We start from the raw sequence: 144,179 nt of genomic DNA, 5'->3' as shown, positions 1-144,179 counted from the left end.
TTCTTGAAAACCAGGGAATTTATTGAACGCTCCTGTACTTTTTCAGCCCTAATTGCATGCACACGTGGATACAGGGGAAGTTAGCTGAATTCGCTGCATACGAGGTAGGAGAATTCCAGGGAGTTGATCGAGGCCTACATACAGTACAGTTCAGTTCTACCTGTCTCTGTCCGTGTTCTTCCTTCCTCAGACCTGTACAGGCACTTTAGTAACTGTAGTGAAGGGATGTAACTGTAGTAACTGTAGTGAAGGGATGGCCAACTTTTCCGAATTGATATTGGAACTCAGTCCGGGTCCCAACTTACTGTTGCAAGTTAGAATAGTAGAATACACAAGGTGCAATTTAGACATTTGGTTGTGCATCAGCAGTTTTTCTCTTGTTATGTCAGCCATTGACAGTCACTCAATTAGCCCATGTCAGCAAACATGTTTTAGATTGGTGAGTTAGTCTAGCGGCCAGCTATCTAAACTTGTAGTAATCATGGTCAAATTTACTGACCGGGGGGCCCCCATTGATTTTGTTAGTCACTCTTACTCAAATATCATATTAAACACTGCAAACATTTCTCTCCACCCTATGGCCAAATGTGTAGAATTGCAGGAAGTTAGGTGTTAAAACTGCCCAAAAAGTATCTGCCCCATGGAAACATTTGTAGAATTGCATGAAATTAGATGTAAAATTGCTAAATCTTCTCTCCGCCCCATTGCAAAATGTGTAGAATTCCAGTAAATGTGTTCTATAACTGAAACATTTTCTCTATGCTCCATGGCAAAATGTACAGAATTGCAGGAAATAGACTGTGAAACTTCATTTGTTTTCTTCGCTGTCAAGGCGGGAGCTGCGGGGGCTCAAATGTTTGCTTAGGACCCCCCAAAGTCTATGGCCAGCTTTGACTGCATGTGTGGGTATTGATGTGGGTATGCAGACCCGTGAGCCATTGTGGCCCATCATGATGAGTTCAGATTTTTCGTGGCCCCCAACCCCATCAAAGTTGCCCATCCCTGCTGTATTGAAACCAGTATATTTCAGTTGGAGTATGAACTATATCTGTTCAAAGTTAGATTGTGTTACATGATTGGTGTCCTAAAGGGCGAGGATTGGTGAGCATCTATTTGAACAACCTTGTGGTGACCCTTGGTGGATGTCAGTCACACCCATGGGCCCTTTGTGGGGCAATAATTAAGGCCCTCATTTATATTCAGAGTGGAAATGAAATGGCCATCTGAACAACTTTATGTGCCCTCGTAAATAAAGCCTAGGACTTCCAATACTTTTTCCACAAAGGAGGTTAACTTGTGTGCGTGTGTGTCCTTGCGTGCCTGTTTGTGCTAGCTCGTTTGTTGAAGAATCAGTATTTATAAAACCTTTGAAATACATTTGCACCTTCACGCTTGACTGTGGATGGAAATAAAGTATTAGAAATAAGTATCAAAACTACACTGTAGACATCGGGTTGTTGTGCGCAAGAATGTGTGTGGGGGGGGGGGGGGGGGGGGGGAGAGAGAAAGTACATTTTTATTGTTAGATCATTACTCAGTTCTCCTGGTGTTCCATTACAATGTGATAGACATCCTACTGGGTAACTACATACAACTTGAATGGCCCAATCTAGCTAATAACAAAGCATCTTGTGCAAGAGAAATACAGTTGGATAGCTTTGAGGTTGGATTGAATGAATGAAAAAAGGAAATGTCACCAAGTCCATACCCGAATATCTCAGAGAGAGGCTGACAATGAACATACATCAAAGGGAGATGCAGACCCCACAGTCTTCAAAAAGGCACACTGAGAAGTGCATTCAGGGTTATTAAATAGATTAATATTGACAGGATCTTTCCTATTCGAGGTGAACGGAAGAAAGGGGGCAGAGAGACAGTGAGCACAGCCTAACACTCTCCCCCAACTTGCTCATTGGACCGAGCCATTGCTGAGCCAATCAGGGTAAGTTTTGTTGGCACGAACTCTGAGACGTCCTTCAACACTTTGGCCCCATTCATCTCGCCAAACCACCCTCCTAAGAATTTAACTGGCGGGCAAACACAGAGCGTTCCAGTAATGGTGGGGAAACCTTGGCTGTCTGTGTGAATATTTACCCTTTCATCAAAGGAGGAGCATGCATATAAATCTCTACCCAGGTTTGGAGGCTCAGGATCAGGCTTTATGAAGGAAGAGGAGAGGAGGGATGCTGGGGGAAATGATTAATTGTCAATGGCCGTCTATGGAGGAGAGATTACTCAGAGATGCACAGCCAGGTATATGGGTGTAGGAGGGAGCACCAATTGAGGAAACACAGTGATAAGATTGCTTTTCAGACCCACAAAATCCAAATTAAAAGAAAGTAAGAGTTTTAAAGATCTGTTTTAGACAATTTCTACTCTACTATGAAACTTAACACCATTTTGTACATAATGTTGCTGCTACAGTCTCTTATGACCGAAAATAGCTTCTGGATATCAGAACAGCGATTACCCACCTCGAACAGGACAAATATTTGTTCTTTCATGAGTCTGACGCGAAGGATATACTGCTTCTCAGAGACCAGGCCCAAATCCCCGTAATTTGCGTGAAGAAAAGGTGGACGCGGTACATGGGGCGGAGATAGGGGTGCCTTGTGAAAATTTGTCTGCGAGTGGGTAGCCCACCTCTACCATCCGTTCTATTGGCCAACTTGCAAACACTGGAGAATAAACTGGATGATCTCCATTCGAGACTATCCTACATCAATAACAGCTGGTCTGCGATGTCTAATATTAAGGTATTGCTCGCCTGAGATAGAGTACCTTTGATTCAGAGGGGTTGGGTTTTAATGCAGAAGACACATTTCAGTTGAAGGCATTCAGTTGTACAACTGACTAGGTATCCCCCTTTCCTTTCCTTTCATGATAAACTGTAGACCACACCATCTACCAACAGAGTTTTCGTCTATACATTTCATAGCTGTCTATTTACCACCACAAGCCGATGCTAGCACTAAGACCTCACTCAACGAGCTGTATATGGCCATAAGCAAACAGGAAAAGCTCATCCAAAAGCAGCGCTCCTAGTGGCTGGGGACATTAATGCAGACAAAACCCGTTTAAAACCATTTAACCTAATTTCTACCAGCATGTCACCTGTGCAACCAGAGGGGAAAACATCTCTAGACCACCTTTACTCCACATACAAAGACGCATACAAAGCTCTCCCTCGCCCTCCATTTGGCAAATCTTCTCTCCTCCTGATGCCTGCTTACAAGCAAAAACTAAAGCAGGAAGTACCAGTGATTTGCTCAATACGGAAGTGGTCAGATGACACGGATGCTACGCTACAGGACTGTTTTGCTAGCACAGACTGGAATATGTTCCTGTCACAGGCTTCATCAATAAGTGCATCGACGACGTCGTCCCCAAAGTGACCATACGATTATCCCTACCAGAAGTCATGGATTACAGGCAACATCTCTACCGAGCTAAAGGCTAGAGCTGCCGCTTTCAAGGAGCAGGACTCTAATACGGACGCTTACAAGAAATCCCGCTATGCCCTCAAACGAACCATCAAATAGGCAAAGTGTCAATACAGGACTAAGATTGAATCCTACTACGCCGGCTCTGACGCTCGTCAGATGTGGCAGGCTTGCTACTATTACAAGCCTATTACAAGCCTGCCGCGAGCTACCTAGTGACGTGAGCCTACCAGACAACCTAAATGCCTTTCGCGCCTGATTCGAGGCAAGCAAATTTGAAGCATGCATGAGAGCATCAGCTGTTCTGGACGACTGTGTGATCACGCTCTCCATAACCAATGTGAGCAAAACCTTTAAACAGGTCAACATTCACAAGGCCGCGGTGCCAGATGGATTACCTGCATGTGTACTCAGAGCATGTGCTGACCAACTGGCAAGTGTCTTCACTGACATTTTCAACCTCTCCCTGACTGAGTCTGTAAAACCTATGTTTCAAGCAGACCACCATAGTCCCAGGTGGTAAATGTAGGCAACAACACGGGGGCCCCTCAAGGGTGTGTGCTTAGTCCCCTCCTCCACTCCCTGTTCACCCACGACTGTAAGACAGTCTATAGGGAGGAGGTCAGACACCTGGCAGTGTGGTGCCAGGACAACAACCTCCCCCTTAACGTGAGCAAGACAAAGGAGCTGATCGTGGACTACAGGAAAAGGAGGGCCGAACACACCCCCATTCATGTTGACGGGGCTGTAGTGGAGTGAGTTGAGAGTTTCAAGTTCCTTGTTGTCCACATCACCAATATACTATCAATAAACACACCAAGACAGTCACAACAGCACATTTTGCCCCTCAGGAGACTGAAAAGATCTGGCATGGGTCCCCAGATCCTCAAAAAGTTTGACAGCTGCACCATTGAGGATCCTGACCGAGTAGTGCGTACGGCGCAGTACATCACTGGGACCAAGCTTCCTGCCAACCAGGACCTATATACTAGGCAATGTCAGAGGATGGCCCAAAAAATTGTCAAAGACTTCACTCACCCAAGTCATAGACTGTTCTCTCTGCTACCTCACGGCAAGCAGTACCGGAGCGCCAAGTCTAGGTCCAAAAGGCTACTTAACAGCTTCTACCCCCAAGCCATAAGGGTTTCTGTACAGCACTTTGAGATATCAGCTGATGTACGAAGGGCTATATACATACATTTGATTTGAAAAATTAATTTGATTTGATAAGACTTCTGAACAATTAATCAAATGGCCACATTGATTACATTTACACTGCTGCTATTCAGTGTTCATTATCTATGCATATTCACCCTACCCCAACCTAGATGTGCAAATTACCTAGACTAACCTGTACACCTGCACATTGACTTGGTACCAGTACCCCCATATATAGCCTCGGTGTTGTTATTTTATTTTTTACTTCAGTTTATTTAGTAAATATTTTATTAAGTGCATTGTTGGTTAAGCAATGACTGAATTGTAAGACACATAACATGAAAGCTCGTTATTTGGAAACAGTAGCATTTAATTGCCAGCTGTAACAAAGACATCTGAATAGACAGAGGAGATCTGTTATTTTTATTAACCTGTGCTGGTTACACTATATTACACATTGGATAGCGACCTGTATCTCACTCACTGACGCTAGTGAGCGGGAGATCATCAGCTGGAACTATCTCCTAATTAACTGAACCTGAATGGGCCTTGAGGCTAACACATAGAAAATGATAGAGAGAGCATCCCTATGCACTTTCCATTATGTCGACTGTAAGCGCACGGGCAGCACCATTGATGCAATCTCCCATTTTATTCTCCAGTTCCATCTTCAGTTGCAGAGAAAAACCCACATCTCAGACTGGCCAATAAAAAGAAAATAACACATACACTGGACAGAGGGACACTGCCTAGAAGGCCAGCATCCCGAAGTCGCCTCTTCGCTGTTGACATTGAGACTGGTATTTTGCGGGTAATATTTAATGAAGCTGCCAGTTGAGGACTTGTGAGGCATCTGTTTCTCAAACTAGACACTCTAATGTACTTGTCCACTTGCTCAGTTGTGCACTGGGGCCTCCCACTCCTCTTTCCATTCTGGTTAGAGCCAGTTTGCGCTGTTCTGTGAAGGGAGTAGCATTTTATGAGATCTTCAATTTCTTAGCAATTTCTTGCATGGAATAGTCTTCATTTCTTAGAACAAGAATAGACTGACGAGTTTCAGAAGAAAGGTCTTTGTTTCTGTCCATTTTTAGCCTGTAATCGAACCCACAAATGCTGATGCTCCAGATACTCAACTAGTCTAAAGACGGCCAGTTGTATTGCTTCTTTAATCAAAAGAACAGTTTTCAGCTGTGCTAACATAATTGCAAAGGAGTTTTCTAGTGATCAATTAGCCTTTTAAAAATATAAACTTGGATTAGCAAACACAATGTGCCATTGTGTGCCACAGGTGTGGCACAGGTGTGGCCACAATGTGCCACAGGTGAGATGGTTGCTGACAATGGGCCTCTGTACTGTACACCTATGTAGATATTCCCTTAAAAATAATCCGTTTCCAGCTACAATAGTCATTACAATAGTCAATTTTTTTTATTTTCTTTCAAAAACAAGGACAGTGTAGATTAATCTATTTTAGAGTAAAAACACATTTTGCTTAAGGGTTTATAAGTAACACACAGCATGGTCAATTAGATATAAACAAGTAGAACATTGAACGTTTCATTAAACTTCAGTCTGATATATTTTATAAAAATGTTTCATTTATTTTATTTAACTAGGCAAGTCAGTTAAGAAGAAATTCTTATTTACAATGACGGCCAAATCCGGACGACGCTGGGCCAATTGTGCACCGCCCTATGGGACTCCCAATCACGGCCGGATGTGACGCAGCCTGGATTCGAACCAGATACTGCAGTTTCATAGTCCAATCATCAAAATAAAGATTCCCAATTTCCCCAACCCTCCAACTTTCTATAATTCACTAATGCCTGATAAATGATTTATAATGTTACAAATTAAATAGTATCGAAACCATGCAAAAAGTTATAAACGATGAGTGTCCTGAAATACAGAGCTACTTGTAGGGGAAATTCCAGGAGAAATTCAGATGGCTCTTTTTACTTGGGGGAGTTGTGAGATACTGGGGATCTTTAATGCATACAAACAAAATGGCTTCCATTCTTCAATAGAAATAAGCACTACTGCTCTAAAGGGGAGGGGCTGATGGAGTGCCAAGGAACCTCTCCTCACACACATGGGAATGTGTTTCACCCTCAAGTACTGAAACGTTATTCCTTTTCCCCTTTTCCTCTCCATGGGAATGCGAGAGAGGGTGGAAGGCAGGCATGAGGGAGGTTTTCTCCCCTGTCATCTCTCAATGCTAGCGAGTGTGCTCTACTCTCAGATCAACAAAGCCCCAGTAACATATTATGTGTCGGCTCTACCCGGCTCTGCAAACCTGTCAGAGACCCGAAAGATACGGGTACATTAAAAAAGGATGACCTTATTATGAGGTAGAAAAACAAGTTATATTTTTCTGGTATGTAGACAGAGTAAAGGTAGTAATGGCAGGATCAAATGTTTTATTGATTCATTTGTTGACGTCTATTCATAATTTAAAAGCTCACTGTGTAAGCTTCAAATGATGTCGTAAGACTACAAGCGGTATAATGCAACTGGCCATCTACTTAGCAGGGATGAATATAACAAAGAAGCAACTCACAATATTAATATTGCAAGATCATGTTCCTCTGTACAGTAGCAATCAATATATTGCATAATATTTACATAAATATAACTCCATGGAAAATAACAGCATAGAATATTAATGTGAAAATAATCTAACAATGTACTCTTTTGGTTTGTAGTTTCACTAGTGTCAATACGGCTATGTCCCGAGCCTTGTGAAAAACCATTTCAGATAATACACCTCAACATTATCAGCTGAAGAAGTTATCTTGCCTCAGTCATGTTCCTCTTTTCAAAGAAGAACCATAAGAGAGCGAGAGAGAGAGAGAGAGAGAGAGAGAGAGAGAGAGAATGGTGGCCTACCAAGGCCCGAGAGATATGTGCTGATGACACTGCTGTGATGTTGTGCTGTTGTGATGCATGGATCAGGATTGGTCTTCCACATCTCCAAGTAGACAATGGAAAATGTAGGGTCATGTTCATAGCAGAATCCATTTGAGGGGAACCTTACCAATATGTAAAAAAAAAAAAAAAAAAAAGGGGGTTTAAATCTTATTTTAAAATCTTATTTACATTTTTTGCGGGGGAAATAATGAATCACTCATGACATTAGATATGCTCTAGATTAAAATACAACTTTACATTTGGTGGAAGTAATACAATGTTTTATTATGTATCTCTCTCCCTCTTTTGCTGTAACGCTGTCTCTCAGTTTGTCGGTCTATCGGTCTCTCTCTCTCTCTCTCTCCCATTGCTATCTCATGCCTACACTTATTTATTTACACTCATATGTTTGTAGAGCCACAAACACCCACGTACATAAAATAATCATCCGGTTAAAGCATTCACAAATACTCTCAATGTTCAAACTCACAATCCCCCCACTCCACAAACGCACACACACACACACACAAGCACGCACGCACGCACGCACGCACGCACTCTCACACACACACACACACACACACACACACACACACACACACACACACACACACACACACACACACACACACACACACACGCACGCACACACACACTCTCTCACACACACACACACACACACACACACGCACGCACACACGCACGCACGCACGCACGCACTCGCACACACACACACACACACACACACACACACACACACACACACACACACACACACACACACACACACACACACACACACACACACACGCACACAGCCCTTTGTGCTCTCTCCCACACCAGCACTCCTCTGGGGGCCTATTCTGTGCTCCAGACCCCTTTAGAGGGGCAGCAAGCCGTAAAATGACCCCATGCTGTCCCCGCTCGGCTCGGCCCCGCCTGGTTCCGCCTGTTTCCCAGGGATCCGCTAAGGGGCCAGCTCCCCCAGGCCCTCCTCTCACGCCACACCACCTCCTAGGGCCAAACGCTAAAGAAGGCTCCCCGCCCAGGACAATGGGGGCTGGAGAACGTGGGAAAGAAATGTCATAAGGCTCTCTGACAGCGACAATGCGACCCCTTGACCCCCAGGCCTGGTCCCATGAGGGTCCTTTATGTAAACAGAGGTTGGCCAAACAAAGCAAGCCTCCATGTTAATTAGATTCATAACCCTTATGAGGAGCTATAGAGCTGAGGAGGTGAGTGAGGCTGTGTATGGACAGCTCATGACAGCTCATGACCAGCTCATGATAGAGATGGAGCTGTCCTGAATGTGGCAGAACATTCCCTCTTACCGGTCTGTGGAACAGGCTCCACAAATTGCAGATCATTGATAACATCCTAATCTTGGCAAACTTTTCTTGTCTACACCAAAAAGTTATACACATTAATTTACAACAAAAAGTAATCAAAGGTCTTAACTTATATTCATTGGGGCTAAACAAGGCATCAGCCAACAGAAGGGATTCAAGCAACAATATTGAAGAGACTCCACTATTTCATAGTCATCAACAAAGAGGGAGAACACTAGCTCAAAAGCGGTGTGGTGTTTACAATCTCATCTCCTTGTTAACAGTCCTGGTCATTTAACCTTTGACCTTTGGGTATGACTAATTCAGAACGCTGGTCTTTCCATATGGGAGATAGAGATGCAGGTCAAATAGGGATGGCAGGACAGTCGGTTGGGGAGGAGGAGTAGGAGGAGGAAGAGGAGGAAGATGTAAAGGGGATAGACACTCCACTGTGGTGTGGGATGGTTGACCAGTCAATTGAAGGTGTGCTGGTCACTTCCCACACTGACCTCTGACCTTATGTGTTGTTGATGGGGTTACCCCAAGAGAGAGCTTCATGTTAGGTAATTTGTATAGTGGTTTTAATGGTTGTCATTATGTTGGAGCCTTCATTATATAAAAAATAAAATATCTGTAAATAATTTATTATAACTCAATGGAAAATACATCTGGAAATTACTTGTGCTGTTAATTGGAATCTTTCAATAAAAAAAAATGTGTGTACTCAAAACAATTGTGGTTATGGTCAACCAAGGAATCAACCGAATCCAACCTCTTGTTGTGCATTTGACGAACAGGCATCTTAACCATTGACCCTTAATAGTGGTATTATCACCAGTACCGTGGCCTGAGCCCTTATTAAAGCAGGCCACGTGCCAGTTATCAAGGTTCAGAGGTCAGCCCATGATGGTGTTGGACAGCGTGGTGGTTGGCCGTCCCATTCACACTCAATGGCCTTATCTGCTTGCTCACGATCCCTGACAACATCCCATTGGTGACCTCATCTGGACACCAACACATGTCTGGGTCAGGTCACTGTGGTGGCTCGGGGTCAGAGGCTGAGACCTGGTTCCCAGGGGGGATCATGGCTATTGACTTCACGTTCAGTTAGTGGACATCATTTTTAAACAACTCAGGCAGGACAGGGATGAGGAGAAATCCACCCCAATGCATTGCTGATGGCTGGTAGTATAATTCCGCTATAACGTGAACATGAAAATTCTCTGTGGAAAGGTATGCAGAGGGAAAATTATGATGTGTAAATTGGAGGATGATAATGAACTCTTTGAAGTCGGACACTTTAAACTCAAGGTTAACGATGCCACGTGTAAATAGGGGCTGAGGGCTCTACATTTCAGACCAGGTATTGTCAGGAACCCTACAGTACCAAATTTGATATGTGCATATTTGATATCAGTTGAATTAAGTGTAGCACCATCTCACAGCATCATGTTCCACAAACTAAATCATGTTCTATTCATCCAACTGTGGAGATCATCATCCCCACATCCCTTGACATATGCCCAGTTGAATCAAATCAAAATCAAATCAAATCTTATTTGTCGCATACACATGGTTAGCAGGTGTTAATGCGAGTGTAGCGAAATGCTTGTGCTTCTAGTTCCGACAATGCAGTAATAACCAACGAGTAATCTAACCTAACAATTCCACAACTACTACCTTATACACACACGTGTAAAGGGATAAAGAATATGTACATAAAGATATATGAATGAGTGATGGTACAGAACGGCATAGGCAAGATGCAGTAGATGGTATCGAGTACAGTATATACATGAGTAATGTAGGTTATGTAAACAAAGTGGCATAGTTTAAAGTGGCTAGTGATACATGTATTACATAAAGATGCAGTAGATGATATAGAGTACAGTATATACATATACATATGAGATGAGTAATGTAGGGTATGTGAATATTATATTAAGTGCATTGTTTAAAGTGGCAAGTGATACATTTTTTACATCTATTTCCATCAATTTCCATTATTAAAGTGGCTGGAGTTGAGTCAATGTCACGTTCTGACCTTAGTTCTTTTGTTATGTCTTTGTTTTAGTATTGTCAGGGCGTAAGTTGGGTGGGTTGTCTATGTTTGTTTTTCTATGTTGTATTTTGCGTTTGGCCTGGTATGGTTCTCAATCAGAGGCAGGTGTCGTTAGTTGTCTCTGATTGAGGATCACACTTAGGTAGCCTTTTCCCACCAGTGTTTCGTGGGTGATTACTTTCTGTTCTGTGTTTTATGTATGCACCGTATAGGACTGTTTCGGTTTCATTTCGTTCTCTTTGTTGCTTTATTATTTAGTGTTCTGAGTTTATAATAAATATAATGAACACTTAGCACGCTGCGCATTGGTCCTCCGCTCCTTCCTACTACTCCTCCTTGTCAGAGGAGGAAGACGAAAACCCTTATACATCAGAGTGAGCTGTATGTTGGCAGCAGCCACTCAATGTTAGTGATGGCCTTGAGATAGAAGCTGTTTTTCAGTCTCTCGGTCCCTGTTTTGATGCACCTGTACTGACCTCGCCTTCTGGATGATAGCGGGGTGAACAGGCAGTGGCTCTGGTGGTTGTCCTTGATGATCTTTATGGCCTTCCTGTGACATCGGGTGATGTAGGTGTCCTGGAGGGCAGGTAGTTTGCCCCCGGTGATGCGTTGTGCAGACCTCACAACCCTCTGGAGCCTTACGGTTGTGGGCGGAGCAGTTGCAGTAACAGGTGGTGATACAGCCCGACAGGATGCTCTCGATGTGCATCTGTAGAAGTTTGTGAGTGCTTTTGGTGACAGGCCGAATTTCTTCAGCCTCCTGAGGTTGATGAGGCACTGCTGCGCCTTCTTCGCAACGCTGTCTGTGTGGGTGGACCAATTCAGTTTGTCCGTGATGTGTACGCCGAGGAACTTAAAACTTACTACCCTCTCCACTACTTTCCCGTCGATGTGGATAGGGGGGTGCTCACTCTGCTGTTTCCTGAAGTCCACAATCATCTCCTTTGCTTTGTTGACGTCGAGTGTGAGGTTATTTTCCTGACACCACACTCCGAGGGCCCTCACCTCCTCCCTGTAGGCCGCCTCGTCGTTGTTGGTAATCAAGCCTACCACTGTTGTGTCGTCCGCAAACTTGATGATTGAGTTGGAGGCATGCATGGCCATGCAGTTGTGGGTGAACAGGGAGTACAGGAGAGGGCTCAGAACGCATCCTTGTGGGGCCCCAGTGTTGAGGATCAGCGGGGTGGAGATGTTGTTACCTACCCTCACCACCTGGGGGCGGCCCATCAGGAAGTGCAGTATCCAGTTGCACAGGGCGGGGTCGAGACCCAGGGTCTCGAGCTTGATGACGAGTTTGGAGGGTACTGTGGTGTTAAATGCTGAGCTGTAGTCGATGAACAGCATTCTCACATAGGTATTCCTCTTCTCCAGATGGGTTAGGGCAGTGTGCAGTGTGGTTGCGATTGCGTCGTCTGTGGACCTATTGGGGCGGTAAGCAAATTGGAGTGGGTCTAGGGTGTCAGGTATGTTGTAGGTGATATGGTCCTGGACTAGTCTCTCAAAGCACCTCATGATGACAGAAGTGAGTGCTACGGGGCGGTAGTCGTTTAGCTCAGTTACCTTAGCTTTCTTGGGAACAGGAACAATGGTGGCCCTCTTGAAGCATGTGGGAACAGCAGACTGGGATAAGGATGGATTGAATATGTCCGTAAACTATCCTCGACTTCACAATGTCATTTAAAAAATATACTCCAACACTCTACTCAACAAATTGGATGCAGTCTATCACAGTGTCATCCATTTTGTCACCAAAGCCCCATATACTACCCACCACTCCGACCTGTACGACCACCTGTGGTGGTCCTCATGAGAGCCAGCTTCATCATAACGCTTGATGGGTTTTGTGATTGCGCTTGAAGAAACGTTGAAACTTCTTGAAATGTTCCTTATTGACTGACCTTCATGTCTTAAAGTGATGATGGACTGCTGGACTGCCAAAATATATGTTTATTTGTTTAACACTTTTGTGGTTACTACATGATTCCATGTGTGTTTGATGTCTTCACTATTATTCTATTATTATGCCCCCACTCATTTGGGGGCAGAATAATAGAATAATATAAGTTATTGGCCAGTATTCCAGTTATTGCCCTGAAGCTCCTGCACTACCCCATCTGAGTGAAGGAAGCATGGAGAACAAGCCATGGCTCGGGTGGCTGGGGTCCACGATAATCTTCTTGGCCTTCCTGCAACACCTGGTGTTGTAGGTGTCCTGAAGGGCAGGCAGTGTGCACCCAAAGGGGTGTTCGGCTGAGCGCACCACCCTCTGTAGCTCCTTGTCGTCTGTGGCGATGGAGTTGCCGTACCAGGTCGTGATGCAGCCCGACAGTGTCCTCTCAATGTTGCTCCTGTAGAACACTGTAATGCCCTCTGGGACGGGATGAATTTCTTCAGCATCCTGAGGTTGAAGAGTCACTGACGTGCCTTCTTCACCACAGTGTCCGTGTAGTTTGACCATTTCAGCGTCTCAAGATGTGCATGCAAAGGAACTTGTCCACAATCAGCTCCTTTGTTTTGCTGACGTTGATGGAGCGATTGCTTACCTGGCACCACATCGTCAGAGTGCCTACCTCCTCCCTGTAGGCCATCTCGTTGTTGTTGGTAATCAGGCCTACTACTGTCATGTCGTCAGCAAACTTGATGATGGAGTTGGAACTGTGTGTGGCCACTCAGTCATGGGTTTACAGGGAGTACAGGTGGAGACTGAGGATGCACCCTTGTTAGCATTGCCTACCTTCACCACCTGGGGGTGGCTGTCAGGAAGACCAGGACCCAATTACAAAGGGAGGAGTTCAGTCCCAGGGCTGTGAGAGTTGCGGTGAGCTTAGATGGCACTATGGTATTGAAGGCCGAGCTGTTGTCGATTAACAGCATCCTTACATATGCCTTACTTTTGTCCAGGTGGGTAAGAGCAGTATTCAGTGCAATGGCGATTGCGTCGTCTGTGGATCTGTCAGGGCGGTAGGCGAATTAGAGAGGGTTAAGTGTTTTGGGGAGGGAGGAGGTGATGTGGTCTTTGACCCAATGTCTGGAAGTACTTCATGATGATGGAGGTGAGTGCTACGGGACGGTAGTCATTCAGTTCAGTTACTTGTCTTTCTTAGTCTCAGGGATGATAGTGGACATCTTGAAGCAGGTGGGGGTAGCGGCCTGAGCTAGAAAGAGATTGAAAATGTCAGAGAACACAACAGCCAGCTGGTCTGCACATACTGTACGCTGAGGGCGCGGCTTGGGATGCTGTCTGGGCTGGAAGCCTTGCGAGGGTTAACACATTTGAATTACCTACATACGTCCTCCACGGATACCGTACGTACGTAGCCCTAGTTGTCCTCTGGGGCTCTCCTAGGCAGCTCAGTCTTCGTTGTGCTGTGAGGGTGTTTAGCTCGTTTGGTAGGGCAGCGTTGATGTCCACAATGTGGCTTGCTTTCTTTTTGCACTCCTGGATCAATAGGAGCCCCTGCCACATACGCCTCGTGTCTGACCCGCTGAAATGCTCCTCCACTTTAATCCCTATACTTGTGTTTCACCATCTTGATCGATCTGCGTAAGTCGTCATTTCCCTGTTTAATTAACCAAACTATTGTCCCCGGTCACCTTGCCGTGTTCATAAGCAGCATCTCTCTCCTTCAGGTTCCCTATAAGGGTGCCATAAATCTACGGTTTGGATTCAGGTAAGTTTTGATCACTATCGGTATCACATCATCTATGCATGTTTTTATGAAACCAGTTACTGAATCAACATATTCATTGATGTTATCCACAGAGGCAACCCGGAATATATTCCAGTCCAGTGATCAAAACAGTCTTAGAGCTTGGATTCTGATTTTTTGGACCAGCGCTGTACAGACCTGACCCCTGGAACTTCCCTCGAGACTTTGTTTGTAGACGGGGATAAGCAATATGGCGTCGTGATCAGATTTACCGAATGGAGGACAGGAGACAGACTGCCTTATACCTGTGTCTAAAAGGCAGTGAACAAGCTTAGAATTTCCACAAGTATGAAAGTTAATTTGTTGGTAATAATTTGGGAGACGGACCTCTAATTATCTTTGTTAAAGTACTCTGCCTCTGGGTATGCGGGTATGCGATCTCCAGTGGAGAGCATTTTTGGTGTCTGCTTGGGGCGGGATGTACACAGCCGTGGTCAAGGGTTAAATGGCTGATGTCAAGGGTTAAATGGTTGATGTCAGGGGGTAATGGCCCTCTGTGTGGGGAACCCTTAGATCACTGAGAGGGTGTTGAACATGTGTACTTAGATTGGGAGATAGATTGAGATAGTGACAAGTGTATGTTTTTTTAGGGGGGGGGATTGGCAATTGGCTAAACTGTAAGCATGGACAAATGTAGTGCTAATTAAACCTGCATTTGATGGAAGTCCTAATCATAGAGTGGTTATTCTGAATTTACAAATGCCAGATATCCCAACAATATGTATTAAAAACAGAATAAATCCCTGTTTTGTAGCCACTCCCCTCACTAAATCTTGTTGGCCCAGATTAATGCCGGTGCTGGTGCTGTGGCCAGGCACTGGCTGTGTCCAGGCAGATAGGGGCTCAGGCCAGGCCAGTGCAGCGCGTTGCTCTCTCACCAGGCCTACAGATTAGAACACGTCCCCCCGCCACCCGCTTTCATCCACAGCCAGCTCCCCAGCAGAGCACAGACAAGAGACGGATCCGCTGTCTCTCTTTTCGCTCTCTCCCCCTCCTCCTCCACCTCATCCTCCCTCTACCTCTCCTCTCACAGGGGGATAGAGAGCTAAGGCGCGCAGGGACAAACCTGGCGCCGTGGAAAGAGGAGGAGGAGAGAGAAAGGGGAGAAAAGGGAGAAACGTGCATTGTGCTTTTCAAATGGATGGGAAATGATTCGGTGGGATTTGCTGACAATTATATGGTGGGGTTTAATCAATTCGGCCCATTCACAGTATGGAGAGGGCTGATCCTCCAGTACAAAGGGTCTGGCCATAGGGGGGCGGTACCTGAGAAAGCACCGGCCTGGTGTAAGTAGCATGGGGCAACACTCCCCTCCTCACACACGGCATAGGAGCATATGGCCCCGCTCTGAACTTATTAACTGCCGGATTAAGGGCAATTGCAGAGACCTAAGGGCCACTGTCCGCCCCCCCTCCTCACCCCCAGGAGTAGGGTTGACTGACAATGGACATTGTGTGAGGTACCCAGCTCGTCACACCCCTTACTTACCCTGTCATCCGCTCCTGTTTGATGAGGTTATTTAGAGGAGAAACCTGGTTCTGAACAACCATCTACATCCGTCAACACACTTGTCTGGAGACTTTGTTCTGTGTTCAAAATGTTTAATTTCTTAATTCCAAAACTACCTAACACACCCATAGTTTCTACAGTATTTAAAAAAAAAAACATGTTGTACCTAGAGATTTCATATTGAATAGACTAAGTGCACTTGAATGTGCCCACAGATCTAATAATCGTTGCTACTCACCAGGCCTGCTCAACATGAGGACTACAGGCAGAGAAAAGGCCAATTGGCCATGGGGTTGATTAAAGGTCCAGTATGCACCATTGTAATTAGTGACTGGCTAAGAGTAGACATGTATGGGAACCGTGAGGGGCTTGGTGGTGGAGTGTGGGTCTAGCGGTGTCGACACGATCTCACGGTATTACTAGTTTGACTTCAGAGTCTGACGCTTATCCACATTTCTACAAACACACAATTTTGAAGTTGCTCCAAATATCAAATTGTGTTTTTGGTGTTTTTGACACCCTCAGTTGCTAATCCTGCTCATATAATTTCGAGGTTAAGGGTTAAGGTTTTGGATATGGTTAAAACATTCCATTTAGGCATGAACATCAAACATTCGGATTCGAAGTCATGGGATTGCGCACATCCACCTCCCCCATCCACAACGCCCTAGCAAAACCCAAGCCTACTTGATGGCAATAGCCTAACCCTAATCCTTTTCGTCATGAATCTTGTTCTGGAGGTAGCTCTGCAAAGTGGTCACAAGCTGGCACAGTCACAAAGTTAGAAAATCTGATTTTAAACCTAACCCTAAGCTTAACCATGACCTCAACCACACTGCTAACACCAATACCTAACCATAACCTTAAATAAATTTTGTTTTCATAAATATTTACAATAAAGGCCATTTTAACATTGCACCTGGCCTATATAACGGGAAATCTCTCAGTTCCCCATCCAGGACAATAAACGTCAACCTGCGTCTTGGACAGGAGCTGTAGCTGGGAGAGTTCACCCAGTAACACCTGTCTGGCCTGTCTAAGTATTCATGGGGATATTTGAAGAGAGCCTCTCTAAGCCCTCATTTGACCTAGAGAGTGGCAGGTGATCCTGGCTCGTTTTGTGTAGCACTGTGGGGGTCCATCTACCCAAGTGACCTCCCTTACCTGGTGTCTATCAGCGTACCTCATTTACGGGGGAACAGAAGGGCTAATGCAGCCTCCGGTGCCCACCCATAGTGAAGCTCCACCTGGTCTCACAGGGTGCAGGGTCACTCGGTCAGCTCCAGACTGCGACGGTGGGGATTTTTGGGGCCTTCTCTGCTAATCCACTCACACAGAGCAGACCCAAAGGTCAAGGCAGAGCAGAGGAGTCCATCCTCCTCATTCTTAAAACAGGATTACAGGCCCAGCAGGGGTGGGTCTTCAGGAGCCTGGACTCATGCCGGAGACCACAGAGAGACCATACAGAAGACTACAGATTGGACCCTTAAGAATGGACAGACGTGCTCAGCGATCTTCCCCCTCTCCTGAGACCACCTGTGACCTCTGACCTATAATACACTTCAGGCTACACACCACAGCCCTACAAGATTGACAGCCAGTCACACCTCTTTCAAAGCATCCATTCTGGGTCCGTCTCTGCTAATGTCTAGAATCATGTGCCTGTGTCTTATGGTTACCTCCGAGTGTTTGTTTGTTTTCTTCCAGGGAGAAGGGCTCGTTAGTCGGGCGCTGAGCGGTTGATCTTTAATGAGAGGGGAATTGCTCTTCCCCCCTGCCCCCTTTTGCTGCACGGGCTCTCTCTCTATACCTTATCTTTAAAACCCCTCGCTGGCTTTCATGTGGCTTGTCGTTGCAAGGTGAGCGGCTGCTCCTCAGAGAGGCTTCTGTCTTTGAGCACCACTGATTAATGCTCTTTGAGGACAGGCGAGAGGCAACAACACCTCCCCTATTTTACATACAAAGCAAAGAGACCCTGTTTTCTACACAAACAGTAATGCCACGGAGGAAAATGAAAAGCAGAAATATACAGCCCTTGCTGGCATTTCATATTAATGTAGGTAAATGGCCGCCTAATGGTCGAGTCTTTTTCTCTCCCGATCGCTTCCCCACACGTGGGCTCAATCAGATGTTTGTGTGTTTTATATCTCACCGCTGGCTTTCTTGACACTACCTCACTTTTCCAAACACTTTGGTAATCCACTATCATTAAAATTATTTATCGTGACAAAATTAGCCACAGTATGGGTTATGATAGCTATTTCAAGAATTAATAAAAAGAGGTTAAGAAATATAGAATTGCAATGCACTCAACACATATCTTAAAAGTGCAGTGCTGTAAAAAATGAGATTTTCCTGTGTTTTATATATATTTCCAAACCATGCGTTGATGATAATGCCTTTTTAGTGTAGGAGCTGTTTGAAAAGACCGCCTGGAATTTCTGCCTGTTTTGGTGGGATAGAGTTTTGGCCTGACTGGCGACATCACCAAGTGGTAAATTAGTTAAAGTTGCAATATTTAACTTTTTGGGTGACCCAACCAGATTCATATTGAAATGTGAGTTATAGATCTGTAATTCACATTTAAAGCAAGTCTAAGAAGCAGTAGATCTGTTCTAAGTTTGCTATTTCTATGCTCCCAGTTCTTAAGTTTAGTTTTTGCGTCTTTTACTTTCGGTTTTGTAAACCAGCTTCAAAGAGCTGAAAATAAATATTGTGGGTTATTGAAAATATATTTCACAGCGGTTTTGATGGTACAATGATTCTTTACTCTATACATTGCTTGTTTTGTCACATAAACTGAAATTAGGCAAATTATTCACATTTTTTAAACCAGGAAATGGTTGAGCAATTTTTGCAGATTGCACCATTAATAGACTCCAAGTCAAGAACTGGCCTAAACATTCATACATCATCAGATAGAATTGATAGCAAGCATTAGCGAGGGGGTGGGAAAATTAAAGGGATATAAATTGACAGTAATAATAATTATATATTTTATTTGGCAGATGCCTTTAAGGACACTCAAGGACATCTTACATAAAATCCACTGGTGTAAATAAAATCTATTTAATTTAGGCCTACGTAATGAATTTGAATTATGCTCGATTATTTACTGGGGAAAAACAATAAAAACAAGTTGTAAAAATAAAAAAATGGCTTATCAATTTCAAAATAATGGGCAGGTTCTGGCACATGTGCTACCCACCATTAGCCAGCTAGTTAAGACTCACTAGCCAATTTGGCTAGCAAAAACAAACAAAAAAGCCAAACATAGCTCACTGTTAACATTTTTCAAGAGGCCATGTATAGAAGAGGACATTGGAGAATTTGCCAAGTTAATTGATATCAGTGATTCCGCCATGAAGGGCTAAGTCCCCCTCTAAATAAATCACTGCTTGCATTGATCTAATCGATGACCCTAATGTCAGTTTCAGTACATTCAGAGACAATGATCAGCACTACACCACTGTTTTATTTAACACTTTGAGTAATCGTGAAGCCTTAAAGACAGTTTCAGTACATTCAGAGACAATGATCAGCACTACACCACTGTTTTTATTTAACACTTTGAGAAATCATGAAACACGCTTCTTCACTTCGAATCACACCTCCACTGAGACATGACTATCAGTCCAGTGTAATAAAAAAATCTGATATTTCAATTTATGCTCCGATGTGCCTTGCAAGTAATAGGCTACAAGAACTACCCTCTTACCAGTGTTATCATATATTGTAGCTTGAGACTCTAGTTTTGATTTATAATGGGACTACATGGAGAAATTATTATGCATTATTTATAATAAAGGGTAGGCCTACATGGAGAAAATCAAACCTCTCTTATTATATATGAAAATAGGCAAATACATGAAACAATATTTATTTCCAGTCAATGAAAATAGCCTATACATTTTAGAAATTACATTTAATTGGAAATATAACTTTGCCCTGTGTTTTTTTGCCCATGCACTACAGTTAGGCCCTATAGGCTATTTATCATTTAATTGATATCACACAATATATTGTTGTCACACCCTGATCTGTTTCACCCGTCCTTGTGCTTGTCTCCACCCTCCTCCAGGTGTCGCCCATCTTCCCCATTATCCCCTGGGTACTAATACCTGTGTTCTCTGTTTGTCTGTTGCCAGTTCGTAATGTTTGTCAAGTCAACCAGCGTTTTGTCTTAGCTCCTGCTTTTCCCCAGTCTCTCTTTTTCTCACCCTCCTGGTTTTGACCCTTAGCTGTCTTCACTCGGAACCCGCCTGCCTGACCACTCTGCCTGACCCTGACACTGCCTGCCGTCCTGTACCTTTGCCGCAAACTCTGGATCATCGACCCCTGCCTGCCTTGACCTGTCATTTGCCTGCCACTGTTGCTGTAATAAACACTGTTACTTCAACACAGTCTGCATTGGGTCTTACCTGAAACGTGATAATTGCAGGCACTCTTGATCGCTTGCGCCCAGCAGAGAATTGAACTCAGTTTGCATTTTGACTCCTAAAGTGATCTCGACTAAGAAAAGGTAAGTGACAACTGTTCTAGTCTATTTAGGCTATGGTTGGTTATTGTGATTATTACTGTTATATCAGGGCATTATGTTCTAGTATCATAGTTTATTAACTATAAGCCTAGGGTTTATTATGTGTAGGTCTATGTGAATTACATGTTAAATGCAAGTCAAGGATTTACGTAGGCCTACAACACTTTGGTCTGTAATGCGAAATCACATGTCAGATGGTTTATTGTGTGCAATCAACTACAGTAGGGCAGGGGTAAGCAAACCTGTTCCTGGAGTGCCACAGGTACTGCAGGATTTTGTTCCAACTGGGCACCGCACCTGACCAACTAAGCTAATTGACCAGTTCAGTGATTGCCCAAATTCAATACACCTGGTCTTCCAGGTTGGTTAAATCAAAGACATCACATACCTGCAGCACTCCAGGACCAGGGTTGCCTAACCCTGCAGTAGGGTATCCAGTGCATTTGGAAAGTATTCAGACGCTACAAGCTTGACACACCTGTATTTGGGGAGTTCCTCACATTTTTCTCTGCAGATCCCTCAAGCTCTGTCAGGTTGGATGGGGAGAGATGCTGCACAGCTATTTGTATGTCTCTCCAGAGATGTTTGATCGGTTTCAATTCTGGGCACTGGCTGGGCCACTCAAGGACATTCAGAGACTTGTCCTGAAGACTTGTCCCGAAGGCGTTGTCTTGAATGTGTGCTTAGGGTCGTTGTCCTGTTGGAAGGTGAACCTTCACCCCAGTCTGGGGTCCTGAGTGCTCTGGAACAGGTTTTCATCAAGGATATCTCTGTACTTTTGTCCATTCATCTCTCCCTCCATCCTGACTAGTCTCCCAGTCCCTGCCGCTGAAAAACATCCCTACAGCATGATGCTGCCACAGCCATGCTTCATGATAGGGATGTGCCAGGTTTCCTCCAGAAGTTACGCTTGGCATTCAGGCCAAAGACTTCAATCTTGGTTTCATCAGACCAGAGAGTACTTTTAGCAAACTCCAAGTCAGCTGTCATGAGCCTTTTACTGAGGTATGGCTTCCGTCTGGCCACTCTACCATAAAGGTCCGATTGGTGGAGTGCTGCAGGGATGGTTGTCTTTTTGGAAGGTTCTCCCATCTCCACAGAAGACCTCTGGAGCTCTGTCAGAGTGATCATCTTATTCTTGGTCACCTCACTGACCAAGGCCCTTCTCCCCCGATCGCTCAGTTTGGATGGGCAGTCAGTTCTAGTAAGAGTCTTGATGGTTCCAACCTTCTTCCATTTCTGAATGGTGGAGGCCACTGTGTTCTTGGGGACCTTCAATGCTGTATAAATATTTTGGTACCCTTCACCAGATCTGTGCCTCGACACAATCCTGTCTCGGAGCTCGAAGGACATTTCCTTCAACCTCGTGGCTTGGTTTTGCTCTGACATGCACTGTCAACTGTGGGATCTTATATAGACAGGTGTGTGCCTTTCCAAATCATGTCCAATCAATTGAATTTGCCACAGATGGACTCAAAGTTGTAGAAGCATCTCAAAAAGGATCAATGGAAACAGGATCCCCTGGAGCCCAATTTTGAGTCTCATAGCAAAGGGTCTGAATACCTATGTAAAAAAGGTATTTCTGTTTTTATTTTTAATACATTTGAAAAAAATATATAAAAACCTATTTTCACTTTGTCATTATGGGTTATTGTGTGTAGATTGATGAGGCAATTGTTTTATTTAATCCCTTTAAAATAAGGCTATAACGTAACAAAATGTAGAAAAAGTCAAGGGGTCTGAATACTTTCTGTTTGCATCCTTTGACACATAAGAACACGCATGTGTGATCATTCTACAGTGGTCCCTGCAGCATACGCTGAAACCTGTGTGATTAGAACACTTCATTAGAACGTCTAGTTACGATTGACACAACAGTCAGCGTTTGAGCTGGCCACAGTTTTTTCACAGAAACATTTAGCAAAAAGAGTCTTTCCGATGATATGTCCTCCATTTGAGCAGTTTATTTCTGGATGCAATGTTCAGACATTCACAGAAGTAGTAACAGCATAACAAAATGCTCATCCAAATCGGAATATGTAGTCTACATTAGTCCCAATGCTTATCGAGGAAAGAGTGAGCTAACACAAGCGGTCATATTTAGATAAATCTCAGCTGATAGAAATCATAATATGAATTAGCTAATAGCAGCTACTACAATTCATCAAATCCCGAGTGAGCTCACCAGAGATTGAAATAATTTAGTAAAACACTTTCTAAAAGTATAAAGTAATCCGACTGTGGGTAGAGTTTATGCACGCAGCCATGTTTGTTTTTCTGCGTCAACCAAAGATAAGAAGAGTTGACAAGATAAGTTGGGTCTGATTGCAGTATGCATGTTGAAGGGGGTGTGTCGTCTACCATCACTCACTTCTGGAAATTTACTCAAAAGACGAGTGAACCATCCCTTTACCTCGTTTTGTTATAAACTCTTTGGTTTGACAACCACAATGCATTGTATGATGTCAACAAACATAGCTCCACACATAGCTGGCAATAAGCTTAGCATTAGCTCATCATAATTAGTACACCATCAAAAATTAATGTATTTCACGCACATCATATAGTTGAAGTTGGAACTTTACATAGACCTTAGCCAAATACATTTAAACTGAGTTTTTCACAATTCCTGACATTTAATCCAGTAAAAATTCCCTGTCTTAGGTCAGTTAGGATCACCACTTTATTTTAAGAATATGAAATGTCAGAAAATTTGTAGAGAGAACTATTTATTTCAGCTTTAATTTCTTTCATCACATTCCCAGTGGGTCATAAGTTAACATACACTCAATTCGTTTTTGGTAGCACTGCCTTTAAATGGTTTTACTTCGGTCACATGTTTTGGGTAGCCTTCCACAAGCTTCCCACAATAAGTTGGGTGAATTTTGGCCCTTTCCTCCTGAGTCAGGTTTGGAGGCCTCCTTGCACGCACACTCCTTTTCAGTTCTGCCCACAAGTTTTCTGTGGGATTGAGGTCAGGGCTTTGTGATGGCCACTCCAATACCTTGACTTTGTTGTCCTTAAGCCATTTTGCCACAACTTGTGGTCGTTTCGGAAGAGCCATTTGCGACCAAGCTTTAACTTCATGACTGATGTCTTGAGGTGTTGCTTCAATATATCCACATCATTTTTCATTCCTCATGATGCTGTCTATTTTGTGAAGTGCACCAATGCCTCCTCCAGCAAAGCACTCCCACAACATGATGCTGCCACCCCCGTGCTTCACGGTTGGGATGGTGTTCTTCGGCTTGCAAGCCTCCCCCTTTTTCCTCCGAACATAACAATGGTCATTATGGCCAAACAGTTCTATTTTTGTTTCATCAGACCAGAGGACATTTCTCCAAAAAGTACAATCTTTGCCCCCTTGTGCAGTTGCAAACCGTATTCTGGCTTTTTAATGGCGGTTTTGGAGCAGTGGCTTCTTCCTTGCTGAGTGGCCTTTCAGGTTATGTTGATATAGGACACGTTTTACTGTGGATATAGATACTTTTGTACCTGTTTCCTCCAGCATCTTCACAATGTCCTTTGCTGTTGTTCTGGGATTGATTTGCACTTTTCACATCAAAGTACGTTCAGTTCTAGGAGACAGAATGCATCTCCTTCCTGAGCGGTATGACGGCTGTGCGGTCCCATGGTGTTTATTCTTGCGCATTATTGTTTGTACAGATGAACGTGGTACCTTTAGGCATTTGGAAGTTGCTCCCAAGGATGACCCAGGCTTTTTTTTCTGAGATATTGGCTGATTTCTTTCGATTTTCCCATGATGTCAAGCAAAGAGGCACTGAGTTTGAAGGTAGGCCTTGAAATACATCCACAGGTCCACCTCCAATTGACTCAAATTATATCAATTAGCCTATCAGAGGCTTCTAAAGCATGACATGATTTTCTGGAATTTTCCAAGCACAGTCAAAGGCACAGTCAACTTAGTGTATGTAAACATCTGACCCACTGGAATTGTGATTAAGTTAAATAATCTGTCTGTAAACAATTGTTGGAGAAAGTACATGCATCATGCACAAAGTAGATGTCCTAACCGACTTGCCAAAACTATAGTTTGTTAACAATACATTTGTGGAGTGGTTGAAAAACAAGTTTTAATGTCTCCAACCAGTCTTCAACTGTATGTGTCCATTACAATCTGTGCAATAATCGGAATGTATGATTTGTCACCTGTACTTGAAAATGTGAATAAAACAGTATATAAATCAATTTTTACCACACAAACCATTTGTTGATAATGATTTATTAATATTAGTGCCGCGTGCCGGAAGTCAATCACGTAACCTCTGACACCCACTCGGAACCATTCAGTGTTGTTTATGTATGTAGTTAGTGGACTATGCTGTAGCATTAGCAATGTCTTTCGAAAGGAGACAACTCATAAATGTGGAGATTCAGAAGATTTTTGTTATTTATGACAATGAGTCTGAGTATGAAAGTGAGGAATCAGATTCTGACAGTGACAGTGAGGAGCTGCCCCCCAACCTGCTGGCCATTGAGAACCCTGAATATGAAGACCCCTTGTCCACCAATCAAGTCCCAGGTTCCTCTGAAAATGCTGGTGGTTATGGAGGCAGAACAACAGTTGGTGAAGAATGGGAGGTCTGCGGTAGCTGTAAGGCCTCCAGCCATTTCACCCCTCCAGGCTTTGATAAGTTCCAGTCTGGAGTGAAAAGCCCCTAGCCATCTCCCTCTGAGGCAGAATGCTTCGAAGCTGTTTCTGACAGAAGAGCTGGTGGGAGACATTGTGGAGAAGACCAATCGCTATGCCTTAGAGCTACAGGAGAAGAGAGAGCCCAGAGTGAGGGGGAAGCTCGCTAAATAGGTGACAACCAAAAATAGTGAAACATATACTCTTGGTGACAGTCCTTCTCATGGGAATAGTGACCTGCCAAGATACTATGCCTTTAGGATTCGGGGATGGGAATGAAGTTTTTGTTGTTCAATCACTACACGAACATTGAAATCTGGGTTATGCGTATTAAGAAGTCGTCAGGCTTTTCTTGCGTTTTTTTTTCTCTCCCTCTATAGCAAAACTAGCTTTTGTTTTTGTTACCAATACATATGGTCTTTTCTTGCAGTTTTTCCCTCAAGTAAAACCGTAAAGGCGTGTACGTTCAAACATTATGTGGCTCGCCTCAATAAAAGCTCGCCTCAATCTTCAGCAAGAAAGATGTCCGGCTCCAGTCACAATGTTGGCAAATAGTGTTCAATACGGTTTGTGTATGTGATTTTCCAAAGTACAGAGTAAAGAGGAATTATTAGTAATTAGAATACAATGTCAGGATACAGCAATAAAACAATGACGTGACACAATAACGCTGCTATAAACATAAGTTGCACTGACAAAATCACAACTAGAATGATATAAAACACAGTAAGAAACAGTAACTGAAGAGCTCCACAAGGGGGCAGGGCAGCTGAGAGCAGAGCTATGCTTAACAGGCCACGTGGCTACACAGGCCATGGTCATGATAAGGCCAGGGCAGCTTCAAAGGAAACAACACAAACTAATACTTCTGCATACTTGACCTGGGGAATTACTGGGGGAGTACTTGGGCTCTCATCGAAGAGAGAAGTTTGTCCGGCTCATCTAGCCCAACATTAGAATAGCATGCCTCAAACATAAATTGGTCTGCCACTGTGAAATGGGCTACTTCGACGTGAATTAATGAGGAGGCAGAACACACCTAATTTAAAACTGCTGTTTGAAAATAAACTTTTTTTGAAAATAATTTGAAGTTGAAACATAGCCTATAGATAATTAGCAGGCAGTGTGCCTGGGTTTAAGGGCAGCGAAGGGTTAACTGTTCTGTAGAGTAACAATCACATTTTGGAACAGTGAGCACATTCTGATATTACACACATATAAAAACTCACGCTGTGGGGACAGTTAGAGATATTTGGAAGTCACATGTAAAAAGATTAACGATGATTTGAGTGCCCAAAAGGGACAGTGAGAGATATTTGGAAGTCACATGTAAAAAGGTTAACGATGATTTGAGTGCCCAAAAGGGACAGTGAGAGATATTTGGAACTCACATGTAAAAAGGTTAACGATGATTTGAGTGCCCAAAAGGGACAGTGAGAGATATTTGGAACTCACATGTAAAAAGGTTAACGATGATTTGAGTGCCCAAAAGGGACAGTGGAACTCACATGTAAAAAGGTTAACGATGATTTGAGTGCCCAAAAGGGACAGTGAGAGATATTTGGAACTCACACATGAAAAGGTTCATGTTTTTATTGCCCGAATTTTGGCCCACATACATTTTTGCTAGCTCTGCCATCAATGGATTTCTTCCTATGCCACTGCCCCTCCCAGACAGTCCCAGCAAAATTCTTGCTTGAGAAATTTTGCTTTCTTCATTGACCATTTTAATTGAAAACAAATCACTTTAAAGTACTTGATTGTTAGCCAGAAATGATTTGATATTCAAATAAAATGGCTGCAATGGACCTTTCAAAGTTATCTTTAAATTAAAAATGTAGGCCAGATATTGTGTTCCTCATTGGCATTGATGGCTAGGAGAAATAAGAGCCATCCAGACATGACTGAAAATGGCCTGGGATATACTTTTGATGATTGCAATGCAAAACCTTTGGCATGCCGTAGTGTATTAGATGATCAAAATGATCAACCTTTGCAGAGTTTGAATACATGTGCAGACGTTAGCATTTCAGATTAACCTAATGCTAACCCTTTGGCTCATTTGGCTCATTTGCTGCCATTAAAGGCTGAAAGAGATGCAAACCTGGCAGGAGTCCATCTCTCTTGTCATAGCGCTCTCTAGCTCACTATCAGAGCCCAGTCAAATCGAGTGAGCAAGTCAAATCAGGTTAGACCCTCTTTAGCGTCGAACTACACTTTTTTAATTCAGTGCATCACTTCATCAGCACCTTGCCCACGAGTGTCAGCATGCCAACACCGACGTTCCTGACCTGAGAACTCGCCGTGGCGCTGATCCGTGTCCAGCAGGGTCAGCCCGGATCAGGCACAGTTTTTGGGCCATAGGATGCGGTTGTGTGAGGAGGAGAGGAGTTACTGACACTTCTGACTCTCCTTCGCTGTGACGTGTGTTCAGAGGTCTCCACACACCTTGTCGTCCCCCTCTGTGCCCTGTCGGCTGTCACTGGGGGTTGAGTGTGTGACAGTGTGTCGCTGTTTGTGCTCCCATGGAGTGGGGTTGGAGGGGGTGGCAGGGGCCATGTCCTGGCTGCCAGTCACTCCACACAGGGTTGGGCCTGGTGGAAACACACACAGTCCCCACCTCCACCATATCATCCACTCTTCACCACCTTCCCTCCTGCCCCCAGTCACTCATGGGTATGCCTACTCTCTGGCTCTCCCTTTACTCAAAGTCCACCTCAGTTGGTGACCAAAATTGTGCATTCCCAGACATGTGCCCAAAGACACAAACAAAAACGGAGCGACGCATGTACACACACACGCACACTCACACACTCGCACACACACGTACGCATCTATCTATCTATCTATCTATCTATCTATCTATCTATCTATCTATCTATCTATCTATCTATCTATCTATCACACACACACACACACACACACACACACACACACACACACACACACACACACACACACACACACACACACACACACACACACACACACACACACACACACACACACACTAACTGTTATCCCATCAAAACACATACACCCTATTATTCACCCTATTACGCACACACTCGCACACACACGTACGCATCTATCTATCTATCTATCTATCTATCTATCTATCTATCTATCACACACACACACACACACACACACACACACACACACACACACACACACACACACACACACACACACACACACACACACACTAACTGTTATCCCATCAAAACACATACACCCTATTATTCACCCTATTACTCACACACTCGCACACACACGTACGCATCTATCTATCTATCTATCTATCTATCTATCTATCTATCTATCTATCTATCTATCTATCACACACACACACACACACACACACACACACACACACACACACACACACACACACACACACACACACACACACGCGCACACACACACACACACACACACACACACACACACACACACACACACACACACACACACACACACACACAAACTGTTATCCCATCAAAACACATACACCCTATTATTCCACCAAAAACCTATCGGCTAATGCACCAGTCCATTTCCATTGGAGAAAACTGCCATAGAGTGAGATACATTCAGGGAGCACATCGGGGAGAGATAGTCCTTTATTCTGATGTTGATACTCTCTCTACTGTTGCCTTAGGGCACCTTAACCTCAGCAGGGACTAATAGCAAGGGTCTGACCGTCTTTGCAAAATCAAAGAATAATGGGACTTAAACATGCATTAAGCACTGTGTCACCCACCATGACACACAAAACAACCACAACAACTGCTAAACCTTCAGCCTACAACGCATACAACATTGTTCTGATACAGACATGGCTTCAATACAGTCTAAGTATACAAAATAAACTCTACATCAACCACAATGGTTTTAGATTTAAGAAAAATATCTTGCCTCTGCGTTATGTAAATCATTTTCAGGCATGACAGATCATTTTCAGGCATGACAGATGCAAAGGTCACTATATTAAACCTGAGTTGATTTGGCTGATAATTGTTAAGATATGAGCTTTATTTAGACTCTATTAGGGAGCGGAAATGCATGTATTTCTCATTTGTCTGGATTTTCCTGCTTCATATTTTGCAAATAACAGCAATAAAGACACAGACACGGCAATATACACGGAATATACAAAACATTAAGGACATCTGCTCTTTCCATGACGTAGACTGACCAGGATCCATTATGCTATGATGTCACTTGCAACATCCACCGCAATCAGTGTGGAGGAAGGGGATGAGCTAGGGTTAAAGAAGGATTTTTAAGCCTTGAGACAATTGAGCCTTGCAGCAAGAAAATAAATGTCCTCTCACTGTCAACTGTGTTTATTTTCAGCAAACTTAACGTGTAAATGTTTGTACGAACATAACAAGATTCAACAACTGTGACATAAACTGAACAAGTTCCACAGACATGTGACTAACAGAAATTGAATAATGTGTCCTTGAACAAAGGGGGGGTTAAAATCAAAAGTAACAGTCAGTATCTGGTGTGGCCACCAGCTGCATTAAGTACTGCAGTGCATCTCCTCCTCATGGACTGCACCAGATTTGCTAGTTCTTGCTGTGAGATGTTACCCCACTCTTCCACCAAGGCACCAGCAAGTTCCCAGACATTTTGGGGGGGAATGGCCCTAGCCCTCACCCTCCGATCCAACAGGTCCCAGATGTGCTCAATGGGATTGAGATCGGGGCTCTTTGCTGGCCATGGCAGAACACTGACATTCCTGTCTTGCAGGAAATCACGCACAGAATGAGCAGTATGGCTGGTGGCATTGTCAAGCTGGAGGGTCATGTCAGGATGAGCCTGCAGGAAAGGTACCACATGAGGGAGGATGTCTTCCCTGTAACGCGTTGAGATTGCCTGCAATGTCAACATGGGCCTGCATCCCTTTGGTACACTTTCGACACCTTGAAGAGTACATAGGCCAATGAAATGAGGCTGTTCTTAGGGCTAAAAGGGGGGGGGGGGGGGGGGTGCAACTCAATATTAGGAAGGTGTTTCTAATGTTTGGTATACTCAGTGTACGTCTCTGAATGTACGTACTATATGGGTGGAGATTTGTCTAACACCTACAGTATGTGTATAAGCGCGTGTAAAATAACTTGAGGCTACTGAGGCTGCAGGTGTGAGTCATGCATGCAGAGAGGCAGCGGCAGGTGTCCTGCCACTGGGCACAGATGTCAATTCAACATCTATTCCACGTCTATTGCACATTTTCAAATTGTGATTTCCATTGGTGCAAAGCCAACCCAATTGTCATACTTGAGTAAAAGTAAAGATACCTTAATAGAAAATTATTCAAGCTAAAGTGAAAGTCACCCAGTAAAATACTACTTGAGTAAAAGTAAAGTATTTGGATTTATTAAATATATTTACGTATCAAAAGTAAAAGTATAAATCATTTCAAATTCCTTTTATTAAACAAACCAGACGGCACCATTGATTTAAAAAAACAATGTTTTACTTATGGATAGCCAGGGGCACACTCCAAAACTCAGACATCACTTACAAACAAAGCATTTGTGTTTAGTGAGTGCGCCAGATCAGAGGCAGTAGGGATGACCAAGGATGTTCTCTTGATAAGTGTGTGCATTTGACCATTTTCCTGTCCTTCCAAGCATTCAAAATGTAACGAGTACTTTTGGGTGTCAGGGACAATGTATGGAGAAAAAGTACACTTTTTTCTTGAGGAATGTAGTGAAGCAAAAGTAAAAGTTGTCAAAACTATAAATAGTAAAGTAAAGTTATTATTCCCCACCAAAATCCTTAAGTAGTACTTAAAATTATTTTTATTATTAATTATTATTATTATTATTATTATTATTATTAAGTTCTTTGCACCACTGATTATATTCTTAACATTCTAGTAACAAAAAAAAATAGTATGCTTTGTTTTGCTTAAAGCTATTTATATAGTATAAATCTCCTGTTGTTGTCAACATAAAGTCATTCATTCAGACACATTGACTGACAGGAGGGATGTGAGTGTGTGTGTGAGAGAGAGTTCACTGAATCAAGGGGGCTGCAGGGTCTTGGTGTAGGCGTGGTACCCTAACCCTTCTCTGAATACTGCGTAGGCTGTGTTAAATACACTTCAGCCACAGCCTAGAGCCACTTTACCATAGGAGATAGCCTGAGGGGCCTCTTTCTCTGGTCCCCCCCCTCTCTCCCTCCTTCACCTCATTTTCAAACATGTCAATTTTCTCTGAATGAGGATTTCTAACCTTTTTCAATGGTACATGTAAGCTCTTTCTTTTCCTCGCTTTTTTTGGTTGCAATGTATTGCACTCCAATGCAACCTAGTGTCAATGTGAAGAATACATTAATTCTCTAAATCAAGACACATTTTGATTTAGGGGTTGTCTTTTTATTTTATTTTATTATACCAAAGGTATAACTAGTTATTGCCTATCCAAATGATTTCTAATGGAATGAGGCCAACTTAGATTCCTACCAGTATGATTAAGATGTTGATTTAGAATTAAGCAATAATGTGATCATCAAACTATTACAAAAGCATACACAGACAAACCATAGTCCCTTTACATGTTTGTTACAATTCACATTATTTATATTATTTAGTCCAATGCACATCGTCCTCTGTTGTTGGAATAGGGAACAAGCTGTTTAATTATTGAAAATGTTCAGTAGTAGGCTACAGCACAAGTTTTCATAATATCTTTTTAACTCTGTATTTTATCAATAAAAATACACAATATTGTAACGCATTAAATATACTGTATGACTTAATCGTTTCGTAAAGGCGATTTTAGCATTTCAAATTATGAGTGATGCAACACAAAATTCAAAAAACTAATTAAAATATAGGGAGAGGTCTGCTATAGCACAGAATGTGATGGAAGTGAGATGTAGACAGAGAAAAGGATGATCAGTTTTGATCAGGAATTTCCCCTGGATAATTGTCAGGATACATTGCTTGGAAGGTGACTTACAAAGGATAAATATGACACGGGTATTTGTTGGGGAAACATGAATATGTGTCAAACTTCCGTCAAACAAAGAAATACAATATTTATGCTGTTTTTGGGACTCTCTCTCTCTAGACACACACACAAACATATTCACAGATATGCAAAAAGCTAATTTCTATTCCAAAGCCTTTCCTATGTCGTCATACAGGCAAAAAAAAGCTTGTTTACATAACAATGACAAGAGTTCTTTCAATGAGGCAACACCATACAGTGTGGAAAATCATCCTAATTATGTTATTAATGGAGGCAAACGCAAAATAGCAAAACTGTCACCGAAAGTATACTGAAAGGATGCATAGACTGAATAAAACCAAAAGCGTGTATTCTGAGTTAAGTCCTTCTCTACTTCTTTTTAGACGCAAAGAGAGAAAGACACACCAGAAACAGTCCTCAGTTGAATTAGATGAATGACAATTTAATATGCATTAATGATGCATTTTACAGAAGCTGATTGAATGGTATCAGTTAAATTGAAAATCACTTTATAGATACAGTATAAACCTCAAATTATAGCTCAGCATTCTTTCCCACCGTGCACAGATGTCAGTTCAACGTCTACAGTGGCTTGTGAAAGTATTCACCCCCTTGGCATTTTTCCTATTTTGCTGCCTTGATTTTTTGGGGGGGTTTGTATCATTTGAGTAACACAACACGCCTACCACTTTGAAGATGCAAAATATTTTTTAATTGTAAATCAAAATAGAAATGTGACAAAAAAAAACGGAAAACTTGAGCGTACAAACTGCTCCAGCTCCTTCAAGTTGGATGGGTTCCGCTAGTGTACAGAAATCTTTAAGTCATACCACAGATTCTCAATTGGAATGAGGTCTGGGCTGTGACTAGGCCATTCCAAGACATTTAAATGTTTCGCTTAAAACACTTGAGTGTTGCTTTATCAGTTTCAGATTTTTTTTTTTTATAACCCAACCCTGATCTGTACTTCTCCACAACTTTGTCCCTGAACAGTTTGGAGAGCTCCTTGGTCTTCAGGGTGAGGCTTGCTTGGTGGTGCATCTTGCTTGGTGTTGCAGACTCTGGGACCTTTCAGAACAGGTGTATATATACTGAGATCACGTGACAGATTATGTGACACTTAGATTGCACCCAGGTGGACTTTATTTAACTAATTATGTGACTTCTGAACGTAATTGGTTGCAGCAGATCTTATTTAGGGGCTTCAAAGCAAAGGGGGTGAATACATATGCACAGACCACTTTTCTGTTTCTTGTTTTGTTTTTGCATTTTTTGAAACAAGTTATTTTTTTCATTTTACTTCACCAATTTGTACTATTTTGTGAATGTCCCATTACATGAAATCCAAATAAAAATCTATTTAAAATACAGGTTGTAATGCAACAAAATAGGAAAAATGCCAAGGGGGATGTTACGTCCATTGTTAGAAGGAGACCAAGGTGCAGCGTGGTAGGCGTACATTATACTTTTATTTTAAATGACACCAAAAAACAACAAAATGCAAAACGAACATAAAGCTATATGCAGTGCAGAAAGCAACTACACACAAACACAAGATCCCACAAACTCAGGTGGAAAACAGGCTGCCTAAGTATGATCCCCAATCAGAGACAACGATAGACAGCTGCCTCTGATTGGGAACCATACCCGGCCAACAAAGAAATAGAAAACTAGAATGCCCACCCAAATCACACCCTGACCTAACCAAATAGAGAAATAAACAGGCTCTCTAAGGTCAGGGCGTGACAGTGCCCCCCCCCCCCCCCCCCCCCCCCCTCAAAGGTGCGGACTCTGGCAAAAAACCTGACTCTATGAGGGAGGGTCCGGGTGGGCATTTAGCCTCGGTGGCAGCTCCGGTTCGGGGCGTAGACCCGCTTGCTGATCCCTAAACCTCCGTGGAACCGGACTGTGGATCGTCGCTGGAGGCTCCGGACCGTAGATCGTCGCTGGGGACTCCGGACCGTAGATCGTCGCTGGGGACTCCGGACCGTCTCGTTGCTGGAGGAACCAGACCGTGGATCTTCGCCGGAGGCTCCGGACCGTGGATCGTTGCCGGGGACTCCAGACCGTAGATCGTCGCCGGGGACTCCAGACCGTAGATCGTAGCCAAGGACTCCATACCGTAGCTCGTCGCTGGAGGCTCCGGACTGCCGACCGTCGCTGGAGGCTCTGGACTGCCGACCGTCGCTGGAGGCTCTGGACTACCGACCGTCGCTGGAGGCTCTGGACTGCAGACCATAGCAGGAGACTCCGGGCCTTGGATCTTGACTGCAGGCTCCGGGCCATGGATCATCACTGCAGGCTTCAGGCCATGGATCATCACTGCAGGCTTTGTGCCAAGGATCATCACTGGAGGCTTCGGCGCATGGATCCTGGATCGTCACTGGAGGCTTCGGCCCGTGGACCGCCTCAGGAGGTTCCGGACTGTGGACCGCCTCAGGAGGTTCTGGACTGTGGACCGCCTCAGGAGGTTCCGGACTGTGGACTGTCGCCAGAAGCTCTCGACTGGGAACCGTTGCCAGAAGCTCTGGACTGGGAACCGTCGCCGGAAGCTGGAGCGTAGAGCTGGCACAACCCATCCTGGCTGGATGCTTACTTTAGCCCGGCAAGTGCGGGCGCTGGCACAGGACGTACTGGGCCATGAAGGTGCACTGGAGACACGATGCGTAGAACCGCATAACATGGTGCCTGAACGGTGACACACACCCCAGGGTGAGTGCGCGGAGTAGACACAGGACGCACCGGACTGGTGAGGCACACCGGAGGCCAGATGCGGTGCACATGACACCGGACTGGTGTCACGCTCCACAGCACGCCCGCTCTGCAGTGCTCTCAACGCCAGCACTTCTCTCCGGAATCTTGCGCCGAGCTCCTCACTCGACTCCCTGACTGGCTCTGGTTCAATCCTCGGCTCCGCCGACCACTCCTTGTGCCCCCTCAAAAAATGTTTTTTGGAGCTGCCTCTCGTGCAAGATTCCTGATCTCGTCGCCGTTCCTCTCTCGCTGCCTCCGCCTTCTTCCATGGCAGGGTCTTGTCCCCTGCCATTACCTCCTCCCAGGTCCATGATGTCCTCCACTCCTGGGCACGCTGCTTGGTCACTTGGTGGTGGGATCTTCTGTTACGTCCGTCGTCGGAATGAGACCAATGTGCAGCGTGCCAGGCGTACATTATACTTTTATTTTAAATGACACCAAAAAACAACAAAATGCAAAATGAACGTACAGCTATATTGCAGTGCAGAAAGCAACTACACACAAACACAAGATCCCACAAACAGGTGGAAAACAGGCTGCCTAAGTATGATTTCCAATCAGAGACCACGATAGACAGTTGCCTCTGATTGGGAACCATACCCGGCCAAAAAAGAAATAGAAAACTAGAATGCCCACCCAAATCACACCCTGACCTAACCAAATCTCTAAGGTCAGGGCGTGACAGGGGGTGAATACTTTTGCAAGGCACTGTAGTTTTGATTTACATGTGGTTGAGTTGTCAACTAACGTGATATCAATGTGAAATTCTACCAAAAAACTTGAATTGATTTGAAATCAACAAAACATTTCACAGTCATTGGATTTAGGTTCAAAGTATTAGTTATATTGATAAATTATATCAAATCCAATCAGTTTTTCATGTTGATTCAACATCATCACATGGAATTGTTTGGTAAAAATGACGTGGAAACAACGTTGATTCAACCAGTTTTTGCTTAGTGGTTTAACACTTGACTTCACTTATTCATCCCAATTTCCTTCAATGCAAATCCCTTCAAGACAACAGAGACAGTTTCTTTTGGTATACAGTATACAAAGAAACTGTGCATTTGCTCATATTGCTTTGAAAGATGGGTTTACAAAAATACTAACTGAGATGAAACAAAAATTAAGGACTTAATTGTGAATGAGATATTATTACTTTTAATGCAATCAAAAATAGCAAATTGAACAGGGCATGGGAAACACATCAAGCTATACAGACATGGTTGTCTTTAGAGTCATTGTGTCTGACATTGTACTTGTGAGAAAGAATGTACAGTGAGATCTTTCTTTCCTCGTTTCCTGAGCAACCTAACCTCCAAATTAATTATAGCCTTCTCCTCTATACACCTCTGGCATAGACACAAGCACACACACACACAAACACACGCACATGCACACGCACACACACACACACACACACACACACACACACACACACACACACACACACACACACACACACACACACACACACACACACACACACACACACACACACACACACACACAGAAAACACAAACCTCACAAAGCATTTCATCCCCAGCCTTTGGGGGAGGGCCTTATTATCTTTTGGGGGATTCTGGCGCAGGATTTGTGTTGGTTTTAGTTTTGCACCCTCAATCAATACCTAACAGGAAGTGCTTTAATCATGTTTTTAATGTGGTGGTACAAGAGGTGGGCAGGGTATTGTCCACATGTGAAAGGCTGGTCGGAGGGTAGTCCTTTGGTGTTTCTTTACATTCACCTGCTGGGCCCTATTGGGTCTCTTTCAGAGAGAAAGGGACTGGGGAAACGAATAAAGAAAACAGGCAAAGGGGTCCGTTAGACTGGACTATGGTTTAATGAAGGGCTACCTGTAATCTCCATAGTGTCTCACAGTGCTGGCGGTTTGTACGTCTCCGGTGCTTCCTCCCACTCTCTTTACCATGGCTATTCAGACCCACAGAGAACCTGAGACAAGACAAACAGGGTGGCCCATAACACAACTATGAGCTAATAATATGCTGCTCTAATTTGTGTGTGTGGAAAAGACAGCAAAAAAGAGTGAGCGAGAAAGAGGGAACGGGATATAGGCTATACATAGCTTGCGCCATTAAGAATATTGCCAAATCGTGATGGGCATATCCCAGCACAAATCAATTAATATCGTAAATATTATAAAAAACCCACGGTATGCTAGTGGTTGATGTAGAGCAGTTTCTGTGTTGGGAGATTGTTAGGTTGAAAAATGAACCCATTAGCCTGTTAATAACGCATAGTGATGAGCTAAACTATAAATTAAACAGTAAGAACATTACTTTTCTGGGCGGTCCTTATTAACTTCTATGTGAACAATAACCATATGATTTAAATATACACCACACTGAAGACATTTCCCCTGAAAGTCAACAAATGCATCCTTGCATTCCTTTACCAAGAGTATTGTCCAAAGCATCAGAAACCCACGTAATAGTACCTTGGCACCATCTAGTGGATATTATATTTACTATAACTATACTATAGTTATCACTCAAGCTGGGTGATATTGGTCTTTTTGTAAGTGCATCATACACACACACACACACACACACACACACACACACACACAGAGAGACAGAGAGATCCTTAAAATGCATTATTCCGAATAAAATAGCATACCATTTAAGACAAAAGCACTTCCTACACAGAAACCAAAAGCCTTTGCTATTGACCGTGCACATGAATCAAGCAATCCATACCTTGGAAATTGCTTGAATCAAATCAATAATTAGAGTGCTGTTGAATTGAAATGTGAGAGAAAATTAAAGAGAATTCATGGACCCATAGGCATTATGGGCTTAATCAAATTGTCTTTATAGTTAGCAAAAGGGATGCTTTATATAGCCTACAATAAAAATGCAACATGCACATACCAAATTGTATTGTCTATTCTCTAAATAATGATTTAAGAAATTAATTTGTTCCAAAAATAAGAGGAACAAAAATGATGGAAATGATTTTGGAAATATATATAGCTTAATTCTAAATTCTAAAATCCCTGCATGAGCAGCATGATCAAAATGCCTCAGTTAGAAAGCGTTCAATTAAAAACAGGTCTAATGCAAATATATGTTGTATTATATGCCAGTTGTTAACTTGTTCCCAGTACACCTACCCCTCTGGATACACACTGGTTGAATCGATGTTGTTTCCACATCATTTCAAGGAAATTACATTGAACCGATGTGGAAAAGACGTTGAATTAACGTCTGTGCCCAGAGGGATGCTATTGTTTAACTTGTCTCAGTCTCATGTCAAACCCCATTCTTTTTAGGTGTTCAATAAAAGGTTAGGACTTCCATTTGCAATATTTATAGAATAAAATGCTTGTAATTGCCAAACTACTAGAGTGTTTTAAAATGATTTGAGTGTGATTTAAACTGCACATTTGTCAGGGAAAACAGGGAACTTGTGACTGCGATGCCTGATCCACCTGCCATGCATTTTGTTGAAGTCCCTGGAAGGCTTGACACGTTCAGCGGTGAATCATCACTGGCCATTTAATGCTTTTCATGTGAGGGAAGGCAATTAAAGACGGCATAGATCATAGGGGCACCTCGTGATTATAGTGCAGCACTTCAGCCAATCAACACCCAGCTTCTAACCCTCGAATTTCCAATCAGTAATAAAAACTAAAACAGCCTCCATAAACTCAAATATTGCCGTTTTTTTTCCCGTACAGCCTATCTCATGTCTTAGATTAGCCTATTTGAAAATGACAGGACATCCCTGATAGGCCTACTAGTAATTTTTTTAAATTCTACTTATTTAGCTCAAATAAATGTAAGCTTCACCACAATGTAGGCTAATTGATGGAATGCACAACTATTACAATATCAGACAGAAGGCCAATGGAAACATGGAACAAATATGGCTTGTTTATCACCGGTAGGCCTATTTGAAGCACTGAAGCATTGATATTTCATTAAGCAATAGGCTATATTGTATGACAATACAAACAAGGTTAACAAAATGGAACAAAATATTTTTCGCTGTGCGTTATTAACAGGCTAATGTGTTCATTCTTTCAAACAAACAAACAATCTCCCAACACGGAAACAGCTCCACATCCACCACTAGCATACAGTGAGGTTTTCAGATATTTAAGCTACTCATTGATTTGATTTGGGATATGCCCATCATGACTTGGATATATTTTCAATGGCGCAAGCTATGTATAGCTTATATCCCGTTCCCATCTCAATTCCAGTAGCTACTAGCTTACAAGAAAATCAGAGGAAAACCTCCGCACCAAACCACGAGTAGTAGGACATACTGTAAAGGTAGGTTATACAACCTATCTTCATTCAGTCAACCTTGTGCATCTTTCCATTGGAGCCTCTCATGTATTTCTCCATACTTTACACTGCTGTCCATGTAAATGTTCATTCTCACATGCTCTCTCTCTCCTCTCTCTATTCGATCTCACTCTCTCTCTCTCTCACTCTCTCACTCACTCACTCACTCACTCACTCACTCACTCACTCACTCACTCACTCACTCACTCACTCACTCACTCACTCACTCACTCACTCACTCACTCACACACACACACACACACACACACACACACACACACACACACACACACACACACACACACACACACACACACACACACACACACACACACACACACACACACACACACACACACACACACACCAGAGGGGCAGACAGAGAACACATTGCACAGACAGGTCATACATTACTCAAGCAGCAGCCTACATGTATCCATGTCGGTGGAATGGGCTGGCTATTTGGAAAGGTGCGGACATGGCACATTGATATAAAGGGTCATTTGGAAGACTTTGCAGGGGCTGTGTACTGTGAAGGATTGGATTTTCACATGAATGCCTGCACTTTCACATCTCTCTCCCCTTTTCACCTCGGGATGGAGACAGTCTGAGTGACAGAGCACAATATGGGTCTTCAGCCTGTGTCCACATATGTATCAATATTTACAAAGACATACAGTACCAACCTTGAAACACAGCCTCTTACCCAAACTTTTGTAGTAGGTCTACACTTGCAGCTAACATTCACACACTAATGGATCCATAAAACAACAAAAGCAGAAACATTGCCATAGCAGATTTGTATTCCTGGTGAATGCGTTGATAAATTTGATCCAATAACTTGTCCATTGGTATATCCGAGGAGGGATTATTGAGTGCAGCCCAACCATTGTCTACCAAGGACATCTCTGTTAGACTTCTATTAGACTGTGGAGCATCTGATTTCAGCGAACCTTCAAGCCAGTCTTTTGAATGAATCCAGAAATGAGTTGAAATGTGAGCAAGATCCAGCCAATAGGTGAATAAAATATTGGTCTTGGGGTCTTAACATTCCCCTTAAGGATGTGCATACATCTTTAATATAGCTTGGAAGGTACATTGGGGTTGTAATTCAGACCAGATAAGTAATATTGTACTAATAGAAACACTTACTTCTGTCAGAATTCCTTACTTCGCTCTGTATGTGTGTGTGTGTGTGTGTGTGTGTGTGTGTGTGTGTGTGTGTGTGTGTGTGTGTGTGTGTGTGTGTGTGTGTGTGTGTGTGTGTGTGTGTGTGTGTGTGTGTGTGTGTGTGTGTGATATATCACCATACATTTATGGAAATAAACTGCCAGTAATTTCTTTCTGCCCTTTTCCTCCTCTTTCTTTGCTCCTCCCAGTGTGGATGGATAGATGGATGAATTGATGTGTTTCCAGGGGAGAAGAGTAGAGCTGGTTCCCTGCCTGTTAAGAATGCACATCACGTAAAGCAGGTCCGTGTTCCTCATTTAGTGCGCTACTGTACAGCTGTGGAGTTGGCGCACAGCGTATGCAAATGTGTCTGGATTTGAATGGAGAGAAGGTAGACACAAAGCTCAATTAGGGAGAGGGGTGGAAGGGGAGCGCTAGCTGTCTGAGGGAGAGGGGGAGGGGAGGGAGGAGGTTTAATGCCAACCTGGCTGGCTGGAGAAACCCATACACACTCAGACAAACACACACACATACACACACACATATACACACGGGCACTCTCACAAGTTAATCTGATTCAACAGAGAGCACTTACATTGTCAGATCAACAAGTTTGGTGACATAATGTGTGTGGGATATATCCATATAAAAAAGACTAAATTAATAACAAACAAAAAACTAATTTGGTTTCATTACTGATCAAGCACAGGAGTCGATTCTGTACCAGTGTAATTCCATTCACACACTCTAGTGGTGGTGAGGTGTGCTCTTGAGGGAGCACTATGTCAGTACTCACCTGACCCAATGCATGTCCTTGGGGGAGCTACTGACATTACCACAGCAACTCCTGGTCACCATGGCAACCACTGCATCAAGGATGGGTAGGGAAATTAAAAGGGGTGGGTATTGTGGAGAGCAATAATTAATATTGGCATGATGGGGATTTAAATAAGGAATTACCTGAGTCTGTCTAAGCCAGAGTACACATTGATAAAACAAAAAGTAACACTGATTGTCACGTAATATAGACTAACATGTTGGTAAGGAAGAACGGGCCATAAAAATAACATGCATCATTAAGAATTGATACACACATCTGTACAAATAAACAGCATTTTAACTCCAATCTCAAACCAAATGTTATGTAATTTTCTGTCAATGGCCACTGCCAATACCTGAATGCCATAACATGATTCTGAGAAAAGTTAATAAGAACCATGAAAATTAAAAAACAAACCCAAAGGTAGGAACCCATCATTATCATCATCAACCTGGTCAACACCCTCATAATCATCATCATAACCATCATCATCATCATCATCATTGTTCCATGGTCATCATGGCTCTAATCAGTTTTCCTCATCATAATCCTAATCATACTGACTGGGTCCACAACATATAAGGTTGATTGGTAGAGCAAGTAGCCTTCCCTTTGGCCTGTCTTGTCCCTCATCATGGTAACCACCTTACAGAGGACAGGTGTGTAGTGTGTTTAGAGAACATTTAGAGCTTCTAGATTTACAAGGAATAATAAACGGTAGGCTAGTATTGGACCAGCTAATTTTAATTGCACAAAACATATATTCAATTTGAATGGAAATCCTTTAGTGTCTGTCTGGTATTCCGTATGTGGTACAGTGTAATGCTTGTAAAAAAAAAGAAGTGCCAATCCATCACTCAGATAGGAATATGCACTACAATCAGATCATGACGACGACATCACAAAAAGCATCATCACAGTAAAGTACAGCCAACAAGGCAATCCCCATTCCACACTATCATTCCTATTTCATATTCAAATTGCTGCTCAAAGACAATCTCTATGTGAATCTCTGGAAGTAGCAGTAATGTGTCAATGCCTAAAGCTTTTTAGAGGAAGCAATATTTTTGCATCGTGCTGCACAGGCTAGTGCGAATGCAGTTCATTTTAGACTAAATAAGAGTAACTCGATCAGGGTGTTGCTCAGATCATTTGGTTGATCTGCTGATGCCAAAGCAACCCTGCGTGATTTCCCACCACTCACATTCTGTCAGAACGCATAAACACAGCCCTTAGTCACACAGATAGCAATATGTATCAAGACTCTCTCTCTCTCTCTCTCTCTGTCTGTCTGTATTTCTCACTCTTTCTTTCTTTTTCCCTCTCTCACACAAACACACACACACACACACACACACACACACACACACACACACACACACACACACACACACACACACACACACACACACACACACACACACACACACACATACCCACATCCCATACACAGGGGGAAAATAATGCAAATAGGGAAACTAGGCAACATCTTGTTGACAACAACAGGAAAGTGTATATTTATGCTATATACATGCCTAGCTGCATGTTATCAAATGCAGGGTAAAACCACCTAGAAGTGAACATGAACAAACCCACATAAACGCACATATGGCGCGCACACACACACCCACCATAGCTTATATACGTTGCTATGGTCTCATCAATAATGCATTGATGCTTCATGTTTATGCAATTCACAGGGCAAAGAACGAGCGGTCGGTATTGTAGGCTAGATACAAGCTCCCTGTGCATAGCATGCCATAATAAAACCATATCTGTTAAAACGCTCAGACTGAAAATGTACTGCCAATTGACAGCGTGTGCAAGAAATAAAAATATTGAAAAGTCCCACATACCTGCTATAGCATTTCCTTTGCTTTTGGTTCAATATGCAGGCTTTAAGGGCTTTGTGATAACACCGCACACAGGACATACAACTGTAGTGCTATGATGATATTCAAATGAATGGCTCCCACTGAATGCAAGGACATTTATTATTCATAAATTTCTAATGTTTATGCAAATAAGGCAATACGGAACCACTAGGTAGAGTGGGGGTTGAGTAAACCTTTTTTGTCTGCTATAGTAAACATTTGATTCAGTTGCTGGTTTTTATATTTCAATTAGTAACCTTTCTCAGAAACAGTAAATTTGCCCTTGATTTTTTTTTATCTAACTAGGCAAGTCAGTTAAGAACAAACTCTTATTTTCAATGACGGCCTAGAAACAGTGGGTTAACTGCCTGTTGTCTTTAGCTTGTAGCAAGCCTCTGCATACTTGTTATTTCAAATGTCAAGAGAAAATGGAACTCAACGGGTTGTTAAATGGACATTTATTTGATATTTAATAAAAACTCATCACTATCTGCTGACAGTGCCTATAACAACAACTAAACAATCATCTATGTTGATGCCCAAATTTTGCTAAATGGAATAGGCTACCACTGATTATAGGTTATGTTCTCCTATGGCCAAAAGGCCAGCTTGTGTATCCACACCAACCTTGGTCTTTCAATTTCTGACGTTCTTCTCAGCATAAAGCCCTACCCATAATTGTACTTACAGTGGGGCAAAAAAGTATTTAGTCAGCCACCAATTGTGCAAGTTCTCCCACTTAAAAAGATGAGAGAGGCCTGTAATTTTTTATCATAGGTACACTTCAACTATGACAGACAAAATGAGGAAAAAAAATCCAGAAACACATTGCAGGATTTTTAATGAATTGAATTGCTGCTCTCTCTCTCTCTCTCCTTCCGCTCGCTCTCTTTCCCTCTCTTTCTCTCTCTGTTTGTGTGTGTGTGTGTGTGTGTGTGTGTGTGTGTGTGTGTGTGTGTGTGTGTGTGTGTGTGTGTGTGTGTGTGTGTGTGTGTGTGTGTGTGTGTGTGTGTGTGTTAGATAGATATGGAGAGTTATGTTGAAGAGCTGTTTGCCTTTGATATAATCAGTTATCAAAATCACACTACCACAGCTTTATGCCCTGAACAAAAGAGCCCCAGCTGTGATGATAAAACATCATATAAAGGTGTAGTCTAATTATTCATCCTAGGTGATCTTGACTTTAACCCATACATGCACCCCACTGTACAGTACAGCAGGTTGACGTGTATTGTCATGAATCTTGCCCTGGAGGCCGCACTGAGCAATTTCCATTTGATGTGCCAGCTGCTGAGTCAAAATTGTATATATGATAAAATTCATGAAAACAAAAATGTGCTTTTTGGTCTTAATTTAAGGTTTGGTTTAGTCATTAGGGGTAGCAGTGTGGTTAAGGTTCAGTTGTACATTGTTTGTTTTACTTTGTGGCTGTTCTAGCTACTCACCACTCTTAAGAGCTGCCTCTGGGTCAAGCTTCATGACAATAAATGCTACCTGCCCACCTACATGCGCATATCAATTTGCGCACTTTACCATATATTACGGTACAACTACGCAATGGACATGCTGTTGATATGAATGTGCAAGCTACTTGCTAAGATAGTTAGTTACTTTCAAAATCATAAAGATATTAATAGTTTATCGAGCTAGCAAGTTAGTTATATCATAACGTTTGTACGGATCATCTGGAGTTTGATTAGACAGCTAGTAGAAGCTTCGCTAACAAGTCGAACAGCAACGACCGACTAGATAGTGCTAGCCGGCTGTTGCTAACGCCTTAGCTACCATCGGCTAGCTAAAAGGTAAGGAAAGAACGGGGCCTCTTCTTCTTCAATGTTGCCAACCAGCTTGCTTAATACTCGCTACCGCTTAACGTCACTTGCTTCTTTAAACTAGCTATAATATTTTCTATTTGACAGGCAACGAACTATCAAATGCTATAGCATAGGCTAATCCGTTTGTTGGCTGCTAACGTAGCATGCACATGTGATGTTATGTAACTCTTATTCAAGTAACACTATTTGACAATCAATTTTCTGTTATGTGCAGTCAGAGCTTCACCATGTTTCACATTAGCTCACAGAAAAAGTATTGGACATTCGACAATGAAGAAAGTCTGGAACAACTGAGATATGAAGCCAACCAGAAATATCGCAACAAAATGCTTGCCAGTGGGAAGGTAAAATGATTTAAAACATTTGACATTAGGCTAGTGTTAAAAGGCCAGGTGCAGACAACGTGATTTCCTGTGTTTTATATATACAGTTGAAGTCCGAAGTTTACATACACCCAATGGTGTGACTCTGACCCAACACACAGTAAGGCTGTAAATGTGTGCTCATTTTGTTTGCCGGCCTCCCAAAGACAGACATACAGTTGAAGTTGGAAGTTTACATACACCTTAGCCAAATACATTTACACTTTTAATCCTAGTAAAAATTCCCTGTCGTAGGTCAGTTAGGATCACCACTATTTTAAGAATGTGAAATGTCAGGGTAATAGTAGAGTGATTTATTTAAGCTTTTACTTCCTCACATTCCCAGTGGGTCAGAAGTTACCATACACTCAATTAGTATTTGTTAGCATTGCCTTTAAATTGTTTAACTTGGGTGAAACGTTTCGGGTAGCCTTCCACAAGCTTCCCACAATAAGTTGGGTGAATTTTGGCCCATTCCTCCTGACGGAGCTGGTGTAACTGAGTCAGGTTTGTAAGTCCTACTTGCTCACACATGCTTTTTCAGTTCTGCCTACAAATTTTTTATGGGATTGAGGTCAGGGCTTTGTGATGGCCACTTCAATACCCTGACTTTGTTGTCCTTAAGCCAAGTATGCTTGGGGTCATTGTCCATTTGGGAGACCCATTTGCGACCAAGCTTTGACTTCCTGACTGATGTCTTGAGATGTTGCTTCAATATATCCACATCATTTTGGATATATGCCATCTATTTTGTGAACTGCAGCAAAGTACCCCCACAACATGATGCTGTCACCCCCGTGCTTCACGGTTGGGGTTGTGTTTTTTGGCTTGCAAGCCTTTTTCCTCCATAACAATGGTCATCATGGCCAAACAGTTCTATTTTTGTTTCATCTGACCAGAGGACATTTCTCCAAAAAGTATGGTCTTTGTCCCCATGTGCATTTGCAAACTGTAGTCTGGCTTTTTTTATGGCAGTTTTTGAGCAGTGGCTTCTTCCTTGCTGAGCGGCCTTTCAGATTATGTCGATATAGGACTCGTTTTACTGTGGATATAGATACTTTTGTACCCGTTTCCTCCAGCATCCTAACAAGGTCCTTTGCTGTTGTTCTGGGATTGATTTGCACTTTTCACACAAGTGCGTTCATCTCTAGGAGACAGAACACGTCTCCTTCGTGAGCGGTATGACGTCTGCGTGGTCCCATGGTGTTTATACTTGTGTACAATTGTTTGTACAGATGAACGTGGTACCTTCAGGTGTTTGGAAATTGCTCCCAAGGATGAATCAAACCTGTGGAGGTTTACAATTTTTTTTCTGAGGTCTTGGCTGATTTCTTTTGATTTTCCCATTATGTCAAGCAAAGAGGCACTGAGTTTTAAGGTAAGCCTTAAAATACATCCACAGGTATAGCTCAAATTGACTCAAATGATGTCAATTAGCCTATCAGAAAGCCTTCTAAAGCCATGACATAATTTTTTGGAATTTTCCAAGCTGTTTAAATGCACAGTCAACTAAGTGTATGTAAACTTCTGACCCACTGGAATTGTGATACAGTGAATTATAAGTTAAATAATTTCTGTAAACAATTGTTGGAAAAATGTATTGTCATGCACAAAGTAGATGTCCTAACTGACTTGCCAAAACTTTAGTTTGTTAACAAGGAGTGGTTGAAAAACAAGTTTTAATGACTCCAACCTAAGTGTATGTAAACTTCCAACTTGGAGGTTGGAATAATACTGTGAGGATAATGGTGTATGCATCCGGTTGACGTTTGCACACTCAGATGTGAGAATGCCAGTGGGAAAAGATGGATTCTTTCCAAAATTCTGCACATTTTTCTTATCGCTCTCAATGCAATTTTCTGTTCCCAAAACTAAAATATTTTACGAACAGAATGGACTAAGTTTAGTAGACTTTACCCCTTGCCAAAGTAAAAAATAAAATAAAAAAAAATCTGTTTAGGAGTGCAATGGTGAATTGAGTTATTGCACACTTCAGAGTATGCGTTCCCTAACGGAATTATGCAAATAGATGCTAGAACGCGACAATAGGATCTCGTGCTTGGCTCTTCCCACCTCCTCGCTTGTTCTGCACACTGATTAATTTGCTCCTATTGTAAAACAACAGGCTGTGTTCTATCTTGGGTAAGTTATAACAAATATTTGGCTTTGGACTGCCTGGTGAATTAGGCCTAGTTAACAGACCAATAAGAAAGAGTTCCAAACTTCTCTGCCAATAACAGCTAATTTTAAGTTTTCCACTCAGACCACTCCCAGCAAAATTCTTGCTTGGTACTTGCTACACAGAAATGATTTGATTTAGACATTTTAAAAAATGGCCTCATTGGATCTTTTAACTTTGATTATAGTTGCCACCTGCTTCCAACTTTGAGTTTGTTAATGCCCTTGTTGTTCCCCCTCTCATCCTTTCCTTTGACCCTGCCTTGATAAAGCCTGGGGTTAGTGACGCCGTGTTCCTGGAGGCTCACGAGGAGAATGTCCTTTTCAGACACTATGAGAAGAGACTCCTTGACTTCTGTAATGCTTTCAAGCCTGTGATGCCCAAGTCTGTTGTGGTATGTATTTTGTAAGGGTACACTGTAAATCAGATCTAGACCACCTGGATTTATCTAAGGGGCTTAAGAGTGCAATCATCTCAACAGGGTACAGCTATCATGTATTTCCGGAGATTTTACCTGAACAACTCACTGATGGAATACCACCCCAGAACAATCATGTGAGTAGTAAAGGGCTTGTCTTTGACCAGTAGTCCCAGAGCCTTATGTTGAGAAACTCCTATTTAGATACAGATACAAACTTTATTTTCTGAACTCACTGTACATAACCTCTCTCGCCCTCATTCTCTCGTCACGTCTTTCCCTTCTCCCAACCTTCCTTTCCTCTGCTCTTTTTTTCTCTCATCCAATCTCCTTGCCACCCTTATCCCTTTTTGGCCCACCTCTTCCCTGTCTTCTTGCTTTCTTTTATTTTCTTTCAGGCTGATCTGTGCCTACCTGTCCTGTAAGGTGGATGAGTTTAATGTGTCCAGCACCCAGTTTGTTGGGAATCTTGTGCAGGAGAGTGCGGCTGGGCAGGAGAGGGCTCTTGAACAGATTTTGGAGTATGAGCTCCTTCTCATTCAGCAGCTCACCTTCCACCTGGTGGTGCACACCCCCTACAGACCTATGGAGGGCCTGCTCATAGACATCAAGGTGGGTAAGATGGAAATGGAGATACTTACTTGGCCAATGATGCGCATTAGAGATACAGCAGATGCACATAAACCTGGTGGAGTGTTGTGCAATTGTATGCTGCTGAGATTGAAAGAGCCATGTTGTGGACTTGGTTGATTTTGTAAGAATAGAAAACCCAGCAGGTTGTGTGCCAACTAAGGCTTCAGTCAACAGCTCTGTCTATTGGTGACCTTTTCCGCAGACAAGGTACCCTCTTCTGGAGAACCCAGAGTCTCTGAGGAAGAGTGTTGATGACTTCCTGACGCGGGCCACCCTGACAGACAGTGGGCTGCTGTTTCCCCCATCTCAGATAGCCATGACAGCCATCCTGAACAGTGCGTCGCGGGCCGGCCTCAGCATGGAGAGGTAGGCCACTAACATGGCTCTGTGTTCTAGACTAGAGCAAGGCCATGTTCCAGGGGATATGGGCTGAACATGGCCTAGAGAGCAGCAAGTGAAAACATTCTTCCATAGTGTATTGTAGACAGGGTAGTATTCTCACAATCTGTTTTCATGAATTATGATCAATTTAGTCTTGAACTAGTTTTGTTGTCCCTTTTGTTATAGCTATCTGACTGAATGTATGGGACTGAAGGAGGACAAAGAAACTCTCTTAAAGATGTACGACGCGATGAGACGTGAGTAGTTTTTCCCTGCATTGTTGCATTTACAACCACTTGGTGGCAAGTTAGATCTGTTTGACAGCGCATCAACATTCTACAAAGCAACATTAACATGTTGTTTCAGTGACAAACATCAAAATGTGTTTTTCCTTTTCATACAGGGATAAAAAGTCTCATGAAAAAGTATGAACTTCCAAAACCAGACGAGGTGAACGCTTACAAAGTGAAACTGGAGAGGGTCCATGCTGACTTTGGCACAAACTCCAACATGTACGTATAGCCTTCTTGAGTGCATGCATCTGTCAGTTACAAACGCACACATTTGTTAGATTGTATTTGTGCAGAGTATATGGTTACATGGTGCACTACCTCACAACTAGGGAGTGAATTTCAAGGTAGAAATGATCAGCTGACTTGAGTAACAGGTTAATATTGTGTGATAGGAATGGCTGACCGGTAACGAGAGGATATTCCGGCTTCTGAGACTACTATAACAATCAGGACTCATCCAAACTCCCTTGATAATAAATAGTCTAGCAGCAATACCTTTCTCCATACATACTAAGTTTTTATTTAGCCAGGTCGATCAAGTGTATAAGATGCACGGTTCTGTCTATCAGATAGAAAAATAAACACATCAGCTATATGAAATAAAGAGGAAGCAGAACAGTTTCACGCTCCATGAAGCACAGCTGACATTTTATATATTTGAAGAGTGGGGTTTAATCTCACCCATATCTCAAATCTATGAACACTTGGGTGAGGTATGTAAAGTCTGTATACTCTTCAGTGCATCTAAATTGAGTCTGACTTTTAGAGGGGTTTGTATGAGCAGTACTAAGTCAGCCAGTTCTCATCCAAATGACAGAGGTGAATCTGTATATGGCCTGCACAAAATTAATCAAGTATCTTGGTCAGTGTGGTGTTGGCTTGTTATCGCCAAGGAAAGTGGGTTAGTGAGGGTTACATTTGAAGTTGCAAATATATGAAAGCTTCAGTTGATGTGCCCAGGCATAAAGGGAGGATTTCTCAGTTCCTTTAGTTTCTCAGAGCAGCACATACTGTATGTAGGCCCAGTCATTGGCAGTTTCCATAGGGTTATACATGCACATGTTACAAATAGTTCTTACAAACTGTTAGGTTAACATTTGTATGATAAGCTATCAGGCAAAGCAGCATACAAAAGATATAGCTAGTAGCTTCAGTGCTATATACAGGTAACTGAAAAAATAAAGATAACCCCAAGTGTCTTAATAGGACGTTGGGCCACCACAAGCCGCCAGCTTCATAGCGACCTTGGCATAGATTCTACAAGTATCTGGAACTCTATTGGAGGGGGGCAACACCATTCTTCCATGAGAAATTCCATCATTTGGTGTTTTGTTGGTGGTAGAAACGCTGTCTCAGGCAACGCTCCAGAATCTCCCAGATATCTGGTGACTGAGACGACCATGGCTTACATCGTTTACAAGCTCATCAAACCATTGTGACCACGCCAGGATAATGCACCCCACACAAGAGCCTCCAGAACCCTCATTTACCCAGGGATTTCCACTATTTTGGCAGTTACCTGTATAAGAAGCTAGTGTGAATTGTAAACTGCCATTTTGGAGTTAGGGTTGTGAAATCAAGTGGTGTGTGTTAAGGCTTGTGTCTTGGAGGTGCTATGTTAGATTTCCCTGAAGATCGTTGTTATCGCTACGATGGTTTGGCTCACCGCTGCCCCGAGGCTTTCTGGGAAGGTTCCACTGTTGAAAAGGCAGTGTCTCTAGGGTTCAAGTCAGGCCCCCTCCCAATTTCAGGACAAAGGCCAAGCCAATCAACATATAGGTGATCCAGTTCTGTTTTCTTTAGCTGTCTGTAAGCTATAATATAACTGGCAAAATAGGCTAACAGTGTCCTGTTCATGTCAGTCTGGCCCTCTCAGCTTGAATGGAGTTCTTCCTTATTTCACCAGTGTCTGTTCCAGGGCTTTGGGACTGGCAAGAGATTCCCAGATCCAGTCAGCTATAGTGGACCGACACATCCAGAAAAGCTACATGCTCAATACAAATTCACCTAGTCTCCGGTCCAGGGCTTGATGGCGGTTTGGTTGACTGACCAACCCGTCCAGTCTTTGTAGAATTCACATTACCTGGATGGTGGCAGCCAATGCCATGATGGTGCACTCGGTCCTGCAAGACAAAGTGTACGCTGTTGAAAAGGCCTCACATTGATCAGTTACATCTTAATACCATTTATTTAAGACTGCCACCCTACCCCTTCTATATCCATACGATCGGATATGAACTCTGGAGAGTCACTTTGCAGGGTGTTCACTGTGGTGTCATGACAGATGACATGGGACTGGAGATGTGCATGACTTGAAGGGATAACATGTTTAACAAATGTGGCCTGCTAAAACAGCTTCCAGCAGACCGATCTCCATGATTCTTTACCTTCCATAAATCCAGTCCGTTTTAGCCTACCGGTCACCAATACTTCATATACCACCCAAACAAAAGATTGTGCGCTCTTTCATCTGACAGTTAAATCTTAATCCGTTCTACAGGAAAAGAAAACGAGGATATGAGGATGACGATCATGTAGCGAAAGAGCCCCGCATGACAGAAGAAGTGAGTGAAACCACATACATTTTGGCTACCAGTGCCTCTACATTTCATGTCATTAATAGCATGCTGTGTTTTCTAGGAGGAGTGGACGGATGAAGATTTGGATGATTTATGAAAACAATTAGTGCTTTATTCAATCTGTATCCCTGAATTTCCGATTCAGCTGACATATTGCCTTTAAATCACTAACGCTGAACTTCTGCCATATGGATTGAATAGATCACCCAACCATTTTGCCACTGAAGGATCAGCAATATTGTCTCATGGCCTCACAGGTGGTCTACCCAGTGTGGGGGGAAAAAATCCACCATTAGTGTTTTTCTTTGTTCTTATCAGGCCATACATTATGGTCTTGTAATATAATAAACCTATTTTTGTACTTGTTTTATGGTGTCAACCTTTACATACCAAATGTGTTTCTCTTGTGATAACTGTATGCTTGAATATTCCATGGAAAAAGTTCAGGTGGGCATCCTGTGTCTGAGCAGAGCTTCAATACACTATTTAACAGTGCGCTATGATACAGAGCTGCACTTCTAAATCTCAGACATGTGTTCTCAGGAGAAATACACCAGTTACCTGGGGAAGAAAAGATTCCACTATCTACTTTACAAAAAAGTTTAATAAGTGCATGCATGTCTGATACAATCTGTACTGCTGTTTCTTTGATTATGTATCTTGTCTGGCACTGAGACTGAACTAAACAAACATGATACAGTTGGAAAACAAAACAATTCAGTTTGTCTCAATTATATACTCATGATTCCAGCAAGAGAATTTGACATACAGAAAGTATTAACATTTCCAAACTAAAAACAAAACACGACATACAAGAAACGCTAGTTTCTGGATATTGTGGTCACAACCATAAGGAATCAGTCAAATTACAGTATAAAAAGCATTATCGCTCATAATCCAGTTATAAGAAACAGGTTTGACTTTCCTCATAATGGAGATGGCAAACATGTCTAGGGTATGTGACGCTTTGTAATAAAATCTTTGACCCTTGTAATAAAAGGGGTACGATACATACAGAATCATTAACAGTTTGGTTCTGTTTGCTGCTGTTCTCATGGCATGGGAAATTTTGGCGGGATGGTGGGCGGGGCTTTCGGAGATGAGGGGTGGGTTGCCATGGTGATGAGTGGAGCATGCTTGGTCGGTTCCCGTGTGCAACTCCGTGCGAGGAAAAGGCGGGATGGATGGAGAGGGGAGGAGTGCTGTACTACCTGTTGCTGTTGGACATGGCATAGTGAACCTGTTTCTGCTGAAGGAGCTCAGTGATGGCCAGCAGCTTTTTCAGCACGTGCTACAAAGAGAAACATGAGACAGCCATGGTTTACAATCATGGCATGTTTGGTACCATGTCATTAACAGATTCCAAAATACTTTTTGGCCTTTCAATCACTGGTTGAATGCACTTGCTACACACACACACCTGCTGTGCTCCCCTCTCGTTGCTCAGGGTGCGGAGATCGTCTGAGTGAGAGACACAGATCTCATGCAGGGCTGCAAGGTCACGGGACAGGTCTGTCCTAAAGTGCTCTGTAACTTCAGGGAGGTCAGGGACATTCTGTGAAGGACATGCATGTTAACGTCTGACCTAGACATTGGAACAGAACTGCCACATGTCTGTCTGCAGGTTGCTAAAGACTTCCAACGATGTCTTAACAGAAATGGAAACAAGTAACCTACCCCCAACTCATCCAGAAACATGATCATCCTATGTTTGTTGTTTTTGATGAAGGGGTTCACACCCTCCATGTAGGGCTCCTGGATTGAAAAGAGGAACACACTCCATTAACATCTATCTCAGAAAGTAAAGATATAAATACTGTTCCCTGAAGGATGGAAACAAGGTACAGCGCTTAGACAACAGGGAAGCAAATGTCCCTACACGGAACAGTGTAGGAGCTTTAAGGTGGTCGTACCTTAGCACCAAACTCCACCAGGTTAGCCAGGTTCTGGACAGACTTGGCAATCAATGTGAGGGTACGGCCTGCTGTTGCAGAGGGAGGGTCTACAAAAAAAAGATGAACAAGTAAATTACGCAATGTATGGACACACTCTTCATTCCATGCTAAGAAATAATCAATTTATGCAATACCAAATACAAAGGTTAAAGGCTCACCAGCAATGATGTTGAACATTCTTGGGTTGAGGATGGCAGGACAGATCAGTCTCAGGAACACAAAGCCACTGGAAGAGCGAAACAAGTATCCGTTAGATCAATGCTTCCCAAACATTCCTGATATAGGCCCCCCTTGACCAAAGGCACCATAACACTAGAATGGTTTCTAATGATCTAATGCTGTGAGCTGCCTATCCATGAGGGTTGCAGATGGCAAAGTAGATCCGTGGTGTGTACCTTACGACTCTGGTTCTCATGGTGGTGTTGGTCGGCCATTTCTGCTGCACTGATTTCTGCAGACACCCATAGATATACCTTAGAGTCCTGGAAGGGTCATGGAAGAGAGAGTGAGACTGAATTTACTGGAACATGACTTAAATAGAAATTTATGAACTTCAAGCTAGCCTATGGATGTATTTAATGTGTTCAGTTCATTTGTTGGTTTGTCTGATGACATAATAGATTGACTGTACTACAGGAGAATGTCATGATATACAGGGTTCAAACTATGGAGATGTTTTTTTAAAATGGCAGTGTATATTTAACCGGCAGAAAATGAATGGCGGCGTTACGCTAACCCCAATGTTACTTTTATGCCTCACTGAAACTATTCCTAACCTTAACCTCAATTTCGACCCCTATGCCTAAACTTAAGTTTTCGTTCTGCCGGTCGGATATACACTTCCTTACTTATTAGGGTTGGGCCGATGAATGATGTCATCGGGTGACGATAATGATTGACAGCCATCGTCGATGGGGACGTCATCGTCGATGACAGATGATAGCCTATTTACACTTGACAAAGCAGAACAGTACAGACAGTGACATTTCAGAATTCTAGTCAAATTAACGGATTGATTCGTCCTTTTGTTAGTCCAAATCAATGAGTCCCGATCGACGATATGCCAAAAGTTCATACATCGCCCCAACCCTATGTGGATGGTTCCCGTGTTAGTTTGTTGGTATGTGCAACGTGGATTGGTGTGTGCTTACGGGGGCAGGATCTCAGCAGCCATGAAGATCTTCTCCACCAGCTCAGACAGGATGTTGAGGAGGTGGGCTAGGTTCAGATTCACATCCTCGTTCTTCTCCAGTTTTGAGGGATTCAGCTAGTGAGGGGGACACAGAAAAACAGGAAAGGAAAGAGAGATGTTTCATTATACAGATAGAAGTGTGCTCGTGAACAAAAACAAGATGGGCTACATAAGATTATTTCACTAGAGTAGGATTTACTGTTGAAAGCAGCTGTGGAAGATAATGTGTAATGCCCTGTGTTCCACTGGAGGAGACAGTCAGTCTGAAGAGTCCTGTGAGATCACAACAGCACTGTGAATCTGTGTCATTGTGACATGAGTTACTGTTTTGTCTTCTGTGTAGCCAAAGTACTGATATGATGTTATAAATGCCAAGTGTTCCACTCCACTCAAAAGATAAAGTGAAGAATAGCTGAGTTGTTGCCCACACACTTCTCTGCTGAAAGAGTTGACTAAAGTAACTTTACAGACGTAAGATGTTGCCAAACTGATACAGTAGGTAGAGCTTGGGCTAAACGAAATAAGGCTAAAGCCTTTCTGCATGTCAGAAAATGTGTATGTGTGTTTACCTCGCAGGACTGCTTGCTCTCCATGATCTTAAGGATGGTGTCTTTGAGGGCGTGGTGGACGAAGGGTGTGGCCGTGGCCTTCATGTACTGCTCCATCAGCGTGCTGGCCAGCGTGGTAGCTCGGAACAGGGTTGTCGCCTCGTCTGGGAACCACCAGAGAGAGGGGACTTCTCATCAGCCAAGTGTGTGTGTGTGTGTGTCATAGCTTTCATGTTGGAATCATAAATATAAAGCATCTAAAAGTGGAGATTGGCTCTTTATCATTGTGAAGTAGGCTTTCACAATGTCGCTACAACATGCAGAGGTGTGTGTCTTTGTCTTACCCTCCATGTTGATCTCTCGGTCATTGAGTGTCCTGAGTAAGGGGGCCTCTGTCTTCTCGTGTCTGAAGATGCGCAGCAGGATGCTGGCCAGCAGGGTGCGGTCCTGCCCACACACATGGGCCAGAGCATAGATCACATGGAACTCTTTCAGCAGGATCAGCTGTGGGGATACACAGACAACCAGACAGAGTCAATGTCAGTGACCTATGGTCAAACAAGCGGCCATCATTTTGACATGTAGTTTTCCAGGACACATACTATGTACCTCACACGTAATACAGTATGTTACTAACTGCTGATCCAGGTTTTGGTGTCTCACTTATTGCAACCGAGTGCTGGTCTTTGTACCTTGACTAATGGTAATCCTTAATTAACCTCTCTAGGGTATGTGGGGCGCTAGCATCCCACCTGGCCAACATCCAGTGAGATTGCAGAGCGCCAAATTCAAATACAGAAATACTCATTATAAAAATTCAGAAAACAAAACATATTTTACATAGATTTAAAGATTAACTTCTTGTGAATCCAACCACTGTCAGATTTTTAAAAATGCTTTACGGCGAAAGCATACCGTACGATTATTTGAGAACATAGCAGACAAATCATTACAAACAGTAACCAGTCAAGTAGAAGAGTTACACAAGTCAGAAATAGAGATAAAATGAATCCCTTACCTTTGATGACCTTCATATGGTTGCACTCAGAAGACATTCATTTACTCAATAAATGTTCCTTTTGTTCAATAAAGTCTCTTTATATACCCGAAAACATCCATTTTGTTTGCGTGTTTTCTTCAGTAATCCACAGGCTCAAACGCAGTCAAAACAGGCAGACCAAAAATCCAAATTGTATCCGTAAAGTTCATAGAAACATGTCAAACGATGTTTATATTTAATACTCAGGTTGTTTTTAGCCTAAATGATCTATAATATTTCAACCGGACAATAACGCTGTCAATATAAAAGGTAAACAAGAAAGGCACTCTCTGGTTGCGCGCATGAAAAAGCTCTGTGACACAGCAAGGTCCACTCATTCAGACTGCTCTTACTCCCTAATTTTTCAGAAAACAAGCCTGAAACAATTTCTAAAGACTGTTGACATCTAGTGGAATGCATAGGAACTGCAATTTGAGTCCTAAGTCAATGGATACGGTAATGGCATTGAATAGAAAACTACAAAACAAAAACCCTGCTTCCTGAATGGATTTCTCAGGTTTTCGCCTGCCAAATCAGTTCTGTTGTACGCAGACACTATTTTAACAGTTTTGGAAACTTTAGAGTGTTTTCTATCCAAATCTACCAGTTATATGCATATCATATCTTCTGGGCCCGAGTAGCAGGCAGTTTAATTTGAGCATGCTTTTAAACCAAAATCCCAAATACTGCCCCCTACCCTAGAGAAGTTAATGAATGACTTCATCATCATCTTCATTAATAAGTGTGTTTGTGACCTCTTTGAATTCGCTGTACTCCTCCTCAGGCATTATCTTCTCCATGGAGTAGCGGGCTCGCACCCTCAGGGAGCCCGGCTCGATGCCTTTCAGAGGCACGTGGGAGCTCAGAGGGAACCACTCGTCTATCATCTGGCCCTTCTGCAGTCGGCTCAGCTGGCAACGCATGAATACTGAAGCAGAGGGAGAGAGACATTTAGTGGAACACAGATAATAAAACGCTGTTTTTCTCATATCAATATGGAATGGGATTATAAAGAGATTGTTAGATTTCGTGACATAGCTCTAGTCTAAGTAGAACAGACTCACAGATGTCACTTTCTTTGCTCTTCTTTGTCTTGTTACTCAGGCTGATTTCAAACCTGTTGATTTCACTCGACAAGTCACTGAAGGGGGGAAAAAAATTGAACAATATTGTCTGTCAATATAGTGAACCCAAACATGATTGGACAGCTGATGGCAATGATTACATCAGTAAGTGCAGTATGGAAGCCAAATAAAAATGTCCCAATTCCCCCTAAATTGCCAATAATAATAGCCAATAAATTGCCACTTTGAATGAAGATGGAATTAGGACTCACTCAAAGATGAACTCCTCAGTGAAGACTGGGTTCTGGCCCTCTCGAGGGTGGGTCTTGGCCACCTGCACACTGTTCAGGTAGATGTTGCAGTAGGGGTTGGTGAAGTGCTTCACCGGCAGCTTGTGGGCCTCCTCCACGTACAGGACCAGACTGCTCACCTGATGGGACACATACCAGGTCAACAGTCAGGCAGTCAGTCACAGCCAGGGCTTCTGATGACTCAGCTGCTTGGAACTACAAATTAGTAGGTTTGAATCCCGCATGGGCCACCTACATGTGTTCGCTGTAAGACACTTTGGATAATGGCATCTGCTAAAATGTCCAAATCTATAATTAAACTTTTTTCTTTGGGGAGTGAAGGCCCAACTTGGATTTCAAGATTCAATACTTTTTTGCCATATCAAACAAAGGAATTTAATTTGGCGCAGCTAAAAATAAAAAGAGAAACGCATATTGTGCATATATTTGTAAAAATACTTAAAAAATAAATAAATATATATATGATAAAAGCACAATAAAAATAGCACTTGACAGTGCGTTTGTACCTGTCGGAGCCTCTTGTTGGGAGTGGGCTGGGTGGGTTTCCTAAGGTTACTGCAGAATGTCTGCAGACATTTCATCCAGTCCTACAAAGAGGGAAAAAAACACTGTTAGATTAAAGAAAGGTGTGATTGAAGAATGTCCCAAAGAGAGAGAGTGTGCGAGACAGATCAGTACAAACCTGTGCCTGTTCAGGGGTCTCGCCAGCAAAGTAGAATATGTATTGTTCCTCACTAAAGTGCTGGATGACAACTTGGAAACAGTTTGGCCTGCAAACAAAAACAGGAGCAGATTGTTGTGACTCAACAAGCACGTGCCCAATCGAATGTATGCACTCCTATCAAACTCAGACAGAAGAACTTAGAGAAAATAAAAATAACTTAAAGAAAATTAACAAACAACCATAGGCTTATGTTCTGTCGCAATGATTAGTTCTTGTCCCATTCAATGTTCTCTCAGATCTAGGATCAATGGTAAATGGGTGAAATGTCTCACCTGCCAAACAGACTGTCGTGCACGCCATACACCGAGCACACGCTCAGGTCAATCAGGCCTTTGGGTTTAGTGGCCCTCTTCTCACTCTCAAAGTAGATGAGCTGGGCGTCGTTCCCCTCCAAGATGAAGTAGAGGTTCTTCCACCGCTTGCCTTTGCCTGGGGGTAGGAAGAGGAGAGGGGAGAAGACATGAGGCCAATTCCCTCCCATCTGCCTGCACTTGTTCACTCCCTCTCAAGTTCAGGGGGGAGTTTGCATCATATTTATTATTACACCAATCCGTGCCTTTTAAATCCACGAGGGGTGGTATACCAGTGACCACTTCAGGGAGAAGTGGGAGAGAGAGAAATGGGCTACGGTCTGGAAGATTACATTTACAGGCATTTGAGCGTAAAAACATATGGGTACCTTTGTTGAATAGGAGGTAGCCTTTCTTGACAATGTTTTTGTAGAAGGCGTCTTTCGTTTTCCGTCTGATAGTGTTATAGATCTCCTTGCCGTCCACCAAGTCTGAAAGCACTTGTTCCTGTTGCTGAAATTCACAAATGTCAATAAAACCCCACATCAACACCATTAAATACCTGTACATCTATAGCCGTCTCAAACTGTTATGGACAGGAGTAGCACCACAACGGAGGTTAGTGGACTCAGGCTTACCTGCACTGAAACAGCATCTTTCAGGTTGTAGCCCTCCACGATCTGCTCTTTCTTATAATGCTCAATAATGTCATCAACACTGCCAGAGAGAGAACAGACAAGAGCACAGCAGTTATTTCTAATGACCAGCACTAACCACCATACTCGTTCCTAACGCATCAGACTTTTATATAGTCATTTCTATATAACCTCCACTATGTGGAACTGTATACCTGGATATCACCACAGCTTTATACTGTATGATTACAGGTAATGCCAAAAAGGATTTCCTGACCACATCCCACAACCAGGAAAACCTCCCGGCACTATTTACAGGCCAGGTTATTTTCTGATTCTACTAAAAATATTGATTCATCACTACTGTATACCTGGATATCACCACAGCTTTATACTGTATGATTACAGGTAATGCCAAAAAGGATTTCCTGACCACATCCCACAACCAGGAAAACCTCCCGGCACTATTTACAGGCCAGGTTATTTTCTGATTCTACTAAAAATCTTGATTCATCACTACTGCACTGGGAGACCGTACGTGCCCCTGCTACACATACCTGTTGTAGTATCTCCCCCCCATCATGTACTGATTGTTGGGCGTGGGGCATATCTTAAACCTTTGGATGTTCTCATTGGTGCGAAAAAACAGGGAGTAGTCCCCGGGTGTGTTGTCTGACGGCCGGACCAGGAAGCTAGACACTTGGCCAACTAAATAAGGGAGAGAGAAATCACATTGATTGTTGACATTGACAGTATTGGAACATACAGTACCGGTCAAAAGTTTGGACATCTACAAACATCTACACATTCCAGGGTTTTATTTGACCATTTTCTACATTGTAGAATAATAGTGAAAGACATCAAAACTATGAAATAACACATGGAATCATGTAGTAACCAAAACAAAAAGTTAAACGAATCTAAATATATTTTACATTTGAGATTCTTCAAAGTAGCCACCTGTGCCTTGACAGCTTTGCACAACCAGATTCATGAGCTAGTCACTTGGACTGCACTTCAATTAACAGTTGTGCATTGTTGGAATTTCTTTCCTTCTTAATGGATTTGAGCCCATCAGTTGTGTTGGTATACAGAAGATGGCCATATTTGGTCAAAAGACCCGGTCCACATTATGGCAAGAACAGCTCAAATAAGCAAAGATAAACAACAGTCCATCATTACTTTAAGACATGAAGGTCAGTCAATACGGAACAGTTCAAGAGTTTTGAACGTTTCTTCAAGTGCAGTCGCAAAACCCATCAAGAGCTACGAAACTGGCTCTCATGAGGACCGCCACAGGAAAGGACGATCCAAAGTTACCTCTGCAGCAGAGAATAAGTTAGTTATCAGCAATTAACTGCACCTCTGCAGTCCAAATAAATGCTTCAGAGTTCAAGTAACAGACACATCTCAACCTCAACTGTTCAGAGGCGACTGAAATCAGGTCTTGATGGTCGAATTGCTGCAAAGAAACCACTTCTAAAGGACACATGTTCAGGGGCGACAGGTAGCCTAATGGGTAGAGCGTTGGACAAGTAACCGAAAGGTTGCAAGATCGAAATCTGTCGAAATCTGAACAAGGCAGTTAACCCACTGTTCCTAGGCCATCATTGAAAACAAGAATTTGTTCTCAACTGTCTTGCCTAGTTAAATAAAGGTAAAATAAATAATAACACCAATAAAAAGAAACCAAGTAACATACACAAAGGACAGTAGACCGGTGGAAATATTTCCTTTGGTCTGAGGAGTCCAAAATTGAGCTCTTCGGTTCCAACCGCCGTGTCTTTGGGAGACGCAAAGTAGGTGAATGGATGATCTCCGCATGTGTGGTTTCCACCGTGAAGCATGGGAGGTGGTGGTGTGGGGGTGCTTTTCTGGTGACACTGTCAGTGATTTATTTAGAATTCAAGGCACACTTAACAAGAAGCATGGCTACCACTGGTTTGCGCTTAGTGGGACTATCATTTGTTATTCAACAGGACAATGACCCAAAACCCACATTCAGGCAGTGTAAGGGATATTTGGCCAAGGAGAGTGATGGAGTGCTGCATCAGATGGCCTGGCCTCCACAATCACCTGACCTCAATCCAATTGAGATGGTGTGGGATGAGTTGGACTGCAGTGACGGAAAAGCAGCCAACAAGTGCTTAGCATATGTGGGATCTCCTTCAAGACTGTTGGAAAAGCATTACAGGTGAAGCTGGTTGAGCGAATGCCAAGAGTGTTCAAAGCTGTCAAGGCAAAGGGTGGCTACTTTGAAGAAACACTTTTTTGGTTACTACATGATTCCATATGTGTTATTTCATAGTTGAGGTCTTCACTATTATTCTACAATGTATAAAATTGTAGAAATAAAGAAAACCCTTGAATGAGTAGGCATGTCCAAACTTTCGACTAGTAGTGTATATTTTAGCAACAGAAAAGGTTTGTTGATAACAGATCACAGATATGGGAGCATAATCCGATTGTACTACATTAATCGTGAGGAGAATGTAAAATCTAAAGACAGAATATAGTGCTGCTACCTGTCATCAGCAAGTTGTAGGCCTCTTGTTTGCTGATCTTGCCGTGATACCAACTACAGAGAGGATGAGGATGGACCATTGGAGATAAAAAAGGGAGAGAGGAGGGAAAAGAAAACCGACAGATCAATAATGTGCTGGGTTTAAGGGGGGGTGAGGGGTTTTAGAAGGGTCAGATCAGAGTCTACGATGATGAATCACAACCTGATAGATCCTATTGGTGAACTCCAAACAGCAAGTCATTCATTCTTTTTTATTTTAACCACCTTTTCTCCCCAATTTCGTGGTATCCAATTTTGTTTTGTAATTACTATCTCGTCTCATCACTACAACTCCCATACGGGCTCGGGAGAGACAAAGGTCGAAAGTCATGCGTCCTCCGAAACACAACCCAACCAAGCCGCACTGCTTCTTAACACAGCGCGCATCCAACCTGGAAGCCAGCCGCACCAATGTGTCGGAGGAAACACCGTGCACCTGGCGACCTTGCACTGCGCCACAGGAGTCGCTGGTGCGCGATGAGACAAGGATACCCCTACCGGCCAAACCCTTCCTAACCCGGACGACGCTAAGCCAATTGTGCGTCGCCCCACGGACCTCCCGGCCGCGGCCGGCTGCAACAGAGCCTGGGCGCGAACCCAGAGTCTCGGTGGAACAGCTAGCGATGCAGTTCCCATTTTGTTTTGTAATTACTATCTTGTCTCATCACTACAACTCCTGTACGGGCTCGGGAGAGACGAAGGTCGAAAGCCATGCGTCCCCCGAAACACAACCCAACAAAGCCGAACTGCTTCTTAACACAACGCGCATCCCGGGAGGCCAATGTCAGTCATTCTAACGTCATCTCACTCCAAATACTCAACTACTCGTACAAAGCAACTTTAGTTAATTAACGGATACAATACAATTTCTTTAATGTTGGATTTGTAAAATTCATTTTTCACATTGTACATAAAGTCAGAAGTTTACATACACTTAGGTTGGGAGTCATTAAAACGGGTTCTTCAACCACTCCACAAATGTATTGTTAATTAACAAGCTATAGTTTTGGCAAGTCGGTTAGGACATCTACTTTGGGCATGACAAGTCATTTTTCCAACAATTGTTTACAGACAGATTATTTCACTTATAATTCCCTGTAACACAATTCCAGTGGGTCAGAAGTTTATACACACTAAGTTGATTGTGCCTTTAAACAGCTTGGAAAATTCCAGAAAATGATGTCATGGCTTTAGAAGCTTCTCATAGGCTAACTGACATCATTTGAGTCAATCGGAGGCCTATTCAAGGCCTATCTTCAAACTCAGTGCCTCTTTGCTTGACATCATGGGAAAATCAAAAGAAATCTGGCAAGACCTCAGATAAAAAAAAATGTAACCTCCACAAGTCTGGTTCATCCTGGGCGCAATTTCCAAATGCCTGAAGGTACCACGTTCATCTGTACAAACAATAGTATGCAAGTATAAACACCATGGTACCACACAGCAGTCATACCGCTCAGGAAGGAAACAAGTTCTGTCTCCTAGAGATGAACGTACTTTGGTGCGAAAAGTGCAAATCAATCCCAGAACAACAGCAAAGGACCTTGTGAAGATGCTGGAGAAAACAGGTACAAAAGTATCTATATCCACAGTAAACGAGTCCTATATCAACATAATCTGAAAGGCCGCTCAGCAAGGAAGAAACCACTGCTCCAAAACCGCCATAAAAGGCCAGACTACGGTGTGCAACTGCACATGGGGACAAAGATTGTACTTTTTGGAGAAATGTCCTCTGGTCTGATGAAACAAAAATAGAACTGTTTGGCCATAATGACCATCGTTATGTTCGGAGGAAAAAGGGGGAGGCTTGCAAGCCGAAGAACACTATCCCAACAGTGAAGCACGGGGGTGGCAGCATCATGTTGTGGGGGTGCTTTGCTGCAGGAGGGACTGGTGCACTTCACAAAATAGATGGCATCATGAGGCAGGGAAATTATATGGATATATTGAAGCAACATCTCAAGACATCAGTCATGAAGTTAAAGCTTGGTCACAAATGGGTCTTCCAAATGGACAATGACCCCAAGCATACGTCCAAGTTGTGGCAAAATGGCTTAAGGACAACAAAGTCAAGGTATTAGAGTGGCCATCACAAAGTCCTGACCTCAATCCTATAGAAAATTTGAGGGCAGAACTGAAAAATCACTCTCTACTATTATTCTGACATTTCAAGTTCTTAAAATAAAGTGGTGATCCTAACTGACCTAAAAACAGGGAATTTTTACTGGGATAAAATGTCAGGAATTGTGAAAAACTGAGTTTAAATGTATTTGGCTAAGGTGTATGTAAACTTCCAACTTCAACTGTATGTCTGTCTTTGGGAAGCCGGCAAACAAAATGAGCACACATTTACAGCCTTACTGTGTGTTGGGTCAGAGTCACACCATTATTGTTAGAGATTCATTGAGCCGTGTAGATGCAAACATGGATTATGTCAAAGTCAGTAACGGCGCATACTGTATACAGTATGCTCTCAATCAAGCTTCCCTATCCATTCGTGCATGAAAACATAATTTGGCTAGAGGATAGGGTAAACATGGGTTGCGTACGTCGAGGCAGCCAGAAGGCAGGGACGTAATGAACCTCAAATGATAGGCTGTCTAAAAATATCCAAACAGCCATTTTCCGGAATTAATATCACCTATTGAGTGAATGTTTTGTGGGGGGTTGGATAATGGTGGGTATTGAGAAAAGTGTTGATGAAATTATCTGTATTGACAAAGGTTTACATATGAAATAACATATACTATACATAGACATTATGGCAACCTAAGAGGAAAAAGCCAAATCAGAACTTACACTTTGCCCTCGTGTGGGTCCTCCTCCCGTCCCTGAAAATAAGCACGAACAAATCAGTGGAGACGTAACAACAAATGAAAAAGAAAACACCTGAATAGACCCATAAAGACTCCAATTGCCAGCTGAGTAGAAAAGGTTGAGAAAATAAATGTTTAAATGGCAAACCATGACTGTCCCAAAATGCACCTTATTTCCTGTATATAGTAGTGCCCTACATAGGGAATAATGCAATTTGGTTACGGGTTAGGGCTGATCCCAGACCTGTGCAGAGCAGACATTGTGCTGTACTCAACTCACCACCTCCTCCACCAGGTCCTCCACAATGAGGCCCTGCTCCTCCGTCCTCACGTTGGTCACCCACATCCAGCCGTCATCCAGTTCATTGTGAACGATAAACATGTCCCCTTTCAGGAAGCTAACAGACATGGAGAAGAGGGAAGAAAAATAAAAACTGGGGGCAAATAATATGTGTTACCATCTTAATGTGCTGCTACACATGAACTCACACCTGCATCTTCTGTTTCACAAAAACCCACTATAATGCACTAGAAACAGTCTTTGTTCTTTTCAATTACAATTAACTATTTAGTTATGAGATCTAAAGGCAGTGCGGACGCTTGAGGCTTTACAGCTTATTCCCGACTGAACTATTTAAAAAAAAATATATATATATATTTTTTTTTTACATATGGTAGTCTTTGGGTGTCGTACCAGCCATTCTCCACAAGGTGTCTCATGTAAGCTACCAAACACCTTTGTGAAGAACGATAGCATGGTTCTTTCCAGCCAGCTAAGTCTGTGCTAGCAGTGTGTCTGTGTTAAGGGTTCAGACATTTTCTCAGATCTGACAACATGAAGAATAGCCAGGCTCATCTGTTCGCATGCTGGGATTTGCTAAATGAAAGGGAGAGGTCTGTTTTTGTCCTATTCAGATAATGTGATCTCCAACAGGGCAAACACACACTTTCACCTTCCACAAATGTCTTACGCTTCTTGTAGGGCTTACCTGATCTCATCGGTCTCTGGCACTTTGGTGTATGGAAGAATGGCTCTCACTCTCCTCCTGTCCTCCACAGGCTACACACACGAGCATAGACAATAAAAACACAGAACTGCACATTAACCCATGCCTCCACCAAAATCTTCATATCTTCAACCCCCCTCGGAATTCCAAATTAAAAGTATTCCACCAGACACCCTCCAGGATGATTTCACAGCCTCACACCACTCATTAGTATTTTGCCTGGCTTCTCTCCTGAGAGTGGTTATGATATATGGCCTGGGGTGTAGGGGGAAGTAGATATTTCCCAGATATATTGAGTATGTGTCTAAGAAATTCTAACTTCCATTTCTACTCGAGTGCAATGAAATCTTACTTCTGGGGGTGCCACGGGCGATAGCAGCTTTTCACCTTTCAGCAGGCAAGACACGAAGCTGTAATAACCAATCAGGTCCGACAGGGACGAGAACCGCCGCCCGCCTATGTAATAATCTCCACACATGGCGATTATCCTGTAAACACACACAACACTAAGAATGATTAATTGATCAGCACAATGCATGCACAGACATCAGAATGTATGAAAATACAAATAGGCCAAAGCTAAATTGACAGTTTGAACAATTTATCAGCAGACAACAGGTCTACATTTGCCACAATGACCCAAAACATCAAAGAGTACAAGAGCAGAGCAGCACAGTGCTAAAATTAGGCCCAGTTGCCCTGTTGCATCTATGAAACAAAAGGAAAAGACATGCATTAAACCGCCATGACTCATCAGATAATAGTCTTGTGTGAAATTGCTCGAGTAATAGTGAAAATGACATGATTAAAGTCTTGGCGAGGCAGCGAACAGAGGGGAGCACATCTCAGTCAGACTATGCGGTAATGTAGACTAGACACCATTCAAATACATCTTCTTATGGTTAGGCTACATGTTTAACCTTGCCTTCCTTATACCAATCCACACAGGTTCCTATAAAGCAATGTTGTGAATGAGATGTCATCATTTCTTTGTATGTTATCAATCGTCTACTGAAGTGCCTGGGTGTTGATCAGGTCTAGGAGGTATTGGTCATCAATGAATGTCGGACCTCATTGACAGGTCTTGCAGACGCATTGGAACAAATACAGTTGAATAGGGCTGTGAATTGCCAGGGACCTCACAATACAATATTATCACGATACTTAGGTGCCGATACAAAATGTACTGTGATTATCACGATACAGCTGTGAGTCTTTCTGGGTAAGTCTAAGTGCTTTCCACACCTGGATTGTGCAACATTTTTCCATTATAATTTTCAAAATTCTTCAAGCTCTGTCAAATTGGTTGTTGATCATCGCTAGACAAGCATTTTCAGGTGTTGTCAAAGACTTTCAAGTAGATTTAAGTCAAATTGCCACTCAGGGTCTTCTTGGTAAGGAACTCCAGTATAGATTTGGCCATGTGTTTTAGGTTATTGTGCTGAAAGGCGAATCAATCTCCCAGTGTCTGAACCAGATTTTACTCTAAGATTTTGCCTGCGCTTAGCTCCATTCGGTTTCTTTTTTATCCTGAAAACCTCCCCAGTCCTTAACGTTTATAGCAATACCCATAACATGATGCAGCCACCACTATGCTGAAAATATGGAGAGTGGTACTCAGTAATGTGTTATGCTTGGGGCAAATCCAATATAACACTTTGCATTCTGGACTAAAAGTGAATTGCTTTGCCACATTCTTTGTAGTATTACTTTAGTGTCTTGTTGCAAACAAGATGCATGTTTAGGAATATTTCTATTCTGTCCAGGCTTCCTTCTTTACACTCTGTCAATTATATTGACTTACTGTAGCAGATCCTTGACTAGTCTCTCAAAGCACTTCATGATGACAGACGTGTGTGCTACGGAGCGATAGTCATTTAGTTCAGGTATCTTTGCCTTCGTTGGTACAGGAACAATGGTGTCCATCTTGAATTTAGCGACACCAGACTTGGATAGTGACTGATTGAATATGTCCGTAAAACACACCAGCCAGCTAGTCTGCGCATTCTCGGATGACGCGGCTAGGGATGCCGTCTGGGCCAGCAGCCTTGCAAAGGTTAACACGTTTAAATGTCTTACTTACGTCAGCCCCTCCCTCTCCTCCTCTGTGCCCGACGTGAGTAAGACATTTAAACGTGTTAACATTTGCAGGGCTGCTGGACCAGACAGTATCCCTAGCCGCGTCATTGTCTGAGGCTTCCCGGAACATTTTCCAGTCTAAGTGATCAAAATAATCTTGAAGCATGGATTCCGATTGGTCAGACCAACGTTGAATGGTTCTAGTCACGGGTACATCCTGTGAGTTTCTGCCTATAGGACTGTACGAGCAAGACGAAGTCGTGGTCGGATTTGCCGAAGGGAGGATGGGGAGGGCATTGTATGCATTGCAGAATTTAGAGTAGCAGTGGTCCAGTGTTTTGCTTGAGCAGGTACCACAGTCAACGTGCTGGTAGAATTTAGGTAGCCTTGTTCTCAAATTAACTAATTAGCACAGGTGGTCGGGCTCGTCTTCCGTCTGTTTTCCATAAACAAGTGCTGTAACATGGAGATATGGCCGTGTGGGAACACTAACCCTAACCGTTTTAAGGTGTGTATCAATTTAATTTCTTACTGAAATGAAAGATAAGATCCAAAACCGTACATGCAAGCGATGCATGTTAATGTTCAGACAGAGTGTCAGGGTATCTTAAAACTGCCCCTTACAGAAGACACCTTTGTCCAATGACTTAATGTGTAATGTAATGGAACTGAGTCATGATTAAGGCTGTTGTGGTCACGGAATTGTCAGCCAGTGATTGTTAAGCAAATAACTGGTCAGTCTCAAGGTAATTTACCGTTAATTAACAAACATATTTAGCATCTCCTAGCTTCCACACATAGGCTTTTTAAAATGAATTTTGGCTGATAAATCCATTTTAAAAAGCCCAATAAATCCATTTTAAAAAGCCCAATAAATCAATTTTAAAAAGCCCAATAAATCCATTTTAAAAAGCCCAATAAATCCATGTAATATAGCCTACGCCTTCCCAATAAATCCATTATTTATTATAGACAGGTCTAAAGAAGACAAAGACAATGTAGTCTATTTCAGAAGAAAATAATAGCATACTCCGAGTTGTCCTTATGTGGCTATGCCAAATAGCTGTGGGCTGCACTAGTTCATTTAGCAGACAAGATTTTTTTTTTTACGAGTTATGCAACTATGATTTGAAAAAGTCACAAAAAAAGGCATTGTTTCATGTGCTGAGCATCATTCACAAGAGATAATATATCATTCACAAGTGAAAGGCTAATATTGTCACCCATTAGACTATTCTTGATTTAAATCTGATCTTTACATATACTAAATAATGTGTGACATTTGTTTCAATTTAGAACGGACCATTATCATGCACCTGTATCGAAACAGGGGCACTTAAGTAGCGAATGGCGGAAACTTTCCCCACGGTTTATTGTCATGCCAGCCAGGTAGGCTATACTCCTGTTTTAAATAGAAGCATTTCGCTTAATATTAGGAAAGTTGAGAAATAAATATAGGCCTTGTCTTTTTATTAGCAGACATCACCATGTTTTCTTCCGCAATTGCATAGCCTATAGAAATGTTGCGCAACATGAGCTCATGGGCTCTCGTGAACTGTTTGATTACATTTGCATTGATGTCAGATTGATTAGAGGGACAATAGCGTGCTGAGTACCAGGCAGTTAGCAAGTTTGGTAGGCTACTAATGGCAAATCAGCAGCATCAGAGCTTGGAGAATTGCCGTGACTAAACGGTCATGTGGAATTTGACTGCCTTTATGACTCATGACCGCCGGTGTGGAGGTAATATGGTCACCGCAACAGCCCTAGTCATGATCAAGTGTTTATATGCTCAGTGTCTCTCTCGGTCTGTGTGGGTACTGACCTGAAGTGGTTGACCACACTGGTCATGCTGAGAAAGGACAGGACAAAGGAGCCGGGCCGGCGGTCACTCTCCCTGATGAGGTAGCTGCCGGGGGTCCTGGCCTGCCGCAACCGCTCCTCAGCAATGGTCCGGTCCAGCTTCCCATGGTACCACCTGACACACAGACAGGGAGGGAAAGCTACAGTCAGCCTCGGGTGACTAGACCTGCATTTACATTATGTTGGACTCTGTTGTTTTTTTCCCTCTCGGGAAACCGTTGTCAACACGAAGACTATGTGCTCTATTTAGCGTACCATCTGAGAGGATTCCAGGAGGGAGTGACATGTGCACAGTTACACACAAACAAGGTCTTCATGTAGGCTTGTTACACGGCGTGACATTATTCAAACATACTTCAGCCTAATAGCAGTGCAAGTTCAAATTTGGTTCACATCGTAAACACTATGAATAATTAAAATCACTGAATTGATGAATAAATATGTTGGGGTCATAATAAAATAGCCTACTTACCTCATTCACCCAAACACTCAAACACCCACTCCCTTGTTCGCCCATTATTTTAGGCTACTCCATTTCAGTCAAATTAACTATCACTACTCGACTATTCACTAGTTCTCAAATCAACCACTCAGTTTGTCACACTTGTTCCCTCACATGCATAGACTCAATGGAGTCACATATTCAATGGACATTACACTCGTTTGTTCATTCATTCATTCAAGCTGCAATATTGAACTTTCTGGGTAACCTGGCTAAATTCGCATAGAAATGCGAGTTCTAGATCTGTCATGCTCATTGAAAGCGAGACTAAGAAGCAATCGGTCTTAAGTTTTGTTTGAGTCTTACTTTTGGGTTTTGTACACCAGCTTCAAACAGCTGAAAATACAATATTTTTGGATATGTAAAAAACAACAAATTCACAGCGGTTTAGATGGTACAACGATTCTCTACACTATACTGAAATTAGGCAAACTATTCCAATTTTAGCAACCAGGAAACGGCGGAGCGATTTCTACATAGTGCATATTTAACACTCATTCATAATAATACACCGATTTTTTGGGGGATGGATTCAAATAGCCTACTGCTAAAAAATTACGTTGTAGTCCTAGTAGGTTGGGTCTTGACTGGGAGTGCTGTGGGCTTGACTTGAATAAAATAAAACTGCGGGTGTGAGCAAAACATTACATTGATATCTTCTGAAATATTAAGCCAGTAAGAAACCGCACTAAGATTTTACCCTTTAGTGTACCTAGAGAGCATTCACTCTAAAACAGGCGAGAGGAGAGTGGAACGGAGCGCAAATGCTAAAAGCTTTTTAAGCTTCCACATCACCATTAAAACCAGGCTGATTTTTTAATTAAACAGTAGCTTTTCGAACAACACTGGTTAAAATTTTAGCAGGTTACTGACTTGACACTCCTGACAGATGGAGGGGGGGGGGGGTACACGCTCGCCCAGATTTGGGCTAGCGACCTCAGGACAGGGGGCCTGGGGAGGCAGGATGCATGAGGTGCTGCAGTAGCTCTTTTCACACAGGACGTTAAGGGCTCCCATCTGGCTTAGAAGAGCAAGGGTCTGCACTTGTAAAATAATAATGAGAATGTGAAGTCTGTGGTGTGGAGGCAGGCGTGCTGTGAAGGAGGAAATGGGCCAGTGAAGCTCCTGGGAGGGGGTTAGGGGACTGGCTAACGGATTTGTGTGATGGAGAGAGTATTGAGGAGGACAGATGTGAGAAGTGAGTGTGTGATTGAGAGAAGCGCTAAGGAGTAGGGCCTATGACTTAAAGAATGATTGAGAGCAGTGAGTGCAAGTGTATCTGTGTGTGGACTACGCTTAATATGTAGCTTATGGGTGGAGTGCATGAGAATAAACTAGGTGTGTGAAGTGAGAATAGGCTAATGGTGTACACGTGACATCCAAGCCAGGGCCATTTCAAAGCAGTTTTCAGCAGTAGGCTTATGTGAGGAGTTAAGGTCCAGAGTGTAGTACCTATAAGAGAGGTCAATCAGTGGCTGTCAGAGGTAGTAAAATAGATATGCCGGTCAGGATGTGGTTAAATTCCATGTCATCGAGGAAGTTGACATTTAAAACATTAAACATTTTGCCATCAACTACTGATGGCAGGGCCGGCTCCCAGTTACAGAAAAGCAGACATCCCTGTGGCATAGGCCTTAATGGGCAAGGGGTTGGGGGAAGGCACAGGCGGAAGGGGGCCTTCTCCTCCCACCTCAGTCATATCTGTCAGCATAGACAAAACATGAGACTGACTGTAGTACAGCGGAGTGGAGTGCCTTGCATACAAACCAGGTTGGCCAGAACCAACAGTGTTGCTGCTGAATTGGATGTTCAGGTCTATAGAAGGTCCACAGTAAACAGTGTGCAGATTTACACTGAGTCGAGTGGAAACACTAAGGCAGCAGAAGATGAGTTCCATGCAGAGAAACTCCCCCAGGCTGCGTTTGTCTTCCGGAGCTCAGGTGTACTGGCCTGCTATGGGTTAGACAGATGTCCAGGTATAGGCTACTGTATCAACTGATGGGCTAAATCATATTGCAACTGCATCTGAGTGAATTCATTTTGCCTAGATCAGAACTGTCAATAGCTGTTGGTCACTATGGTGTCTGATAGAGGATGTGTGAGTCTAGCTGTGAACGTTTCTTGGCTCATACTGTATTCTTGCGTACATTCAAAAACTGCAACTCCCGCAGATGTGATTTTACTGAATCATATGAGATGTGTCATATTTAATTGCGCCACCAGTCATAAGTGTTCCAACCCCACCATGTCTGAAAACGCTTGTGTGTGCAAGTTAATGAACTGCAGTGAGATAAATATTCCACCGACCTATGTGCAATATCCATAACCAGCTAAAAGTTACTCAACAAGCTACTGCACACAATAACTTTAAAAGCAACAAAAACATGGCAACCAAACGAGATGTCTTATCAACATTAAAATAAGTTGAAGGCTACGAGCAACGCAGTCCTCACTAATGTAAGAGCTTATTTTCAATAGGCCTGTCTGTATGGTAGAACATTTTGGAGGATGGGTGGAGGGGTTAGCCAGGGTGTTGTGATATGTGCAGTATGACCATAACCCATGACAGCAGCGATAGGACACGCTGGTTTTATCAGTCTGAGGAATGCCTTGTCGTGTCGGTGCATGAACCGAGAGCAGCAGTGACGCTCTATTCTGTTCTGCTACTAGTTTAATAACACTCAAGCACTACTCTGAAATAAGGCTGCTCCCTCTGTATCCTGCATACTGTGCCGTGTGCACTTCAAAAGAGCAACAACCGAAACCTGTCAACAATAAAACTGATTGGTCATGCTGCAAAAATAATTGCATCATAGGCTAGTTAAAAACCAAAGAAAACTTCTGCACAAACATACAATGCAGACCTGATCTGACATAGGTTTGTTAAAATAGAGCCCTAACACAATGTTAAATCGTAGCCCTGGCAGTAGCGTTACAGGTTCGGGGGTGTCCAAAATATGTTCCATTTTCACAACCGGAATTATGGGTGGAGTAGCGCGAAAGAGCTGGGTTTTGTTGAATAACAAGCTGTGGGTGTCTGGAGCCCCTCACTAGCCAAACAGAATGTGCTCCATGGCTAAATACGTGGTTGCTTCAAGTTGTGTATTTACGGTCTTTAATGTTGTGTCCGGTCATCAACTAAAAATTGAATTTTAGTCTGTTTATGGACTAGTTTGTTAAATAGCCTGCACCATATTAGCTAAATATTTTGTTTGCAGTCAACATTGTTATAATTGCATTGCTTCAACAAGGAAATACATTGGTAAACATAGGCTACAGCAATCGCACTATATCTATATTATGTTGTAAATTGATGTCCTAACCAACTTGCTAAAACCATAGTTTAAGAAATTTGTGGAGTGGTTGAAAAACGATAGAGATAGATATACACACACACACACACAGTTGAAGTCGGAAGTTTACATACGTTGGAGTCATTAAATCTCGTTTTTCAACCACTCCACAAATTATGGTTTTGGCAAGTCGGTTAAGACATCCACTTGTGCATGACAAGTAGATTTTCCAACAGTTGTTTACAGACAGATTATTTCACTGTAACACAATTCCAGTGGGTCAGAAGTTTATATACACTAAGTTGACTGCGCCTTTAAACAGCTTGGAAAATTCCAAAAATTATGTTGTGGCTTTAGAAGCTTCTGATAGGCTAATTGACATAATTTGAGTCAATTGGAGGTGAACATGTGGATGTATTTCAAGGCCCAACTTCAAACTCAGTGCCTCTTTGCTAGACTTCATGGGAAAAATCAAAAGAAATCCAGCAAGACCTCAGATAAAAACATTAAAAAAAAAACTGTAGACCTCCACAAGTCTGGTTCATCCTTGGGAGCAATTTACAAACGCCTGAAGGTACCACGTTCATCTGCACAAACAATAGTATGCAAGTATAAACACCATGGGACTATGCAGCAGTCATACCACTCAGGAAGGAGACGTGTTCTGTCTCCAAGAGATGAACCTACTTTGGTGCAAAAAGTGCAAATCAATCCCAGAACAACAGCAAAGGACCTTGTGAAGATACTGGAGGAAACAGGTACAAAAGTAACTATATCCACAGTAAAACGAGTCCTATATCAACATAACCTGAAAGGCCGCTCAGCAAGGAAGAAGCCACTGCTCAAAAACTGCCATAAAAAAGCCAGACTACGGTTTGCAACTGCACATGGGGACAAAGATTGTACTTTTTGGAGAAATGTCCTCTGGTCTGATGAAACAAAAATAGAACTGTTTGGCCATAATGACCATCGTTATGTTTGGAGGAAAAGGGGATGCTTGCAAGCCGAAGAACACCATCCCAACAGTGAAGCACGGGGGTGGCAGCATCATGTTGTGGTAGTGCTTTGCTGGAGGGGGGACTGGTGCACTTTACAAAATAGATGGCATCACAAGGATTGGAAAATTAAGTGGAAATATTGAAGCAACATCTCAAGACATCAGTCAGGAAGTTAAAGCTTGGTTGCAAATGGGTCTTCCAAATGGACAATGACCCCAAGCATGCTTCCAAAGTTGTGGCAAAATGGCTAATGTACAACAAAGCCAAGGTATTGGAATGGACATCACAAAGCCCTGACCTCAATCCTTTAGAAAATTTGTGGGCAGAAGTGAAAAAGCGTTTGCGAGAAAGGAGGCCTACAAACCTGACTCAGTTATACAGTGCCTTGCGAAAGTATTCGGCCCCCTTGAACTTTCCGACCTTTTGCCACATTTCAGGCTTCAAACATAAAGAAATAAAACTGTATTTTTTTGTGAAGAATCAACAACAAGTGGGACACAATCATGAAGTGGAACGACATTTATTGGATATTTCAAACTTTTTTAACAAATCAAAAACTGAAAAATTGGGCGTGCAAAATTATTCAGCCCCCTTAAATTAATACTTTGTAGCGCCACCTTTTGCTGTGATTACAGCTGTAAGTCGCTTGGGGTATGTCTCTATCAGTTTTGCACATCAAGAGACTGAAATTTTTTCCCATTCCTCCTTGCAAAAAAGCTTGTGCTCAGTGAGGTTAGAAGGAGAGCATTTGTGAACAGCAGTTTTCAGTTCTTTCCACAGATTCTCGATTGGATTCAGGTCTGGACTTTGACTTGGCCATTCTAACACCTGGATATGTTTATTTTTGAACCATTCCATTGTAGATTTTGCTTTATGTTTTGGATCATTGTCTTGTTGGAAGACAAATCTCCGTCCCAGTCTCAGGTCTTTTGCAGACTCCATCAGGTTTTCTTCCAGAATGGTCCTGTATTTGGCTCCATCCATCTTCCCATCAATTTTAACCATCTTCCCTGTCCCTGCTGAAGAAAAGCAGGCCCAAACCATGATGCTGCCACCACCATGTTTGACAGTGGGGATGGTGTGTTTAGGGTGATGAGCTGTGTTGCTTTTACGCCAAACATAACGTTTTGCATTGTTGCCAAAAAAGGGGGCCGAATACTTCCGCAAGGCACTGTACCAGCTCTGTCAGGAGGAATGGACCAAAATTCACCCCATGACAGAAGGCAACCGAGACACAATCACTACAACATGAGAGAAGAGGGCCTCCATTTTTCAATCAGTGTAGATGAATCAGGGTTAAATGGGCAAGACAGGATTTAAGAGCTTTTTAACGGGGTATGATAGTAGGTGCCGCCAGGCATACCGGCTTGTGTGTGTCAAAAACTGCAATGCTGAGTTTCGCGTTTAGCAGTTTCCCGTTTGGGTAGTAGACTATTCTTGATGCAAAGGACATCAAGCCTACTTGACAACTGTGGGAAGCATTGGTGTCAACATCGGCCAGCATCCCTGTGAACGCTTTCGACACCGTGTAGTCCTTGACACGACAAATAAAGGCAGTTCTGAGGGCAAATAGTGGGGTGAAAATCTATATTATGAAGGTGTTCTTAATGTTCTGTACACACACACAAAAAGTTGGCACCTACTCATGCAAGGGTTTTTCTTTATTTTTACTATTTTCTATATTGAAGAATAAAAGTTAAGACTTCTAAAACTACACAAAAACACAAATGGAATCATGTAGTAACCAAAAAAAACTTAAATAACATTTTATATTTGAGATTCTTCAAAGTAGCCACCCTTTGCCTTGATGACAGCTTTGCATACTCTTGTCATTCTCCCAACCAGCTTATTGAGGTAATCACCTGTCATTTCAATTTACAGATGTGCAAAGTTAAGTCAATTTATAAAATGTCTTTCCTTCTTAATGCTTTTAATAATAAACAAATGGCAAGGACAGCTCAAATAAGCAAAGAAAATTACAGTCCATCATTACTTTAAGACATGAAGGTCAGTCAATCTGGAAATTTCAAGAAAGTTTCTTCAAGTGCAGTCACAAAAACCAAGCGCTATGATGAAATTGGCTCTCATGAGGACCGCCACAGGAAAGGAAGACCCAGAGTTACCTCTGCTACAGATAAGTTCTTCAGAGTTAACTGCACATCAGATTGCAGTCCAAATAAATGCTTCAGAGTTCAAGTAACAGACATCAACATCAACAGTTCAGAGGAGTAGAAATCAGGGCTTCATGGTCAAATTGCTGCAAAGAAATCACTAAAGGACACCAATAAGAAGATACTTGCTTGGGCCAGTAAACACAAGCAATGTACACTAGACCAGTGGAAATCTGTCCTTTGGTCTGATGAGTCCAAATGTACAACCGCCGTGTCTTTGTGAGACGCAGAGTATGTGAACGGATGATCTCCGCATGTGTGGTTCCCACCGTGAAGCATAGAAGAGGTGGTGTGATGGTGCTTTACTGGTGACACGGTCAGTGATGTTTAGAATTCCAGGCACACTTAACCAGCATGGCTACCACAGCATTCTGCAGCTAATTGCCATCCCATCTGGTTTGCACTTACTGGGACTATTTGTTTTTCAACACGACAATGACCCAAAACACACCTCTAGGCTGTGTAAGGGCTATTTGACCAAGGAGAGAGTGATGGAGTGCTGCATCAGATGACTGGTCCTCCACAATCACCCGACCACAACCAATTGAGATGGTTTGGGAAGAGTTGGACAGCAGACTGAAGGAAAACCAGCTAACAAGTGTTCAGCATATGTGGGAAATCCTTCAAGACTGTTGGAAAAGCATTCCTCATGAAGCTGGTTGAGAGAATGCCTTGATGACAGCTTTGCACATACTTGGCAAAGGGTGGCTACTTTGAAGAATCTCAAATATATTTATTTAACACAGTTTTGGTTACTACATTTTATAGTTTTGATGTCTACACTATTATTCTATAATGTAGAAAAAAAACAAAAAACTTCAATGAGCAGGTGTCCAAACTTTTGACTGATACTGTATATGGATAATTTAAAGCCAGGCAAATGTAATAGTTAATTAGGTCTACAATCAATAGCTTAAGTTGATGTTTCATGTCTCTTCAATTTTCTTAGACAATTAGGGTAAGGCAAGGGCTGGTTCCTCACCTTTGCTGCTGCTGCCTCCGCCGCATTGTTCTCAATCCCAATATGCTGGTTAACTTCGCTATTATGCACACAGCAACATGGGGAAAGGCACCAATTCTACGGCACACTGAAGATTACGTTTCAGAACCGCGGACTGTGACCGTAACCAACACTGCAGAAAGCGCATTTGTTATACATTTTCTTGGGGGCGGATTTATTAGAGTTTCGCCATTATTTGTAGATAAGATACACAATATTCAGTCTCACGTCTTAAGAGTGATAACTGTGCCATTCCGCAATGGATTAGTCCACTGAGACAGGCACAAATCAGACAGGTGTCTTGTGCACCATAAAAAAACTACAATTGCAACTGCCCAGCTAAAGAAATCTTCGTCCACCAACAGCCTATCGACCAAACGACTAAATGTGGTCAGCCCTAGAAACATTGTAGCATTTAGGCTACCTGATTTTGTGTGCGATTTCTCTACAGATTTCTCTACACACTGAATGGTATTTTCAGTATGTAAAAATGGCCAATTAGAAGCAACAGGTTTAGAAATGAGCTTTTCACCGCTTGAGCGACAACTTCGACCCTGAAATGGTTTGAACACAAGGCAAAAGCACTGCACTGCCCCCCCCCCCCCCCCCAGGCTCCTCCTGAGATGAAGCAAAAATGCTTCTGTGTTGTTTGAGTATTCAGGATGTGACCTCTGGTTAGACCTGGACGGCTGGCGAGCAGGGATGGAGGGAGAGCGCGGGACTGAGACCTCTGGATTTGCAAGGGCTACGTCTCTAAGGCTTAGAGGGCATTTGGCTTGTTGTTGCTTGAATGAGGACTGAGTCTTATTCTCTCGCTCACTAGTTCTCCCTTGTGCATTTGCCTCTGCTGTTTTTCCCTCCCTCCGCCATGCAAAAACATCTCCGAAGTCGTCCAGTCACTGCTCATCAACGTCAACAAGTAATGAAACTGCACCACCACTTTACATTAGCAATATGCCTCGGCGGAGCTGCCAGCTGTCAGAGGGGAAATGGAGCTCATCGTGTCTTCTCTGCACGGATAGGACTGTCCTCTGTCACTGGCACTAACAATGTTTAGCCAAACAGTCCATATTTAAATGTATATTCCACACTAAATTGGAGATAATGAAGCTTGTCCTAATATTTATTGACACTGGCCTACAAAAACAACTAGATGCTCCTCTAGAATTTACTACAGGAGGAAAACATTGGGGACACATTTCTACACCATTATATGCACACACACACACCAGCTGTTTAATCGATATCAATGAATCCAATTAATGTGGACTCAATCAACAAATATATGAATGTAAACTAGAATCAAAGCAATAACTCACCCAAACACAGCTCCAAACAAAAGCAAAGCATTACGAAAATATATTTAGGGGAAAAGGTATGGGTAATTCCAAAAACCCAACTGTCTGGGAGAGATTAATAAACAGAGAGAGACAAAGAGATAGAACATGCAAATCCTATATATCCTGTCCTACCAGCCTGTTAAGAGAGTAAAAGGAGAGCTGGCTGGCTAGGTGCCCCACTTACGCAGAGTTGGCTCTCTGCTGCATCTTGTCGTTTGTCCCGCTCTCTCACAAGGTGTGCCCGCTCCACTGACGCTACTTATTCTGCTGCTGAGGAGAATGTTGAGTCGGAGTGACTAGGGTCTGAATGCTCCGGCACGGAAAGCAACTCAAACACAACTCTAAAGCAGTCTGTGCCATGATGCTATAAACCTGCTGTCCCGATAAAGTCAGTCCGCACTCTAGGGTCTGTGAGCAGCAACCGAAGGGGGCTGCTGGACTGGACCAGACCTCACCTCACATATGCTGGAAGCCTTGCTAAGCGATTTGAAAATATTCTGATAAGTTGTCCAGTTTTATTATCGTCCAAAAGGTTTGAGGGAAAGTTTTTTTCTTACAGGATGAGGTCGAGTCAGTCTGCATCTTAAAGGCAAGCAGAATGAACGTCTCTTTCCCTCTCTTTCTCTGGAGTCTAAAATAAAATCACGCATCATGATCATGCAGCCAATTGGCTTTAGGAAAAGTGGGGCAGTGTAGGTAGGGAGTGACGTCACACGAGTATGGTTGGAAAGCAACAACACATCAGGGCTTGACATCCAGGTAAATTTGCCAGCGGCACACTGGGCCTGTGCAAACAATGCTACTGGTCGTGGTTCAAGACACACTCACCCTGAAATTCTATATTGATTACAAACTCCAGGATTATTTTGGTAAATGTACAAACACACAACATCTTCAAATGTAAACACTACATGGGTTTATGTACCAACCGGATCATAAAAATGACCCATGTGCACCAACATGAGAAGTTTATAGGATCATGTCACATTGTGTCAAATGAAAGCTAAGAGTCTATACTTTTTTATAAATTAAGGCATATACATTTTTCAATACAAAACATTTGGAAAAAGCAAAGGCTTGATTACTGCTCTATTTTTCTTCACAGATGGAGTGTCACAGCTTGTTACCCTCAGTCAGGGAGAGAGTGACAGCACACAGGGACTAGCTTGACGCACACAGATGGAGGGCTAAGGGCATCCTCCAAGACTTTAAAGCCCAGTCAGAATGTTGCCCCATCTCCATCACAGTGCCCACACAGAGAACAAATCTCCAACCTTATGGTTGCCAATCATGTTCCCTACAAAAGCTACTCAAAGCTTTTGACCCATTTAATCAGAGGGCCATTATGGGAATTCTGACTGCTTTGCTCCTCCAAAATGACTAGCAATCATGTTCCATCGGATTTAACCTGTTAAACTCTGATCCACTTTGATGGCATTTTCTAAACAACACAGAGTATCGTATACTACCCTCCAGGTACATTTTGGTTTCAAAACTACAAGTCCTACCAAAACCTGCTTAGTACTGTTAGTACTTTAAGAACTGTGGGATTATGATAAAGTTGTTACTACTACAGAGGCAACCCCCAGAAGCGTAGCAGTTCTTGACTCAAACCGGTCAACTAAAGGTTTTGAGATTATGCTGTGCGACTTAGGTCATTTGTGGTTTAGTACGGTACCTTGCGTCACTGCTTCATTGCTCCAGACCAGCGCAAGGTGGAGTTAGAGCACTGATTATGCTTTTGGGTCCGAAGGCGCAAGTGTCTCTAACTGACAATGATTGAATGGACGACATAAACCAAAAAGAAACTGATAATTGTGCATGACTTCAAAATTGAATTTCAATTGACTGAATGATGAAGGTGATTGTATTTAGAACAATAGTGTAAGAATTGCAATTCCTCTGTCCTGCATGCGCATACCCTGAAAAAAATAAAATGGTATTTCTACTTGTCAGTATTACTTACTAAAAAAACTGTTACACTAAGGTTTTTATTCTAAGAGAAACTAAAATGTTCAATTTTATTCTTAAGATATATATGTTGACTAAATATAAGCAAGTGATGTCGGCTAAATAAATGAAGTTGACGGCGCAGGCATATAGCCTCGGCACCTACATAAAGTTGAATGACTCATTCATGGTTTGGATCAAAATAGACCTGGACACCATGTATAATAATAGCCCATTATGGGCTATCAGCAGGACAATAGACTCTTGCCAATACTTCCCTGTATTTTGATACTTTGTGGAAGGCAATTGATCAGCATTAACGTTGTGGATGGGGCCTCCCGAGTGGCACAGCGGTCTAAGATACTGCGGTGCAAACTGAGTTGCTACAGATGCTCGTACGATACCCGTGCCTGCCGCGACCAGGAGACCCATGAGGCAAATAGTGGGATTTTGGTTTCTCTCCCTCTAAAAACAGAAACAAACAACTAAATAACAAACTGACTTTATTTACAAATGAGTAAGAATGCCTTTTTCCTCACTCACTTTAGGTTATTTGAAAATGAAATCTCCAAAATACACTGCTCAAAGAAATAAAGGGAACACTTAAACAACACAATGTAACTCCAAGTCAATCACACTTCTGTGAAATCAAACTGTCCACTTAGGAAGTAACACTGACTGACAATAAATGTCACATGCTGTTGTGCAAATGGAATAGACAACAGGTGGAAATTATAGACAATTAGCAAGACACCCCCAATAAAGGAGTGGTTCTAGAGGTGATAACCACAGACCACTTCTCAGTTCCTATGCTTCCTGGCTGATGTTTTGGTAACTTTTGAATGCTGGCGGTGCTTTCACTCTAGTGGTAGCATGAGACGGAGTCTACAACCCATACAAGTGGCTCAGGTAGTGCAGCTCATCCAGGATGGGACATCAATGCGAGCTGTGGCAAGAAGGTTTGCTGTGTCTGTCAGCATAGTGTCCAGAGCATGGAGGCGCTACCAGGAGACAGGCCAGTACATCAGGAGACGTGGAGGAGGCCGTAGGAGGGCAACAACCCAGCAGCAGGACCGCTACCTCCACCTTTGTGCAAGGAGGAGCACTGCCAGAGCCCTGCAAAATGACCTCCAGCAGGCCACAAATGTGCATGTGTCTGCTCAAACGTCAGAAACAGACTCCATGAGGGTGGTATGAGGGCCCGACGTCCACAGGTGGGGGTTGTGCTTAAAGCCCAACACCGTGCAGGATGTTTTTCATTTGCCAGAGAACACAAAGATTGGCAAATTCGCCACTGGCGCCCTGTGCTCTTCACAGATGAAAGCAGTTTCACACTGAGCACATGTGACAGAGTCTGGAGACGCCGTGGAGAACGTTCTGCTGCCTGCAACATCCTCCAGCATGACCGGTTTGGCGGTGGGTCGGTCATGGTGTGGGGTGGCATTTCTTTGGGGGGCCGCACAGCCCTCCATGTGCTCGCCAGAGGTAGCCTGACTGCCATTAGGTACCGAGATGAAATCCTCAGACCCTTGTGAGACCATATGCTGGTGCGGTTGGCCCTGGGTTCCTCCTAATGCAAGACAATGCTAGACCTCATGAGGCTGGAGTGTCAGCAGTTCCTGCAAGAGGAAGGCATTGATGCTATGGACTGGCCCGCCCGTTCCCCAGACCTGAATCCAATTGAGCACATCTGGGACATCATGTCTCGCTCCATCCACCAACGCCACGTTGCACCACAGACTGTCTAGGAGTTGGTGGATGCTTTAGTCCAGGTCTGGGAGGAGATCCCCCAGGAGACCATCCGCCACCTCATCAGGAGCATGCCCAGGCGTTGTAGGGAGGTCATACAGGCACGTGGAGGCCACACACACTACGGAGCCTCATTTTGACTTGTTTTAAAGACATTACATCAAAGTTGGATCAGCCTGTAGTGTGACTCCAAATCCAGACCTCCATAGGTTGATAAATTTGAATTCCATTGATCATTTTTGTGTGATTTTGTTGTCAGCACATTCAACTATGTAAAGAAAAAACTATTTAATAAGAATATTTCATTCATTCAGATCTAGGATGTGTTATTTTAGTGTTCCCTTTATTTTTTTGAGCAGTGTATATATATTTTTTTAACAAAGTGATTATTATTATTTAATTCATTCATTCATGTATAAAAGCCCCTAAGATTTTCTCACAGATCAGATTTGCCCTAACAAAAAATGCCCCTTAGATATTAATTTAGAATCCTCCAATTCCAAGGGGCATTTTTCATTAGGGCAAGTCTGATCTGTGAGAATATCTAAGGGGCTTTTATATAATTCTAAATTAATTAAATAATAATCACTTTGCTTAAAAATAATTATATTGTGAGATTTCGTTTTCAAATAACCTAAAGTAGGGGAGAAAAGGCCATTCTTGAAAATGGGGTGGGACAATTACTAAATTTGTAAATAAAGCCAGTTTGTCGTTTAGAATTATTTATTTATGTTTTTAGAGGGAGAGAAACCAAAAACCCACCGTCGCCTCGTGGGTCTCCCGGTTGCGGCCGGCACGGGTATTGAACCAGCATCTGTAGCAACGCAGTTTGCAATGCAGTGTCTTAGACCACTGAACCACTCAGAAGACCCCATCCACAAAGTTACTGCTGATCAACTGCCTTGCAAATGATCTATTGTCCTGCTAATAGCCCATAATGGCACTGTACAACGTGACCGGTCAGGAGTAGGCTACAGTACGAAAGTAAGCGCCAAATAATCTTAACATTTCCACACCCTAATTGAAGTCCAACCAACCAATCGGAGACTGAGGGAAAATAAAAAGCTCATTGATTTATCAAGACCAGTCCCCATGCTTGTCTCAGAGCAGCACCAAATGGTACTGAAATAGTTGACCACACGCTGGTAGGCTATTGCTTCAAATCATATTCCTTCTAACTTAAAAATGCTTTTTAAATAAGACCCACACCACGTTATTCAACACTAGTGAGACTCGCGTACGGTAGGCATATAGTATATCGAAATGTATATAAATATAGTGGGGCAAAAAAGTATTTAGTCAGCCACCAATTGTGCAAGTTCTCCCACTTAAATGAGAGGCGCCTGTAATTTTCATCATAGGTACACTTCAACTATGACTGACAATTATTAGTAGATTAGTAGATTTGGATAGAAAACTCTAAAGTTTAAACTCTAAACTGTTAAAATAATGTCTGAGTATAACAGAACTCATATGGCAGAAAAAAACCTGAGAAATATCCAACCAGGAAGTGGGAAATCTGAGGTTTGTAGTTTTTTTAACCTCTCTGGGATATGTGGGAAGGTAGCATCCCACTTGGCCAAAAGCCAGAGAAAATGCAGTGCACCAAATTCAAATAAATTCAAATAAAAATCTAACTTTCATGAAATCACATACGTGTAGCTTTAATTTGGTATCTTACGTGTTGTGAATCCAGCCAACATGTCAGATTTCAAAAAGGCTTTTCGGCAAAAGCAAACGATGCTATTATCTGAGGATAGCACCTCCGTAAACAAAAGAGAGAAAACATATTTCAACCCTGCAGGCGCGATACAAAATGCAAAAATAAAAATCTAAATCATGCCTTACCTTTGACGAACTTCTTCTGTTGGCACCCCAATATGTCCCATAAACATCACAAATGGTCCTTTTGTTTGATTAATTCCGTCCATTTATTTGGCGCGTTTGATCCAGAAAAACACCGGCTCCAACTTGCGCAACGTGACTACAAAATATCTCAAATGTTACCTGTAAACTTTGCCAAAACATTTCAGAACAACTTTTGTAATACAACTTTAGGTATTTTTTAAAGTAAATAATCGATAAAATTGAAGATGGGCTGATCCGTGTTCAATACAGGAAGAAAACAAACTGACGCTAGCTCTCTGGTAATGCGCCTCTATCAAACAGTACACATGAAGTGACCCTCTTTTTGAAAAGGGCTACTTCATTACACAAAAAAAAACCTCAACCAATTTCTAAAGACTGGTGACATCCAGTGGAAGCAGTAGGAACTGCAAGCAAGTCCCTTAGAAATCTGGATTTCCAATGAAAACCCACTGAAAAGAGTGACCTCAAAAATAAAAAGCTGAATGGTTTGTCCTCTGGGTTTCGCCTTCTACATAAGTTCTGTTATACTCACAGACATGATTCAAACAGTTTTAGAAACTTCAGAATGTTTTCTATCCAAATCTACTAATAATATGCAGATCTTATCTTCTGGGGATGAGTAGCAGGCAGTTGAATTTGGGCGTGCTTTTCATCCAAAATTCCAAATGCTGCCCCCTATCCTAGAGAAGTTGATCTTTAATCATATGTTTAACGCTCGTATCTTTAATCAATGTTTATGATGAGTATTTCTGTAGTTTGATGTGGCTCTCTGCACTTTCACCGGATGTTTGTTTTAGACAATGCATTTCTGAACATACAGTGCCTTGCGAAAGTATTCGGCCCCCTTGAACTTTGCGACCTTTTGCCACATTTCAGGCTTCAAACATAAAGATATAAAACTGTATTTTTTTGTGAAGAAACAACAACAAGTGGGACACAATCATGAAGTGGAACGACATTTATTAGATATTTCAAACTTTTTTAACAAATCAAAAACTGAAAATTTGGGCATGCAAAATTATTCAGCACCTTTACTTTCAGTGCAGCAAACTCTCTCCAGAAGTTCAGTGAGGATCTCTGAATGATCCAATGTTGACCTAAATGACTAATGATGATAAATACAATCCACCTGTGTGTAATCAAGTCTCCGTATAAATGCACCTGCACTGTGATAGTCTCAGAGGTCCGTTAAAAGCGCAGAGAGCATCATGAAGAACAAGGAACACACCAGGCAGGTCCGAGATACTGTTGTGAAGAAGTTTAAAGCCGGATTTGGATACAAAAAGATTTCCCAAGCTTTAAACATCCCAAGGAGCACTGTGCAAGCGATAATATTGAAATGGAAGGAGTATCAGACCACTGCAAATCTACCAAGACCTGGTCGTCCCTCTAAACTTTCAGCTCATACAAGGAGAAGACTGATCAGAGATGCAGCCAAGAGGCCCATGATCACTCTGGATGAACTGCAGAGATCTACAGCTGAGGTGGGAGACTCTGTCCATAGGACAACAATCAGTCATATATTGCACAAATCTGGCCTTTATGGAAGAGTGGCAAGAAGAAAGCCATTTCTTAAAGATATCCATAAAAAAAGTGTCGTTTAAAGTTTGCCACAAGCCACCTGGGAGACACACCAAACATGTGGAAGAAGGTGCTCTGGTCAGATGAAATCAAAATTGAACTTTTTGGCAACAATGCAAAACATTATGTTTGGCGTAAAAGCAACACAGCTGAACATACCATCCCCACTGTCAAACATGGTGGGGGCAGCATCATGGTTTGGGCCTGCTTTTCTTCAGCAGGGACAGGGAAGATGGTTAAAATTGATGGGAAGATGGATGGAGCCAAATACAGGACCATTCTGGAAGAAAACCTGATGGAGTCTGCAAAAGACCTGAGACTGGGACGGAGATTTGTCTTCCAACAAGACAATGATCCAAAACATAAAGCAAAATCTACAATGGAATGGTTCAAAAATAAACATATCCAGGTGTTAGAATGGCCAAGTCAAAGTCCAGACCTGAATCCAATCGAATCTGTGGAAAGAACTGAAAACTGCTGTTCACAAATGCTCTCCTTCTAACCTCACTGAGCACGAGCTTTTTTGCAAGGAGGAATGGGAAAAAATTTCAGTCTCTTGATGTGCAAAACTGATAGAGACATACCCCAAGCGACTTACAGCTGTAATCACAGCAAAAGGTGGCGCTACAAAGTATTAATTTAAGGGGGCTGAATAATTTTGCACGCCCAATTTTTCAGTTTTTGATTTGTTAAAAAAGTTTGAAATATCCAATAAATGTCGTTCCACTTCATGATTGTGTCCCACTTGTTGTTGATTCTTCACAAAAAAATACAGTTTTATTTCTTTATGTTTGAAGCCTGAAATGTGGCAAAAGGTCGGAAAGTTCAAGGGGGCCGAATACTTTCGCAAAGCACTGTAACGCACCAATTTGAAATCAGACTCTGTGGCTGGATTAACATGAAGTTGATCTTTAAAAATGGTGTACAATACTTGTATGTTTGAGGAATTTTAATTGTGAGATTTGTTTGAATTTGGCGCCCTGCAATTTCACTGGATGTTGGCAAGGTGGAAGGAATATTATGTGGATATATTTCAGCAAAATCTCAAGATAGCAGTCAGGAAGTTAAAACCTCTTAGTGATCCCTTCACGCGCCAATCCCGTTAACGGGATTGATTTGACAAGACCCAGTGAAATAGCAGCGTGCCAAATTCATGAACAGAAATACTAATATAATAATTCACAAATTATACAAGTGTTAAACACCAGTGTAAAGCTTGGTTGCAAATGGGTTTTCAAGATGGACAATGACCCCAAGGATACTTCCAAAGTTGTGGCAAATTGGCTTAAGGGCAACAAAGTCAAGGTATTGGAGTGGCCATCACAAAGCCCTCACCTAAATCACATAGCACATTTGTGGGCAGATTTGAAAAAGCGTGTGCGTGCAAGGAGGACTACAAACCTGACTCAGTTACACCAGCTCTGTTAGGAGGAATGGGCCAAAATTCACCCAACTTATTGTGGGAAGCTTGCGGAAGGCTACCCAAAATATTTGAACCAGGTAAAACAATTTATAGGCAATGCTACCAAATACTAATTGAGTGTATGTAAACTTCTGACCCACTGGGAATGTGATGAAATAAAAGCTGAAATAAATCTCTATTATTCTGACATTTCACATAAAGTAGTGATCCTAACTGACCTAAAACAGGGAATTTTTACTAGGATTAAAATGTCAGCAATTGTGAAAAACTGAGTTTAAATGTATTTGGCTAAGGTGTATGTAAACTTCCGACTTCAACTGTGTATGTGGCATACACACACACACAAAATCAAAATAGCACATTTACACAAGTATTCAGACCCTTTACTCAGCATTTTGTTGAAACACCTTTGGCAGCGAAAACAGCCAGGGGTCTTCTTGGGTATGACGCTACAAGCCTGGCACACCTGTATTTGGGGAGTTTCTCCCATTCTTCTCTGCAGATCCTCTCAAGTTCTGTCAAGTTGGATGGGGAGCATAGCTGCACAGCCATTTTCAGGTCTCTCCAGAAATGTTTGATCAAGTTCAAGTCCAGGCTCTAGCTGGGCCACTCAAGGACATTTATAGACTTTGTCTTGGCTGTGTGCTTAGAGTCGTTGTCCTATTGGAAGGTAAACCTTCGCTCCAGTTGGAGGTCCCGAGCAGGTTTTCGTCAAGGATCGCTCTGTACTTTGCTCCGTTCATCTTTCCCTCGAGCCCGACTAGTCTCCCAGTCCCTGCCGTTGAAAAACATCCCCACAGCATGATGCTGCCACCACGCTTCACCGTAGGGATAGTGCCGGGTTTCCTACAGACGTGACGCTTGGCATTCAGGCCAAATAATGCAATCTTGGCTTCATCAGACCAGAGAATCTTGTTTCTCATGGTCTGAGAGTCCTTTAGGTGCCCTTTGAAAAACTCCAAGCGGCTGTCATGTGCCTTTTACTGGAGGAGTGGCTTCCGTCTGGCCACTACCATAAAGGCCGGATCGGTGGAGTGCTGCAGAGATGATTGTTCTTCTGGAAGTTTCTCCCATCTCCACAGAGTAACTGGAGCCCTGTCAAAGTGACCAACGGGTTCTTTGTTGCCTCCCTGATTAAGGCTCTTCTCCCCCGATTGTTGAGTTTGGCCGAGCGACCAGCTCCATGAAGAGTCTTGGTGGTTCCAAACTTCTTACATTTAAGAATGGAGGAGGCCAATGTGTTCTTCGGGACCTTCAATGCTGCAGAAATTTTTTGATACCCTTCCCCAGATCTGTGCCTTGACACAATCCCTCCCGAGTGCTACGGACAATTCCTTCGACCTCCTGGCTTGGTTTTTGCTCTGACATGCACTGTCAATTGTGGGACCTTACAGGTCTGCCTTTCCAAATCATGACCAATTCATTTAAATTTACAAAAAGGTGGTAACCAATCATATTGTAGAAATATCAAGGGTGATCAATGGAAACAGGATGCACCTGAGCTCAATTTCCAGTCTCATAGCAAAGGGTCTGAAAACGTATGTCAATATAGCAGTTGTAACCAAAAATCTCAAATTTGGACTCATCAGGACAAAGGACAGATTTCCACCGGTCTAATGTCCATATACTCGTGTTTCTTAGCCCAAGCAAGTCTCTAATTCAACACGCAGTCTCCTCTGAACAGTTGATGTGTCTCTTACTTGAACTCTGAAGCATTTACTTGGGATGCAATTTCTTAGGCTGGTAACTAATGAAAATATCCTCTGCAGCAGAGGTAACTCTGGGTTTCCTTTCCCGTGGAGGTCCTGAGAGCTAGTTTCATCATAGCGCTTGATGGTTTTTGCAAAGTTCTTGACATTTTCCAGATTGACTGACCTTCATGTATTAAAATAATGATGAACTATTGTTTCTCTTTGCTTATTTGAGCTGTTCTTTCCATAATATGGCCTTGTTGATTGGTACTGTATATATATTCTAAAAACCTGTTTTCGCTTTGTCATTATGGGGTATTGTGTTGATTAGGGAAGACACATTTTTATTCCATTTTAGGAATAAGGCTGTAAGTTAACCAAATGTGAAAAACATCAAGGGGTCTGAATACTTTCCAAATGCACTCTCTCCCCTTCGCATAGAGTTTATCAGGCTGTTTGTTCATTAGCTGTCTGGTCTCAGACGATCCCGCAGGTGAAGATGCCGGATTTGGAGATCTTGGGCTGGCGTGGTTATACGTTGTCTGGGGTTGTGGGGCCGGTTGGACGTACTGCCAAATTCTCTAACAGAACGTTGGAAGTGGTAGATAAAAGAGAATTACATTCTCTAGCACCAGCTCTGGTGGACATTCCTGCAGTCAGCATGCCAATTGCACGCTCCCTCAGAACTTGAGACATCTGTGGAATTGTGTTGTGTGACAGAACTGCACATTTTAGAGTGGCCTTTTATTTTCCCCTGCACAAGGTGCATCTGTGTAATGATCCATGCCGTTTATTCAGCTTCTTGATATGCCACAGCTGTCAGGTGCTCACTAACAGGAATGTAAACACATTTATGTGCAAAACATTTTGGAGAAATACGCTTTTTGGGCGTATAGTAGATTTCTGGAATATTTTTATTTCAGTTCATGAAACATGGGACCAACACTTTACAAGTTGCGTTTATATTTTTGTTCAGTATAGATAAAATCCCAAACTATTGTAGAAAGTCTCTGAAGGTCCTATGGAGGCCACAATGAGCAGCTCAGAAGTCCTGAAAACAGGATGCAGGAGAAAAAGGCAGGGCAGTGTGGGTACTGGAGAGTCATGACAGGACATTGCGTACCATGCAGAAAATGCTTGGAAACCGTATGCTTACCAATGCACCGAACAGAGCATGTGATCTAATATGAATGTTACCGTTACAAACTAATGCATACATCATTGCAGTAAGATGACAAACTTCAATTAGCAACAACTAAAGAACTTTCAACCAGCATCCAGGCAAAAAAAGCTGAACACTGCAATACAAGCTGCATTTAGTTTTAGTGGCGCAGCTTGTGGTTTTTCCAGTTGTGGCATTGCAGAAATTTCAAACGCTAAGGCCCAGGAAATTAGGCTACATTCTTAATAAGGCTCTCCGAGGCCAACACTAATTCTAATTGTTGGGATTACCAGTCACCAAATCTTTGCAACGACAGACAAAAAAGTGAATTGTTATAAAGGACTGTCTACTCAACAAGAGGATAGGTATGTGACTGGATCCTCGCGCCTTTAGGAATTCCACTGGCACCACATGTCAAAAAGGCAATTAGAGAGTGTGGGTGCTCAATTAGCCCTTCAGCAAGCAACGTTTTCATGACCAACTGCTTATCTGGCAAACTCAATCACACACCCGCTGATCTACAATGCCTCCAGAAAGTATTCACACCCTTGATTTTGTGTTACAGCCTGTATTTAAAATGGATACATTTTTAAATTTCACTGGTTTACACACAATAGCTCAATGTCAAAGAGGAAATGTTTGACATTTTTACAACATAATTAAAAATGAAAAGCTGAAATGTCTTGTGTGAATAAGTATTCAACCACTGTTATTGCAAGCCTAAATAAGATCCGGAGTAAAAATGTGCTCAACAAGTCACATAATAAGTTGAATGGACTGTATGCAATAGGGTTTCACATGATTTCTGAATGACTACCTCGTCTCTGTACCCTAAACATACAGATCATTGTAAGGTCCCTCCCCTGTGCAGTGAATAAAATAAAAAATATTCAACCACAAAAACCAGGGAGGTTTTCCAACACATTGCAAAAAAGGGCACCCATTTATATTTAATAAAAATAAAAAAAAATAAAAAAAAGCAGACAGAATATGCCTTTGAGCATGGTGAAGTTAAGAATTACACTTTGGATGGTGTCTCAATACACCCAATCACTACAAAGATGCTGAGGATGGATTGACAATATTGTAGTTACCCCACAATACTAACCTAATTGACAGAGTGAAACATATTCCAAAACATGCATCATGTAAGGCAGTAAAGTAATACAGCAAAATAATGTGACAAAAAAATTATTTTGTCCTTAAAACAAAGTGTTATGCTTGGGGCAAATCCAATACAACACATTACTGAGTACCACTCTCCATATTTTCAAGCATAATGGTGGCTGCATCATGTTATGGGTTTGCTTGTAATCGTTAAAGACTGGGGAGATTCAGGATAAAATAATACACAGGTAAAATCCTAGAGGAAAACATGGTTTAGTCTGCTTTCCACCAGAAACTGTGAGAAGAATTCCCCTTTCAGCAGGACAATTTTCTAAAACACAAGGCAAAATCTACACTGGAGGTGCTTACCAAGAAGACGGTGAATATTCCTGAGTGGTCAAGTTGCAGTTTTGACTTGAATATGCTTGAAAATCTATGGCAAGACTTGAAAATTGTTGTCTAGCAATGATCAACAACATATTTGACAGAGCTTGAAGAATTTTGAAAATAATAAAATGGGCAAATGTTGCACAATCAAGGTGTGGAAAGCGCTTAGAGACTTACCCAGAAAGACTCACGGCTATAATCGCTGCCAAAGGTGCTTCTACAAAGTATTAACTCAGGGCTGTGAATACTTAGGGAAGATTTATTTCTGCATTTCATTAACAAACATTTTCAAAAACATGGTTTTCACGTCATCATTATGGTGTATTGTGTGTTGATGGTTTAGAGAAAAAAATGGAATTCCATTTTGAATTCAGGCTGTAACACAAAACGTGGAATAAGTCAAGTCGTACCAATACTTTCTGAAGGCACTGTACAACTCCCCCCCTTAGGGAAACAGTTTACGACTCAAAATACTCTTTAATCTTCATGGAAACTCAAAATCAACGGCTTGTTTCCTAGTGCCCTATTTGTTTTAGTTTAGGCACAGGGACGGTGTTCTCGGAGGTGGGGAGTGTGGCATTAGGGCTCCTGACGTCTCCCTTGCCTTCTTCGCTAAGCAGTTGTTAGCGTGAAACACTGATCCCACCATTGTTGATGAATAAGCCTCTGTTGTACAGGAGGTGTGATCGAGTCGCCCTCTCCGTGGCGTGCTACAAAGTGCTATGTTTAGCAGACTCACACTCTGGAAGAAAGAGTACGGAACCATGTCCAACTCTGTGAATGATTACCACCTCACTCCCGGCCTGCATGTTGGTGCCAGCTAACATGACACAGAGGAATAGCCTACACGTCCAGTCATGGAGCCTGATCACAGGACTCACAGAGAGGGGGGGGGGGGGGGCTAAGAATCATAGAATGTGACAGACCACGGAACAGTAGATAAGCTGCAAATAGCAGGTCACCTCAGAATTGGAAAGCTTGATGACAGGCAGTGCAGAACTAAGGGCCACGTTGCTAGCCAAGTAACAGACCTTCTCAACTAGCTAGCTGACCTTAGCTAGCTATATGCCTTACTCTAACGTTACAATGTTACAACAGACAGTATGATTACTTTGGTTTGCAAGTCCATAAATATGGATATTGTTGTACTTTCTTTTATAGACTTATGTTAGATCCTATTTTATTTCAACCAGGGGAGAGCCAGTCTCCAAATAGAGCTTTCCGAAGAGGATGAATAAACATTGTCCCTGAATAAAACCATTGCCAGTTCATCTTCTAGATCCATATTCCTAAAGCGTCTTAAAGTAGGAGTGCTGATCAAGAATCAGACCCCCCCCCCCGTTTGTAACTTCTTAAATATGGGTTGTGGTAATTTTCACTTCATTCTTAACCCTATCCTGAAGCAAGCAAGTTCAAGAAGAAACCTAGCCAGCTGATTTCCCATCATGTAACAGGACAATATCTCTATGTCTTGCTGGGTTAATCACCTCTAGGTCTGTGAGGGACATGAAAGAATGACTGCTCAGAAATTAGGCTATTACTATCTGTATATTTGTTACATGTCCAAATGCAACTGAATAAGAAAAGTAAGTCACTGGTGTTTAATTTCAATTGTTAACACTATGGATTTTTTTCAAATGATTAATTCATCAAGAAGTTAAAATAAAAGTTAGATTTTTACTTTGTTACAGTAGAACAATGATACATGGGAAGTTCTACAGATAAAAGCAGATAAAAAGTTGTACTGATAAATACAAACAGAACAATAAATGTTTAGCGACAACAGTTGAGCCTAATCCTGACAGGGTATGACTGTCAGGCTAAGCCAACCACATCCCAAGCTAGCCTGGCACCTAAAGCTGTTTCAAATCAAAACGGGAGCATTTCTCCACTCCAAGTTGGACCTCATCCACCCCCACAACTCACTGTACTTCACTTTTGAGAGAATGGTTCTTTTAAAACCAGGAAATGCTGTGAACTCTGCCTGGTTTGGTTTTGAACAGCTCTGCCTCCCTGAGAACCTCCACAAAAGCTAAAATGTCCCTGGTCTGTCAAGCAGCATGATGGACAGCAGGTAGCCTAATGGTTAAGAGTGTTGAGCCATTAACCAAAAGGTCTCTGGTTCAAATCCCTGAGCAGACAAGGTGAAAAATGAATGCCTCCAACTAAACATCTGGTTTCCATCAAGTCATCGAGTACACCAATGGACTTGCTAATCCTGGCTGCTGCTTGCTCAGTCATGTTTGGACCCAGGCTCTTCAAAATTGACTTAAAAGAAGTTGAGGTGTTCCAAGTCAAGAGTGATATTCTTTCCCTTCCCATTCCAGAACCAGGTAAGACTGTGCCAACCAAGGGCAAAGACTTGCAAGGTCAGTAGAGGGGTACTGTAGGCATAATGGCTTTGACCATAGGCCTTGTAGAACATAGCTACAGTGTATAACCTCAACCTCTCCCTCCTTTACTGCATCCTGTATGTTGGACAGGAAGAAGGGGTCTTGTTTTTGTGGTCCCCCTCACTAGACCCGGGGCGTATTCATTACGAAAACCATTTAAGAACAAAACAGGAGGGGGGGAATTATTTGAATTTGTCCAATAGAAACTTGTTTGCATTAACTGTTCCTATAGCAGCATCAACACCAACCCCCTCAAGAGCAGCCATTGTTATAATTTGACTTCAGCGCCCAGTACAGGTGCCACTCGTTGATTATCTGAGGACGTTGATTGGTTCCGCCATATGGTGGACGGAAGGGGCGGCTCAAAGGGTTTGAATCTGGTCATGGCCAGACTAGGCTTGGGTGATCTACCGTTTTACCGGTCAGACTTGGCTTGGGTGATATACTGTTTACCAGCGTATTTCAAAATGCCAACGGTATGATTTTCAAAATCCTACAAAAGAATTCAAAGAATATTTTTTTATTTTTATGCACAAAACTATTTTAGGGCAACAGGGCTCTTGATCCAGGAGGGGATTGGATGTCTCTGTTGTAACCTAGAAGCTTGATATCTAGCAACTTAGTTAGCGAACCAAATGCCAGTTGTGGAAAAAGCACCCAATTGTCATGCTCGAGTAAAAGTAAAGATAGCTTAATAGAAAATTACTCACAAAAAAGTGAGTCACTCAGTAAAATACTACATGAGTAAAAGTATTGTTTTAAATATACTTAAGTATCAAAAGTACATGTAATTGCTAAAATATCAAAAGTAAAAAATAAATCATTTCAATTTCCTTATATTAAGCACACCAGATGGTACCATTTTCTTTTCTAAATTTACAGATAGCAAGGGCCACACCAACACTCAGGCATCTTTACAAACTAAGCATTTGTGTTTAGTGAGTCCCGCAGATCAGTGGCAGTAGGGATAACAGTGGATTTTATTTTGAAAAGTGTGTGAAAGACACATTTTCCTGTCCTGCTAAGCATTTGGGGTGTTAAGGAAAATGTGTGGAGTAAAAAGTACATCATTTTCTTTAGAAACATATAAGTTGTCAAAAATATAAATAGTCAAGATACCCCCCAAAAACCCTACTTAAGTAGTACTTAATACAGGGGACGGTCCACCCAGGTCTTACCTAGGAGTATATACTGAAGGTATATGTATACCCGCAGGCCTCTTGCCTAAACACTCCCAAGGTGCCTTCCCCTTCCCCCCTGGGAACAAAAAAAGAATAATACTAACTTAACGTGAACAATTTCAATAATCAAAACACAGTCCTTATGATCAAAACATAACTCAGCAGGACCGGCTACAAAATACTTTACAAAAAAAACTGTGAGCAACAACCAACACAGGACATACTAATAAGCTCCCTCTCTCTGAGCAAAGCAACACTGGCTTTTATACAGCTGGCGAAAGACTATGTAATTGCAGACAGCTGTATCCCCTGACGAGAGGGCGGGGTCAGCTCCACTCTGCAATGGGGCTGACCAATCAGCTGCTTGGGGGAATCCAGGAAACCATTTCCTGAAATACATACAAACAAACCCACAACACAGAAACTGGGGAACCTAACACGCCCACCCCAAAACCTGCAAACTAAGTTTGCAATAACAAAACCCAACAGTTACAATCCTCAGTTACTAAACCCGTGATAGAGCATCGGCAACCACATTCGCCGAACCCTTCACATAGTGAATCTGTACATTGTATCCTTGTACAATCAGAGCCCACCGCATAAGGCGGTATAGGAATGTAGTTAGTCTCCATCTAGCCAGTGCTATGTGCGAACACTGGACTGGTGCCAAAATGAACACACACACTTGATACAAAAGACACCATTAATGTCTGGGCCTATTATGTTAGTGGGCTTATTTTATTAGTTTTCCGAAATATGCAATCTGCAAGACAGTTGGCGCAGATCTATCATTTGGACCATGTGATTGTGTTCATGATGAGATAAGATTCTAATTTAGCTAGCTAAAAATAATGTGTGAAACTAAAACGAGAGCAGAAAGCATTTCCCTGCATGAGTATTTGTTAACTCCTTGGAGCATAATGTGTTAAAATGGTGTTTTTCATTCTACAATATAGCTTCAGATATAAATCGGCATCGGACCCAAAAATCACATATTTGTCAGGCTCTACCAAAAACCTTCTTAATTAAAATGGTAACTACAAAGTAGTCTATGCCTGCTTGGCAGAATTATATCATGAATTTTGCATCAATCCAGTGGCCATTTGTTTTTCAAACTCTGCAATCACATGACACTACAGAAACAACAGTTTCTTGCTGGTGCACACTTGCATTAAAAGGGTAACTATACACAAAAATATATTTTCCCAGGGCTCAAAATTGGTCTGCTGATGTGGTTTAAGCGTAGTTGTGGACTTAATAGAACAATTTAGTTGTTTTTCAAAAAAATACATATTTTGAGCGCGAAAACATGTAAAAAAAAACTGGGAAGAACGTTAACCAGGAAAAACTAAAACAGAGAAAATGGAATAAGAGATTTTATAGGATCTTAACTGTGCACTTGTCTGCCTGTTTATCAGATGATGCATCATCCATGGGACGGCACCACTGCTTCAGACAGTCACCTCTCCACAGTGGATTAGTGGCACATGCGGATAAGACCCGCGTCTTAACTGGGTCATCATTTCGTGGCAAGGGCGGAATCCTCTCAACTACACTGTCCTCAAGAGGCGTCCATTACACTCCCAGGGATGTTAGGATGTCCAGCCCTGAGAGTGACAGTGTAAGGAGTCGCCTATGGACTTGGTGTGTGGACGGATGGTGTGTCACCACTAAGGCCCTGGTCGACAGTGTGTGCACTTCGTACAGCGAAGGTGTGCACTTCAATCAGCTTGATAAACAATGCTGATAATTCCACTCGGGCTAGATAGCTAAATTAGCCTACAGACAACATTTTGTTATTATTAATGCTGTTACAACAACAAAACAGTTGGAAACAAATATTTGGTGAAACTATGATGTGATGTATGACAGGATTGGATGTTGCATGCAATTTCAATGTTGTTCGAGTTGCTTTGTGTATTGGCAAAATTGTTTGAGAAAATGTCACTGCAACACTGCATCCATGTTGCTTCAAAGAACCACCAGTCAAGGCGAGCTCCCCATCCACTCAGCCTACTAGCTCACCACCAACTCAAGTCTGTCTTTTCGGACTTCCTGGTAGTTTAACATGAGAAAATAAAACTCTTACATTTTGTTATGTTACAGTCTTATTCTAAAATTGATTAAATAGTCCCCCTCATAACAACCTATAATGACAAATAAAAAATAAAAACAGGAGCGCCGCAAAGCGGTAAGCTCACAGAACAGGACAATGCTGTTGAAGGTTGCTCGTAAAAATTGTCTGTCCTCGGTTGCAACACTCACTACCGAGTCCCAAACTACCTCTGGAAGCAACATCAGCACAAGAACTTAGTCGGGAGCTTAATGAAATGGGTTTCCATGGCCGAGCAGACGCACACAAGCCTAAGATCACCATGCAAAATGTCAAGCGTCGGCTGGAGTGGTGTAAACCTCACCGTAACTAGAGACTCTAGAGCAGTGGAAATGCATTCCGTGGAGTGATTGATCACTCTTCACCATGTGTTAGTCCGATGGACAAATATGGATGCCAGGAGAACGCTACCTGCCCGAAAGCATAGTACCAACTGTAAAGTTTGGTGGAGGAGGAATAATGGTCGGGGCAGTTTCTTGATTTGGGCTAGGCCCCTTAGTTCCAGTAAAGGGAAATCTTAACTCTACAGCAAACAATGACTTTCTAGACAATTCTGTGCTTCCAATTTTGTGGCAACGGTTTGGGGAACGCCCTTTCCTGTTTCAGCATGACAATGCCCCTCTGCATAAAGCGAGGTCCATACAGAAATGGTTTGTTGATATTGGTATGGAAGAACTTCACTGGCCTGCACAGAGCTCTGACCTCAACCCCATTGAACACCTTTGGGATGAAATGGAACGCTGACTGAGAGCCAGGCCTAATCGCCCAACATCAGTACCCGACCTCACTTATGCTCGTGGCTGAATGGAAGCAAGTCCCCGCAGCAATGTTCCAACATCTAGTGGAAAGCTTTCCCAGGAGGCTGTTATAGCAGCAAAGGGGGAGACCAACTCCATATTAATGCCCATGATTTTGGAATGAGATGTCCAACGAGCACGTGTATACATACATTTGGTCATGTAGCATTAAATGTTTTATCAGAATAACTGTTTGAGACTTTTAAGGCATGAGCTAAAATGTATTAGGGCCTCAACTATGTGTCAACGATAAGTGATGATGGAAAATTGCTGACTGTAGCAGATCTGTAGTGCTATGCTACATTGACAACAATAAATATGAAATCAGCCAAAGAAGCCATAATGCTTAATGCAAAATAGTTTCTCGGAGTCTTGATGTTGAATTGCAATGCACTTTGTTTTGTCTGACAAGACTGTGTACGTACGGTAGGGTAATTTGTAACCTTTGGCACAGCATGTCACACCAGGCACTAAGCCTGAACATGCTAGTTTACAGTGGCCAGGTCACCACAACTCAACCCACAGACCAGATAAAGAGGACTTGTGTTGCAGCAGATTCCAGTTGCGTGAAATGTCCCTATAGTTGATGAAAAAATACATTTAAAAAACAATTCTGACGTCTCTCATTGTGGGAAAAAAAACAAGGGTAAAAAAAAATGTCCCATTCATTACACGTGACATTGTGTCACTGGCGCCCCTACAGAAAGGGATATAAAGGAAATTGTGGTGAAACCACTGGCGTTGTGCTAAACATTTATTTTCACTGCTTGTAAGCAGTGGATTTCCAGTTGGGCTGCTTCCAAAGCGTTATTCATCACAAATGTAGAGACGAATGGGAGCTAAAAAGTTGGCCTTCCCCCTTCCTCTGCAATCTGACAGGGAGATATGTAGCTCCTAAAATAAGAGCTGATTCCACACTTCAGCCCCAGTCACTTCCATATCTCACAGCGTGAGGCCAGAAATGATAAAGCTCAGCACTTCTCTAATGAGACTGTGACAAACGCGAGTGCCACAAGCACACACACTGCAAAGAAAATATACATACATATGATTGTGTAAGGAAACCCAATAAGTTCCATCTCCCACAATGGATAGTCCTACTGCAGCACACTGACACAAAAGCCTACAGTCGGAGGGCATAGGCTAGCCAAATACCTCAACTCCATGATGATTTCTCCATGGAGTTGAAGTGCAGAATAGCGTTTTTGAAATTACCTTGGACTTAAACATTTAAATTTCTTAAACATTTACCATGTAGGCCTACTTATGTTTGTCCTCTGTTGTAGCTTGCTTTTTTGTTTGCTGAAATGTAATAAAACGTTAATGAAATTAAAACCATCTTATTGCTGTTGCTCTAAGATAGAAACTCAGTGTGAATATGCCAATTCAATTGCTAGAAGGAAACAGTCAGTGGTTTTAATTGATTAACGTTTTATTTAAGAAATGTGTATTTCAGCAAACAGACACGCAACAGAGAACAAACATATGTACACAGTAAGGTTTAAATAATTTACATTTGAAGTATCGACTGCATATTGACTCAAAGGAGTCTGGGGTTTATTTTTATTTTTTTAAACTCTACATTTAAAAAAAGGAACTTCTGCGCCATCATATTTTGTACCTTTACACGATCAATGTATGTTTCATGGCGGACTTATACTGTCTGTGGTAGAATTTACTTAAGGGGATAATCCACCACAAACCATTAATTCCTATGATTAACAGTGGTAAAGAGCCTTAAATAACACTAATATGTGAAAATAATTATTTGTGAAGAAATTGTTCATTTTGTCTTTATATAAAGTTGGTAGCAACATGTGAAAATCATTGCAGAAATCTGTTGCAGCTCAACTACAAAATGCAATGCTCTCTCTGGGTTGGGTGGCTAGCTAGCTACAAAACGTAGTTACACACAATAATACCAAAGTCAATATCAGCATGTGAAGTAGCTAGCTAGCGAGCTGTAAAATCGCATAACAAACTGGACTATCCATTTAGGCGTCTATCTCACAGAGTTCAACTGCAGTTCGCCTCTGCCCAGTGCAGAATACGCAGCTAATGCAACAATGGCCCTTCCCCAGGTTACCCACAGGGTGCTGTGCGATATGGTACTTGAAGGAGAAACCGTTTAGACACCGTTTAGATTGAGCACATCTAAGCAAAATATATACTTTGTCAAGATGATATAGACCGATGGATGTTTTTAGACAAGTATGCCCATACCCTCTATTGGATGATTTGGCGATCTGTAGTGCAGGTAATTGTTTTAAAAGCGTTATGAAATGTGATAGTGTGTTATCCCCTATCTCCAGTGATGAGAACCATGTAGCTATGACGCGTTCCTACACAATTTCCTGATTTCACAAATGGACCACTTAGAAGTGAAATCATAGGGATTGAACCTAGGCGTAAAAAAAAAAAAATTGAATGACTTATGTCTGGCTGTGGATTATCCCTTTAACTCAGTGGAACTTGATGTGCAGCAGATTAATTCATGTAGAAATTAACTAATCAAATTTCCTTCTGTCAAAAATGTATATATTTTTTAACTAAGTTAAATAAACAACCACATGTAAAAAGTTGAAAGTTTATGTAACTGTCACTGTAGTTAAACTGGCCTGTTGGTTTGTTCCCTGCACTACACTGTTTACTGCTGGCTTAGGAGTTGGTAGAGAAGCTCAGAGAAGAGAAAGAAGCAGATGGGTGTACAAAGCTCCCTTCACTATACCAGTTATTTGGAAATAAAACTTTTGAATGTAAAGGGAATTTTTCATTTAGTAGTTAGGACAAACAACTCAAAGTGCTAAAACTGACAACATTCATTTGGGAGGTACTGGTTCTAATTGAGTTGAAACATGAATACATTTTATCAATCGGACAATCATTTAAAATTATTATTTCTCAATTGTTTGTGTTTCAATAACAGAATTTTAAAAAGTAGATCTGTATTAATTATTTTTTACATTAAATGATATGTTTCCAGTAGTTGTAAACTATTGTCCTAAAATGTTATTGTCGATCCAAATATAATTGTGTGTGCAGTCTGAGCCCAACTCTGGATGAAATCATTGTGGAGTTCTTGGCTAGGCATGGGCTAGCCTTATTCAGGAGGGGGACATGTGAGATTAATTATTTCATGAGAACACCAATTAGAAAATCAGTCAATAAAAAATTTAAAAAGATGGCCACATGATTCTGTGGATTAAAAGAAGATCCTAATCGGTGCTCAGAATGATGAAGCAAAAATATTTTTGACAGGTGCTAGATAGGTTTCACATCTGCTACACCTGCCACAGGCTGACCAAATAACTTTAGTGTGGCCTTGAAAGAAACGCATTACAATTATTCCGGGAATGATATTGCATTCATAATTGTAAGCAAGTGAACGAACTGGTTTAGTTGGGAAAATAAGGCAACCAGTATGCAAATATTTCTCTACATTGAGAGATTAATGGTAATTGTTCTCGGGTATATACATTATTCATTACTTCGCTAGATTTGTGATTAACAACAACCTAGGTTAATGGAACACCCTGACATCTACCCCCTTAATTTGACTTGCTGCCATTAGCGACATCAGCTGCAACAAGTATAATAGAAACTTGAGCACTGGTGATGGCCGCAGCAGGAAGGAAATATACCCGGGTCGTTTAAACATACTATTTTGGTTTTCAAACTAAGTGTCAATGAACAATACACATAACAATTTGAGTGTATATAAAACAAATACTTACTGGTTCGTGGGCGGCGCTGAGAGGGGGAAGACCACCTCCTCTTCCTCGTATTCAGGTCCATCCTGCATGTCGCTTTCATCCACAGTTCCGAGTCCTCCGTAGCCTGGGGGCGGTGGGGGAGGTGGTGGCAGAGGGGGGAAGACACTTGACCCATCGGGACCCACCGAGGTGGGTGACATCCGGATGCCGGGTCCCTCCGAGGTGGGGGAGTAGCACACACTGCCAATGGTCCCTGAACTTGTTCCTATAATAATTGCATGTCCGCCACTCCCTGTAGCGGACAAGGCAGGTCCGGCAGTATCTCCTCCAGACACGGGGTAAATCATACTTATATCAGGGGGGGAGTCTGGGGAGGTGTTCAACGGGTGGCGGAGGTTTGTTGCAGCTCCCTGGCCCAAATCAGTGACCCGCACTCTGGTCGGGTTGGGATAAAACGGAAAATGGGCCGTCTCTGGGCCTCCACCGCTCGCCACCCCTTTCCCTGCAGAGACAGAGCCCGTATCCTCGCTACTGACCTCCGCAGCCATCATTTTCGGAAAATACGTAGAGGGGAATAAGTCGAGAAGGGAACCTGCCCTTCCCCTCTAGTCTTGCAGCACCCCCTCACTGTTTGGGTTGGTAAAAACAACACCAAAAGTTTATTGGAAAACAACACATTAACGGTAGCCAGCTAGCGCTAGCTAGTGGTTAGCTAATAACGCAAACTCGTAAGCTAAACTCTAGCCAAAGCTAGTTAGCTACAGTAGCTAGCTATGAAGACACGAGTTTTCATGAGTTTAAAGTTCTACTATAATTGCGGTTTTGAAAATAACGTTTAAATACCTGAAGGGAGAGGCAGATGACGTATTTAATTCCTTTTTTTCCCTAGTCCTACCTGCTCCCTCGGCAGCCACCAGTCTACTTGTCGGTAAGTATTATTTTATTGTCACTGTCTGTGTGTGCAATCCTGTATTGTGCTGTTGTTGTTTTGCTCCTACGGAGTTCCCAAATGTCTTAGGTTGCCACCACAAACGGCCCCTTCTGTCGCCTGAACCTCTGGTGGACTTAGTTTAGCCGATGTAGCCCACCAACTGAACAAATTACAGCACTTCGTTCTTGCGTAAATTCGCGTTTCTTTCTCGATTACGGGGCTGGAGGCTTGCTGCTGCCGCCGCTATTCGCTCCCTCCCTCTCCCCACTCTGCTCGCGCAGGCCCAGCCAAGAGAGTACCGAGTAATTGCACGACGCGAGCTGCATCCATTATATCTGCTATCGGTGGTGAGGAAGTGAAAAGCAGTCTCGACACAGGATTAGGCTACAATCCCTCCATTAAAAGGAGGGAAATATCATACCATTCACGTGATGAATGTGGCACGCCACATGTATGATACGCGTTACCTTTTGAATAGTAATTCAGAACCAACCACACATTGGGACCCTTTCAATGGTGATTTTAACTGAGACCGCGTGCGTATGTTCACCATAGAAGCCAAAACATTTCCTGGGATTTATTTTGTGTCAATTTCCTGGGTTTTCATATTTAGATTTAGCAGGATTCTTATAAAAGCATGCTTGAATTATGAATTGGTGAGCTGTTTAGACCCTGATTGTAATAGTTTCGTAGTCTCTGAGCTAGCTAAATTAGCAAGTATTGACAAAAGAATGTTAGTTACGGCAGCTAGCTATAAAATAAAATGTTTTTTTAAAGATTAACTAGCTAACGTTAGATGTAATTTCTCTGTTCCACTCTAGTCTGTTCCCACTCTGATGACTTCTCCCATCACTCGGGTGTGTTCAACAATTCCTTTCAATGTTTGTCTCAAAATAATAGGTAAAGCACTGACGGGTGAAATATGTAATCAGATTAGCTAGCTACTTGTCATTAGCCTTTTAATTGGGAAATCAGCAGTTTCTACATACATTTTTGGACTTATAAATGAATTATATGTACCCATTGATTCTTTAAGAATATAACTAATGCCTTATGAGCTTAGTTCAACTGTCATACCCCCACCAGAACCCAAATTATAAGATTGTTTTACTCCAATGTTTGTAAACAAAATTAATGAAAACACTGTATAGCCTCAAGCAATATCATGGATGGTCAGTCCTAGCTTCCATTGCTCTGTCTAAGAATTTGAGAGTGGTAACATTTCTCCAGCCCTGTCAAATACAGTATATATATATATATATATATATATATATATATAAATGTTTTAACCAACACGGAGACATGGAAGAAACTTAATTGCAGCTTTAGTGCTTTTCATTAGCTTCATATTGTAACCTGCAGTAGGCTATCTATGTGAGTGAAGTACAATGAAAAGACTGGTTCCAACTACCCTGACCAAGGGCTGTTGGTCTTGCTGGCAAAGGCTAATCCCCTGTCAGTTAGACCAAATGGCCTGAAGGCTCTTATTCAAAGACTAGGAAACACTTACATATACCCATGGTACAATTTAATATTTCTTATCTTTGTTGTTGTTGTAGGAAGACACCTCATAATGGCTAACATCAGGGGCATCCTTGTGTATTATCATGAACAGGGTATGAAAAGGAGGTCCTTAGCCCTGGTGATGGAGGCTGCTGCAGCTACAGGACTACCTGTGTCTTTAGTTAAGGTATGAAATGGAGGGAAGAGGTGGGGCGTGAGACGAAGGGAGGTGGAATTAGAGACGTGACTATAAGGTTGGTGGATTTTGAGGGGTTAGTGGCAAGAGGGGATTGGGGGGACAAATTGATTTTGGGGAGAGTGGGGAAAGAAATAGGCTGTGTTCTGATACCCTGCATCCAGAAGTGTTCACACTTTCATTTCACCCACTGCATTCAAAAGCATTGGATTGGTGCAAGCATAATGGGGAGACATTCCTCCATAGCACAAAATTACTGACTGACCCCAGGCCATGTTTTTTTCTTTCCTAACCCCCTGTATTATTAGAATATTGGGGGGGGGGACAATCCACTACCTAAAACACTGCTGATTAGGGAAGATCAGGCAACAGTGTAAAATTATGTTTAATTACTGTACTGTAAACAGCATTTTATCAACATAGAAGTTATACAGTGTTATGCTTGAATGTTTTTTGTTGACTTACATCTAATGACAATGCTTTCCTTTGAAATTACAGAACTGGATTTGTAACTATGGGTGTTCACTTAATACCTCCTGCAACACCCGGCGCCGCAAAGCTGCTGGTTATAAGTGCAGTGTCTGCCTATAACTTGTTTTTCGCAGAGCTGCTGAAGGGGAAAGGTATGTATTCTTAGATTAATGTTTATTCCAACATAAAAATCTAGTCCTACATTCTGATGTGAAATGTTGAGAATTGCTCTATCACTTTCACTTCTCCATTCCATAATGCGTCTTTCCACAGTAGTCCTATTTTAGTCAGAAAAATAAGATATATTCCTCATTTCAAATAAGACTGTTTCCTACTGGATGTTTTTAAAGGGGGTTTTAAGTAAGAGTTTTATTTAAACAATGGTATTAATTCATTTTAATTTGGCAGGCGCCTTTCAGGACACTCAAAGACATCTTACATTAAAAGTAGGCCTACATCAAATTAAATGTGATACATAAAGTCATAAAATGAAGTGTGTCAATCAACAGAGCAATATAAAATAGAAACAATCTAAAATCAAAGGACCAGACAAAATAGGACAGATAAAAAAAGGAGAGAGGGGTTGGGAAGAGGATACAAACCCAATTTAGGGCAAGGGTTTGGTTTAAGGTGGTAGGTTACCCAGTTTAGGGTAATGATTTTGTTTAAGGTGGTGGGTTACCTGGTTTAGGGCAAGGGTTTGGTTTGGTTTAAGGTGATAGGCTACCCAGTTTAGAGTAAGGGTTTGGTTTAGGGTGGTAGAGTTTGGAATAGAAGCTAAAGGCCCGGGCACCCATGGTGGAATGGAGGGAGACAAGGAGACCAGCAGAGGAAGAGCGGATGGAGCGGGAGGGGGCATAGACTCGGAGAAGATCAGAGAGGTAGGTTGTGGAGGGCTTTGTAGGTGAGGAGGAGGATTTTAAAGTTAATACAGGATACCACAGGGAGCCAGGATTGGTTTGATGTGTTCAGTTGATCTGGTGCTGGTGTGAATTCTGTTAGCAGTTCAGAACCAGTTGTAGTCTATTGATGAGTTTGGTGGGGATCTGGTGAGGAGAGTGTTACAGTAGTCTAGTCGGTGTCACGTTCTGACCTTAGTTCCTTTGTTTTGTCTTTGTTTTTGTATGGTCAGGGCGTGAGTTGGGGTGGGCAGTCTGTTTGTTTTTCTATGTTGGTTTTTGTGTTCGGCCTAGTATGGTTCTCAATCAGAGGCATGTGTCGTTAGTTGTCTCTGATTGAGAATCATACTTAGGTTGCCTTTTTTCCACCTGGGTTTTGTGGGTGTTTATTTTCTGTCTAGTGTGTGTTGTCACCTTACAGAACTGTTTCGGTTTCGTTGATTTACGTTTATTATTTTGTTCCAGTGTTCAGTTGTGTTTTTGAATAAATCAATATGGACAATTACCACGCTGCGTTTTGGTCCGATCCTTACTCCTCCTCAGACGAAGAGGAGGAAATCCGTTACAGTCAGGAAGTAACGAAGGCATAGATGATGGTTTCGGTGGTGTAGTGGCGGAGGTGTTGGAATGCTGTCCGGGTGCTGGTTTTTGACTTGTTTAGAGAGGGACCAGGAAACCATCTTTGGTGATGCTTTGAAAGATTGGATTTGGCGCTGATGAGCATGACCTCTGTTTGTTGCTGTTGAGTTTGAAAGGGTTCATGCTCATCCAGCTCTGGATGTTGTGAAGGCAGGGGAATGGTGGGTTCGGTGGAGAGGTAGAGCTGGGTGTCATCAGCATAGCAGTGTAAGTGAACTTTGATGTTGCATGATCTTGCCCAGGGGTACGAGGAATATGGATTCTTCTGACAATAAGCATGCATGGTTGAGGAAGATTTTTGCACATTAATTAGTGATTTACAGGAATGAGGTCCATGGTTTGAATCACAAGTGAAATGTATTCAGAAATCTATTACTTAAAACTATGTGGTTCACTACAAATCACTTGTCAATCCATAATAATTCAGCAGTTGTGAGATGGGATGCCTACAGTAAGTGGTAATGACAGTGTATCTATTCACACAACATCAAACTGCCCTCAAACCTATTTAACTAGTACACAATAATAAATGCAGTATCAACATTGTTCTGAAACATGTTGACTAGAGTTGTGCTGTTATCTAACAACCAGTACTGCTTGACTGTAATTACATAGCAGTTACATAGCAGTAAGTACAAAGTGATGCCATGTTTCTTAATTAGTTTCCAAGTGAACAGTAAGAAAGCTTTTTTATCCAGCCCGGCACTCACACCTGAATTGCCTGGCCAACGAATCACAAAGCCCTTGATACAGCCAAATGCAATTAGCTAGATTTCAAATAAACAGCAGATTTATTTTCTGAAGCACCAATATCTTTCAGCACCAATATTAGAGAGTCACATCTCTATAATCACCATTGGAGCGCTCCGCATTAATATCACACAATCTTCTTACAATGATCCTATCACCAATATATACTTATTAGCTTTCACTTTAAATTAGAAACAGCAATACATACAAAGGTTTAGGGAGGCGTGCCCAGGGTGAAGGAGAGTTGATCCTAGCTGGAGGTCATACTTTTGCCGTACTTACAATTCAACTACCAGGCTGCCTTTACTGGAAATTTGGTCTAAGTCACCTTCACTTCTCTTGTCCTCTGAAGGCACTCCAACCTTTACAATTTAAGGGGAATTCTCTGGCCACTGGGAAACACTGGAAATGTATAGGGAGAACCCCACCCACCAATTAAGAGACTCATGTAGGCACAATCACAATTAGGTGACGCATGTCACACCAATCAAACATTCGACTTGGGTATTCCGTGATGTTTAATTAGAGAACAATTTAAAAGTGAATTGTTTTATTACACTTGTTCTCTTCATTACATCAAGCAATTTGTTTTCAACATATTTAGAAAGAGGTTAAGCTACACATGCCTAAGTTGCATGACTAAGTCGCTTAAAAGTGTCTGCTTAATAATGGCGTATATTATTAGATAATATTATGTGTGGACTATAATAACTTTATAATATTGATATATCATGGGTCACGTGTGTTATTGTGTGTTTATAACCTACTGTATCTGGCCTGTTAATCAGTTGAATATCTGATTAAATAGTGAAAGAACATGGTATGCTCGCCTTAGCTCTGTCACGGTAGAACTGTATCCCGTGGCGCTGGAGCAAGAGCGCCCATTGTCTTGTACTACCGCATCGGTACAATAAACCGGAGATTTGTGACAGTTTTTGTACGTTTTTGTGTGCTATTTTGAGGGGCTACACTGCTAAATGCAACGTCTCCTATGGTGCGGAGCCTGGTGCAAGGAATTATGAGGAGGCCATTGTTAGAGGAGTGCAGTGAGCAGGTCGGAATGTAGGGGTGCAGAAGGTCAGTAACGTATGAGGGCGCCAGTCCATTGGGTGCTTTGTAGGTGAGCATTAGCAGTTTGAAGGTGATCCTGTATTGGTCAAGTAAGCCAATAGCGCACAACACTTTCACCACGACAATATCCTCTGTTATAGTTGACATCAGTATACAATATTGTCATCTCAGGTGACCCTACAACCCTCAGTGGCAGGAGGGGGAGTTTAGGTGAGATGGAGAGGAGGAAATTCCAGAAGATGGCTGAGGTGCTCAGGGAGTCAAGGGATAAAGGACAGATGACTGAAGACGTTAGGGCAAGAAAAGTTGATGACCACGGTGCACAACTGAGCAAGAGGACAAGTACATTGGAGTGTCTGTTTCTCAAACTAGACGCCTCACAAGTCCTCAACTGGCCTTCCAGGCAGAGTTGCAAAGAAAAAGCCATATTTCAGACTGGCCAATAAAAATTAAAGATTAAGATGGGCAAAAGAACACAGACACTGGACATAGGAACTCTGCCTAGAAGGCCAGCATCCCGGAGTTGCCTCTTTACTGTTGACGTTGAGACTGGTGTTTTGTGGGTACTATTAAAAGAAGCTGCCAGTTGAAAACTTGTGAGGCGTCTGTTTCTCAAACTAGACACTCTAATGCACTTGTCCTCTTGCTCAGTTTGGCACCATGGCCTCCCACTCCTCATTCTATTCTGGTTAGAGACAGTTTGCACTGTTCCGTGAAGGGAGTAGTACACAGCGTCTTCAGTTTCTTGGCAATTTCTCACATGGAATAGCTTTCATTTCTCAGAACAACAATAGACTGACGAGTTTCAGAAGAAAGTTATTTGTTTCTGGTCATTTTGAGCCTGTAATCGAACCCACAGAAGCTCCAGATACTCAACTAGTCTAAAGAAAGACCGTTTTATTGCTTCTTTAATCAGAACAACAGTTTTCAGCTGTGCTAACATAATTGCAAAAGGATTTTGTAATGATCAATTAGCCTTTTAAAATGATGAACTTGCATTTGCTAACACAACATGCCATTGGAACACAGGAGTGATGGTTTCTGATAATCGGCCTCTGTACACCTGTGTGTAGATACTCCATTAAAAATCTGTCGTTTCCAGCTACAATAGTCATTTACAACATTAACAATGTATTTCTGATCAATTTGATGTTAATTTAATCTACAAAAAATTTGCTTTTTTTTCAAAAACAGGGACATTTCTAAGTGACCCCAAACTTTTGAATGTTATCCACGCCAAGCTCTCTGTGTCTTCCCTGTTAGATGAATGTGGTGAAAAAGGTTGGTTCCCTTATTGCTCTTTTGAGGAGAGGACCGTAATTCGATGTCTGGGGCATGAGTTAACCATCAAGCAACCGTCATCTTATGGAAAGAAACAGCTGGAAGACATACTGGCAAAGGCAGGGGACTTCAAATTCGAAATTATTTTTTCTCATTCTGTCTTGTTTTTGTTCAATTTTCCAATGAAATGTATACTTGACATATAGGGAAAAAAAGTATTTAGTCAGCCACCAATTGTGCAAGTATTCCCACTTAAAAAGATGAAAGGCCTGTAATCTTCATCATAGGTACACTTCAACTATGACAGACAAAATGAGAAAAAAAATCCAGAAAATCACATTTTAGGATTTTAAATGTATTTATTTGCAAATTATGGTGGAAAATAAGCATTTGGTCAATAACAAAAGTTTATCTCAATACTTTGTTATATACCCTTTGTTGGCAATGACAGAGGTCAAACGTTTTCTGTAAGTCTTCACAAGGTTTTCACACAGTGTTGCTGGTATTTTGGCCCATTCCTCCATGCAGATCTCCTCTAGAGCAGTGATGTTTTGGGGCTGTTGCTGGGCAACATGGACTTTCAACTCCCTCCAAAGATTTTCTATGGGGTTGAGATCTGGAGACTGGCTAGGCCACTCCAGGACCTTGAAATGCTTCTTACGAACCACTCCTTCGTTGCCCGGGCGGTGTGTTTGGGATCATTGTCATGCTGAAAGACCCAGCCATGTTTCATCTTCAATGCCCTTGCTGATGGAAGGAGCTTTTCACTCAAAATCTCACGATACATGGCCCCATTCATTCTTTCCTTTACACGGATCAGTCGTCCTGGTCCCTTTGCAGAAAAACAGCCCCAAAGCATGATGTTTCCACCCCCATGCTTCACAGTAGGTATGGTGTTCTTTGGATGCAACTCAGCATTCTTTGTCCTCCAAACACGACAAGTTGAGTTTTTACCAAAAAGTTATATTTTGGTTTCATCTGACCATATGACATTCTCCCAATCTTCTTCTGGATCATCCAAATGCTCTTTAGCAAACTTCAGACGGGCCTGGACATGTACTGGCTTAAGCAGGGGGACACGTATGGCACTGCAGGATTTGAGTCCCTGGCGGCGTAGTGTGTTACTGATGGTAGGCTTTGTTACTTTGGTCCCAGCTCTCTGCAGGTCATTCACTTGGTCCCCCCGTGGGGTTCTGGGATTTTTGCTCACCGTTCTTGTGATCATTTTGACCCCACGGGGTGAGATCTTGCGTGGAGCCCCAGATCGAGGGAGATTATCAGTGGTCTTGTATGTCTTCCATTTCCTAATAATTGCTCCCACAGTTGATTTCTTCTTTCTTTATTTTCCACCATAATTTGTAAATAAATTCATTAAAAATCCTACAATGTGATTTTCTGGATTTTTTTTCTAATTCTGTCTGTCATAGTTGAAGTGTACCTATGATGAAAATTACAGGCCTCTCTCATCTTTTTAAGTGGGAGAACTTACACAATTGGTGGCTGACTAAATACTTTTTTGCCCCACTGTACATTTAAGCAGTGCATTGTAGGTACACAACACCACAACTTTGAATGGTAGGACATACAGTAGGTACTCTTTCCATTTGTCCTATTGAAGTACACAGAAAACTATAGTATTTAGCCTAAAGCAGGATATGATTTTACAGTAGGCTATAGTGGTAGGCTAAAGGCTATAGTCACATGGCACTATGTTAACATGTTAGAGAAACACATTGGTCTGAACAACTTATAGTCTCTTAGTGAATGTCTCTTGAGAAAAATGAGAAAAAAATTATCAAAATGTATGAGAATATTGCATTTTGAAATACAAATTCTATTGAATCTGTAGGCAAATTGAAATAGTGATCCCAACATCAGTGGACCTGCGTGAGGGGTGTGTCAGATTAATTAGGGAGTTTTGGAGGGGCTGAATGTTGCACCATTTAAGCCTAGGTGACAGTCCAGGGAGCCTCCTGTGGGTCTACTTTCTCCTGATGAATTTGTATGACAGACAAACAAGAAGTCAGAGAAATATACAGTAAGTAAGTAACGTCAAAAAAGGATGATAAAGAAAAAATATAGGCCTAACATCCAAAACATGCAGCTGCACAACAGAATGAACCACTAATAGTCCACTTTCCACTATATTATCCTACTTGTAGAAATTGTAGTCTACTTAAGGCCAATATGTTTGATCGATTCGTAACAGAGAACAACAGTCGATGTTGTTATATGGCCGACATTCCTTCAAATCGCCTACTCAATAGCCTAATCGGCCTATGCGATATTAAGCACATCTTTATGGTGGAGTTTATTATAGGCTTAATGATGCGACAGGTGCATCTATCTGCTTAGGTTCTATAGGCTACTACTTGACATTGACCTACGTCTGTCTATATGTCAACATAGCCTATGTTAAAACCATGCAAATAAGTGTATGTTCTAACACGTGTGGTGGTAGGCTGCTTGCATCATGTGGTGCTGCAGCATAGAGGAAATATATGTGGATGGATAACATGTGTCCATCTGCTTGAGCCCTACTTTTCCTTGGCAAACTTCATCAAAAGTTAAAACACATCATGGCACTGCCATCTGCATGATAATGAATTCAGTGCATCATTGTCAAGCAATATCCTAAATAGACATAGGGCTGCTATTGTTATTTTACTGCTACTCTTGAATTATTTATTTTTGGTAGTTTTCTTCAAACTGTATTTTTGGTTAAGAGCTTGTAAGTAAGTACACATTTCACTGTAAGGTCTATAGCTGTTGTATTCAGCGCATGTGACAAATACGATTTGAAATTGATAATGTCCCGGCATAGGCTATAGGGGGTTTAATAGCCACACATTATATATTTATTTGTATTTTTTGAGGCTCTAATGTCGATATAATTTCAGTTTAAATATACATTTACATACTTGTTTGACCTATTATTCAGCTTTTGACGTCCTAAAACCCATGTGTTTATCATGCCAGATCTGGTCACGTATGCAAAGATAGACTTTCTTGTCTTTTGTAGCTTAGACTTGGTGTTTGGCACGAATACGTATTTGGGATGATTTTTTTCCTCCTACCCCATAACCCTGGTGCACATGGGGGGGGCTCAGTGGTGCCCCATAAAGGTCAATGTTAACCACACTTTAATGATTTTTAAATCATGAATAGATTGACATATCATAACGTAGCTGAACATGAAGGTTCACTAAGGGACACCTATTAAATAATGTCAGCCCCACATTTCAAGCTTGAATCTTAATAACAGAAAAACAACTTAAAACATTGAAATGGCATGTGCTGATGTAATACAGCTTTATTTAGGTATTAATGAAGGCCACACATTAATGTCATGTCACACATCAATTGGAATGACATTGGTGAAGATATTGATAAAGAAGGTCAACCGAGCAAGGGTTAGGGTTAGGAGAAAAAACTACAAAATATGGCGCCATATTTGTAGTTCACAACTCTTCTGGTTTCTGTAACAATGTCAGTTGTTAGCGTATTTGTTACATACATTATTTAAAACAATCCGACGTTATATACGAAAACTTAGTTGTGATTTAAATGAAAGAACGATAGAGCAATAAGAATTGATTAATCAGAAAATTCTGAAAGAATCACAGCTGAGACATAGGCTATAGAAATGTAAAGGGAATTTCTGATTGAGCCGATGTATGCAGCATTCACCGTGAATGCAGTCTCCGCGAAAGCGGGAACATTTCATTTAAATGTCAACAACTTGTAGGCCTATGTATGCTGTATATGAATATGTGTATCCTGGCCTCTATGATGAGTATGGTTAACCCTAGCCAAAGTAGTGATTCAGGCGTTCAGATAGTGAACAACTGATGCGTTTTAAGCTCTCGCCCAAAGCCTGTTGGCTTGGCATGTGGACATAAACTCTCTGATCAATCAAATATAAGCTTATTCTTATCATTAAAAGTCTCTAGTGGTACAATCAAGCTGTTTCCCAAGTTTACTGAGGAGTATATTCAACCCTAGCTAAAAGCCTAATGACCTATTTATAAAAAGTTCTCCACTCCTCAGTGTACCGCTTCTCTTCATACGCCCGCTTTCTGAGGGAATGGAGCACAAAGAGCCTTTGCTTGAGGTGAAACTCCCCATCATACTCTGCTCCTCCTGCTCTCCATTAACAAACAGTGCTGTCCACCTGCACTGCATGCTCATACACCAGGGCCCGTGGGAGCTCTGAGGACGAACCTTGTCTCCTCAGGTTGTAGTCCTTCACAATTTGTTTTATGCTACTATCGCCCGTGGCGAAATATGTTGAAGGTAATTCAATCTAAACAATAAAACATTTGAAAATGACAAAAGCTGCTATACAATTACTCTGTTACCATCCAACAATAGATCATAAGCAACAGAAACCAAGTTCAAGAACAACCAAAAATAAAAATTATTATTCTGTTATCAGGCCACAGAGGAACCTCCGTTCTAGCACCAGACTGAAGGTTACCTCCAGATTGATCCTCAATCTGTTACTCTGCTGTCCCGCCCTGATCTGTTTCACCTGTCCTTGTGATTGTCCCCCCCCATGTGTTACTTATTCTCCCCAGTATATTTATCCCTGTGTTTCCTGTATCTCTGTGCCAGTTCGTCTTGTATGTTTCCAAGTCAACCAGCGGATTTCCCGTTTGCCTGCTTTTTGCATTCTCCTTTTTAGAGTCCTTCCGGTTTTGACCCTTGCCTGTTTCTGGACTTTGTGTCTGCCTGCCTTGACCACGAGCCTGTCTGCCACTCTGGATCTCCTGGACTCTGATCTGGTTTTGACCTTTTTTGCCTGTCCACGACCATTCTCTTGCCTACCTCTTTGGATTAATAAACATTGTAAGACTCCAACTATCTGCCTCCTGTGTCTGCATTTGGTTCTCGCCTTGTGCCTTGATACTCTGCAGTCCGTGGAAGCGACTGCTGGTGAGGGACCATCGATGGAGGATGCTGTTCTTCCTCTCCATTGTTTTTGAGTTTTCTGTAATCAGAAAGGTTCTAAATAATTTGACCAGGGAGATCAATTATATTCATTGATCTAACAATTGCACTGTTAACTGAGGAAGTACCTCTCGATCTGCACAAGCTGACAAACAGCTGTTCCATCTCCACTTTCCTGCTCACCCTGAAAAGAGGGCATACAATAATGCAGGCCTAAAAATAACTTTGTTTAGTCATTTGAAATGAATGACATTCATTGCAATTGTATGTTGCTGTAGCATTGCAACATATTGCTCCTCACAGCACAGAGCAGGTTTTTGCCTCAAGTTTGACACTGACATTCCTGCCCCAATTCCTAATGGTGTCCAGTGTTGTTCCTAAAACATTTGCCTGAAGCAGATCACACACAGTGGTACCAGGTTCAGTGCCTAAATGGATGTTGCATGAGACAACCGATTATATTGCATTCAACATACACAATACCAAAATACTGTCTCCAACCTTAAGACAACTAAGTCAAACAGATGAAGTGGAGGGATAACTGCACCATTTAAATATGAATTAGTGGCGATCTTTTATATCATGAGTTCAAATAATTCTAGATTTTGTCACATTCTCTTCCAGTCGTGCATAAGGTAACAATGGAAGTTATCCTTAAAATGCAGTGCATATTACGTTCGGGCAATACCCCTGTTGGTGATATGGACTTACAAATGAATCGATCCACATCAGCTTGGTTTGCAAAGTACTTTTCCTTATGTTTTGGTTGCTGATAACTTGATCCAGACTATTTTTTCCTAGGCAAACCTAAAAGCCCTTTGCTGCTACCACCACTGTTCCATTGTCCTGTAAAGAGATGTCAAATATACTTGCTTTATAGTTTTTGGACCCCAGGAACAGTAGCTGCTGCTTTGTAACAGACCACGGGCATCCCAGTAAACAAATAAAATGAAAGACTGGAGGTCTGTTAGTCTGTATAATTGTTTGACAAAAATGGAACAGAGATGTTTCTAATAGATCATTTCTGTTTATTAAAGAGGGAGACATCACAATTGATATCTTAGGCCTTAAATGTGTTTTTTGGGGTGATAAAACAAATTAAATAGGCCCAAAACATACAACAAACCTTGGGACAGAGCGGGTACTGGGTTCCATCTGCAGTTTCTGGGGCCAGACTGCACAACATATCAAGTTCCGACATAGCATGTCGGAACTCCTCAAGGCCTCATTTGTCAGGGCAGCATACAAGTCTCTTCCCTGAAATGAATGTACAGTCACTTAAAGACACTGATTCATTACTGCATCCCTTTAGAGTAGGACATCAATACATACAGCAAATTCATCTTCACATACAAGTAGCACATGGTTTCTGTGACAGATCTGTTCATCAGAACAGGAATTTGGTTATGAACTTTTGCAGGCAAAGTAGACATAGTATAGAATCAGATTATGAAAGTGATTACTTATTGTCCTATGAGGAACATTTTATGACAGGCATATAGCCCTCTGTTAAACATCACTCTCAAGCTGCAGGCTGGTTATCCGCTTGAGTAGTGAGCAGACCACTGCTGATCATGCATTCGGCCTGAAAGAACAAAAATAGTTTGTCATGAAAAGTTCCAATAAAAAGAATGGAGCAAATATTACACATTTTCCAATGTAAATATAAATAGTTTTCTTTGACATATTTGTGATGCCTAACGGCACAAAGGAATTCAGTTTCACCATCATTTGTGGTCAACATCATAGAAAACTTTGCATTTCACAAAGTAAACATAACCAACAAGCTTAACCTAAGTTTAGTTGGTGAAAAATACATGGAGAAATAACGTTACCTCTGAGTGCACTATCGTTAGTATTGTCCCAGTCATAACAGCCCATAGGGCAGAAGCCTATCTCCTGTTCAGTAGTGTGAGGCAACTTGATATACAAGTACAGTATACCCCTTGGACAGGACGCTAGTCTACCGCAATGCCTTACCCCGAATCCATTTGCTTAATGTGGAGTGCCAAGCAGAGATACATTAGGTCCCGCTTTTTAGAGTATTTGGTATGACAAAACTGGGGATCGAACCCAACCTTCCAATCTCAGGGCTGACACTAACGACAAGGTCACTGAGTTGATGGGTGCATTCAGCATTAAATAAAAAACATCTGCTGCTGTAACTCAAAACTCCTTTAATGATTTGAGGGCAATCGCTTACCAAAACTGTCTTGTTCACTTTCAATATCTGCAAAACCCTTGTAAAGGGGTGGCCGACCACATAATTAAACTCAGCAAAAAAAGAAATGTCCTCTCACTGTCAACTGCATTTATTTTCAGCAAACTTAACATGTGTAGTAAATATTTATATGAACATGACAAGATTCAACAACTGAGACATAATCTGAACAAGTTCCACAGACATGTGACTAACATACATTTAATAATGTGTCCCTGAACAAAGGGGGGGTCAAAATCAAAAGTAACAGTCAGTATCTGGTGTGGCCACCAGCTGCATTAAGTACTGCCCATAGCTGACGTTGTTGCCGATGATGTCTGGTGAGGACCTGCCTTACAACAGGCCTACAAGCCCTCAGTCCAGCCTCTTTCAGCCTATTGCGGACAGTCTGAGCACTGATAGAGGAGTTGTGCGTTCCTGGTGTAACTCGGGCAGCTGTTGTTGCCATCCTGTACCTGTCCCGCAGGTGTGATGTTCGGATGTACCGATCCTGTGCAGGTGTTGTTACACGTGGTCTGCCACTGCGAGGACGATCAGCTGTCTGTCCTGTCTCCCTGTAGTGCTGTCTTAGGCGTCTCACAGTACGGACATTGCAATTTATTGACATCAGTAAGGTATCATATATTTCACCTGGATTCACCTGGTCAGTCTATGTCATGGAAAGAAATTGAATGTTTTGCATACTCAGTGTATATATTTAAAAATGCAAACAAAATTGCCTTGAACAAAATTGCCTTGAAAAACACTTAAAAGCTTATGTAGAGATTAAGTTGAACTATTTTTGTTTACTGCATTGTTGTTTAAGGGCTTGTAAGTAAGCATTTCATTGGAATTTCTACACCTGTTGTATGCGGCACATGTGACAAATACAATTTCATTTGATTTTTTTATTTATTTGATATTACTTACAAATTCTTTATTTCTTACCAAAGTCATCAAATACCCTCAGAAGTCTACTGTGGTAGAGTGAGCACTTATGGCCTTCTCTTCGCCTCCAGTGCCATTGGAAAGCAATCGGAAGGGTCCTTTTAAATTGACCATCCTTAAGAGGAAGAGTATTGGTTAAGAGTTTGAGCTTGGTTTCAATGATTTAGCAATGGCTAAAAAGCATGACCTGGTAAAAATAAGTAAGTTGTGGGTGGAAATATGTATCAGATAGAGAGAGAAAGACAGAGAATAAATACATTTTGTTGATCAGTTTAAGTGCAACTGCAAAGGCCTCAGACACTGACCATTTCACTTAACTTATGTTTGAGAAATTAGTTTCTGTGTCAATTGGGCACATGATGAAACATTGTCAATCATAATTACCTGCCAGATCTCCAGGTAGTGCACAATGTTCTTGTCTTTATGGGTGGCCACCAACCAGTAAGAGAGAGAGCAAAATATTGTCTCAGCCCCACAGTCAGTGGACTGCCATATTATCTCTGCCATATTATCTCTGTCTTTTTACTATTTTCTACATTTTAGAATAATAGTGAAGACATCAAAACTATGAAATAACACACATGGTATCATGTAGTAAGCAAAAAAGTGTTAAACAAATGACAGCTTTGCACACTCTTGGCATTATCTCAACCTTCATGAGGTAGTCACCTGGAATGCATTTCAATTAACACCTAATATACATACTGGTGTGTGAGGAAATTCATGGCCTATCTACATGAAATTCTTTATACAGTAATACAAATTGGGAAAAGGAAAATTGCCTTGCCAAATATTGGCCTTCTTAAAAAAAAAATCACCACCCATTCCACTATTCATCCCTATCTAATCCATCCCAAGTACTTCTCTACCGCTGCCACCACAACCTCTATTTTCAGTCAATTCTGATCCATTTCTGCAGTACAATTGACAAACATGTCTATAAATGCTAAAAGGCCAACCTTACTGAAGCACATCAGTGGAATAAGGGGAGGACCATCCTCCTCAGTGAAGTTCATAAAAATGAAACATATTCATGTCACCGAAGAATTGATTAGAACACACTGTTTTGCAATGAAGGTCTACAGTAGCCTCAACAGCACTATGTAGGGTAGCACCATGGTGTAGCCAGAGGACAGCTAGCTTCCGTCCTCCTCTGGGTACATTGACTTCAATACAAAACTTAGGAGGCTCATGGTTCTCGCCCCCTTCTATAGACTTACACAGTAATTATGATAACTTTCTGAGGACGTCCTCCAACTCATCAGAACTCTTGCAGCATGAACTGACATGTTGTCCACCCAATCAAAGAATCAGAGAAAGCATAAACTACAGCTAGCTAGCACTGCAGTGCATAAAATGTGGTGAGTAGTTGACTCAAAGAGAGAGAAATACAATAGTTTAACAGTTTTGATCAAAATGAAGGAGAAGCAAGAGCAAGAGAGCAATCAATTTTTTCAGTTTCAGTTTCACTTACTTAGCTAGCAAATGCCGCTAGCTAGTTTAGCCTACTCAAACACCATGCTCAAACAGAGGGATGCTATGTTAGCTAGCTGGCTATGACTATTCAACACAACACTTTGAAATCTTCCAAGCCAAGGTAGTGTAAGCTTTTGGTTTCACTAATGTGTTGCCACCGGGGCCCACCGATGTAACTAAACTGGTTACTGACTATACACTGAAACATTACTGCATGATTGTAGCGGGTTTGCTAACGAGTTAGTTCTATTAGCTATGTTGTCTATGACATTATTTTAGAAAATATGGTGGCAACGATGTATGCCGTGTGTAGCGGTTATGATATGGTTTGCTTGGATTTTTTTTTCCACCTGGTCACATACAGCTGATGTGTTGTGCACTGAAGTCCACAAACGAAAGGGAAAAGATGAGAAGAGGAGGAGAGCGCATAGACGCGAGAAGGATTCAGCGTGGCTGCTATGAAAGTGAACTGTGTGCTCAGTGGTGTATTAACTCCACCGATTCTGGTGAAAAACGTTTCTTAAACTGAAGCAAATGTAACAAAACAGGGATAAACATACCTGAGTTTGACCAATAGAAACTCTTGTTTGCAAAGGTTGGACAAATGATTACACCTATAACAGCTAGATGCAGGCAAGAGTGTGCAAGGCGGTATTGAATGTGTCACTGTCTGTCACCTCAAATGGTTCTCTTTGTAGCAACCTCATGATAGGTATAGGGGAAATTTGAGTATCATGTAGTAGCCTAAACCTATCGATGTTACATTGAACTGGGCAAATGGAATATGAATGGCAGCCATCCAATATGATGTAATAGAAGTAAGGCCATGCTCATGAGATTTTGTTTTGTCCTCCCTCATCATAAACGGCGCTGACTACCAATGAAGCACATATTCTTCCCATGACTCTCTCTTGGTCTCTGCCAACTCACAGGAATCCTCTCAGTATCCCTCACCCTATACCACCTTCCTCTACTCTCTTCACTGCTTTGGCACACAGAACTTTCTGTACTACTCTAACCCTGGCAGTCTCTATTTTATTCCATTTCTAATCTGGAATAGTTTATTATATGTTAAGGGAATTTTTACCTATAATGACTAATTATGTATACATTTCAATCAGGCCTGACGAGTCAGAATACTATTATGTTACTGTATATGTACTAATCAGAATACTATTATGTTACTGTGTATGTACTAATCAGAATGCTATTATGTTACTGTACATGTATGAATTTTCTTTCTTGATCCCAGTACTGAATATAATGTGGTGAATGTGGTCAAGAGTTTAGAACAATGACGGCCTGTTCCTTGGTACAAATGAATGAACTATATCTCCAGACTGACTAGAATGCTTATCTACACTGGCTGACCTTGGCTCTAGGCGAGGATGGCAGGCTTGAGAGCTATAGAGCCTTTCTACCAGTGTCATGAAGAGACGGAACATTTAGAAAACGCTGACGTCATTTTCAGTTTATAACCTGTGGTAAAATGTGTAAGTACTCCGTACTCTCGAGAATAAACTCTGCTGTCTGATTTTAAGACTGGGCTCTGTCTATCATTATAGAATAAGGGAATTACAAATCCTTATGAATTGACAGTGTTTAATTTTAATTGGGTATTAAAACATAGAGCGAATTAATTCCTTTAACATTATTGTTCTCAGACTATAATATACATTAAATGTAGGCTTAGTCTAGCTAGTCTTTCAATAATTAAGCCCTCACACAGTACCCAGTACATATATATATATCAACATAAATATACTGTATATACACAGTGCCTTTAGAAAGTATTCATACCACTTGAATTATTTAACATATTGTTTTGTTACGGACTAAATTTTATATGGATTATAAAATTATTTTACCCATCTACACACAATAACCCATAATGACAGTGAACAGGCTTCTTCCGTTTCACTCCGTCAATTAGGTTAGTATTGTGGAGAAACTACAATATTGTTGATCTATCCTCAGTGTTCTCCTATCGCAGCAATTAAAGTCTGTAACTGTTTTAAAGTCACCATTGGCCTCATGGTGAAATCCCTGAGCGGTGTCCTTCCTCTCCTTCAACTGAGTTAGGAAGGACAGCTGTATCTTTGTAGTGACTGGGTGTATTGACACACCATCCAAAGTGTCATTAATAACTTCACGATGCTCAAAGGAACATTCAATGTCTGCTTTTGTTTATTTTTACCCATCGACCAATAGGTGCCCTTCTTTGCGAGACATTAGAAAACCTCCCTGGTCTTTGTGGTTTTAAATTCACTGCTTGACTGAGGGACCTTACACATGATTGATTGTATGTGTGAGGTTCAGAGATGAGGTAGTCAAATGAAAATCATGTTGAACACTATTATTTGCTTGCAAATTATTATGTGACTTGTTAAGCACATGTTTACTCCTGGAATTATTTAGGCTTGCCATAACAAAGGGTTTGCCTACTTATTGATGCACAACATTTCAGCTTTTCATTTTTAATTAATTTGTAAACATTTCCAAAAACATAATTCCACTTTGACATTATGGGGTATTGTGTGTAGGTAGGCCAGTGACCAAAAAAAAAAAAACATTTTAAATTCAGGCTGTAACACAACAAAATGTGGAAAAAGTCTGAATACTTTCTGAAGCCACTGTAATATGCTGAATAATATATTCAAAAGTCATCTCAGTGAGTTTCTCTTTCTCTTTGACCATGCCTGAGTGGATGTTTCCCGATGTGACTAATAACCATAAACGTAATGTAGTCATGGGAACCGGAGAGCTGCTACAAGTACATATGTGTGTCATCCCTCTCCACCGGTGCCTTTGATCTGATAACACTGCAAACTCCCCTCTAGTTATCCTCCTAATGATCTTGCCAATACACATTAGCTCAATGTCTGTGTACCATGTGGTTTAGGTTATACAATTAATTGCGTTGGCCTGTACAGTAGGTGGTCGGAAAACGCCCAGCCAAAGACATGACCTATATAAACATTGTAAACCCTGCTAACCCTGCTATCGTGGTTAAGAAACCACATTATCAGTCCTCAGTGTATGGCATGATTGTGTTCACTGCCATGATTTGTGAACCATGCTTTGCTTCAAATAAGCATCTCAGCATCATAAGCACCTCAGCATCATCTAGGCTAGCCTGCCATATTTTGTACACTCGGCTGTTTTGTTATATTACATTTAGAGTGCCAGAGAGCTGTAGAGGCACTAGGGGAGATAAAAGGTAGAGTGCGATACGTTTTGACAGGTAGAGCAGGCCAGGTGCGAGACGACGTCAAAGACCTTTTTCAGCCGCTCAGTGGGATATGATTGGCCTAGTGGCATACACTGTGCGGCAGCCAGCTGCTGAGTCGAGTGAAGTTGCACCTAGACACTGATCTATGGCTATTTTTTAGTTTTTCCCTCGAATGGTTAAGAATAGGATTTGGGCAGGTAAGCCGTTCCTTGATCTGCAACTTCTACCCCGGAGCAACAGGCTTCAGAGGTGGGAGGCAGCCTCCTGTGGTGCTACTCCCACCTCCTCCTGCTGTGCCATCGGGTGTCTGTCTGCCATTACCTCCCCACCACAATGCTGCTGCTTTGTCTGAGAGCTTCGGACACATACAGCATTAAGCATCTCTCGCTCTCTCGCTCTCTCTCGCGCTCTCTCGCGCTCTCTCGCTCTCTCTCTCTCTCTCGCTCTCTCGCTCTCTCTCGCTCTCTCTCGCTCTCATTTCAATTTAAGGGCTTTATTGGCATAGGAAACGTGTTTACATTGCCAAAGCAAGTGAAATAGGTCATAAACAAAAGTGAAATTAACAGTAACAAATGAACAGTAAATATTACACTCACAAAATTTCCAGAAGAATAGACATTTAAAATGTCATGCTATGTCTATATCCAGTGTTGTAATGAAATATATTGATGAATCAAAAATAAAGTGGTTTGATTAATCCTAAAAGTTGTCATGTGTGCAAATACTTAAAGTAAAAAAGGGAAAATAAATATACATAAATGTAGGTTGTATTTACAATTCTCTCTCTCTCTCAGTTCAGTTTCCACCTCATTTGTGGGTAGTGTGCACTTAACTTGTCTTCTCTCGAGAGCCAGGTCCTTCTACGGCGGCCTCTCTCAATAGCAAGGCTATGCTCACTGAGTCTGTATATAGTCCAAGCTTTCCTTAATTTTGGGTCAGTGTTACTCTCTGTTTATTCTTTACAATATGTTAAGTAATAATGTTTTTTAGAGCTTTTTAGAGCGAGAATTAAGACAACTTTCGAGTGGTACAGTGCCTTGCGAAAGTATTCGGCCCCCTTGAACTTTGCGACCTTTTGCCACATTTCAGGCTTCAAACATAAAGATATAAAACTGTATTTTTTTGTGAAGAATCAACAACAAGTGGGACACAATCATGAAGTGGAACGACATTTATTGGATATTTAAAACTTTTTTAACAAATCAAAAACTGAAAAATTGGGCATGCAAAATTATTCAGCCCCTTTACTTTCAGTGCAGCAAACTCTCTCCAGAAGTTCAGTGAGGATCTCTGAATGATCCAATGTTGACCTAAATGACTAATGATGATGGCTTTTGCCATGACAATACAGAACATCAATAGACAAGAACAGCTCAAGGACAGAACTAGATATACATTTTTTAAAGGCATATGTAGCCTAAATATCAATGCATACACACAAACTATCTAGGTCAAATGGGGGGAGAGGCGTTGTGCCGTGAGGTGTTGCTTTATCTGTTTTTTTAAACCAGGTTTTCTGTTTGAGATGGAAGAAAGTTCCATGCAATAAGGGCTCTATATAATATTGTATGGTTTCTTGAATTTGTTCTGGATTTGGGGACTGTTAAAAGACCCCTAGTGGCATGTCTGGTGGGGTAAGTGTGTGTGTCAGAGCTGTGTGTAAGTTGACTCTGAAAACAATTTGGGATTTCCAACACATTGTTTCTTATCAAAAGAATAAGAGACGCAGTCAGTCTCTCCTCAACTCTTAGCAAAGAGAGACTTGCATGCATAGTATTTATATCAGCCCTCTGATTACAATGAAGACCAAAACGTGCCGCTCTGTTCTGGGCCAGCTGCAGCTTAACTAGGTATTTCCTTGCAGCACTGGACCACACGACTGGACAATAATCAAGATCGCCGATACCGATTATTGGAGGACCAAAAATAGCCGATACCGATTAATCTGACAACTTTTATTATTTATTTGTAATAATGACAATTACAACAATACTGAATGAACACTTATTTTAACTTAATATAATACATCAATAAAATCAATTTAGCCTCAATTAAATAATGAAACATGTTAAATTTTGTTTAAATAATGCAAAAACAAAGTGTTGGAGAAGAAAGTAAAAGTGCAATATGTGCTATGTTAGAAAGCTAACGTTTCAGTTCCTTGGTCAGAACATGAGAACATATGAAAGCTGGTGGCTCCTTTTAACACAAGTCTTCAATATTCCCAGGTAAGAAGTTTTAGGTTGTAGTCATTATAGGAATTATAAGACTATTTCTCTCTATACAATTTGTATTTCATTAACCTTTGACTATTGGATGTTCTTATAGGCACTTCAGTATTGCCAGTGTAACAGTATAGCTTCCATCTCTCTCCTCGCTGCTACCTGGGCTTGAACCAGGAACACATTGACAACAGCCACCCTCGAAGCAGCTTTACCCATGCAGAGCAAGGGGAACAACCACTCCAAGTCTCAGAGCGAGTGACGTTTGAAACGCTATTAGCGCGCTAACTAGCTGGCTAACTAGCTAGCCATTTCACATTGGTTACACCAGCCTAATCTCGGGAGTTGTTAGGCTTGAAGTCATAAACAGCGCAATGCTTGAAGCATTGCGAAGAGCTGCTGGCGAAACGCACCAAAGTGCTGTTTGAATGAATGCTTACAAGCCTGCTGGTGCCTACCATCGCTCAGTCAGACTGCTCTATCAAATCATAGACTTAATTATAACATAATAACACACAGAAATACGAGCCTTAGGTCATTAATATGGTCCAATCCGGAAACCATCATTTCGAAAACAAAACGTTTATTATTTCAGTGAAATACAGAACCGTTCCGTATTTTATCTAAGGGATGGCATCCCTAAGTCTAAATATTGCTGTTACATTGCACAACCTTCAATGTTATGTTATAATTACGTAATATTCTGGCAAATTAGTTCGCAATGAGCCAGGCGGCCCAAACTGTTGCATGTACCCTGACTCTGCGTGCAATGAATGCAAGAGAAGTGACACAATTTCACCTGGTTAATATTGCCTGCTAACCATTCTTTTAGCTAAATATGCAGGCATTGATGTTTATGGTTAGGTACACGTTGGAGCAACGACAGTCCTTTTTCGCGAATGCGCAACGCATCGATTATATGCAACGCAGGACACGCTAGATAAACTAGTAATATCATCAAACGTGTAGTTATAACTAGTGATTATGATTGATTGATTGTTTTTTATAAGATAAGTTTAATGCTAGCTAGCAACTTACCTTGGCTTCTTACTGCATCCACGTAACAGGCAGGCTCCTCTTGAGGCAGGTGGTTAGAGCGTTGGACTAGTTAACCGTTAGGTTGTAAGATTGAATCCCTGAGCTGACAAGGTAAAAATCTGTCGTTCTGCCCCTGAACAAGTCAGCTAACCCACTGTTCCTAGGCCGTCATTGAAAATAAGAATGTGTTCTTAACTGATTTTCCTTGTTAAATAAAGTTGTAAAAAAAAATTGGGGGACAAAATCGGCGTCCAAAATTACCGATTTCCGATTGTTATGAAAACTTGAAATCAGCCCTAATTAATCGGCCATTCCGATTAATCGGTCGACCTCTAGTTGATTGTAAGATTTGTATTTGATAATGTGTATGTTTTTGCTGTTTGTTCTTTGTTTGTTGAGCCAAAAGGATTGGAGAAGTGGTTTATTCATACATCTCCATTTTAGATAACTCTTCATGTTGTTATTTGTTTAGTGTGTTCCAATTTTCCCAGAAGTGGTTAGATTCTATGGATTCTTCAATTACGTTGATCTGATTTCTAACGTGCTGTTCCTTTGTTTTCTGTGGTGTATTTCTTTATTGTTTTAGTGATTCACCATAGTGAAGGCGTAGGCTCAGGTTTTCTGGGTCTCTATGTTTTTGGTTGTATAGGTTTCTCAATTTCTTTCTTAAGTTTTTGCATTCTTCCTCAAACCATTTGTCATTGTTGTTCATTTTCTTATGTTGTCTGCTTAAGTTAGGTTACTGATTAGGCTTTCTACTGCCAAGTTTATACCTTCATTACTACAGAGAAACATTTTGTCCAGGAAACTGTCTAAAAGGGTTTGAATGTTTTGCTGCCTCATTGTTTTTTGGGTAGGTTTCTACTCTACATTGCTTCCATCTATAGCGTTTCTTAATATGATGCAGTTCCTTTGTCTTTGATACCTCATGATTGAGTATTGCTCTGTTCATGTAGACTGTGATTTTGCTGTGATCTGATAGGGGTGTCAGTGGGCTGACTGTGAACGCTCTGAGAGACTCTGGGTTGAGGTCAGTGACAAAGTATTTTACAGTACTACTGCCAAGAGATGAGCTATAGGTGTACCTACTATAGGAGTCTCCTTGAAGCGTACCATTGACTTTGTACAGACCTAGCGTGCGACAGAGCTGTTTTGTCATATTTGTGTCTAGGGGGGCATATTTGGGAGGGGATGCTGTCACCTCCAGGTAGGTGTTTGTCCCCTTGTATGCTGAGAGTGTCAGGTTCTTGTCCAGTTCTGGCATTTAGGTCGCCACAGACTAGTAATTGTCTCTGGGCCTGGAAATGGTTGATCTTCCCCTCTAGGATGGAGAAGCTGTCATCATTAAAGTATGGGTTCTCACTCTCTCTCTCTCTCTCCTCCCTTCCTCTGTATCCCTCTCTCTCTAATCTCTTATTCTCTGCATCCTTTAGACTTTCCTTTCTCTATATATTTCAGTCCTTCTACCGTCTCTCTGAATTCTCTCTCTTTCCCAGGGCATGGAGGGATATCAACATCTCATTCTTGATGACAGCACCACTGTACATTCCACAACTGGAGTGATTTCACATATTTTCAGGGCACAAGACTGAGATTTAAGGAGAGCCATAGAGAGAGGGAGAGAGGGAGAGGGAGCGATAGAGAGAGAGAGAGAGAGAGAGAGAGAGAGAGAAAGTAAGTAAGTACTGGGTGACATCTCCTGTCTCTCCCTATCTATGTTTCCACGTGATGGCCTGGGCTAGCCCCCTGCTGACTCACACTCGTTTGTTGATCTAATGTGACTACCATCCACTTCACCCCCCCTTTCTTCTACCCCCACTCCTCCGAAAGACCGCTGGGCCGTTCCACGAAAAGAGCGCATTTTGATATTTTAAGTAGAAATTTAAAACCCTGTTATATTAAATGAAGGACCCTTTAATATAGACTACATGAATAAAGGCTTGCTAAAGTGTCAAAATTCAGCATTTTGACTTCTAGGAAGATTTGAACCTACTTTATCACAACACTTCACAGTTTCACCCTAGTAATTTTGTTGCTTTGACAAAGTAATTTCTGAAGATTAGTATGTATTTAATGTGATTAGTGATTTATTTACATCTGTCCCTCCTTTAAAGGTCAACTTGTTACTCTCCTTTTAATATGGTGAAACTATTCATTTTGAGAAAAAAACATTCAAAAGAAACATTGAACATCTAATAGTCAAATTGTTGCGTAAAAGCAGTTCAGCTGGTTCTTCTTTTTTTGTGCCAATTTTCTGTTATTTTGTGGTGGAAAACTGAGCTGGTCGAGCATAGCACATCAACCCTGTTACCCATAGATAAGCTAGAAATGTTTAAACAATTTCATTTGTTTTTTTGTGAAGCTTGCATTCAATTGCCACTCCCTGTTGCACATAACAAGCTTCCATTCCTCCTGTCACAATGGGATTTATGTATGATTTAATTAAGAATAAATAGTCAACCCTGTTACAGTCAATCCTGTTACACAAATGCACAGACATCCACAAACACATCAAGAATGTTGCTTGATTGGAAGACAGAGCCCCTTGTGACTAGCACTTTGGCTAGCGCTCCAGCAAGCATGGTGAGACCAGTGTAGTTTGGCCTGGTTTGGTGGTGTAATCTGGGGGAGCAGGGTCTTCACCTGTCCCTCTGCCTGTGTAGCTGTATCCTGCCGGGGCCTCCCAGGCTGAAGGTAATTAGATTTCCAGCAGGATGTGGCTAGTTGCTTTTACCTGGAAGGCAGACTGGGTGGAAGAGGACCAATACCCAGTGCTTAGTTTGTAAATCGGGAGGTGCCGGAACACTGACCTGGAACTCTGAGGTACCGGAACGCATGGGTAAAAACATCATTGCATTTGCGTAGTGGCATAGAGCAGTAGAGTAGAAGCACACATGGGGATCATTTTTAGTAGCCTAGGGTCTGGGAAAAATGTGGCCTTTTAGAAACACATTTCATGCAATTCTAGGTGAATTTACACAACTGGAGACTTCGGGCAGAATCTTTTTTAATACAGCACAAATTATCATAATGGCAGACTACTTTGACACTGACAAACTGAGATAAAATAAAAACCTTGTCTTGAATCCACCAATAGCCTAGGCCTAGGTGTTTGGAAACATACTGTAGGTTCCAACATGAGGAGAAAATTATAGTCCTAAAAATGTTTTCCAGTTTCACTGACTCACACAATGATGGCGCAGCTCACTTCTTAGTGATGGCCCAGGTGATGCTCTTCCCAAAAAGCCTATATCTCTCTCTTGTTTAACTTTTTAATAATATTTGGAAATGTATCAAAAATATTTTGGTAGTCTAAAGCAGACAGATTAGAGTCTTCTCTTTTCAGGAGGAGCCATTTGCTTTCCAACCTGTGTTTTCCTGCTATTGCATTTGAAATATTGTGAAAGGCATGTTGTCTGCATGCTGTTTGTTTACTGACAGATTTGCTGCACGTTCCCAACTGCAAACTAAGTCTGGTTATTGGGCTACATCCACAGCTAGGCTATTTAAAAAAACAAGATATTGATCATCTGTGGCTAAATTATAGGCCATTTCATGTATTTTTCTGAAGACTATTTTTTCATTCTATAACTTAGGAACATTTTTTTTTTTATCAGCGGTGCTGAAGCTCCTCTGAAACCCTTTGCGCAGCTATGATTCTATAAGGAAATAAATTATGAAGTGCAACGCTGGAGAGATGAGAGTTGCAGGCCCATGTCTATCAGAGAAGAGAGAGATCATAGAACGTCAATCTCATTCTAGTTCTGTGAGAGAAACTGGCGCGCTTCTCACACAGCGACTGCCACGCGTTGGTCTCATACATAGATTCCAATATATTTTGCAAACCATAAGCCCGGATCCTGTTCCGGCAGGATGCGGCTAAAATTAAGCACGGCCAATTCCTGCTGAGAAGTGGAGAACTCCACCCTCGGCCTCACCTATTGGTGGAGGAAAGCAGTAGTTAAAACCTGGAAGGAGTTAGGAGGAGCCACTGGGAGACCAGGGGGTATTCTGACAGACAGCCAGAGGGAGAAAGGGTTTATGAAGGAGAGCAAGAGGGCAAAGTCAAATTCTGCTATGTTTCATAGTAACCGGTTTGTCGGATGAGAATACCAGGCACTGATTTGAGAATAGCGGGAGCCTGACTGAGTGCAGAGATGTTCTCATTCATATTCAACACTGAATTATCATAAGGCTTCATTCAGCAGACCTCTCAATCAAAGTCACACTTCGAAGCATCATTCTTTGTTGTTTTCCATGAATGGTCTTAATGGGAGCTACTATCAGACATAACATCCCTTGGTTCATCTAGATTGTGCATGGCAGAACTCAGTCTAGAATAGCAACATTCTAACTTCCTCCCCTCAGCTTCCTTATTCACCAGACACTATGTGATATGTCTCTGACCCCCTCGTGTCTTTTTTAAGTGCCTAGGTAAGTGGGGAACATCTGAAGGGGAATCCTCTGTGCACACATTGACACTTTGTCTCCAAGCCTCTGGACCAGTGCACTTGTCCAAATTGCCTTTACTTCCCCAAATGAATGGGGGAAGAGAGACTCAGACTGAGTGACACATGAGGGTTGGCATGACTGAGGGTCGTTTGGGAGGTAACGTCTTGGTTCTTCAACATTACTATCCTGGGACCTAAAAAAATGTGCCATGTCCAATGTTAACCACCTGCTTAAAAATGTATGCTATCTGCACTTTCGATTTTAGAATGAAGTAGTGCTATGAAACATTAAGTAGGCTAGTCCTCCAGTAACAAACTCCGATAAATTCGTTTCTTAGAGTGTGCTGAAGAAGATTGTGCAAGGACAGAAAGGTGTGTTCCCAAACTCACTCTCACATCCAAAAGTACACTCCGACGCACAACTACACACAAATGCACACACACTTGCATACACACAAGTACACACAAGTGATTCCAACATTTTAATTGGTAACGTAACTGATTTTTGTGATCATATACACAAGTACACACACACCCTAACGGCTTATGTTTCCAAAGGTCGACCCTGGTCTACATCTACGTCAAGAAGAAAACATCCTCTTTTGGGTCATAGAGAAATGCCATCTCAGCATACACTCCCGCTGCTGTACTCTCTCCATGAACACCTAACTGTCTTGTTCAGGGGCAGAACAACAGATTTTTACCTTGTCAGCTCGGGGATTCGATCTTGCAACCTTCCAGTTACTAGGCCAACACTCTAACCACTAGGCTACCTGCTGCCCCGCGTACCAAAAAATGCATCCTGTTTGCAATAAGATACTAAAGTAAAACTGCAAAGAATGTGGAAAAGAAATTAACTTTGTCCTGAATACAAAGTGTTGTTTGGGGCAAATCCAACACAACACATCACTGAGTACCACTCTTCATATTTTCAATAATGGTGGTTGCTGCATCAGGCTATGTGTATGCTTGTAATCGGCAAGGCCTAGGGAGATTTTTTAAAGATAAAAATAAATGGAATAGAGCTAAGCATAGGAAAAATCCTAGATGGAAACATGGTTCAGTCTGTTTGACAACAGGCACTGGGAGACAAATTCACTTTTCAGCAGGACAATAACCTAAAACACAAGGCCATATATGCACTGGAGTTGGTTATCAAGAAGAAAATGTAATGCTCATGAGTGGCCTAGTTACAGTTTTGACTTACAGTAAATTGGCTTGAAGATCTATTGCAAGACTTGAAAATTGCTGTCCAGCAATGATCAACAACCAATTTGACATAACTTTAAGAACATTCCAAGAAAAATGTGCAAATATTGTACTGTTAGCCAGCCTACCAGCTTAGTGGAGTCTGCCACTAGCACAGTCAGTGTAGTCAGCTTAGCTATCCCCATTGAGACCGTGTCTGTGCCTCGACCTAGGTTGGGCATAACTAAACATGGCGGTGTTAGCCTTAGTAATCTCACTAGGATTAAGACCTCCTCCATTCCTGCCATTATTGAAAGAGATCGTGATAAATGATCATAATGATCAAAATAGGGCTACTTAATGTTAGATCCCTCACTTCAAAGGCAGTTATAGTCAATGAACTAATCACTGATCATAATCATAACCTTGATGTGATTGGCCTGACTGAAACATGGCTTAAACCTGATGAATTTACTGTGTTACACTAGTGACCATATCCCCCGTGCATCCCGCAAAGGCGGAGGTGTTGCAAACATTTACGATAGCAAATTTAAATTTACAAAAAAAAAAAGACGTTTTCGTCTTTTGAGCTTCGAGTCATGAAATCTATGCAGCCTACTCAATCCCTTTTCATAGCTACTGTTTACAGGCCTACTGGGCCATATACAGCGTTCCTCACTGAGTTCCCTGAATTCCTATCGGACCTTGTAGTCATAGCAGATAATATTCTAATTTTTGGTGATTTTAATAATCACATGGAAAAGTCCACAGACCCACTCCAAAAGGCTTTCGGAGCCATCATGGACTCATTGGGTTTTGTCCAACATGTCTCTGGACCTACTCACTGTCACAGTCATACTCTGGACCTAGTTTTGTCCCATGGAATAAATGTTGTGCATCTTAATGTTTTTCCTCATAATCCTGGACTATCGGACCACCATTTTATTACGTTTGCAATCGCAACAAATAATCTGCTCAGACCCCAACCAAGGAGCACCAAAAGTTGTGCTATAAATTCTCAGACAACACAAAGATTCCTTGATGCCCTTCCAGACTCCGTCTGCCTACCCAAGGATGTCAGAGGACAAAAATCAGTTAACCACCTAACTGAGGAACTCAATTTAACCTTGCGCAATACCCTATATGAAGTTTCTCCCCTAATAACTATAAACAGTTGTCATAAGAAACTAGTTCCCTGTATACAGAAAATACCCGAGCTCTGAAGCAAGCTTCCAGAAAATTGGAACGGAAATGGCGCAACACCAAACTGGAAGTTTTTCCGACTAGCTTGGAAAGACAGTACCGTGCAGTATCGAAGAGCCCTTACTGCTGCTCGATCATCTTATTTTTCCAACTTAATTAAGGAAAATAAGAACAATCCGAAATGTATTTTTGATACTGTCGCAAAGCTAACTAAAAAGCAGCATTCCCCAAGTGAGGATGGCTTTCACTTCAGCAGTAATAAATTCATGAACTTCTTTGAGGAAAAGATCATGATCATTAGAAAGCAAATTACGGACTCCTCTTTAAATCTGCGTATTCCTTCAAAGCTCAGTTGTCCTGAGTCTGCACAACTCTGCCAGGACCTAGGATCAAGAGAGACACTCAAGTGTTTTAGTACTATATCTCTTGACACAATGATGAAAATAATCATGGCCTCTAAACCTTCAAGCTGCATACTGGACCCTATCCCAACTAAACTACTGAAAGAGCTGCTTCCTGTGCTTGGCCCTCCTTTGTTGAACATAATAAATGGCTCTCTATCCACCGGATGTGTACCAAACTCACTAAAAGTGGCAGTAATAAAGCCTCTCTTGAAAAAGCCAAATCTTGACCCAGAAAATATAAAAAACTATCGGCCTATATCGAATCTTCCATTCCTCTCAAACATTTTTGAAAAAGCTGTTGCACAGCAACTCACTGCCTTCCTGAAGACAAACAATGTATACGAAATGCTTCCGTTTGGTTTTAGACCCCATCATAGCACTGAGACTGCACTTGGGAAGGTGGTAAATTACTTTTTAATGGCGTCAGACCGGGGCTCTGTATCTGTCCTCGTGCTCCTAGACCTTAGTGCTGCTTTTGATACAATCAATCACCACATTCTTTTAGAGAGATTGGAAACCCAAATTGTTCTACACGGACAAGTTCTAGCCTGGTTTAGATCTTATCTGTTGGAAAGATATCAGTTTGTCTCTGTGAATGGTTTGTCCTCTGACAAATCAACTGTAAATACCGGTGTTCCTCAAGGTTCCGTTTTAGGACCACTATTGTTTTCACTATATATTTTACCTCTTGGGGATGTCATTCAAAAACATAATGTTAATTTTCACTGCTATGCGGATGACACACAGCTGTACATTTCAATGAAACAAGGTGAAGGCCCAGAATTGCCCTCGCTAGAAGCCTGTGTTTCAGACATAAGGAAGTGGATGGCTGCAATCTTTCTACTTTTAAGCTCGGACAAAACAGAGATGCTTGTTTTAGGTCCCAAGAAACAAAGAGATCTTCTGTTGAATCTGACAATTAATCTTGATGGTCGTCTCAAATAAAACTGTGAAGGACCTCGGCATTACTCTGGACCCTAATCTCTCTTTTGACGAACATATCAAGACTGTTTCAAGGACAGCTTTTTTCCATCTACGTAACATTGCAAAAATCAGAAACTTTCTGTCCAAAAATTATGCAGAAAAATTAATCCATGCTTTTGTTACTTCGAGGTTAGACTACTGCAAAGCTTTACTTTCCGGCTACCCGGATAAAGCACTAAATAAACTTCAGTTAGTGCTAAATACGGCTGATAGAATCCTGAATAGAACCAAAAAAATGTATCATATTACTCCAGTGCTAACCTCCCTACACTGGCTTCCTGTTAAGGCAAGGGCTGATTTCAAGGTTTTACTGCTAACCTATAAAGCATTACATGGGCTTGCTCCTACCTATCTTTCTGATTTGGTCCTGCCGTACATACCTACACGTACGCTACGGTCACAAGACGCAGGCCTCCTAATTGTCCCTAGAATTTCTAAGCAAACAGCTGGAGGCAGGGCTTTCTCCTATAGAGCTCCATTTTTATGGAATGGTCTTCCGATCCATGTGGGAGACACAGGCTCGTTCTCAACTCATCTCTTCAGTAGGTCCTATGACTGAATGTAGTCTGGCCCAGGGGTGTGAAGGTGAATGGCAATGCACTGGAGTTACGAACCACCCTTGCTGTCTCTGCCTGGTCGGCTCTCCTTTCTCCACTGGGATTCTCTGCCCCCGGCAGAGGGAGTTTTTCCAAGCCACTGTGCTTCTACACCTGCATTGCTTGCTGTTTGGGGTTTTATCCTGGGTTTCTGTACAGCACTTTGAGATATCAGCTGATGTAAGAAGGGCGATATAAATACATTTGATTTGATTTGTACAATCCAGGTGTGCAAGGCTCTTAGAAACATATCCAGAAAGACTAACAGCTTTAATCGACACCAAAGGTGATTCTGACATGTATGAATACCTATGTAAATGAGATATTTCTGTATTTCCTTTTCAATGAATTTGCAAAAATGTCTAAAAACATGTTTTAACTTTTTGTTGTGTGTCGATGGGTGAGAAAACAAATATATTGAATACATTTTTAATTCAGGCTATAACACAACAGAATGTGAATGAGGTCAAGGGGTAGGAAAACTTTATGAAGGCTCTGTATGTGCCTGTAAATGTATACGGTTGAATATAAGTTTAGGAATTTATGAGTGTGTATTGGTGTGTGAGTGTGCCAACTGTTTCCCACTGTCCTAATTGGGTCTGTGGAAGCCTCCTGCTGCTCTCTCACAGAGGCCCTGCTCTCCAGTTGTATCGTACAGATACAAATGGGCCGGAGAACGTATGGCACAGGCTGCTGATCCACACCTCCCACAATCCCCTGAGAGGACGGGGAAGCAGATGGGGAATCTTCCGTGGTGCATTATAAGTGGATCACCGAAGGCTGTGTGTGTGCATGCATGTGCACAGTTGTCCTGAGACTGCACAGAAAAGCCAGGACCTCAGCTCAATGGAGACACGCAAGTTTTTTTAAAATCCTGTCGGAGTCTCCCGTGCCGGAGTCTCCCGTTCGTCCGGTGCTGCCGGAATCTCCCTTCCATTCGGGACCCGGGGCTAGGGTCCCCAGTCCGAGGTTGGCGGCGAGGGTCACCGCTCTAAAGAGGCCATGGAGGCAGGTGAAGAAGCGGACAAAAACTATGGTGGAACCCTATAGGTTCAGGTCTTGCGGCCCGGAGTCCGCACCTTTGGGGGGGATGGGGTACTGTCACGTTCTGACCGTAGTTCCTTTGTTTTGTCTTTGTTTTAGTATGGTCAGGGCGTGAGTTGAGTGGGTTGTCTATGTTCCTTTTTCTATGATTTGGGATTTCGGTGTTTGGCCCGGTATGGTTCTCAATCAGAGGCAGCTGTCAATCGTTGTCCCTGATTGAGAACAATATTTAGGTAGCCTGGTTTCACCTTTGAGTTGTGGGTGATTATTTCCTTTTTAGTGTTTTTGTCATTCACCTTACGGGACTGTTCGTTTGTTATTTATTGTTTTGTTCAGTGTTCTAGTACTTCATTAAAAGCTATGAACACAACGCTGCGCATTGGTCCTCCTCTTCTTCCACCACAGACGAGTGTTACAGTTAGACCAAGGCTCCACGTCTGTTCTCATGCTCCTAGACCATAGTGCCGTTTTCAACACCATTGATCACCACATTCTTTTGGAGAGATTGGAAACCCTAATTCGTCTTTGCGAACAAGTTCTTGCCTGGTTTAGATCTTATCTGTCAGAAAGATATTAGTTTGTTTTTGTGGATGGTTTGTCCTCTGACAAATCAATGTTACGTTTTGGTGTTCTTTAATGTTCTGTTCTAGGACCACTATTATTCTCATTATATATGCTACCTCTTGGTGATGTCATATGGAAAAACACAATGTCAACTTTCACTGCTATGCAGACAAGACACAGCTGTACATTTCGATGAAACACGGTGAAGCCCCCAAATTGCCAACCCCCGTAGCCTGTGTTTCAGACATAAGGAAGTGGATGGCTGCAAGTATTATACTTTTAAACTCGGACAAAAAAAAGAGATTGTTCTAGGTCCCAAGAAACAAAGAGGTCTGCTGTTGGATGAATCTCGATGGTTGTACAATCGTCTCAAATAAAACTGTGAAGGACCTCGTCATTACTCCAAACCCTGATCTCTCTTTTGATCAAGATATAAAAAAAAAATTAAAGAACCGCTTTTTTCCACCGTCGTAACATTGCAAAAATCTGAAACTTTTTGTCCAAAAATTATGCTGAGAGCTCATCTATACTTTGTCACTTCAAGATTAGATTACTGCAATGCTCTACTCTCCAGCTGCATGGATAAGTCCCTAAATATACTTCAGATAGTGCTAAATACAGCTGCTAGAATATTGACCAGAACCAACACAATTTATCATATTACTCCACTGCTAGCCTCTGCCTTACTGGCTTCCTGTTAAGGCTAGGGCTGATTTCAAGGTTTTACTGTTATCCTACAAAGCATTACATGGACTTGCTCCTACTTATCTTTCTGATTTGGTACTACCGTACATACACTACATTACCAAAAATTATGTGGGCACCTGCTCGTCGAACATCTCATTCTAAAATCATGGGCATTATAATGGAGTCGGTCCCCCCTTTGCTGATATAAAAGCCTCCACTCTTCTGGGAAGGCTTTCCACTAGATGCTGGAACATTGCTGCAGGGACTTGCCTCAATTCAGTCACAAGAGCATTAGTGAGGTTGGACAATAATGTTGGTCAATTAAGCCTGGCTCGCAGTCTGCGTTCCAATTCATCCCAGAGGTCATCCCATTTCATCCCAATGGGGTTAAGTTCAGGCTCTGTGCAGGCCAGTCAACTTCTTCCACACCTATATCAACAAACCATTTCTGTATGGCCCTCGCTTTGTGCACTGGAACATTGTTATGCTGAAACAGGAAAGGGCCTTCCCCAAACTGTTGACACAAAGTTGGATCGTCTAGAATGTCATTGTATGCTGTAGCATTAAGATTTCCCTTCACTGGAACTAAGGGGTCTAGCCCGAAACATGAAAAACAGCCCCAGACCATTATTCTTCCTCCACCAAACTTTACAGTTGGCACTATGCATTGGGGCAGGCAGCATTCTCCTGGCATCTGCCAAACCTAGATTTGTCGGTCGGGGCAACTATAGCAGGCATAAATTTGACGAACTGATTTGTTGGAAAGGTGGCATCCTATGACCGTACCACATTGACAGTCACTGAGCTCTTCAGTAAGGACATTCTACTGCCAATGTTTGTCTATGGAGATTACATGCCTGTGTGCTCGATTTTATAAACCTGTCAGCAACAGGTGTGGCTGAAATAGCTGAATCCAGTAATCTGAAGGGGTGTCCACATACTTTTGTATATATAGTGTACCTATACGTACACTACGGTCATAAGACACAGGCCTCCTTATTGTTCCTAGAACTTCTAAGCAAACAGCAGGAGGCAGGGCTTTCTCCTATTGAGCTACATTTTTATGGAATGGTCTTCCGATCCATGTGGGAGACACAGGCTCGTTCTCAACTCATCTCTTTAGTCGGTCCTATGACTGAATGTAGTCTGGCCCAGGGGTGTGAAGGTGAATGGCAATGCACTGGAGTGATGAACCACCCTTGCTGTCTCTGCCTGGCCGGCTCTCCTTTCTCCACTGGGATTCTCTGCCTCTGGCCCTTTTACGGGGGCTGAGTCACTGGCTTGCTCGCACTCTCCATGCCGTCACTAGGAGGGGTGCATTATGTCATGCCTGTCCGGTTTTGCACCCCTTCTGGCTCATGCAATGAGGTAGATTTTCGTGGGCTATACTCATCCTTGTCTCGGGGTAGTAAGTTCGAGGTCTGTTGATATCCATTTGCTGGTGTGGGGGCTATGCTTTGGCAAAGTGGTTGGGTTTATATCCTGCCTGGTTGGCCCTGTCTGGGGGTAACTTTGTGTGTGTGTGTGTGTGTGTGTGTGTGTGTCCCTGACTCAGGTCTGGTATAATTCTCCTGTCTTATTTAGTGTCTTGTGTGATCTTAGGCATTCTCTCTCTCTCTCTCTCGCACCTGCTCTCTCGACATCTGAATGCTCGGCTGTGACAAGCCAACTGACGTTTACTCCTGAAGTGCTGACCTGTTGCACCCTCTATAACCACTGCCTATTCTTTGCTTTCTTCCTAGGTTCCTTCCATTGTAGGTAGTTTTTCCTAGCCTCTGTGCTTCTACATCTGCATTGCTTGCTCTTTGGTGTTTAAGGCTGGGTTTCTGTATTAAGCACTTTGTGACAACTGCTGATGTAATAAAGGCTTTATAAATAATATGATTGATTAATACACAACACTGCATATACACTCAACACTCGCTTTCTAGTTTCAGATGTGAGGAGGTTTAGCTATATATCTGATGACCACAGCAAACCTCTGTTCAGCCATTTTGTCTCCTACTGACATTGACATTGTAAGCTACAGTGAGTTTGAGCAGAAGGAATCTCCCTGTAAAGTAGACCCACTTTCACTGGGCAGACTGGGTGGCTGTTTCTCTTTTTTTGGGAAGGGGGTTGGGGGGAGGATTGCAGCTGCCACTCGATGGCACGTATAGGCAGCAGGGTGGTGGGACCGGGTAGAGGGGGAGGCACATGGCTCCCTCAGTCACCTCTATGAGAGGGATGATTGGAGGAACTGGGCTGAGGTCCACATCACGCATCTACTTCAGTGTGTGGGTCGACAAAGGAAACTTTCCAAATACTGAGAGAAACAGAAAGAGGGAGAGAGGAAGAGACCAATAGAAACAGATGGATATGGTGTGTGTGTGGGTGTATCTGAATTTTGAGACATTAGCTGCTGCTGTTTTACAGTCAGACAAAGCCAAACTATGCAGATTAAGGCCTGTTGTATAGCGGCAATCACACAGAATGTATACTACAATATTTTCATGGAGATGCAGAATCAATTATAGTGTTGAGGAATTTGGTTTCCCTTAAAAAAAGTACTGCATTTATTATGCATCTTTAAGGTCATAATCAGTGTAAAAATTGCTACTGTTGGACTGCCTGGCTGTTTATGGCAACATTTGATGTCTTTTTTTTATTTGTCAAAGCACCATAGACTACAGTGCCTTGCGAAAGTATTCGGCCCCCTTGAACTTTGCGACCTTTTGCCACATTTCAGGCTACAAACATAAAGATATAAAACTGTATTTTTTTGTGAAGAATCAACAACAAGTAGGACACAATCATGAAGTGGAACGACATTTTTTGGATATTTCAAACTTTTTTAACAAATCAAAAACTGAAAAATTGGGCGTGCAAAATTATTCAGCCCCTTTACTTTCAGTGCAGCAAACTCTCTCCAGAAGTTCAGTGAGGATCTCTGAATGATCCAATGTTGACCTAAATGACTAATGATGATAAATACAATCCACCTGTGTGTAATCCAGTCTCCGTATAAATGCACCTGCACTGTGATAGTCTCAGAGGTCCGTTAAAAGTGCAGAGAGCATCATGAAGAACAAGAAACACACCAGGCAGGTCCGAGATACTGTTGTGAAGAAGTTTAAAGCCAGATTTGGATACAAAAAGATTTCCCAAGCTTTAAACATCCCAAGGAGCACTGTGCAAGCGATAATGTTGAAATGGAAGGAGTATCAGACCACTGCAAATCTACCAAGACCTGGCCGTCCCTCATACAAGGAGAAGACTGATCAGAGATGCAGCCAAGAGGCCCATGATCACTCTGGATGAACTGCAGAGATCTACAGCTGAGGTGGGAGACTCTGTCCATAGGACAACAATCAGTCGTATATTGCACAAATCTGGCCTTTATGGAAGAGTGGCAAGAAGAAAGCCATTTCTTAAAGATATCCATAAAAAGTGTTGTTTAAAGTTTGCCACAAGCCACCTGGGAGACACACCAAACATGTGGAAGAAGGTGCTCTGGTCAGCTGAAACCAAAATTGAACTTTTTGGCAACAATGCAAAACGTTATGTTTGGCGTAAAAGCAACACAGCTCATCACCCTGAACACACCATCTCCACTGTCAAACATGGTGGTGGCAGCATCATGGTTTGGGCCTGCTTTTCTTCAGCAGGGACAGGGAATATTGTTAAAATTGATGGGAAGATGGATGGAGCCAAATACAGGACCATTCTGGAAGAAAACCTGATGGAGTCTGCAAAAGACCTGAGACTGGGACGGAGATTTGTCTTCCAACAAGACAATGATCCAAAACATAAAGCAAAATCTACAATGGAATGGTTCAAAAATTAACATATCCAGGTGTTAGAATGGCCAAGTCAAAGTCCAGACCTGAATCCAATCGAGAATCTGTGGAAAGAACTGAAAACTGCTGTTCACAAATGCTCTCCATCCAACCTCACTGAGCTCGAGCTGTTTTGCAAGGAGGAATGGGAAAAAAATTCAGTCTCTCGATGTGCAAAACTGATCGAGACATACCCCAAGCGACTTACAGCTGTAATCGCAGCAAAAGGTGGCGCTACAAAGTATTAACTTAAGGGGGCTGAATAATTTTGCACGCCCAATTTTTCAGTTTTTTATTTGTTAAAAAAGTTTGAAATATCCAATAAATGTTGTTCCACTTCATGATTGTGTCCCACTTGTTGTTGATTCTTCACAAAAAAAATACAGTTTTATATCTTTATGTTTGAAGCCTGAAATGTGGCAAAAGGTCGCAAAGTTCAAGGGGGCCGAAAACTTTCGCAAGGCACTGTATATACAATACAAATAGAAACACTGCAATTAACACCTCAGACCATCAATGAGAACAGACAGACTGTAACGATCGTTGCTGGAAGGATTGGACCAAGGTGCAGCGTGGAAGGCGTTCATCATGTTTATTAATGTGAACCAGCAACCAAAACAATACAGAGTAACAAAACGAACGTGTAGCTTTGTAGTGCAAAAAGGCTACAATTCAAAAACAAGATCCCACACACAACAGGTGGAAAAAGGCTGCCTAAATATGATCCCCAATCAGAGACAACGAATAACAGCTGCCTCTGATTGGGAACCATACTAGGACAACCTAGAAACGAAATACCAAATGGAGAATTAAAAGGATCTCTAAGGTCAGGGCGTGACACAGACAGTTTACACAGACAGTTTTCTGAATCTCATGCTTGTTTATCCTTATTTTCAGAGCATCTTTTTCCCTTTCTGTTTCACACAGGCTAAGACAGTATGTGAATGCCTTCTGAGGGCTGCATAGTGGAAGGACAGAAACCAAAAAATGTGTGGCAATCAAATGTATCCCCACTGCCAGCCAGCCACGCACGCACGCATCACACCAACTCATTTGCATTCGAGCAATCCCGTATCCGGGAGCGTAATTATAGCCTCAAGCTCATTACCATAACGCAACGTTAACTATTCATGAAAATCGCAAATGAAATGAAATAAATATATTGGCTCACAAGCTTAGCCTTTTGTTAACAACACTGTCATCTCAGATTTAAAAAAAAAAATGCTTTTCAACCATAGCTACACAAGCATTTGTGTAAGAGTATTGATAGCTAGCATAGCATTGCAAACGTTGTTTAGAATCAATCCTCAAGGTGTTTTTCACATATCTATTCGATGATAAATCACTCGTGGCAGTTTGGTTTCTCCTCTGAACAAAATGGAAAAATGCACGCACCTGGAGATTACGCAATAGTTTCGACGGAGGACACCGAGCGGACACCTGGTAAATGTAGTCTCTTATGGTCAATTTTCCAATGATATGCCTACAAATACGTCACAATGCTGCAGACACCTTGGGGAAACGACAGAAAGTGTAGGCTCATTCCTTGCGCATTCACAGCCATGTAAGGAGACTTTGGAACACAGCGCATTCAAAATCTGGCTCACTTCCTGTATGAAATTTCATCTTGGTTTCGCCTGTAGCAGTAGTTCTGTGGCACTCACAGACAATATCTTTGCAGTTTTGGAAACGTCAGAGTGTTTTCTTTCCAAAGCTGTCAATTATATGCATAGTCGAGCATCTTTTCGTGACAAAATATCTTGTTTAAAATGGGAACGTTTTTCATCCAAAAATGAAATACTGCCCCCAGAGGTTCAAGAGGTTAAACACCCTTACAGGTGTTCCTCTTGTCCAGATGTGTTACGGCCATGTGAATAGCGATGGAAATGGCATCTTCCGTGGATCTGTTGGAGTGGTAGGAAAATTGAGTGGGTCCAGGGTGCCTGAAATGCTGGCCTTGATATGAGCCATGACCAGACTCACAAAGCACTTCATGATGACAAAGGTGAGTGTGATGGGGTAATAGTCATTTGGGCATGTCATCTTGTTTTCTTGGGCACTGGGACGATGACTACAGCCTGGGACGGGGACTGGTTGATGATGTCAGAGAAGATGCACGCTAACTGGTCAGCACACAACCTGAGGACGCGGCCAGAAATTACATCTGGGCTAGCGGCTTTGTGAGTATTCAGTCTTGATAGTTTTCCTTACGTCAGCCTCGGGAGAAGAAAAACCTGGTTGTCCGGAGCAGCGAGAGTCTTCCTGGATGCCTAGGTATTGTCTGCCTCGAAGCGAGCATAGAATGTGTTAAGCTTGTCTGGGAGGTAGGCTTCGGTGGGCACCACACAGCTGGATTTGTCTTTACAGTCTGTGATAGTCTGTAGTCCTTGCCATATGAGTTACGAGTTGTCAAACATCAATTAAATCTTGAGTCTGTATTGTCTTTTAACTTCCCCAATGGATTTGCGGAGCTCGTATCTGCTTGCCTTGTGCATGTCGCGTGTCACAGACTCATCAAGGTTCATTCAGCTGACATAGAATGCTGCAGTACGGGCTCTGTAAATCCATGGTACAGATATCTCTGTACCTCCAGGGTGAAACTGGAGGGTTTGCAATTCAAATAAATAATCATATAAATTATGGATATTAAACATGTAGGTACATACAAATGTCCTCCTGATTCCTGCTTACAATCAAAAACTAAAGCAGGAAGTTCCAGTGACTCGCTCAATACAGAAGTGGTCAGATGATGCAGATGCTACGCTACAGGACTGCTTTGCTAGCACAGACTGGAATATGTTCTTGGATTCATCCAATAGCATTGAGGAGTAGTCTACCTCAGTCACCAGCTTCATCAAAAAGTACATTGATGATGTCGTCCCCACAGTGATCGTGCATACATATCCCAACCAGAAGCCATGGATTACAGGCAACACCTGCACCAAGCTAAAGGCTAGAGCTGCCACTTTCAAGGAGAAGGACACTAATCAGGACGCT

At 42.0% G+C, this 144,179-nt stretch overlaps 2 protein-coding genes and 1 long non-coding RNA gene across 11 annotated transcripts; 2 read left to right on the top strand and 1 right to left on the bottom strand.

The window, feature by feature from the left end:
* The first annotated feature begins 44,778 nt into the window (after window positions 1-44,778).
* Window positions 44,779-52,457, top strand: LOC139390158 (cyclin H). Of its 2 annotated transcripts, none has more exons than XM_071137372.1 (10): window positions 44,779-45,049; window positions 45,297-45,426; window positions 47,895-48,017; window positions 48,105-48,178; window positions 48,440-48,653; window positions 48,877-49,040; window positions 49,242-49,312; window positions 49,459-49,567; window positions 51,849-51,912; window positions 51,992-52,457. In XM_071137372.1, the coding sequence occupies exons 2-10, from the start codon at window positions 45,310-45,312 to the stop codon at window positions 52,022-52,024; spliced, it is 969 nt and encodes a 322-aa protein (XP_070993473.1). In that variant the 5' UTR covers window positions 44,779-45,049; window positions 45,297-45,309; the 3' UTR covers window positions 52,025-52,457. The 2 variants fall into 2 exon arrangements, with proteins under 2 accessions (XP_070993473.1, XP_070993472.1); XM_071137371.1 differs by having other exon boundaries at window positions 51,989-52,457.
* Window positions 52,458-52,513: 56 nt separating this feature from the next.
* Window positions 52,514-103,892, bottom strand: LOC139390157 (ras GTPase-activating protein 1-like). Of its 5 annotated transcripts, XM_071137367.1 has the most exons (27): window positions 103,277-103,862; window positions 102,455-103,060; window positions 69,976-70,128; window positions 66,424-66,559; window positions 66,054-66,124; window positions 65,345-65,462; window positions 65,048-65,079; window positions 62,211-62,263; window positions 60,243-60,393; window positions 59,689-59,767; window positions 59,440-59,563; window positions 59,033-59,189; window positions 58,719-58,806; window positions 58,543-58,623; window positions 57,998-58,155; window positions 57,726-57,802; window positions 57,417-57,589; window positions 55,967-56,126; window positions 55,644-55,786; window positions 55,034-55,149; window positions 54,731-54,835; window positions 54,278-54,364; window positions 54,041-54,108; window positions 53,841-53,929; window positions 53,605-53,682; window positions 53,348-53,482; window positions 52,514-53,218 (listed from the first exon to the last, which is right to left on the bottom strand). In XM_071137367.1, exons 2-27 carry the CDS (start codon window positions 102,982-102,984, stop codon window positions 53,135-53,137), a joined length of 3,246 nt encoding a protein of 1,081 aa, XP_070993468.1. In that variant the 5' UTR covers window positions 102,985-103,060; window positions 103,277-103,862; the 3' UTR covers window positions 52,514-53,134. The 5 variants fall into 5 exon arrangements, with proteins under 5 accessions (XP_070993468.1, XP_070993467.1, XP_070993469.1 ...); XM_071137366.1 differs by having other exon boundaries at window positions 102,455-103,892; XM_071137368.1 differs by having other exon boundaries at window positions 54,731-54,826; window positions 102,455-103,862.
* LOC139390159 (uncharacterized) lies at window positions 103,189-115,001 on the top strand. Of its 4 annotated transcripts, none has more exons than XR_011629473.1 (5): window positions 103,189-103,361; window positions 104,186-104,221; window positions 104,924-105,054; window positions 105,562-105,686; window positions 114,862-115,001. It is a non-coding gene; the product is annotated as an uncharacterized lncRNA (long non-coding RNA). The 4 variants fall into 4 exon arrangements; XR_011629475.1 differs by lacking the exon at window positions 103,189-103,361 and adding an exon at window positions 103,973-104,020 and having other exon boundaries at window positions 104,186-104,264; XR_011629476.1 differs by lacking the exon at window positions 103,189-103,361 and adding an exon at window positions 104,005-104,020.
* Window positions 115,002-144,179: the final 29,178 nt, after the last annotated feature.

The sequence above is a fragment of the Oncorhynchus clarkii genome, chromosome 30 (assembly GCF_045791955.1).
Source record: "Oncorhynchus clarkii lewisi isolate Uvic-CL-2024 chromosome 30, UVic_Ocla_1.0, whole genome shotgun sequence".
NCBI classification, from domain to species: domain Eukaryota; kingdom Metazoa; phylum Chordata; class Actinopteri; order Salmoniformes; family Salmonidae; genus Oncorhynchus; species Oncorhynchus clarkii.
The sequence above is the reverse complement of the archived record's forward strand: the minus strand, read 5'-3'. Positions and strand labels throughout refer to the sequence as shown.

What these genes read in the sequence shown, in the direction of transcription:
- LOC139390158 (XM_071137371.1), top strand. Translation starts at nt 45,310, where the DNA reads ATGTTTCACATTAGCTCACAGAAAAAGTATTGGACATTCGACAATGAA. An exon ending in GCCGGCCTCAGCATGGAGAG is followed by an intron (nt 49,041 to 49,241) that starts GTAGGCCACTAA and finishes CTTTTGTTATAG; the next exon opens with CTATCTGACTGAATGTATGG. An exon ending in GATGTACGACGCGATGAGAC is followed by an intron (nt 49,313 to 49,458) that starts GTGAGTAGTTTT and finishes CTTTTCATACAG; the next exon opens with GGATAAAAAGTCTCATGAAA.
- LOC139390157 (XM_071137366.1), bottom strand. Translation starts at nt 102,984, where the DNA reads ATGATGGCTGCGGAGGTCAGTAGCGAGGATACGGGCTCTGTCTCTGCA. An exon ending in CGCCCGTGGCACCCCCAGAA is followed by an intron (nt 66,125 to 66,423) that starts GTAAGATTTCAT and finishes TCGTGTGTGTAG; the next exon opens with CCTGTGGAGGACAGGAGGAG. An exon ending in GGGGGGAGATACTACAACAG is followed by an intron (nt 59,768 to 60,242) that starts GTATGTGTAGCA and finishes TCTCTCTGGCAG; the next exon opens with TGTTGATGACATTATTGAGC.